The sequence below is a fragment of the Sapajus apella genome, unplaced genomic scaffold (genome assembly GCF_009761245.1).
Source record: "Sapajus apella isolate SASKATOON/1434 unplaced genomic scaffold, GSC_monkey_1.0 scaffold31, whole genome shotgun sequence".
NCBI classification, from domain to species: Eukaryota; Metazoa; Chordata; class Mammalia; order Primates; family Cebidae; genus Sapajus; species Sapajus apella.
This window is the reverse complement of record NW_022436971.1, coordinates 6,800,751-6,944,929: the sequence shown is the minus strand read 5'-3', so window position 1 is coordinate 6,944,929 and position 144,179 is coordinate 6,800,751. Positions and strand designations below refer to the sequence as shown.

Below are 144,179 nucleotides of genomic sequence, written 5' to 3'. Positions count from 1 at the left end.
TGATCCTGAACCTAAGCTACCAAATGTGTGTGTTTTCGCTTTTAACAAATGAGTTAAAAAGAAAAAAGAAAGAAAAAATCACAAATAGAAAAAAAGCATTACAAATAAGTACTTAAGAAAATGTTTTATACAATTGTACAGTGTATTTGTGTTTTAAGATAAGTGTTATTACAAAAGGGTCGAGAAGTTAAAAACTTAAGAGGTTTGTGAAGTTAAAAAGTTACAAAAATCTAATGTTATTACTGAAGAAAATTTTTTTTCATAAATTTAGTGTTGCCTACCACAGTAGTTTTCGTTGGTGTCCTATGTCTTCACATTCATTCACCACCCACTCACTGACTTACCCAGAGCAACTTCCAGTCTTATAAGCTTAATTTATGGTAAGTGCCCTATCCAAGCATACAGTTTTTTAATCTTTTATCCTGTATTTTTACTGTACCTTTTCTATATTTAAATATGTTTAGATACACAAATACTTACCTTTGTGTTATAATTGCTTGCAGTATTCAGTACAGTAACCTGCTGTCTAGGTTTGCAAACCTAGGCAAACCTAGGCAAACCTAGGCATGTAGGGCTATGCCATCCAAGTTCATGTAAGTACACTCTGTAATGCTTGCATAAGGATGAAATTGTCTAACAATACATTTCTCAGAATGTATCTCCATTGTTAAGCTGTGCATGACTACATTCCTAAAACTTCTCTGTTCCCTTTCTGGTGTAATATATCCATAGAATCTAAAAATGCAGATGATGCAATGCCCTTTATTTGTGCCACAGTGTTTCAAGAGTATCTAAATGGGCTACGTGGCTTAGGAGACAGGAATTTTTTTGGCCTCCGTGCATTTTGGTTAGAAGAAAACAAGAAGTCTCAGAGACCTCAGAACCCTCTCAACACAAAAGCTCCCTACTCTTGGGTTACAACTGGTATCACTGAATCCAACACTCTTTCAGTTATCTCTTCTTGCTGCTTTATTTGAATTTTTAATTTTCACACATACATGGCTTTCAAAGAACTTGTGATTAAATATTGGTAGGCAAGTATGAACTGGATTATTATAGTACTAAAATGAGATCTTCTCTGTCTCTGTTTCATCCGCGACTTTCAGACAAAAGATCTTAATTACAACATTCTAGAGAAAGTTGAGAAGCAACCCAAATGAGACCATGTGTGAGCTAAAGGAGACAGTGTTAGCCTGGGATTGTCTTCAGCCCTGCCCGAGGCCACCTGGAGGGAAAGGAGGCTCTGAGGACAGAGGCTGGAGGTTTTCTTGCAGATGCCCTCAGGCTGAAAGGTGAGGCTTTAGGGATCAGCTGGAAAAGAAATGCAAGCAGATATCATTCGTGATGGGAGAGGATCCGCCAACGATCCCACAGAAGCATCCAGAAGAGAAAGAACCCAGAGAATATTGACAGCAAATCCAAGAATACAGTCAAATAAGGCCTTTCCTGCCTTTTACCACACGTCTCTTTCCTCTCTTCATTTCTAGGGGAAGAAATTGGTAGCCTTGGCTCTCAGATGGAGGAGGAGAGCTTCAAACAGAAAGCAGGGAACTAGAGAAGACACCCACCACACTTCCCTTTCTTACTGCGAGGCCTTGCCTGCAAAAGGTTCAAGCTGGGAAGGGATAACTCTAAGTGAAATTTGGAGTTTTGACTACTACAAATGACTTAACACTTTGATTGCTGAAACAATACAGTTTTGTGGCTAGTAGCAAATTAAGGAATTTTTATTAATGGCAAGTACATAAAGAAAGTCATGGACTGTGTCAGATTTCGTGAAAGGAAAAGGGAAGAATGAGTACTGGGGAGCAGGGGTGTATGGGCTATGGAGGGTGGACTCTCATGACCCCTGGTTTAGAGCACTGTATAAGCACCAAGGATTATAAATGATGAGCAGAGCAAAGACACGGATGCAAATGCTCCCTGTCTTCTCTCTCTTCAAAGGCACAGAGCTCTCACTGCCCTGAGCACAGTGATTAACAGCAAACCACATTGGTTAGGAGATCTGTGATGACATCTGCTGATGGTCCTTCAAGCAAATGAATGACCAGTAATAAACCTATCTTGCTCACCTTCAGGAATGCCTCCTTTCCATGGAGGCTCTCATTTGATATTTTAAATTGTTGGTCCCAGAGAAATAATTCAAACACTATCCGCTGGCCTTAGATAGATAATTCCTTTTGAAATTATTTCACAAATACCAAGGGCAAGACCTCATTTAGATGGAATAAAAGCTTCCCAAACCCAAAGGGAACATTCTTCCCAAGGCTGTGATTTCTGCTGAAGAAAGGGAGGTGTCTGAGATAAGCAGCGCAGACTGTGCTGGAAGAAACAAACATGTTTGTTGTTCCCTTGGCGCATATATTTCCTAATATAGTCATGGGTGTTGAGAACTCTGGCTGCCCCTGTGGCTACAGAGAAGCCCAGAGTTATGTCCTGAGGAACCCCCGGGGCCTGTGCCCACTGAGAATCCCTGAGCTGCCAGGAATACCTCCTGAGAACAAAAGTGATGATCCAGAATGGGCCAGCGCAGGGGCAGTGCATCTCAGTTTCTACATGGGTGAGGACCACCGTGACTCTCAGCACGGCTGAGGTTGATGAGATGACCTTCTCACTTTCTACACCTTTCCTGGGGCCTGTAAAGAGGAAAAGCTTACTGCATTGAAATGCATTCCTTAAAGGCTGTCCTGCACTCTCATCAACTTACAGCAGCAGGATGTGTTCAACACTCATGGAGCACCTGGGCACTAGATACAGCAAGAGAGAAAAAGGAGTGGGCATTGTCTGTAGATAATTTTAATACAACATTTTTAAAGATAATGCTTTTCATTATTGCCTTGCTCCAGCAAATCTAAGCAAGAATGGTGATAAAATACCCCTTCCTGAAGCAAATATTTTCTGGGACTAAATTCTAAATGATTGCTTTGATTATTGTGGAATTTTAATTATATATACATTTAAAATTATATATAAATTACATATTGGCATATATAACTATATGTTAATTAACTGTATGTTTCTAATTATTTATAATTTATATTTATTAAATCTATAATATGCTATATATTTAACACATATTAGTCATATATAGTACATACATGTTGTAAAACTTTTTTAATTTTAAAAATATTTAAATATAAAACCCTTAAAATAATTATTTAATATTTATTTACTTAAAATAAAAGAACATATTTAAAGCTATTTAAAAATAAATATATGACATATATAATTATAAAGTCCATTTATAGATATAAAAGCTTAAAATGTGCATATTTTTATTATCCTTGGATAAACATTCCATTCTATGTACCTTAATTCAGAGAATGTCCAGGTATAAGCTAGTGTTGATGTACATGCATTCAGCTCTACGTGTTTGTTTTGAAAATCTATGAATAGAGACTCAGAATTGTAGGAGTTTATTTTAGGTATAATTTGTATCCAACTCTTGAGGTACTAGCCATTCTTGCCTTTAATTAACAAATTTGAAATAAATAATGATAAAACTATGATTTTTTTTTTACATTTTTCTTTTGACTCCTATTAAATACCTTTGTAAATTCTACTTTAAGTTCTAGGGTACATGTGCAGAACATGCAGGTTTGTTACATAGGTATTCATGCGCCGTGGTGGTTTGCTGCACTCATCAACCCGTCATCTACATTAGGTATTTTTCCTAATGCTATCCTTCTCCTATCCCCCCACCCCCGACAGGCACCAGTGTGTGATGTTCCCCTCCCTTTGTCCATGTGTTCACATTGTTTAACTCCCACTTATGAGTGAGAATACACAGTGTTTGGTTTTCTGTTCTTGTGTTAGTTTGCTAAGAATGATGGTTTCCAGCTTCATCCATGTCCCTGCAAAGGACCTGAACTCATCCGTTTTTATGGCTACATAGTATTTCATGGTATAAGTATGCCACATTTTCTTTATCCAGCCTATCATTGATGGGCATTTGGGTTGGTTCCAAGTCTTTGCTATCGTGACTAGTGCTGCAATAAACATACGTATGCACATGTCTTTATAGTAGAATGATTTATAATCCTTTGGGTATATACACAGTAACAAGATTGCTGGGTCAAATGGTATTTCTAATTCTAGATCCTTGAGGAATCACCACACTGTCTTCCACAATAGTTGAACTAGTTTATACCCCCACCAACAGCGTAAAAGCGTTCCTGTTTCTCTACATCTTCTCCAGCGTCTGTTGTTTGCTGACTTTTTATTGATTGCCATTCTAACTGGCATGAGATGTTATTTCATTGTGGTTTTGATTTGCATTTCTCTAATGACCAGTGATGATGAGCTTTTTTTCATGTTTTTTGGCCACCTAAATGTTTTCTTTTTAGAAGTGTCTGTTCATATCCTTCACCTGCTTTTTGATGTTTTTTTGCTTGTAAATTTGTTTAAATTCCTTGTATATTCTGCATATTAGCCCTTTGTCAGATGGATAGATGGCAAAAACTTTTTCCCATTCTGTAGGTTGCCCGTTCGCGCTGATGATAGTTTCTTTTGCTGTGCAGAAGCTCTTTAGTTTAATTAGACCCCTTTTGTCAATTTTGACTTTTATTGCCATTGCTTTTGGTGTTTTAGTCATGAAATCTTTGCTTATGCCTATGTCTTGAATGATGTTGCCTAGGTTTTCTTCTAGGGAATCCAGGACTGGGTTTTTTGAAATACAAAATAGATAGACCTCTAGAGATTCTAATAACGAAGAAAGAATAATCAAATAGACACAATAAAAAATGACAAAGGGTATATCACCAGTGATCCCACAGAAATATAACTACCATCAGAAAATAATATAAGCATCTCTATGCAAATAAACTAGAAAATCAAGAAATGAATAAATTCCTTGACACATCCACCTTCCCAAGACTAAACCAGAAAGAAGTCAAATCCCTGAGAAGACTAATAACAGGTTCTGAAATTGAGGCAGTAATTAATAGCCTACTAACCAAAAAAAGCCCAGGACCAGAAAGATTCACGGCCGAATAATACCAGAGGTACAAAGAGGAGCTGGTGCAATTCCTTCTGAAAGAATAATAGAGAAAGATGGACTCCTCCCTAAGTCATTTTTTTTTGGCCAGCATCATCCTGATACCAAAACTTGGAAGAGACACAACAAAAAAAGAAAATTTCAGGCCAATATCCCTGATGAACATCAATGCAAAAATCCCCAATAAAATACTGGCAAACTGAATCCAGCAGCACATCAAAAAGCTTCTCCACCATGATCAATTCAACTTCATCCCTGGGATGCAAGGCTGGTTCAACATAAACAAATCAATAAACATAATTCATCACATAAACAGATCTAATTACAAAAACCACATGATTATCTCATTAGATGCATAAAAGGCCTTCGATAAAATTCAACACCCTTTCATGCTAAAAACTCAATAAACTAGGTATTGATGGAACGTATCTCAAAATAATAAGAGCTATTTACGGCAAACCCACAGCCAATGTCATACTGAATGGACAAAAGCTGGAAGCATTCCCTTTGAAACCTGGCACAAGACAAGGATGCCCTCTCTCACCACTCCTATTTGACATAGTATTGCAAGTTCTGGCCAGGGCAATCAGATAAGATAATGAAATAAAGGGTATTCAAATAGGAGGAAATTGTCTCTATTTGCAGATGACATGACTGTGTATTTAGAAAACCCCATTGTCTCAGCCCAAAATCTCTTTAAGCTGATAAGCTACTTCAACAAAGTCTCAGAATACAAAATCAATTGTTCTTACTTTTTAAAAAAACTTTTATTTTAGATTAAGTCGGTACACATGCAGGTTTGTTATCTGGGTATATTACGTGATGCTAAGGTTGCATTGTTAATGATCTCATTACCCAGGTACTGAGCATAGTACCTGGGTACTATGTCAGTACCCAATAGACAGGTTTCAACCCTATTTCCCCTTCTTTCATCTCCCATCCACTAGTCACCAGTTTCTATTGTTGTCATCTTTATGTCCATGAGTACCCTATGTTTAACACCCACTTATAAGTGAAAACATATGGCATTTGGTTTTCTCTTCCTGCATTAATTTGCTTAAGATAATGATCTCCAACTGCACTGTATTGCTGTAAAAGACATTTCATGCTTTTTATGACTGTATAGTATTCCATGTTATATATGTACCACATTTTTTTATCCTGTACAGGGCTCCTAAGTTAATTCCATGTCTTTGCTATTGTGAATAATCCTGTAATGAACTTGTGAGTGCATGTGTCTTTTTGGTAGAATGATATTTTTCTTTTAAATATATACCCAGTAATGGGATGGCTAGGTTCAATGGTGGTTCTGTTTTAAATACTTTGAGAAATTTCCAAACTACTTCCACACTAGCTAAATTAATTTACATTCCCACCAACAGTCTATTTTTTTTTCCCACAGCTTTGCTAGCATCTGTTGTTTTTTGACATTTTAGTAATAGTGCTACTGATGTGAGATGGTGTCTTATTGTGGTTTTGGTTCACATTTCTCTGATGATTAGTGATGTAGAGAATAATTTTTTCAAATGTTTTTTGGCCATATGTGTGTCTTCTTTTGAGAAGTGTCTGTTCATGTCCTTTGCCCATTTTTTAATGAGGTTGTTTTGTGCTTGTTGAGTTTATAAATTCCTTATTAGATTCTGGATATTAGACCTTTGTTGGACTAAGGTTTAGTTTGTTGGATTTTACTGAAAACTTTTTCTGTGTCTATTGGGGTAATCTGATGATTTTTCCTTTTAATTCTGTTTATGTGAAAATCATGACTTTTAAAGATAAAGAGAGAAAATCTAAGTCATTTCTGTGACTGCTTGGAGTATTTATATATTTTTAAAATTTAAGTCAATGGTCAGAGTACAAACTAAGACATGATATTTCTGTTTGATAAATAGACATTTTAGCTCACTATGAACATATGAATATTTTACTGAATTTAACTCATATATTTATAGCTAAAGTTTATTCTTTAACATTGTTAATTATTGCAAAATTAAAGAATATGTCTATAAAATCAAACATTAATCAATGGCATGACTTAATTGTACCTTTTAAGGTATTGTGTTTTTCTTAAATTCAGTTATTGGTTATTGGATAATTATTTACACAAGATTTTTGTATCAGGCTGCAACCAAAGAATCAAAGTTTAAACTCTTAGTTGCATATAATAACTGTTAAATAAATAGTTATGCAGAATTGGGTTTTTTTGAACTGTAATTTATATTTTTAATAATATGATTAAATATATCAATGAAATAAATTAGTGAGTATCTGCTCTTTTTGGGCTCTTACTATTTTGTCTTATTTCCTCACTATAAATTATAATAATTTTCTCATGCAGAGGAAATGGTCTAAAACATGATCTTCTCTATGTCTCAAATGCACTAGCTATGCAACTGATCATAATGTTATCAAAGATGACCAGTATTTACTAAGCAGCTTCTGTTAGTTCTAGGGTTTATTCTGAGGTTTCTACTACAGCAGTAAACATAACAGAAAATTCTTGTCTTTACTGAATTCACATCCAAGTGAATGGGGGAGAAATGAATAATAAATACAATAACAAAATACATCACATAATATGTTAAGAAGTGATACATGCTCTAGAAAAAAAATGTAAGGCAGGCAAAGAGGATCAGTATGTGTTCTGGTGGGGCTACAATTTCAAAAAGGGTCAAAATAGATCTCAATGAAAAGCCAACATGTGGGCAAAGAATGAGGGAAGATACAGAGTGAGACTTCACTCTCATCCTCACACATCTCATGGTCACTGTTTCATATGCCATCTCCTTTACCAATCTCACCCTGTTTACTGTAATTGGTATCCATGGATAGAACTTAGCTCAATGGTGAAGTATAGCTATATGCCATATCAAAGAAACACACTGCTGTGAAGAGCTGAGGGAAGACTAAGTTAAACCTGGCATCTAGACATAAAAGGAGGCTTTATGGAGTCAACTGCGTTTTGGTCTTAAAGCATATCTAGGATGTGTGTAAACAGAGATTAGTCCTGTAGAGAGGCTATTTGTGCTAAAGCACAGAGGTGTGAACCTTTAGAAAGTCAGAATAATGGTCTGTGGATCTTCAGCTGAGACAGAGACAGGCAAGTGATTAAGAAGATTTGGGAGAAACCAAGGACTCTTGCTAGGTTGTTGGCGTCAGGTCTGAAAAGATAGATTAAATCAGAATCGTGGGGTGTTCATTGTATAGTTTATCACAAGTAGACATGTTTACTCAGTGATGAAATTCAAAGGGTGGCTGTGCTTTAATTTGGCTCAAATAAACTAGATTTAAGGAGGCTGAGGACAAATGGGTTGGGGGCAGGGGTGGTCATCAATGTGGAGTTTAAGTTCAATGAAGAGGACCACAGAGGGAGGGCTGGAGGAGAAGACTGCAAATCTAGCACTGGTGTCAGTGAGAAAAGTGAAAATATATCCTAATCTTTATCAGTAGTGAGAATGAGAAAAAGAGGTAGTTATATTTCATTCAACTTTTAGTTTGTGGTTCTTTATAGGGTAAGACTAGAGACAAACCTCCTTTCCTTAGTCAGGTAATTCCATTGTGTTGATTTGAATTGGGAGGGAGAAGAAGGGGAGGGGTAGAAATGAGGAAACATATATTGTTTGTAATATCAGATTCAGTAAATATAAAACTCAGAGATAGGGTGATGCCTGCATTTGAACCAATTGACTGATAAGTACAGAAACTATCAAGATGCAGTGTGTGTTCTCACAAGTTCCCCAATATGTACATAAGATCCAAAGCCAAATGACAAAGGATGTGTTTCATAAACCCAAAATAGACATTCTCCACAAATATCCTCTAAGGAAACCCCAGGGGACCCTCACAAAGGGCAAGGTTTACATAAGAGGCTGTAGAGTCTCTGCCCTGTCTCTTCTGGAAAGAAGATGCATAAGGAGGGACTGTCTCCGAACACTTGAGTACATTCCCTTGGCAGTACACACTACGTGCTCTCCCTAAAAATATTGTTCTTCTTCCAGGACAGTTTAAATATTGTAATTTTCTTATCCAGCTGAATAGTATCATTCAGCAGGACAGAATGGGGGCTCTTGAACTGAGAACAGATGTATTAGGAGCCGTACTCTATGCCAGCCCTCTACAAGTTGGTAGGGGAAGAACCATCTTATTTTCAGAAAGACCATTTATTTAGAAATTCACCATTTGGTGAAGCATTCAATACACTGAATGTATAGATGTTTTATAAATATTTCTGGGTTCTATCAAAATAGCTCTTTCAAAGCAGTTCATGACCAGGTTAGAGGAAAGCTGTCATGTTATGAGAAAAAACTGAACCACATAAGAATGAACTGTCACCTGGCATGAGCAGAGGCCTCAGAACATGTGGTTAAAGGAGAACGCTCTTCAAAATACCAGCTGTCCCCACACCAACACACACACACATACACACGCACACACGAGCTCTCTCTCTCTCTCTCTCTCTCTCTCTCTCTTTCTCTCTCTCTCTCATCTCTTTTCTTCCTTTATTAAGGCATGTCATTTAAGTGTCCATAACAGAAGCAGAAATAGCTTTTGGTAGGGTGTCTCAAAACCTTTTCAACATTTCTTCTCTTTGATGTTGGGATTAGCACCTCAAATATTAGATGTGTAACATTTTAATTAAAGCCAGGTTCAGAATTCAGAACAAGAGCAAGTTCCCTAGGGAAGTCCTAAAGATCCATTTTTGGAAGAGAATGTCTGTGTTTATATTTCCAGTTTATAAAACATGTACCAATCACTTGGCCTCAGAACATGTTTACAGAGGAAAAAAGTACCCACAAAACAAACAAACTGCTTCTTTCACAGTGCAGACCAATAGTCCTTGGCTGTTCCCTTTTGAGCATTAATTTTTTCCTGTCTGATAGAGGGATTCACTCTCCCAGTCATGTGGTTTCTGCACAACACCCATTCTTATAGCCACAATTAGGTTCTGATTCTCTCCTGTCTTATATACTGATAACCAGTTGAAATTAGAGAAAGAAAGCTTCTTTCTGATTAGGATCCCTCACTAACTAGGAAACCCTGGATGTTTCACCCTGAGGTGGCATCCTGGGCAGTGTGGGCAGTTCCCTGAGTCTGTCCTGCAGAAGAAGGTGGGAGCCCTATTATCATGGTTCCAGCTGTTTGCCTGGTCCTCGGTTCAGATTAGCAGATAACTGAATTAGCAGTGCCCACTTTGATGCAGTCCCTCAAGAAGAGCATGGAATCCAATTTACCAGTAATTTCAACAATAAACTTAAGTCCTACTTTGTGAGTCCTAATGAACAGATTATTGGAAGATGCATTAAGCTGGTCTCACTCAATAGTTAGTTTGTTTATAAAAAACAAACAAAGAAGTAGAAGAAGTTAACCTGTTTCTTTTCTGTGAACAGAAAGTAAAATCAAATCGAGATGAAAAATTGTATATACCAAGAGCCAAATCATGAGTGAACTCCCATTCACAATTGCTGCAAAGAGAATGAAATACCTGGGAATACAACTAACAAGGGATGTGAAGGACCTCTTCAAGGAGAACTACAAACCACTGCTCAAGGAAATAAGAGAGAGGACACAAACAGATGGAAAAATATTCCATGTTCATAGTTAGGAAGAATCAATATTGTGAAAATGGCCATACTGACAAACATAATTATAAATTCAATAATTCAAAGATTCAGTGCTATCACCATCAAGCTACCAATGACTTCCTTCACAGAACTGCAAAAAAAACACCTTAAACTTCATATGGAACCAAAAAAGAGACAGCATAGCCAAGACAATCCTAAGTAAAAAAAAAAAAAAAAAAGAAAGAAACAAAGCTGGAGGTATCATGCTACCTGACTTTAAACTATATTACAAGCCTACAGTAATCAAAAGAGCATGACACTGGCACCAAAAAAGAGATATAGACCAATGGAACAGAACAGAGGCCTCAGAAAGAATGCCACATAACTACAACCATCTGATTTTTGACAAACCTGACAAAAACAAGCAATGGGGAAATGATTCCCTGTTTCATAAATGGTGTTGGGAAAACTTGCTAGCCATACGCAGAAAGCTGAAACTGGATCCCTTCCTTACACCCTATACAAAAATTAACTCTAGATGGATTAAAGATTTAAACATGAGGCCTAACACCATAAAAATTCTAGAAGAAAACCTAGGCAACACCATTCAGGACATAGGCATCGGCAAGGACTTCATGACTAAAACACCAAAAGCAATGGCAACAAAAGCCAAAATAGACAAATGGGATCTAATTAATGTAAGAGCTTCTACATAGCAAAAGAAAGTTATCAACAGAGTGAACTGACAACCAACAGAATGGGAAAAAAATTTTGCAATCATCTACCCATCTGATAATGGGCTAATAATCTACGGAGAACTTAAACATATTTACAAGAAAAAAACAACCCCATCAAAAAGTGGTCAAAGGATATGAACAAACATTTTTCAAAAGAAGACATTTATGCAGCCAACAAATATACGAAAAGAAGTTCATCATCACTGGTCATTAGAGAAATACAAATCAAAACCATATTGTGATACCACCTCACACCAGTTAGAATGGTAATCATTAAAAAATCAGCAGACAGCAGATGCAGGAGAGGATGTGGAGAAAGGAACACTTTTACACTGTTGGTGGGAGTGGAAATTAATTCAACCATTGTGGAAGACAGTGTGCCCATTCCTCAAGGATCTAGACCTAGAAATGCCATTTGACCCAGCAATCCCATTACTGGGTATATGCCCAAAGGATTATAATTCATTCTATTATAAACACACATGCACACGTATGTTTATTGCAGCACTGCTCACAATAGCAAAGACTTGGAACCAACCCAAATGCCCATCAATGATAGACTGGATAAAGAAAATGTAGCACATATACACCGTGGAATACTATGCAGCCATATAAAATAATGAGTTCATGTCTTTTATAAGGACATGGATGAAACTGGAAACCATTATTCTCAGCAAGCTGACACAAGAACAGAAAACTAAACACCACATGTTCTCACTCATAAGTGGATGTTGAACAATGAGAACACATGGACACAGGGAGGGGAACATCACACACTGAAGCCTGGGTGGTGGTGGTCAAGGAGAGGAATAACATTAGGAGAAATACCTAATGTAGATGATGGGGCAATGGGTGCAGCAAACCACCACCATGGCACATGTATGCCTATGTAACAAACCTGCACGATCTGCACATGTACCACAGTACTTAAAGTATAATTTTAAAAAATGTCCCCAACTGACCCCAGTGTATAGTGCTCCCCACCCTGTGTCCATGTGTTCTCATTGTTCAACACCCGCCTATGAGTGAGAACATGCGGTGTTTGATCTTCTGCTCTTCTGTCAGTTTGCTGAGAATGATGGAGGAAGGCAGCAAATCACACTGCCACGTGTGTACCTATGCAACAATTTTGCATGTTCTTCACATGTACCCCAAAACCTAAAATGCAATAAAATAAATAAATGGGAAAAAAAATGAAAACTTCTGAGAAAGAGATCAGCAATTAGTGACTATGAAGTTATGTAGGTAAGAGAGTAAGGTTGAAAGGGAGAGTTGTAAGGACTAACTACAGAGTAATCAGAACTGTGCACAGGAAAAATTGAGGATGCCCACAGCCTGGGTAGCTCACAGGTCTTTCATGTAAGACTCAGCAACTCTAACCTTTTCATTAGCCAGAGTTAGAACTTTGAGCTTTTAACATGCAGCAATCAGCAACTCCATATAAATTGCAAGGAGTCATGCTTTATGCAAACCTGTCACCTCCATGAGTCATTAGGAAAATATCTTGTGTCAACCTTGCCAGCTGTATAGCTTCATATGAACTCACAGATCTGTGCTATTTGAGACCAAATTTCTTCTGCAGTCATTGCTGCTGGAGCATATTGCTAAAGTTTGAATAACAACTGTTTAAGACTATTCAAATTCAAGCACAGGGACTCATGTATAGTTGGGATTCAATACGTGTTTAATAATAAATTCATCAATTAGAATAATCAATTTCCTGGTGCTGGAAAAGGAGCCATGTGTCAGTGGTGTGAAATAGTTGCCAGTGTCTTTATACTTTCTATAAACATATCTTCTGAGTGTCGGTTTGGTATAGTACACTCAGGTATCTATGAGTTTGTTACTTATTATCAACTTGGATTTGTTTTACGGAAGTCCTGCTGAACTTACAAGTTACACATAAGAAGAAATTTGGGAAGGCTCTTTCTTTCTATATCCCAAGATGAATGTTATTGTCCTCATTAAGATAAAAACCCTTTGTGAATCCTAGTCTTCTCCAGGACCTTTCTCATACTGGAATACAAGCCTTTTGAAGGCAAAAGTCATGTCTGTCTGCTCCATTACTACAGTTTTACTTATGCTGGTACTTTATACCTAATAGGTGCTTAATAATTTTTATCACTTAACAGTGTTTAATATATAAATATTTAGAACTATTTGTTGAATGAATAAAGGAATAAATGAACTGCCACCCTTGTGAAACACGGCTCAATTGAATCTCTGAAACTGCTCTCCTACATGCTAAGAGATTATCATTCTAAATCCTGTGTTCATCATTTTTTTGCTGTATTTTTATTACTCTATGTATTCTTTGAAATTATATATATTTTTATTGCATCTCTATATGTTCTTAGTTCAATAGCTTTTAACATCACAGAAATGTATCATGCCAAACTATAAGAGAAATTTAGTGACTTATTTAGTTTAGGCTTAATGTCTCAATACTATATTACTAAGGTGAATCCCTATTGTAAATTGCTGTTCTTCATTTGTTTGTATTGATGTGTGTAAGTCCTTTATTGAGACCTTGTGAAATCTTTTGTTGATGAGTATCTAGGCTTTAACTGTTAAGAATAAAGCTGTCATGAACATTCATGCACACATTCCCTCTCCTGTATGTGCAAGTGTTGTTGGGCACATAATCTAAGAGTGTATTTGTTGTGCCATAAGATATATAAATGTTCAAATTTAGGTGATGTAAAGCTATTTTCCAAAGTGGTTGCACCAATTTTACAATCCTATCGGCAAAGTTTAAAATCTTCCTCTGATTTATCCTTTCAAACACCTGGCAACATCAGACTTTTAAAACGTGTCAATTGCAAAATGTATCTGTTTGTTAAATAACACCTCAGTGTGGTCTTGATTAGTATTCCCCTAATCACTAATGAGACTGATCAGCTCTTTATATATTTGTCAGGAGATTAATTTCAATATTAATGTCTTCCTTCTGGATTTCCACAATTTGCAAGGTTTTGGTTGGTTTTGGTCATTCTTTCTCCCAAGTCGTCCTAGCCCAGTTGATGACTTGTTTGCCTGGGACAGGGGGCAGATTTGTTTCTGTTTCTTTATCATGTGTACAGTCCTTTCAAGTTCTGATTTCTAGTCTCAGCCCCGTGACTTCTAGCTTGAGTATCTAGGACAAATGAACAAGGATTTGATGTCTTAGGTTTATCATCTGTAAAATAAGGGTGTTAATAAAACCATCAGGGTATATAATGGTCATATATTTATATCAAATGACATTTCTATGAACCCTTGGTCTGCTTTATAGTTTGCTTCTCCCTCATTGCCAAGCTCTCAGATTTTGCTTCTTCCATCCCTGCTTCTAGAATGACCTGTAACAAGTTTCTACCGCCCTTCTCTACAATATGTTTGTGGCTATTAGAAAACAATTAAGATACTGTAATGATGACAATACCTAACAGTATTAACCTAACAGCAATTAATGTGTGCCAAAGATGGTACTAAGCATTTTATAGATATTACTTAATTTAATTCTTACAACCACCATATAAAGTAAATACTATTAGTATTCTTATTTATGTGTTTTCACTATAACAGTGGTCAGCAAACTTCATGTATAAAGGGCTAAATAGTACATATTTGGGGCCTTGAAGTCCTTGGTCTCTGCAATTATTCAAACCTGCTATTGTAGTATGAAAGGAAACACTGACAATTTAAAAATGAATATGCCAACAAACTTATTTACAAAAAGAGATGGTGGCAGACAGATTTGGCCTATGACCTATAACTTGCCTGCCCTAGAATGTTGCCTTTTATGCATAAGTGAAAGCTACATTTCAAAATTGTCTTCATGCCAATAGGCTTACCTAAGGATTGGCATGATTTTTCGAACCTACAGCAAATGTTCTTTGTTTAACTTTATCAAACATGTATTGAGTATTCAGGGTTGCTAAGCACTACACCAGGTGCTAAGAATACAGAAATAAATTAAGGCACAGTCTCTGCCTTCTAAGATCAAAGAATCGTGGTAGAAAAGTCAAGTAGGCAGACATGGAATTCATAAGTGCTGTGATATAAATACACAGTCAGTGCCACAAGAAAACAGAGAGATGGCTCCATGAGTTCGTAGACATCACAGGGCACCTACTGTGTTCGTCACTGAGATGAACGCTGAGGATGTAGAATACATGAGACGGACACAACCCTCACTCTCACTTAACTGTGAGTTTAGTGAAAAAAACTGTTAAATAATTTGGCAAATATTTACAAGTGTGAAAAATGCTGAAAAGAAGTAGTAAATACTATGAGAGCATATGAACATGTGGAATTTGGGAATAGGGAATTTGTCTGGTATGACCGGATTATGAGGTGGTGGAACATAACTGAAAGGTGAATTAGGGCCAGACCAGAGGGTTTTGAACACCAAGTTAAAGAACTTGGGCTTTATTCTGGAGGCACCTGGTAGGCATCAAAGATTATTGAACAGGTGAATGACAAGACTAGTCCTTTTGAAAGAAACTCTGGCAACCATATGTAGAGTAATTTGAAAGTACAGAGAAATGAAGTCAACAGACTCAGTCTCACCACAGTCTTAACGGAAAATCATTTAATGAATGGATGAAGATAGCAGAAGAGAAGATGCTGAGAGTTTTTTGGCTGTTGAATAATTCCAAAAAGAGAAGTGGGTGCTCCCTATGAAGGCTTTAATAAACATTTTACTAAGTAGCATACTAATTGTATTATTTTTGGTATGATAGTGGGTCATTACTATCTATAAATAATATTATTTGCCAAAATACACTGAGCTAAACCTTTAATCTTTTAAATATTTCAACAGAATACTTGCCGTGTATTTGCCTGTTAATTTTCTTCAAATCTACTTTCTGCATGTATAGTTTAAAACCAAAATGATCATAAGTCAGTGTGATTACAGACTACAAGGTAGTGGCATCCAAATCATCTGAGATTTGCACTATAACATGACTATTTGTTATTCTGGGTCAAATACTTTATAGAAAGGATATTGATGGTGTGTTTTCCTGCTCTATCAGACTTAATAATGGAAGGGATTTCTAAAGCCTCTTCTCTAATTCAGTGGCTTCACCACTACTATGATCACTAAAGCTCAACCCTTAGAGTAACATTTGATTCTTTTCTACATTTATTAATAGTTACCAAGTGTAGTTAATGGCCCATTTAAAATGTTTCTCTGTTTAATTCTTTGTGTTCCATTGTTACTTTCACCATCTCAAAAGATTCATAAATTTTGTGTCGGGAGCATGTCAGAAAAAATAGATAGTGAAAGATAAGAAGAATCTTGACAAGGACAGTGGCTTCTGGATAAAAGCCTTGGCTCAAGTAACACCAAGCCTGTCATCTGCCTCGTGGCACCAAAGTTTCACTGTAAATATATAGCAAAGCAGGAATCCTCTTTGGGAGCCAAAATATCTTACAGGCAGCAAAACAGACGCAAGAACTGCGAATAATAGAAGGTCTTACAGGACTGAATCCAAGAAAGAGAGGATGCCTGTGGGTGAGGAAAGGGTTACAGGTCCCCTAGAGCCCTTTTCAGCCACACATGCAGGAACAGAATGTCCACAAAAACGTCATCCTAACTGACAGGCAGCTGACCATTCCGGCAGCGGACGTTGGTCTTAGAATCAGCATCCTAATTTATTTGACATCTGCAGAACATCCAAAGACAATATTCAAGTATGGGATGGGCAATCCGGCTGCTTTCTGAGTTCATCAAATATCTCACACTCCTTTTTCAAATGTTTTCAGTTTTGCAAAACTCAAAATGCATTTTGCCAAACATGTTCTCTGTTAATGTTTATTTAGAAGGGAATTTAATCCGTATGCTGCTGGTACATTTACACTTAACTCATCAAAATGTTTTACTAGAGTCATTTGATGTCCAAGAAACCTTTTGAGTCTTTTTTATAAGCCTCTTCAAGCCCATTTTGCTTCGAAACAGGAAGTCGCCTGTTACTAACCATAAACGAATGCACTCCCCAGAGGATTTGGTTTCATTTAAGACACTGGGAGACCACAAGGTCTCCGCGGACCCTGAACTCTACAGAAAAGACTTTTTTTTTTCTGAACCTACCGAGAATGAGCCATGCACAGATGAGGTGCTGTTATTATTTTCCAAAACAAAATCCTTCATGAAGAGGCATCATACAACTCCTGGGAAAGACGGTTACCAAAGCACAGCGCTAAATCATGGGCTTTGCCGGCTGCACCTGGTCAATGTCACTGTCTCCTATGAATCCACTTACCATTCAGGGCTCGTTTGCCAGTATTAATAGAACAAATAAAATGGAATGAGAGATACCGGTGTAGTGATTTCTTGCTTCAGGAAAACCTTCCTGAGTTACAGACCAATACAATGTTCCCAACCACGAGCCAGGGAGCCAAAGCTGATATAAACACAGCATCCAAGCCACAGAACATGACTTGTTTAAGGCTTAATTCTGTGAAGTAAGGCAGGAAACAAGATTTATCCTTCTGGGAAACTTTTGGCATTTGCCTCGGGCTGGGCCTGATTACTCTCTGCCGTCCTCACCATCCATTACAGCTATCTGAAGGAAATCATTTTTTTTTTTGCCCAAACTAAGGCAAAAGAGAAATGTCTCCATCTGAGTCCTGTAGAAATCCTTCTGTTTGACGTGGCATTAAACAACCAAGAGCAAACTGCCCTGTTGTGTGTTGCCTTGAGGATCATCGTTGCTATCTTAGGCCTTTTGGCTGTGAAGGGGAGTGAAATTAGTTGGGCGAAAGCCATTTTACAAACATAGTAAAAATAAATTACTACGCTTAATAATTGAATCTTAAACTTGTCATTAGGCAAACTCTAAATTATTCCAAGAGCCTTCACTGAGACTTGGCAAAAATATTGGGTGCCAGGGGTCAGTTTTCATGTATGAAATCCAACTTAGGTTATAACTGCACAGGCTACAGAGTAAACGTTCAAAGGATGAATGGGCCATTGAGAAGTAAATCAGACTCTGCGAGACTCTTAAATGAGAGCTGGAAGATTTCAAGCCATCAGTGTGGTGGGCTACCAATAGAATTGAGTTGTTAATAGAAGATAACTTGGGACTGTTTAATATCAAGTTTTTCTTCTTTGTTGTGTGTGTGTGTGTCTCTGTGTGTAGGAGTTTGTTTTTCAATGCGTCTTGTGTCTCTATGTCATGTTATTTTAGTTGTTTTAGCTGCATGCTGATTGGGCAATGAAACCTTTGTGAGCTGGTCCTTGGCCCACACTGTAACTCCTGCGCACAAGGCTAGAGTGTTCACACTGGAGGGGCATGTTCAGACTCTGACCCAACTGGGAGACATTTCAGTTAACATTTGGCTTTACTTACTTGTCCTAAATATTAATTATTAATGGAATATTAATATTAGATCATTTCATTGGTTCCTTTCTTTTCTCTTTAAATTCATATGTAAAGGCCACTGTCCTTAGAATAAGGCTTAAACCTCTCTTTAATGTCACTACCTCAGAATTTGGCATACATAAAACCTCAGGAGAGTCAAGCAAAAGAATTAAACAACTCAAGCAAAAAATAAGCAATAAAAGACTAAAAAATATATATTTTTTCAGTGATGTTGGAAACAACAAATCAGTTCATTCTTCAAATTGCTTATGTAAAAACATTAATATCCAAATGCTAGTGTTGTTGCTAATAGTTCACGAGGTCCTCGGAAATGATCTGGTTGCATATAACCCTAATACAGTGGCCAAAAATAAGTATTTTACAGTTTTTTTTCCATTTTGGTCTTATGAATTATTTTTCAAAAACAGGTCTACATAGTCTCAACTGCCTTATTAATTTAGGTAAGATCATTTGTGGTTCCGATCTACATATGTACATATTTACTGATTCAACGCCAGTCTACTCTTGCCAGAAGAAGTCGTGGAAATATCATGCCTGATGGTAGAAATGGTCTCACTGGGCAACTATTTTATGAATTTATCAAGCTCATCACAAAACACATAACCATGATATCTAAATGGAACAGCTTCAGAAGGCACACGAGCGTCTTACATTATAGCACAGACAGTATGTATTTTACCACCTGGGTATGAATGATTAGAAAATGACCTATTTCGTTTTAGTGCTGTTTTGTTCCCAGAGAAACCGCTGTTTGCTTTGGGTGCTACTGGAAATTCAAGCCTGAATGTGTCATTTTGTCCCCATATCTTCTGCTGCTATTGTGTTTTCAGTTTTTGTTAATGGTATCAATGCTGCCATGAACTTTGATGTCTCCCAATTTGAAGGTCAATAAAAGAAATGGTTCCTGTTGCATACAACGCTGAATCCAAAGACACTTTCTAAGTGGCCCCATTCAATATTTCATTTTCCTTAGTGATTAGAATTTCTATTTTATCTCTCACTAGCATTTTTAGGTAGGCAATTTATGTATGGGTATATTAACTTATAATTGTTATGTGCATTGAGAGACATATGTGCATAGAATTCTATCCTTGAGTAACTGTTGCTATGAGGGCACTCAAAACAGCAAAGCAAAATTATGAGCAACAAAAGTAGTAACAACCAAGTGTTATTTAGGGCTTTGTGTTTTCTCATAAGTCCTCATAAAAAAATCTATGATTATTTTCTGCTTTTCTTTCCCCTCTCCTCCTTTTATTTATTTATTTTGTGTGTATGTGTGTGTCCTCATTCTTATTATTCTATAGCTTTACCAAATAGTTTGTAGAGGTTCAGTTGGGATTATGTAGGTAGTGAAGAGTGAAGTTAGGCTTTGATGCCAGTTAGATCTAACTCAGAGCCAAATTCTTTTCACCAAAGCCATACCTTCTTTGAGGTTGAGGAAGAAGGTGGCATCTTAACTCTGTTATTTTTATGTTTTGCCATCATCGTAGAGGGTCATCCTGGAGGATTAGCCCCTTTACATGCATACACACATGTTGATCTTGTTTATGAATAGCTATGGGAGAAACAAAGTCAATATTTATTTCTATGGTAGAAAGACAGATCCTGCAAACATGCTTCATGATACCATCCAATCATCGCAACTCCTAAGGTGAGAGGAGCAAAGCATCTGGGACACAGTTTAAGGAGGCACTCACTCTCAGGGTCCTACAAGTGCAGAGTCCACCGCTGAGAGTGAGTGCCACCTTAAATTTTATACCCTAAGCACCTCATTTGCCTCATCCTAGTCCTAGGCCTGCATTCACAATTACCATAATGCTAACAACTTGGAGATTTATTGAACATCTACCATGTGCCCTCTTGTAGGGAAAGTAAAAATAGTTCCAATCACATTGCATAGGACTGTACTGGAGAAAAATGTCATCCAACTGGACATAACAAGGCCTGCACATAGGAAACAATCAAATCAGGTATATCATCAACTTTATAAACTAGCATGATCACATGAGGTCACAGAGTGGGGGAGTCAGTACGGTGGGATGTGGAGGTCCTAAAGGAAAAGCCATTGTGCTGTGAATTGTGGGGAGGTAGGGCCCTGCTGGGGAGACTATGGAACTCCAAGCAGAGGCTGATTGATGTTGGCTGTGGGAAGCCATTTATGTGTTTGAACAGGGGAACAATGTGCAGAAAGCTCTGAGATGGATTATGCATCATTTTGCTGGAGTGGGTCATGGTGATGGATGGATGGTGGGTCCATCCAGAATAAAGCATTGTTTTAGAGTGGGCGCCTATTAATTTCAAATTCATTTTAAAGTGATTACTACTACAAAGTGGTTTTGATCTGTTACAGGGAAATTGAAGTTGGAAGAAAGGAAACAGTGGAGGTTGAAATATCCGAATCAGGCATCTTATTTACACCGTTTTGTCATATTCCCATTTCTCTTGAAGTTGGCTCTACGATGCACTTAGCAGTTGTTGTTGGCTCTGAACTCTATTGTCTGAACCACATAGCTGACCACTCTGTCATAGGCTGCCTTGTTCACTGAACAGTTTGTATGGGTGACTCTGGTCTCCAAGACTAGCTCACAACCCCTGTAAAAGCTCATTCTGGATGGTTTGTGTCTAAACTCTGGCAGCAACTCGGTACACCGAAGGCAATTAATAAAGGTTTCACAGCTGTCTGCTTTAGAGGAACAATGTAGAGAGAAATTGAACTTGATTACCAAATGTGGAAAGGTTTGCATTTGTTGTGCTTTGCAATGTTTGGACTAACCTGAATGAAATTTCCAATGGCTAATTTCATTTCCAATCCTTACATGAGCCAGAAAACTCCACCTGCAGAGAATGGTTTTTCACTGCCTTTCTTTTGAGAAGGGTCAGCACCCCATTTCCTGTCAACATGAGTTGCAGTAATAAGCAGGGATTGGCTACTTCTGTGGCAGTGGTGGTTGCTTAGGAAGAAGGCCCAGGACTCAGGCTTCTGTAAAAGTTTTTGGCTTAAGGTCAAACCAGAATGAACAGTGTGAGGCCCGCATACCTCTTGATATATGGATATCTGAGCTGGGGGACACCAAGGCCCAAGACAGTTTACCAAAAAGGTAGAATTATGTTATCCTGTCCATCAACAGGGCTTCTTTCCAGTTCAAGATATCCTGGGACTAAACAGAACGCATAGCAACAAAACAAACTTAACATGTACACTCTTTGCATTGTTAAATAAAATACTCTCCCCATATTAGTGTGCAAATCAACAAAAGTATAATGGAGTGATGCCTCATTTATTTACCACCACTAAGCAATGGACTATTTATTGCAGATCAATATTACAAATAACTAAAGCCTGTGAATTTAAGTGCCAAAACTTCAAAAAATGTTAACCACATATGATGAAAATCATTCTAAACATTCCCTAGCGCCTTAAACACAGTCCTCAAAATATAGTTTGGCCTTCAATATGTTTAGAGGAGAAAAACGAAAAAAGGAATGGCCAGGCACATGGCCAGATTTAATGCTTTAATGCAGAGAACTAACTAGGAGGAACAAACTTCTTCTAGTATAATTCCATTTCTTTTTTTCTATTTCAAGAGGAGGGTATACTTCTGTTTTTATATATATTTTTTGTATTTATTCGTTATTCCTTTCTGCTCTTAGCTCTTCAGTTATTCTCTTTCTCATTAGTGGTTTTCCTTATACATTAGGTGATTCCTGGATGCCGCTTCCTTCTTCTCCCTTCTCATAGTTGAGATTCCCTGCTCATCTGATTACATATACTGTTTCTGTATTGTGCAACTAGTTCTGATATTTTGCAAAAAAAGGCAGAGCATTCTAAAGACAGGGCTGAACATAGGGACGCTAGTATAAAGCTCCTTCCTGCTTGTAATAAATCTCTTGAATAATATCTCATGGAATGTGTTTCTCTGGTCTTGAGCTGGCACCAGAATGCTCATATCTGTGAGCCCAATTTCTCTGCCTAGACACCCCTTGCCTGCAACCTCCCTTCTCTGTGATTCTTTGTGGTCACTCAGAGTTTCTGATTTCAAAATATCAGAGGAGAGTTCTGCAGTTCTGATCAGCAGGCCAAACAATTGATTTTTTTCCTTTATATGCCTCGCTTACTGACCATTAAAAAGGGGATGGGTGGGCCGGGCACGGTGGCTCAAGCCTGTAATCCCAGCACTTTGGGAGGCCGAGGCGGGTGGATCACGAGGTCAAGAGATCGAGACCATCCTGGTCAACATGGTGAAACCCCGTCTCTACTAAAAATACAAAAAATCAGCTGGGCATGGTGGCGCGTGCCTGTAATCCCAGCTACTGAGGAGGCTGAGGCAGGAGAATTGCCTGAACCCAGGAGGCGGAGGTTGCGGTGAGCCGAGATCGCGCCATTGCACTCCAGCCTGGGTAACAAGAGCAAAAACTCCGTCTCAAAAAAAAAAAAAAAAAAAAAAGGGGGGATGGGTGAACAGGAAAGTTACCCTTGACATTTAAAAATGTACCTTGAGATGATTTCCAAAGAAATGAGCACTCTTACTAAATAGACTATTTTGTTTTCCTTTTAGAGGTAAGCTACATCCGGTTCTTAAAGGTATGTATACAATGGCCTTCTCTGTCTCCCTGTTACAGTTTTTAATTCTGGAGGACTTCTCAAAACCTCTCTCCACTGGTGTCCTCATGTGTCTCTGAGTGATTAAGAACATTGGCTCTAGAGGCAGATCATTTTGAACTTAAATCTCAGGTCTTCCTTTAACTCATTATATGGCCTTGTGCAGGTCACTAACCACTCTGCTTCAGTTTTCTCATCTGTTAATTGGAAAAGAAAATATGTCAGTGCCTACGGTATAGGCTTTTTTTGACGATAAAGTATGAAAATGCATGAAAACTGCTTAAAACTGATCAAAGTGTGACAATTGCCCTAGAAATGTAGATGCATTTTTATTTTTTATGTAAGACAAAGAGGGGGTTAAAATCATGTATTAGTATCTAAATAAAATGCCAAATAATTTTAAATGCAATAAAATTTTTATTTTCATTGAGAAAATCTTAGATATAAAATATACATAAAGCATGATAAGTAATACTTTACTAACCTGAGAAACTTCACTATGCCTAGTTGTGAAAACCTAAATTATATCCCTTGTATTTAGAAACAAAACACACATACGTGCTCTGCCCTTTAGTACTGAATGGTTGTAGAGCTTGTGGCTATTACTATAAGATATTGAACACGAATAGGAATACAATTTCAAGAAGAAATAACAATTAGAAAACTCAAGAAAATTAACCGTAACCACTTAACTTTCGTAAGAATTCAATAGTGTGTGGATACTAAAAGTAATCAAAAAGAAAATATGAGGACAAAAAAGCCATCCAAAACCAGTAAAAGCATTGAAAAATTCAAAACATTATGGAAAAAAATAAAATATCTAGAAACATAAAGGCAATTTTAGTAAGTCCTTATACGAACCTTGTAAAGATTTTGAGACAGCTTAGTAACTTTTAGAGGGAACATACCTTAGTGGTGACAGAGCCCCAGATTTCTGAATATAGATGGACTGAAGTCAAAACTCATTTTCAACTAACTGCTGAGTGATTGAGGAAAATTATATAACATATCTATGCTTCTTGAATTCTCTGTAAAAATGGTGATAATAACAGTACGTGCCTCATAAGGCTGTTGTGTGAATTAAGCTAATGAGTTACATCAGTCAGCTCAGTGCTTGGCAGAAAGCAGACACTCAAAGAGTTGTAGCTACAGGGTTTTGTTTTTCCTTGTTTTTGTTGTTATGATCGACACTGATGTTGATACACCAATTATTCCAGACTTCAGGTGTAGGTCTTAGACTGTCCTATACAAAACTCCTGCAAGACTTGCCAAGATATAGTACTGAAAATGTTACTGAACATTTCATGAGGTCTCCACTTAAATCTCAAAATCATTGACTACACCATTGTTAGTTGAAAATCAAATAAAAATGTAAATAAAAATAAATAAATAAGTCTCCCTATAGAGATTTATTATTGTATACTTACAAAACAGAATTTAAAAATAGGTGTGAAGCTAGAGAAATATTACAGCCCAATATGATAGATAAAAAAATTAAGTTTCTTCATGAGGATCTCAAATATTTATCAATTTATGCAATTTATTCTGACATCTATTTTTACATTCTATTTTGTAAGTATACAATTATAAATCTCTGTAGGGAGACTTATTTGTTTATTTTATTTTCTGTCTCTATGAATTTGACTAATTTAGATAGCTCATATAAATAATATCATACAGTATTTGATTTTTTTATAACTGGTTCATTTTACTAAAAATAATATTCTCAAGGTTCATCCATGTTGTAGCATGTGACAGATTACCTTTCTGTTTTAGAGCTGGGTAAGATTCCAGTTCTTATTTTGTTTGTCCATTAATATCTTGATGGACATTTGGGATTTGCATCTATAAGCAAGGGCATGCAGATATCTCTTCAAGGCCTGCTTTCAATTCTATTGGATACATACCCAGAAGTAAGATGGCTAGATCATGTGGTGATTCTATTTTTAATTGTCGGAAGAACTGTCATACTATTCCATAGCAGTTGCACCATTTTACAAGCCCATTAACAGCATACAAGGGTTCCAGTTTCTCCACATACTCACCAACATTTGTCAGTTTCTGGTTTCTGCTTTGCTTTCAATTAAGCTGTCTTCATAAGTTTGAGGTAATACCTCATTGTGGTTTTGATTTACATTTAATGATTTTCGAAGTTATCTTCTTATATGCTTGTTGGCTCCCTTATGTATCTTTGAACTTGTCAAAATGTTTAGAATTAACATGTACTACTTTTATATCATATAAACATAACTGGTATCAGTTTTATGACAGCAAGAGTAAAGAAGCTTCCTTCTTCTAGTCCTTCAAATATCCATCTGTGAAATAAGGAGGACAGACTAGCTAATAATCCCATCTGTGATTTTTTTAATAAAGGAAATATGTCCTGATTCCTATTACTATTGTAAAGATAGTATTTATAAATTTCCTGAATTTTACAATTATTCTGAAAGGAAAAGGCAGGTAGGTAAATAAATGACTTGGTGATGATTTTTCAGCATTTATTCTCTTATTTAATATTTCTAGAGCTCCAACTTTGTGGTAGGCATTGAACCGGGGGCCAAGAATGGAAACATAATGCAGTCTGGATTTTGCCTTGTTAAGTTTCAGGTCTATCTGGGGAGGCAGACTTGTGCGTAAATAATTACAATGAGGCTTGAAGTTGACATAGTACATGTATAAATAAGGTTTATTGGTGCTGCAAAGGAGAGGACATCTGCTTCTAAGTTGCTAAAAATATAAAGATTCATCTAATAGTCAGAAAAGGGTCATAATGGTTTTCCCCCAGACCTTGTTGTTTACAAAATCTGTGACATTTAAACTTAGTGAGAAGAAATTTAATATTCACCAGCAAAGACAAAGCAGAATGTCCATGAGCATTTAACCATTACATTTTCTTTTAAACTAACAAATGGCTAAACTGTTTTCTATTCAATCAAATGGTATTTTAGAAATTGTGGTCTACACAAAGGATGTCTCTTGCTGGGCAGAGTAATATAATACATTCTGTGTGGAGTAGGAAACTTTAATGATATATGCAGTTTTGTTATTAAAACTGAGTTATATATTTTGCTCTGCTCTGGAAAATTGTGACCCAGTATAACATATCTTCACATTGTTTATAACTTGAGGAAAATCAACATTTTGGGTTTCCAGTTCACACAGTAGGAATTACATTTGTTTTGGCCAAATATAATTTATATAACTGCAAGGAACAACAAAACATGAACTCTACAGTGTTTTCTTACCTAAAAATAATATAGACCTTGTAAAATGGAAAAGATTATTATTATAAAGAAAAAGACAGTAACTTAAAAGGCTGAAGCTCATTTTACAATACTTTTTAATGCCTGTGCAAATAGGCAGACACCTGTGTCCCCATTTTTCTTGACCCCAGCCACAGGAGTGGGATTCCACATGGTAATAAATAACTTTGCAAGTAAAACTTTGAAATATAATTTGCTTGAATAAGCCCAGTCTTTCCATGTCCAAAAGTCATTTTCAATATGACTTCTTAAAACGATTCAGTACTCTTTAGTGCTCTGCCTACAAAGATTTGTTTGTAGGTACTAAAAGCATCTGCTCCATCTTATTAATATAAGAACCCCAGTTAGTGAAGGGGCCATTATGGATTTAAGAGTTGAAAATGAATGAATGAATGAATGAATGAATGGGTATTTGTCATTAAAGTCAACTAGCCTATTCAGAAATTGACTCTATTCCTTCATTATCATAATAAAAATATGATCCCATTCTCAAAGATATGGGAATAAGATTTAAAAAATATTCAAATTTCTTTTGATGAGACATATGCAAGAGTCAATTGAATGACTATTATTAACCTATTGAATGCATATTATTAAACTGCTGATTGCAAAATCAATCACACAAGTAGAAAAAAGTAGTAACATTTTGGGGGCAAGTATTTTGTTCAGGAACTAGTTCATTGTATCCTATTTAATCCTCTAAAGTCTAACAATTCCATGAAGATGGCAGAATCATGATCTTACATGTGAAGAAGTGAAGGCTCATACATCTTTTGTGATGTGTTCCAAACCACATGGCCAAGTGAGTAATGGAGTTGACCCCAGACTACAAGTCTTATGATTCTACACACCATACTCTTTCTACTGCACCACTGAGAATTTACTGAGTGAAAACTACAGGCTAGTACCAGTCACAGCATAATCAGATGGCTGATGCATCTAACATTCCTACTTGCTAACTCTGGTGTAATTTTTGACTTGTTTTTTTTAAACCCTATTATCTGCTTTTAAATGGAATTTAAATTGCATTCAATATTATTAGTGTTTGTACTTGTATTAATTTTTCTAAAGCAATACATTTTTAATCTTTATTTAGAGAGACATTCCTAAGGCATCCTAAATGATGCTGACTTGCTTCTCAAGAGAGGACATGAGTCCATTTTACTTTTAAAAAGTCTGTAGCTTCCTCAGGCGTTGAATCATCTGGCTTGGGGCCAGACACTAGAGGGTGCTTTAGAAATATTATTTGATGATGAACTCGGATGTTGGCCACTTGCTTTCCAGAATTCATTCCTGTAAATCATGGCTTTGAAAACTTGTCAGTATTTTGCTTTTTCTTTTGTGGATTTCTTCAAAGGGAGAAGGAATGTCTGAAAAGTAAATATTCAACAGTCATAACTACATCCCAAGGAGGGTGGAATAAAAAATATTATAGATACTTATAGATATATAAATCTTTCTGTGAGATAAAAAGAGAACCCTGTGGATAACTCACAAAGATCCTACTGGAACTTTATCAGTTGGCAGGGCTTTGTCAGAAGAAAGTGGATTTGTGAGGGGACAGGAGAACATGTGTTTCTCCCCATTCCACACCCTCCTTTTCTGGAAGCTTGCTGTAAACAACCACTCACATTTGTAGGAGACATTTCATTTTTTTAAAGAGGCACTTTTACACATATTACCCCAAGGGATATTTACAACAACCTATGTGGTGAGCATTACTACTTTTATTCTATAGATAAAATAAAAACAAATAACAGGTTTAGTGATAATAATTAACTCATGTACATCCAGAAAGCAAATTGGCAGAAAAAGAATTTAATGATAGGACTTTATTCTACAATGTGCAGCAACCTCATCGTTTTTTCATATATGTTTGATGTAACTATATTTCATTCTTTTCACCTTCATATTTTGTCACCAAATATGTCCTTCTTCTATTTTTATTCTTGTATTTTCTCTTTGTCCTCAAAACTTAAGAAAATAAATAAGTAAAATAAAACACATGAACAAAGAAGAAAAACCAGAAGTCATGAAATATAAAGATTTCAGGTCTCCCCTGACCTCAAAAAAATAGTATAACCTGCTACTGGAGCTAAACAAACAAACAAACAAAGTCCTCAGAGGACTTACATTTTGAACTCAGCAACTGACAATTTTTTAAGGCTTATCTGCTCACATAGGCTGTGTTTAAATGGCTGCATATTCATTGCATGTAATTCTTGTCGCTGAAGCAGAGCTCTGAGTGAAGCACAGCTGAGGCACAAAGTGTGCTCTCAGATTCCAGGGGAGTCAAAGCTCTCACTGGGAAGATTTAAAAAGGCTTCTTAAGAGAAAAGGAAACAATCCTTTATTCTAGACATATTCATTTTCTATGACAATAGGATTTCAAAAGAACACTTGAGCTTTGGTAATAGCAAAGCCCCCAAGTCAGTGAAGCTCAGAATATGTGCAGAAAACAATAAATATTTAACTTATTGGCGGCTCACTTGCCTGAGGAAACCATGAAGAGAAGAGCCTGGAAAGCAAGGTTTGAACTGTGCTTTACAGCAGATCTATCTCAGAGCTTTCTGAGCCGGTAGAAACATCAGCGTCATCCACCAATAGTAGCCATGGGCCACGTGTGGCTGTTGGGCACTTGAAAGGTGATTGGTTTGAATAAAAAACTGCAAGTTTAATTTAATATTAATCTAAAAGCCAGATGTGACTAGGGGCTACCATTTTGGACAGTGCCAATCAAGAAAGATTTGAATTATAGAGTGACAGATTATTACAAAATTATAGATCTACCCATGGGAAGCAGACACCGACTGAAGAAGAGAGATGAACTCAGAGAACCTGAAGAGGCCAACGTAAGAAAAGTATAAGATAGATGAATTGAAAACTGGGATTAAAGAAGATGCCAAGGTTGTAACTGACAAATTTGTGAACTGCTGACCTCAAAATGCAACTTACACTCATTTAGTTGCTATGAAAAAGTTTGTTCTCCATCAAATTTATGGATTTCCAAAGTCAAAGTGATGTCCATATTTTCACCTCTCAGTCAACATCCAGAACCCAGCATCATGCCTTACACAAATATATGTTGTGCATGTGATAATTTCTGACAAACACAACCATAGCTCTGTGTTAATGTTACAGTTAAATTAAATATCTAAGATGGATGAAAGTGGCAAGAGTTGGATATAGTGAATATTCACTCATTTAAACACACGTATGTAAGCAGGTAAACCTTTAAAAAAGTATTGTTTTTTCTTTATGTATGTAAATGTATGTGCGTGTGTGCAGGTGTGTATTGGTTTATTCTCTCTCAAATTTCTATCTCCAAAGCACTTGGAATTAAAATACATTATCTGTATTATTTTAAACCCATAAGAAACAATGTTCTTATTTCAGCTTCATTAGATTCTTAATTATGGATAAGGTATTCTGTAAAGTTAGCCAGTGTTCATTCCTTCATTCTATGAACTAAAATGATTGTTAAAATAAAAACAGAAATTGTTCAAAATAAAAACAGAAAATTGGACTTCTCCAACTGTAAGGAGTCTATTCCCCAAAGGTTTAGGATCAAAATATCGAAATCACAAATAAAATCTCACACTAAACTTAGTAAAAAAACAAGTTTTCCTATAATATTTTGCATAAGAGCAAAGAAAAAGAATAAAACAGTAGCAGCAATAGCAATGTAAGATCTCACTTTCAACACAACCATTCTAATCACTAAAATCTCTGTATCCACAAATGGACTTCTCACTTGGCTGACTTCTCAAATAAATCTTAAATTGTTTATGGGTCAGTAAATCCTTATGTGAAGACATTCTGGGGATGAATAGTCACCAAATAACTTCCATGAAGTGTGTTATGGGCCAATAGTCACTCAGTGACTGGGCTTCCCTTCTGCATGCTCATATGATATGAGCAAATGCACAGGTAGAGTTTCAGAAAACAAACAAACAAACAAACATTGAGAAATTACTTTTTCCTTCATGTTCATTCAAACGATGCCTGGGCTAACTATGTTTGATGAACCCAGAGTGGATTTATCCAGTTCTCCAAGCAAGGGCTATGGGTATTCTATCTCTCTAAAAGTCTCATTTTGGAGAATCCTCAATTCATCAATAACCCCTACAGCTATTACCAAAACCTTCCCCCTCCTTTCTTTAAACCTGAAAAGAAAGTGAAGCCCAGCTGGTGAGGGTTATTGGTTATCTTTGAAGACTGAACTATAGAGATTTGTATTCTTATGCATTCTTTGTCTCACTACAATAGAAATCCTTGAACGTCCAGGGTTATTATGCTTTAGCATCTTAATCCTCTTAAAAACTCATTTGCATTATCCAACATTTATTTGAAATGTTGGCCCCAGAACTTTGAAAATGGTTTTAGGCCTGGATCTTCCATTTTAACTTTATTGTGTTTTTAAGACTCATTTTTGAGTTTTCTTACACATACACAATGATCCTACATTTTTCTACATATATATTTGAATATACACAATCAGCCCTATAAACTCAGGAAAATAAAGCAGTTATTGATATTAATGTATTAATTAATGAATTATCGTTCATTCAGAGAATCCTGAGATCTTAAAATTAAAATTGACCTTAAAGGAAGCAACCTTAAACCATTCTTACAAACGACTGTACTATTACAAGTACTGAATGCCTGGAATCAGAAATGGGAAGAATGCTTCCTTGTTCATGTTTTGCTCCTTTTATTTTTTTTCCAAATGTCCAAGTAGCCAAGTCTCTGGTATGTATCATAGGAACAGTCAATTTTCAGAATGAAGTCAAGTGAAAAGTATGCAGATGGCAGTGTAAATGTTAGGAAAGTTTGGGGAGAAATATGCCAACTATGTGCTGTTTTGTTACAGTAACTATAGAACCATCTCTCTAATGCCACGGACAAGACCCTTGCCAGATGGAATACCCTATTTATAACCCTATTGGGAAGAGGAAATGGTGCCAGGAACAAGATAAAACTATTATCTGTATTAAGAAAAATACTTAAAAGCCTGTTTGCATTGGAAAATAAATGTTCGTGGTTAAGAAAGAAAAAATAATGGTAGTTGTAGATCTGGATGTTGAAACCTGCTGCAAGACTATTAATTAGTCATCATCTTATCTTTACTGCCATGTCTCTGCCAACTTACCTGTTTGAAGTCATAAAGGGAGCTCATAAATGAACTCTTTGGGAGATACGTAGAAAATAAACAATTTCCCCCACTGGGTAAATAGTTAAGAAATCTCCCTGGGCCCATATGTTTTCCCCCTGTTGGCACTGTTGACTCAGTGCCCATGTGGGATGTACTCCCAAACTATCCTGCTGCTGGCAGTGTTTCCAATGCCAAGTAATTAGCCTGCAGTCCCAGAGACAAAGAAAAAATAGCCAAGTCCAAGGAAGTGTCATGAGCATATGGACCCTAGTCACAAGAGTGTCACACTGGGAGGGGCTTGGACATATGCCATGGGCTGTTTGAGGACATATGCCACGGGCTGCCACCCCAAATTATTCCCTCTTCCCCAGGACCCAGGGGAATAGCTTGTTGAATAAACAAGAGACTGAGAGAGTGGCTGAACTGGCACCAGGCCAACATCCCTTGCCTTCCCCACTGAATCAATGAAAACTTGGCATATACTACGTTATCAAGGAGCAGGGAAGCCTGAAGGCATAATCTCGTTGTCTCTTCTGTGTTTTGTCACTTTGTCTTTTCTCCATCCACTTATCTGACTTGGTAGAATACAAACACTATATCATTTGCAATCAGACAGAATAAGGGTTGATCCCTGGCTCTTTTGCTAGCTCTGCCTCTAAAGGAAAAAAAAAAGTAACTGACATAAGTCTCAGTTTCTTTTCAGTAAATGATATCTACCTTACTGGTTTGTGGAAAGGTTTAAAAAGGTGATACGTAAAATGCTTTGCACCGTTTCTAGTTTCTAGCACATGGTAGGCAATAAATGTGAACTTGTGTATGGCTAGAGGCACACATTAAACACTGGATAGTCCAGTTAATTACTTCATAATATTATTTAATAATCAAATTCATTTATTGAGTTATAATATAGAATATTGTCCTGTAATTATGTATTTATTAAAATAATCTAATTATTAACCCTGTCAAAATTTCTAAAAATTCTGTAAATAATTATATGTAATTATTTAAGGCATAATTTCCATGTATTATGTATTTTATACAAACACATTACATATATCACATTATATATGTTTTATATATCATATGTTATAGCTTGTATTACATATTATGAATTTGTATGTGTCATGTATATGTCACATATGTATCACATTTAATATAGTGTATATTTATTTGTACTATTATCAATTTATGTTTACATCAATTACAAATTGTGATATGTAAGCTTATCATTTCATGTAAATAACTTAAAAAAAATAAAAACAATAATCATATGATTAGTATACCATACATTAGGGACATATTAGATTGTCATACAGAGAATCAGATATAATTATTAAAAATAACACAATTTTTTACTGTCATATATGCTATTTATATAAGTATAGGTGTAAACATGCACACACAGATTTAGTTATTTAATGACCTTCAATGTACTTAAGCCACAATTCTTCTGGTTTGGAATTATCAAAAGGGAAAGAGGTGAAATGTCATGGGAAAACCATGTGTCTGAGTGAGAAAAGTGTCAATCGAGGCCCTGACAGGTGTGTGACCCTGGGCATGCCATTCACCCTCTCTGAATCCTTATTTTCTTACTCTAGTAAAAAGGGGAGGGAAAATTTACAGACTTAAATCGAAATAATATATGAAAAGTATGCCACACAATGGTTAGCTCATAATTAATCAATGAGTGGTAGATGTCTTGATTACCAAAAACTAATTATCAGTGTTGTTTTTAACGGAAGTCTCAGAAATAACATTTGAAAAGCAGCCTTTCACTTACTGAGGATTTCTACATGCAGAGCTGGCTACTGCGATTTCTGTTTTGCTTGGGCCTCATTTGGAGAACGGGGCCAGTTGTTCTCACTTTCTAGTGGTTGGAGAATATTCAAACTGATATCCCTTGTGGGGTAAGATCGTGGGGACAAATATTTCTTCTATTTCAAGGTTTCTTAAATTTCACATATAATTTTAAAAAGCAAATAAGCCCCTTAATTGCTTCGTTAAGCTAGTCAACACTAATTAAGAAAAGTCAAGTGGAAAAATATTAGAAACTTCTGTGCTTCACTTTAAGCCTCTTCTCTTTCACACAGAATATGTTTTGCTTTGCTGAGGAAAGGGAGTTTGTGATTTTCTGTGATAGAATCCACTCTGACCTCCTGGGTTCTGAGCTTGAAATTGAGCTTCAGTCTTTGGGGGTTGATCCTGTTTATTACTGGTGAAACATGATTTCCAAACCCCATAAAAAAATGCCTAAGTGCCTTGTAAAGTAGCACAGGGGGTAACCCAAACTATTTTGATGAGTTAGAATTCAGCAAGCTTAAAACATCCGTTTCTTCTCCTTTAATACAACATAGGAACTTAAGAACAGTGAGCAAGGGATCCCATGAGGTAGCTCAGCCTCAGAGTGGGAGCTCATATGTGAACATGTGCATGTATTATGCACGTGTGTCTGCACCTTTGTATGTGTTTGTGCATCTCTGGGCACATATGCGGTGTTGAGTGTGCAGTAGAAAGCTTCTACTTGTCTGCAAGACAGATAGGTTCTAAATTTAGCCTTTTGCTCTTCTTCAAACATTGGGGCAGTTATTTGTCTTAGTTCTTCTGAAGCTTATTTATTTATTTTTTTTTACATCAACTGGGTAATTTATTGACTAATTTGTCCCTTTTGCACAATTTTTGCGTTTCTTAAAATGCCATTTTATATTTTAATTTTACTAATACATATATACATATATATATATATGGCTCACTAAAAACAATTACATCATATGTCTTTATTAATTCCTTGTTATTTCTTGTTTTGATTTATGATTATTACTGAAAATGTGTTCTACTGAGGAGGGGGCATTAAAAAGCATTCCCCATTTGGGTTTTCTTTCTTTTTTTTTTTTGCATTTTAGGTTTTGGGGTACATGTGAAGAACATGCAAGATTGTTGCATAGGTACACACATGGCAGTGTGATTTGTTGCCTTCTTCCCCTTCACCTATATCTGGCATTTCTCCCCATGTTATTTCTCCCCACCTCCCCAACCCCCCGTCCCTCCCCCATTTCCCCTAAACAGACCCCAGTGTGTAGTGCTCCCCTCCCTGTGTCCATGTGTTCTCATTGTTCAACACCCGCCTATGAGTAAGAACATGCGGTGTTTGATCTTCTGCTCTTGCTTCAGTTTGCTGAGAATGAGGCTTTCCAGGTTCATCCATGTCCCTACAAAGGAAACAAACTCATCATTTTTGATGGCTGCATAATATTTCATGGTGTATATGTGCCACATTTTCCCTGTCCAATCTATCATTGATGGGCATTTGGGTTGGTTCCAGGTCTTTGCTATTGTAAATAGTGCTGCAATGAACATTTGTGTGCATGTGTCCTTATAGTAGAACGATTTATAATCCTTTGGATATATACCCAGTAATGGGATTGCTGGGTCAAATGGAATTTCTATTTCTAGGTCCTTGAGGAATCGCCACACTGTCTTCCACAATGGTTGAACTAATTTACACTCCCACCAACAGTGTAAAAGTGTTCCTATTTCTCCACATCCTCTCCAGCATCTGTTGTCTCCAGATTTTTTAATGATCACCATTCTAACTGGCGTGAGATGGTATCTCAATATAATTTTGATTTGCATTTCCCTAATGACCAGTGATGATCAGCATTTTTTTGTATGTTTGTTGGCCTCATGTATGTCTTCTTTTGTAAAGTGTCTGTTCATATCCTTTGCCCACTTTTGAATGGGTTTGTTTGTTTTTTTCTTGGAGATCTGTTTTAGTTCTTTGTAAATTCTGGATATCAGCCCTTTGTCAGGTGGGTAGACTGCAAAAATTTTTTACCATTCTGTTGATTGCCAATTCACTCTAATGACTGTTTCTTTTGCCGTGCAGAAGCAGTGGAGCTTGATTAGGTCCCATTTCTCTATTTTGGCTTTTGTCTTCTGAAGCTTATAAGAAAAATGTGAGGTTATAATTTTCCTAGAACGAACTAGGCCATATATCTGGTTATATCCGCTCCTTTAGAATCTCTCAGATCTAGAGAAAATGATAATGTAATTCCAGTAACCTGCCTTAACTCTCCTTTATTATAGTAAATAGCTTCTATATACTGAGAACTTACTGTGTACCAAATGTTGTTTAGATATTTTATAACCATGGCCACATGTAATTCTCAGATGTAACTCCTCAAGATACATATTATTTTCTCTATTTAATTGATAAAGATATCAAGGCTAAGAGAAACAAATGGCTCATGGACCCAGAGTTGGTAAGTTGTTAAGCAGGGATTAAAACCCCAAGATGCCTTCTGCAAACTCAGTCTGATTTCCTTTTTACCCCTTTATTGAAAAGCCTCTTTTACTGTAATCCTCTGAGTCACACCAGTAATCTTCCCTGGTTCCAGATGAGAAAAACCCAAATTCCTCTTCACTCTATAAATACTGCATGGTACAGTGTCTCTACTTAGCCTGCTCAGCATGCAAGCATCCCCTGAAGCTCCATGGTTGGTTCTACCTACAGCCTTCAGGAACTCAGAACATGTCAATCCCTTCACAGGATTTTGGGCTGCTTAAGGGAATCTGCTGGAAAAGCAAGAAATATGGAGAACTTGGGGATTGAAGTCAGAAGGAATTTTTCCCACATTGACACTTGTGCTGGGGAGACCAGACCTGAGTTATTTAGGAGACCAGACCCTTGAGGCGTCAGCTCCCTTGGATGGCCTTTCCCATTGACTATGGATGACTGAAAAGGATAAGTACCTTCTCTTCATCAGAATAAACTCAACAGAGCCAAAACCATAAGACAGTCGATTTTGCAGGCATTGAAGCATGCTATGAGACATTGTCATGCCAGACCCCTATTAACTTCAGTAGGGATGGCAATGGGTTCAAGAGGCTAGAGAAGAGACCTGGAGCCAGGAAAGAGGCCTATAGTTTTATACAGGGATGGTCCTGTGGTGGCAGGCTGGACAGGAGAACCGCAACTGCTGGCAAAAAACGTACAGTTTATGTAACATCCTCACTTAGCACCCTCTTCCCAGCAGCCTCCACAGAGAACTCTCATTTCTTAAATTATTGCTGTCAAGTCCATCTGCTGTACAGGGTCATTCTCAGGGTATGCTTAAGTTAAGCTATTGCTGTCAGGTGAGTCTACCATACAGGCACCAATTGCATGGGCCCATTTGGGGAATAAAAGCTCAGTATGTCTTGAGTGAAGAAAAAGTGTAGAAGCCTTTGCTGGATGTATTGAAGTATCCAGCTCATAGGGTCCAAACAGGTGCTATTAACTCAGCACTGACCAGTCCAATGAGATTGTAAGTGTTCAGTCTACTTGGTGAGGGATGGCAGTGGGCACCTTTTGCCTATGGTAGGCATGCTCATGGGGGCTGAGAGACCTGACATCCACTAGACTTGTGTACTGAAGAGCTACCTCCGTTTCCTTTTGGCCCAGGACTAGTAGGAAAGACAATTTTAGATTTCACTCATAGTGGGTCTGAGCCAGTGGATAGTTCCCTTGCCTTGGACTGAACAGGATGAAGTCTCCAGGGAGTGGGTGGGAGCAGTGCCTGTAGCTCTGGTGCTTCAGACACATGTAAATTCTCATGAAAACAAAAGACCTCTGGCTAGGAACTGAACACAGATAAACTAAGGCACAAAGTGTGCACAATTAAAAAGACCACAGCTTTTGTGAAAATGCTGACTTTAATTAAAATAAGCAACTAAAGGAACAAAACAACCCTTACATGTTTCCTTCAATTTCTCAGTGTTCTGGAGATTCATGGCAACTGATTATGAGCCTAAAAAATGTTATCAGGTAGTTATCAAATAATTCCCATCAAGAATATGAGTTAGCATCATGAGATTCTTTCCAAACATCTTTAATGAGAGTAGAATGAGGTCTTTGTAATAACAAACAGCTTTTGATATTTCTGTGGGGGCCTATTGCTCTAACTGCTCACAAATCAAGGGCAAGAAATGAAGTTTAAGTAAGAAGAATGTGTGATGAATGTTTGGGGAATTGAAGCATGCAACACACATGAGTCTAAGGATACAGGTGTGAGAGGCTGTTGTAACCTAGGTCATAGTTCAGAAGGTGATCTATCCCAGAGCACCTGCCAGTCAGATAAAGAATTCAGGCTAGCACAAGGCAGGATATTAATACTCCCAGATAAATGAGCTGAGACCTGTGGTCCTGGGGGGCCTGAAACACTTAACAAAGTAGGAGCTCATGACTAAGAAAAATACAAGGGCAGATCCCAGTTCTAGGGACAAGGTCAGGGGGATTAGAGATGTCAGCAGGGTGACCTGGAGAGTACTAAGCCTGAGACCTCACTGTGGCAAAAAGTGATTAGAATATAATGAGAGTGCCTGGGTATCAAGCCCAGTCAACGGATACTACCAAGGGTTCACGAATAGTCTGAACTCCACTGAACTTCGCTGTCCCAAAGATTGAAGTGGTGGAAGGCTCCTGATAACCTTGCCATGAGCAGAAGTGGTGTGAGTCCTGGGTACTTTTAGACTTCCTGGAAGCTCAGAGGATTCAGCCTTAAGAGTATGAAGAGGGTTGAAAATTTTGTACGTTGACACACTGGAAAATCATCACTTCCAGATCCTTTCCATAGAGGCTCTCTGGAAAGCAGAACGCCCCATTCTAGAAGCAGCAGGTGAGTGTGGAGGAGCTAGTGTGAAAGGAATTGACATGAGGACAGCTACCAACTGGTGAGAGAAAGTCAGGTCTCAGCCACAAGAGCACTATTTGGGCGGGTGAGACTAGCAGGGCCCTTGTCAGAAAGGGTCCAGTTCAGCCACGGATTTTGACATTTTGAGCCCCAAAATGTTCCCATATATGACACTGAAGTGTGTCGCTGAAGGTGGCCCCAGACATGGCCCAGATGAAGTCCTAGAAAGGCCATGGAGGTCCTCCTCTTTTGTTTCCTTCTTTTTTTTAGATGGAGTTTCGCTGTTGTTACCCAGGCCGGAGTGCAATGGCGCGATCTCGGCTCAATGCAGCCTTCGCCTCCTGGGTTCAGGCAATTCTCCTGCCTCAGCCTCCCGAGTAGCTGGGATTACAGGCACGTGTCACCATGCCCAGCTAATTTTTTGTATTTTTAGTAGAGACAGGGTTTCACCATGTTGACCAGGATGGTCTCGATCTCTTGACCTCGTGATCCACCCGCCTCGGCCTCCCGAAGTGCTGGGATTACAGGCATGAGCCACCGCACCCAGCCCTGTTTCCTTCTTTAATTTGCTCCAATTACCTTGCTCTTCCACTGAATTTCAAATCAGGCCTTGTATCTTCACACCTCAGGCCTTTACCCTAAGCCTTCTCTTTGCCTGGAATGCCCTCTTTCCTCTCTAATGATTTAATTTCCATCCTGCCTTTGAAATAAAGCCTGTCTTTCTTGCTATTGTGATTACTTTAGCTTGCAGTGACTCTTCCTGGTTCTAATATCTGAATCTTGTGTTCAATGATCATTCTTTAGTAGGTTTTCCTAAGACCACTAGACAAAAGTCAGATTCACATTAAACTACAGACTAAAGAGCAAGAAGAACCCCTGGAGATCCCTTAGCCCTACTACTTCTGTTTAGATGAGCAGGCAAAAGGGTAGAAGGAAGAAGTGATCTCCTTAAAATCACAAGAGAGTCAGTAGCGAGAATGTGTAAATCCATGTCTACTAACTCTCAACGTGGGATGTCTTCCATAATCTTTCTTTTATTTTTTTTTCCTAAGTAGTTTAACTTGAGATGAAAACCCAATAAGAATCACATTTCCACAGAAGTGATAAGAAGTTAGTCAGGGCTCCTTTCTGATATTTCAGCAGCTGAGTCTCACTGAAGGTCCCTGTTTTTGCACCTCAGGGTGAATCATGGATTTCTGAATGGGCAGGAGGAAACAGGCTAAGTGAGGCTACCTCTGGAAGAATTAGAAGCCTTCCCAGGAGGGAAGAGAAAGAGACCTATGACATCAACCTTGAGGTTTCCTTCTTTGTTCCTTTCACGGCCTTCCTCACTTTACGTGAGTTCTGGGATATGACCGTGCTCAGGGGTAGGGAAAGCTGTAATCCCCAGGGCCTTGCACTATAAACTTCATTTCCTCCCTTTATTGCAGTTAACTGCCCATGAACCCTATTAATATTTTTGCAAATTGAGATCCCCAAAACACATGTTACTGTTAATTTTAACCTCATGCTAACTAGGATGTGGTCAAATTTTCACAACAAATTCCAAGGATATTTTGATATGCTTGGAAAAATGCATTTAAAGGTGGCTCTGGGGTATATATTTTTTCTAAGTCTACACATTTTCATTCAATTCCTGCTATTTAGGAGCAGGCAGAAGTTAACTATCTTAGGTGAGGAGGAGCCATGATACAAAGCGATTCAGTTATGATACAGGAGTGATAAAAAGAAGCCTCCACCAGACCAAGAGGGAGAGGCAAGGAACATCAACTTTCTAACTGAACATAGTCAAAATCTGATGTCAACAAAATTGTTATACATTGTTTCCTACATGATCACTTTACTTAGAAACACTTCACCATTCTATAAACACAGTTTTTCCTTAGGGCAAAAGCCTTGGGTTTTATAAATTTAATGAGAAAAAAATGAATTTTCCCACCTCCACGATACCAAATACATTATCATGGAATAGTATCACAAGTGTGACCTCTAAATCTGATGAGCCAAAAATAAGAAACTCACTCCCTCTCCTCCTTCTTCTTTCCTTCCTTCCTTGCTTCCTTCCCTCCTTTCCTCCCTCCCTCCCTTTCCTTCCCTCAATTCCTCCATCCCTTCCTCCCTCACTCCTTCCCTTTTTCCTTATTGTCTCTCCCTTCCTCTCTCCCTTCCCCCCTCCCTCCTTCCTTCCCTCCCTTCCTCTCTCCCTCCCTTCCTTCCTTCTTTCCTTTCTTCATTTTCTTTCCTTCCTCTCCCTCCTTCCCTCCCTCCCTCCCTTCCTTCCTTCCATTCCTCCATCCCTCCTTTCTTCCTTCCTTCCTTCCTTCCCTCCTCTTTCTTTACCACTCTGCTGCCTCCTTGCTTCACTCTCTTCCCCTCCTCTCACATCTCTTTCCATACCCTTCCTTCCTTTCATATCCTTTTTCTTCTTTCCTTCCTTCCCTCCCTCCTTCCTTCCTTCCTTCCTTCCTTCCTTCCTTCCTTCCTCCCTCCCTCCCTTCATTTACTCAACAAATATTTTCTATCTATATTGCCAGGAATTGCTCTAGCCATTGCAGATTCAGTGATAAACATATCCCCAGGAAACATTAATCAATGATTACACTTCCGAGATGGATACTCTTCCCCAAGAACATCAATCTATTCAAGGCACACATCTTACAGAAAGATGTGAGAAAACTTCCAGCTATAGAAAATAAAGCTGGCAGTGACCATTCCAGGAATAATTAAGTCAACAAACTTCTGCTTTTTTAGTTTGTTTCCCTAAATGATTCTTTAGTTTCTCTCCCTAAATGATTCTTTAGTTTCTCCCAATCATAACGATAAGTTGAAGCTTACCTAAATCCTAATTGCCTCAAATAAGGAGATGGTGTGATGTAGTGACATCATTTTTCTACTCACAACCAATTATTCTGAGAAAGATGAGGGAGTGCAGAGCCACTGGCAAGAAGGACATCCACCTTCCTCTGCCTCCTGCCTTTCTACAATGCCAAGGTCACACCTGGACCTAAAGAGGAGACCCTCCTCTTCCGTATATGTTCCATTGATCTTCTTCTTCAACTTCCAGTGCTCTCACTCCGATTATTTCTTACCCCTAATTCTAATAGAGTTGACAGCATTCTCAATACCTAAGTGCCAACTTCTCTCAATACATTCAATAGCAATTCAGTTATTTAGGGAGGAAAAAGTAAATATTCTTCCTACCCCTTCCTACCCTCTTTGTGAAATAACCATGCTTTCTCCTTATGATCAGGGTATATTATAACTGCCAGTGCAGGAAATCTTTCCTTTGCCAGCTGGTCTACTGGCGCGGTGGGCCTAAATTGATCAGCAGTGGTCATAGCTTTAAGTTCATGAGTCTTGTATCTCCTGGTAGAAACAGCCCTCAGAATCTAAGGTTTCAAGAACAAGAAACAGAAATCTCCCAAGTAGGTCACTGGAAGTAATAGTGAGAACAGCCCCAAGTTCCCTCAGAGGACTCAATAGCAACAATTCATTCCTCTTTTGAGAAAGCCAAGATCCCACCTTGCACCCTCAGCCCAGTGACTTCCTGGGCATACAGATGCCCCAGTCCAAGAAGGGCTGCTGCAGGGCTGGCTGAGATGCACATGAAGCTCTGCCTGAGAGAGAGGGAGGGAGGGAAAGAGAGAGAAAGAGAGAGAGATCCTTGAGAGTCCACAGCTGTGTGAGGATCTGGGCTTTAAACCCCCTTAGCTGAAGTCAGCAGCCCCCGGAGTGTCTCAAACCTGCTGCTGGCCTCAAAGCTCAACTCGCTTGGCCAAGGCCCCATATCACTGTAGGACATCCAGGGCTTCAAAGGAGGGCCCCTCAGAGCAGCCTCCTCCTCCCAAACACTTCTTGCCAAAGCACAGCTGAGGCGGGCTTGAAGCTAAATATTTGGATTGAAAGGGAGGGAGAATGCAGCCTCTCTGAGGGGTATTTTACCCAAGCCATTGGTAGAGAACCAGCTCCCAGCACAGGCATGCTGAGCCCAACAGCATTGGAAAGCACTGGAATCGCTGTGCAATCAGCTGCACCATGTGCCTGCAAATGTGGCAGAAAGACAGGCGCTGCAATGCACACAGTGATTCCTAGCCTGACTCCCTCACTCATTTCACCCTTTTCATGACCCTCTGAACCTGCAGGATGCAATGGCTCTCTTCTTTGTATATGCAGAAATCGAGTGTCTCCACAAAGGGGAAAGGACATTCTCAATGTTGAACACCAAACAAGGGCTTCAGACTGGACCATAAGTTGGGCCTTCTGAAGGCAGGATTGACCCCTTCCTTATCCATCCGGGATTTCCGTTGAATAATAATAATACCCACGATAAATACACAATGCTATAGCGAGGGGGATAGAGCATGGTTTTTGGAGACAAAAGAACCAAGCTCAAGATTCCATTCCAGCCTTTGTAGGCTCTGTGACACTAGGCATGTCACAGTCCACCTTATTGAGCCTCAGTTCATCTGGAAAGTGGACACAATAATGAAGTCCCTCCCTACCCCCATCACTGGACTGCACTGGGGATCACCTGAGCCAGTGTGCACTTAAAAAGTCCTTTTCACCTGTATGTGCCCTGAACCTGGGAATGATGGCGAGGGTGATTATGCCGAAGAAATGATCATCACAGCCTGAAAGAAACTCGGGGCAGAAGAGATCTTCGACATCTTGCCTGCCCCCTTCATTTTATAAATGTAAAAACTAGTTTGTCTAGGTCAGCCTAGTAAAACAGCAGCAAAGCCAGGCTTAGATCTCCCAGACCTATCCTGTATCATCACCTTTCCTTTTTTCTTCATGTTCCCAAACACTTAACAAGCATGTTTATTCTCTGGAGAAGTAGATAGGACAGATGATATGTCCCAAGTTTATGAGTGAGGAAATTATGACACAAGTGTTACAAGAATGACATCAAATGGCATGATGAGTAAGGAGTGGCCTGAGTTTCACTGTTAATTTGGCAGAAGTAATTTTATTTTAAAATGAAAAACAAAAACAAAACCACTACTCTCACACCAAACATTTGCCATCCGAGCTGTAGAAAGGGCTCTCTTTCTACAGCTCTCTGCCCATTGCAAGTATTCCTTTTACAACAGCCCTGTCACATGGGCAGCCCGCATTGGCTTAATGAGGTCCTGTGTGGTCCTCATCAGACAAGTAATTCCACTGTTAAACACCCCTTACTTCAAACAAATTTTTACCAACTGCCTGCTGCAAGCAGCGGACTAGAAGTATCGATTGCTAGAAAACTCTCCCATGTATTGGAGCAAAATCTGCCTCCCCCTCACTAGTAGTTATTTTGCCCTCCGACTTCACTACAATGGCCCCATGCAAGTTTGCTATAGAATTTGACTATGCTAAGCATTCCCTTCTTCCTAATGCTCCCTCCTTCCTTGCATCCTGGTAATCAGGCTCCATGTTCTCCTATCCCTCTAGCTCAGTCTTTTCAGTCTCATTCACTGCTACTCTTCTCTCTTACTTCATAAATATCAGCATTCTGGACAGGACTGATTCACAGCCTCACAGGCATGACTTCCAAATATAAATCTGCCCAGACCTCTTTACTGAGCTGCAGACCTGTACATCAAACAGCTATAAGACATCTCCATTTTGATGTCCCACAGGCATCTCGAATTTGGCATGTCTAAAACTGAACTTCCATCCTCTAATCCCCAGGAAACCTCCTCTATCCTGTATGCTCTTTCTCTCTATCCTGTATGCTCTATTATTCCCCATTCAAGCCAAAAACCTGAACGCCATCTTTATCCCCCCTCTGCCTTTGCATGCATCCTAATGCCTCAGTTCTATACCACACCACCTCTTGAACCTGCCCTTTCTTCAATCCCCACTCCTATTGGTTTAGGTTGGACCCCATTTTAGTTCCCTTATAGTATATAATAGCCTTCCAGTTTCCACTATAGACTCTTTGTAATTAATTCAACACAATAGCACTAAAGTGTTCTCTCTAAAATGTGATGCGCTTGGTCACTCTTTCCCAGCTAAAAACCAGCCAATGGTGCTCCACCGTCAAAGGATAATGTCCTGATTTTATATCATGGGCTAGGGAATCCCTAGCCCCTGCCTACTTTCCAGGCTCATTTCCATTTGCTTCCGGCAAAGTTCTCTGAGGTCCTTTCACACTAAAGTCTAGGCATTTCCCTAAACATGCTGTGCTCTCTCTGTCCTCTGGTCCTTACCAAAGTCTTTTTTAACTCTCAGATGTTCTCCCTTCAAAGGATACATTTGAATATTTCCTGCTTTCTTTGTGATGTCTTCCCTATCCCCAGCGAGGTAGAGCTGGTCTCTTCCCATGACATACCTTGGTCATAGAATAATCTTATATAATATAGCTGGTTGCTGTGTGTCCCTTTACTTTGCAGTGAGCATCTAGATAGTGCAGACTCCTTTTTATTGGTTTTTGTATTCTACTGCTTAACATAGGCCTGGAATACAGTAGGTGCTCTAACGTTGCTTGCTTAATGGATTAGTTAAATGAATGAATGTATGGATATTTGTATTTCATGCCTCTGCACTATTTCACCTTCTCTAAGCTTGCCCTAAAATGCTTGGCTATGACATTTTTTATAGTCATCCAGCCGGCCGAACCAGATTTTTATCATTTAAATCTAACTAGAAAAATCTTTCTATTTACATCAAACAGGTCAATGGAGACATGATTAACCCTAAGAAACTGAATGAAAGACAACTAAACTTTTAAAGAGGGTGTTATCTCCTCTTCACTAATTCCCACTCCCCAGCATGTTATGTCTGAAAGGGGGTTGTTGCCTGCCTTTCTATTCCTGCTGCAACCATAATAAATGAGGCAAGCAAAGAGACATTCACTTTCCATGCCCTCCCTTCTTCTTCCTGACAATTCGTTTTCTCTGTGTCACCAAAGTCATCATCAGTGAATACTGCCTGCTTGCTTGAGCTGTTTTTGCTTTTCGTTGCAATTTGGGATCTCAGATTTGTTTCCAACTAGATGATGATCAGCTTAATATCAAAGAAGGTGTTATTCTACATTATTCTGTCCTCCGGCCTACAGCAACATTCAAAGTTTGCATTGAATTTGGTTTAGTTTTGTTCGAGTTCTAGGTAGATTCTTGTTATGATGTTCCTGCTATACCTGCTGATCTACTGTGTGGTTAAATGTCATAATGTAAGATATTAAGCAACATTTTTTTTTTCTCCTTCTGTTTCCCCCTCATCAACTTGTACAGTTAAGACCTTTTGTCACCGCGATTATTTATCATGATGGGTTCAGAGAGCAGAGACAATTCTTATCTGTTAAATTTTAAAACACTGATGTTGTAAGACAGAGAGATGTAGAAAGCAAACGTGTTTGTAAGAATTCAGATCTCCTGTCCTCTCCACTTCACCCCAGATAGTCTGAACACCCACAAACTGGGAAGGAAAAGAAAGATTAGAGAAAGTCACTAGATTTGATACTGGCCTGTGACCTGCCCTCCACCCTGAGTAAGCTCCTGGGAAGGGAGAGACACAGGAGCTCCCCACATCAGTCTGACCATTTTGTAGGCATCTTCACCTTCCTCTCAGAAAAAGGTGCATAGCTGAGAAGAAAACAAGGGTTGGAGAGAAGCTTTGGATGCCTGAGCAATAGGCACAGTGGCTCTGTGGGGCACACAGTCAGCAAGCAGCCTCCCCAGGCCCTGCATGTCCCCAGGGAGCTAGGAACTAACTTTTCTGTGTTCTAAGAGAAAGAGAAAGCCAACAGCCCTGTGCTCCAGTGACCCAGATGAGAGGGATGGTCACATAGCAGAACATGTTGGCTGGCTTTGCTGCCACTGATAGGAACCCAGGCTCCCTCTCTGGGGGTCAATATTAGGAAGGTGCATGCATGTGACAATGATAAGGCAACAGTATTCCAACACGGCACCACAGGACCTAGACCAAGATGGAGATGAGTCTACCCCTCCCACCACCAAAACAAGGTTGAAGTTGCATAAGTCTCTGACTTTCCTACTTATTCCCACCCTCCCCCATGCACAGCTCTTCATCTCACATCAGAGCTACCATTTCATCTCAACACTAGGGAGAATGATGATGAAGAAAAAAGTCTTGTTGAGGAATAAATTTTCCAGCTGAAGTGCTCCCCCCATGAAAACAACAATGACAAAACTGAGTTGATCAAGTTTCTTCTATAATGGAGAGATGTATGTTTACTGAAAAGGCAAATTGTGGAAAAAAATTCAAAATTATATTGTTAACTTGTAGAATATAATGATGGCAATAGTTTGCACACCTAAACTTGTAATTATGAAGTTCATGTGTTTTACATACAAATGGAGGTTTTGGTGGGACAATCAGTATGAGTCTGAAATTTCTACAATGAATCCCCTTCTTTCCCTGCAGCAAAACTTCCCAATCACTCAAATTTAAGTCTGGATTCATTTTTGACCCAATTCCTCCATGTCCCATGTTTAGTTAGCCACCAAACCCTGGTAATTTCACCCACACAGCGTATTTCTATACTTCCGGTCTACCTCAACCCTACTGTTACTCACTTGGGAGACAAGCCTTTGTCATTTCTTAATATTAAAATATTTTAAATTGGTCTCTGTTTCTGGTTTTTCACTGACCCTGCATTTATTTCCAGAATAACTTAAGAAAGGAATAATATGGTTCCAGGACTCGGTATAACACTCTCCAGGATCCATAGATTTAATATCAATCTCCTTCATCTGATGTTGAAGTCCACCCAAAGTGAGGTGCTCTATGAATGGAGAAGACACGTTGCCTGACACAAAGCACAGCTGTTAAGAGCTCAGCTTTGGAGTCAGATGTCTCTGATTATGTGAATTTAACACTATTTAACCACATTAAGCCTCAATATTCATATATAAAGTAGGAAAAACAGTTCATGTGATCACAGAGATGATGGTGATCTAATCTCTAGCATAGGGTCCAACACCTTAGTAAGTATTTCACAGTTTTTCTGTTGATCAGAAATATGTGTTTAGGGCCACTGTGGCAATTACCTTCCTTGCTGCTACAATTACTCCATGCCTGGCCAATACAAGGCAGCTTTCATTATGGCTTCATGGCATAACCTAACCCCCTTTCATACCCACTTCTCCTTCGGTATCCCTCCCTGGGCAGTAGAATCAGATTCCACGTGCTGCTTTATGTTTATGCTGACAACTTTGCCAAGATTGTCCACCAACAGAGAACACTTTGAGCACAACATATTTTACCTCTTGACTTTGACCCTGAGGACTTCGAATAAAATTATTTCCATCAGAATTTTATCAACACTGTTAAATTTCCACTACAGAAACATTGTTTTGAGTGAACTCCAAAAAATTTAACTCCAAGTTAAATTCTTAATATATGTAACTAAATACATTCCATTTTAATCTGCATTTTTAATTATTTTCAACTGATTAATCAACTGTAAATAGTATAATTAGGGTGTATCTATTTTTCATTCTAAAATCATGTATTTATTTGTGGTTACTATTTCTTTTATGGCCAATTTTCCTGGATTGTATTTCATAGCCTACTTGATTCTTCTCTTATCAACAGATTTTATCAACTCTATATTTGTATCCTTTGTCAGTTTTGCGTTGTGATTATTGTTTGTACTGGTAATATGTTTATACATTGGAGAAAATCCCGAGGATGTTTATTTTTTAGATAATCCATAGAAAAGTAAATGAGAGCAATTTTTGAGAAATGTTTAGAGATTATTTCTTAACAAAGAGGGAGAGCTGAAGAGATAGAGAAAAGGATATGGAGGCAGGAAAGGGGAAGAAGATTCTCCTGAGTTCAAGTTCCACAGAAACACCAGAAGCAAGATTCCTGGGTGAGTGAATTAGTAAAGAAATGTTCCCAGGGTGGACCAGTAAAGAAGAGGAGGGAAATTTTTACATTTATAAAAATGTTGAAATGGCATCTGAAGGGATCTACAAGTAAGGTTGCTAGATACAGCTGCTAAAACAGAGGTCTCCAAGCTACATCTGATTTTTAGATAAATAATCAGTAATTTAAAAATATGTCTTATGCAAGATTTGTTATTTATCTTCCCTCCTCCATACTCTATCTCTTGTGCTCCTGTAGTGGACAATACAAGAGCACAAGAGATAGAGTGTGGAGGAGGGAAGAGGGCCCAGCCACTCTTATATCCTGGTTGCTGAGTTCCTAAATGCCTATGGAGTTCAAAGCAATTTGGAGGTCAAAATTTGGGAACATAATGGATGGTACAAGGACCTATTCCAATGTCATTTGCTCCTCTCCCCAGTCTTCAAGTCCAACTTCAGCTGTGGGTAATTCTTAGACACAATATGATCTTTAAACATACGTATACACACATACATTACTGCCACCACCGCCAACAATGTATTCCTTCAAAAGTAATGAATGCCACTTTAGAAAATTTAGAGAATATAAAGAGTATTTATAAAATAGATAAAAGCTAATTTATTATTACCATAATGGTGCATTTTTTCATTCTTTTTCTAGGCATTCTATGTATTTTTCTATGTATTCACAAGTATTTTTTTCTTTTTGCATTTCTTTTGAAATTGGAACAACACTCTAAATATTGTTTTAAATCCTACTTTTCAAAATTAACATTGTTCTGAGAACTTCCCATCCTTAGGTATAATTTGAAAACATAAATTTTAATGAATGTGTATTATATCACATGGACAAATTATAATTTATTTATAAATGGCATTGTTTTGGACACAAGTTATTCATAATTCATGGTTAATAAAAACAACACTGTAGATAACTATGTAAATTTTTGTCAGCATAGCTTATTTCCTGGAGATTATTCCTCACGCACTTTACACTCCACTGTGGACCTATTCTGCCAACCACTAGCTGGAAAAGTAGAAAACTATTTCATTACTCGATGCAACAGTTTTTCTATCAGGATAAGATTGTTTTCACCAACCACAAAAATAATATTCAGGTATGAATGGGAGGGTCAATTTATATCTTCAAATCTCTAAAGGTTATTAAAAGAAGAAAAGAAACAATAAGAACAAAATGTGCTGGATGGCTCTGAAGGTAGAAAAAGACCCAACTGAAGAGTTATGGGCAGGCAGATTTTAATTCAACATGAGGAAAGCCATCCTGAAATTCCTGTGAAGCAATAGAAATGGCTCCCGTGAGTGACAGTGAGCTCTGAAAATGTGATCCCCAGTGTTGGAGGTGGGGCTTAGTAGGAGATGTTTAGGTCATGGGGGTGGATCCATCATAAATGGCTTGGTGCCATCCTCATAGTAATTAGTTCACAGAAGAGTTGCTTGTTTAAAGGATCCTGGCACCTCCTCTCTCTCTTGCTCCCTCTTACCACATGGCACTCTAGCTTCCTCTTTGTCTTCCAACATGATTGTAAGCTTTTGGAGGCCCTCACTAGAAGCAGATACTGGCAACATGCTTCCTGTATAGCCTGCAGAACTGTGAGCCCAAATAAACTTCTTTTCTTTATAAATTACCCAGTATCAGGTATTAACTTACAGCAACTCAAAACAGACTAATACACCCAACTCTGCCATTTTCTGGCTGTGTGATCTGGGGCAATGGTATAACCCCTTTGGGCTTTAGTGTTCTTATCTGTAGAATGAAAATTACTCCTAATGGTAGTTGTGAGGATTAGATGAATAATGTCTGGGTAGCACTAGAACTGTCAAATATTCAATAAACCTTAGGACTAAACATTAAATAAACCTTAGGACTTGTTTTAGGTGTTGTTACTGTAGATAAGTTTGATTAGGCAGTATAATTGGCTAACAACTTGAAGAATTTGGGAAGCTATATTAGTTGTCGGAATATAACTATACTGCTATAGTGATGTCACTTCAATAAACCCTCCCGGCATTCCACAGGGTACACTCTGGTTCTGTTTGTTTCCAGGTCTGTGCCTCATTGTTTACCTTCTTATGAGTAAAAATAACTTCAGTGCCCTTCATTTTGCAAGCTATGATGGAGGCCAACTCTAGCTTTGTTGCTTATCCATGCTGGAATCAAATAGCTGCCTTGTAAAAACAGTGTTGCAATCTGTAAATGCCCATAAATAAGGATTTGAACATTTATCTCATATCATGTGATTTCGTAAAAGTAAACAGAAAGTCTTTCAGTGGAATAGTGGAAGTGATGACTGAGTGAAATGATATAAAACAGGAGAGTTAGGTTGAGAATGTGTGTGAACTGTAAATAGATGAAGGAGAAAAGTGTGGTTGGTACAAGAAAAGTCAGCTTTCTGCATGGCAAGGCAAGGCCAGGTCACAGATGCTGCCAGCTAAGAGAAAATGACCTGCAGAAACTTAGTAAATAGAGAAGGCCTCAGTAGCCTCCTCTGTTTATGTCACCCCTAAAAACTTCCCATGTCTGCTCTGCAACCTCCTTCCCATAAGTCGCCAGGAGGACATATTAAAACAAAACGTTATCTTCAATTTGGAAAACCAAAGCTTAATTGGAACCAGGACTGAAGCCCATGAGACATGGCGGGCCACAGAAAATAGAATCACCTGCTAATTCACTGAAGCTGGGTTGAGGAAAATGGAACCCTAGAGCCAGACATGCCCCAAATCCGCCCAAGATTAAAGGCAAACAGAGGTCCCACATTACATAGTAGAAAGTGAATATTGGAAAATTGTTTAAAAAACAGCTGATTGTTGGAAATACAATAAAATTGTTGAAAATAAAAGTTCAGATAATTTATCAGTAGCAGACTGCACCATGGGGAGAAGAAGATAAGGACTGGAGAGACTGAGGAGGACAGGAACAGTAAAGGTAGGATAGAAGACACTTTGGTATGATCGTGTTCCTCTCAAAAGTCTCCTGCAGCTTCTCTTTGTACCATGTATCTCAATATTGTTTAGAATCAAGAAAAGAGGGTCAAATTCACTTTCAAAGATCCACAAACTTACCACGGCTTTGGAAATATACACCTCTTGTTTAAAACTCTAGAAACCCTTAGCCTTGTAATATGGATTTTTCACAAGGAATCTTTATAGTCTCTTATTTTGTTAGTGTGTAGAATGTTGAAATGCCTAAGAGATTACAGTTGGGATTTTTTTTCTACCTATACCCTCAATGGTTGGGTTTGGCATGATGCTGGTGAAGAGAGACCACCTGCTTGCCACTTAAGCTACCAGCTCCCATGACCTAGCAGCAACTCATGAATTCTATACTTTATTTTATCCTGTAGTTTGGTCATAAATATTTATTAGAAAAGGCTTGGATTTTTTTTTTAAAGTAAGCTCTAGATCAACATGTGTATTGTAAGCTTAAAATCCAACTTGCTCTTAGGGTCTTTCTTCTAGAAAATACCTAAGGGTTAGATCTTAGAATCTGATATAGCTTCAATTCAGAATAGTTCTAAAATCTAGGAGAGAGGCTAAAGTCAAGTGATCCCAGCAGCCAATGAAAAGACTGGGAGGTGAACAAGAGAAGCCCATGGCAAAGGTGGTGCTGATAGAGGGGACCAAATCAATGAAATGGTTGAAGAGCTCTTTGCTGAGATTGGTAGAAACATAAAGAAGATGCTTGTGGGTGATTCAGGAATGATCCCAGAGAAAGGGAGGACAAAATGGTGGTACTGGGCATGTGTTTGTTATTGTTGTTTTTCTTAGCCTCAGATTCCCAGTTTGCTGGGCCAGACTTGTCTAAACCACTTTAATAACTACAATCGTTCTTTCCTCTTCCTGTGGAGGTTAACCATTGATGGGTTCTAGTTAGCCTCCCTCCAACCCTCAAAAAATCAGTGGCACATTTAATGAGTACTTTCCTTCTTGAAAGGTGACTCTGGGAACTTCTCCTGCCAAGTGAAGAATGCTACAAATAAATTTTAAAGGAGGAAGAGAAGACTCCTAAACACATTGTGGGTGAAAATAGTGGGATTAGACTGTGGCACTAGTACAAGCTCCCTTCAATTTAACTCAACCACTTATTGTAGACCTACGGGTATCCCAAGACTGTGCCAGCCTTAATTCTGACATGAATAACAACAACAACAGGTTCACTCGGCACCTTTATGCTCTAAAATTTCTTGGGACGTATGTTCTTCCAAGTATTCCTGCTTTTAAGAGAAATTATAGTGTGGCAGGAAGACCATGAGCTTAATTGCAAATCCAAATTCTGCTACTACCTAACAGTATGAATCTAAGTAAGTTACCTCCTCACTGAGACAGTATCTTCATTTGCAAAGGATTGATTATATCTATTTTAAATTATAGTTATGAAGGTTAACTATAATGTCTATAAAGTGTCTGGCAACTTTTCATGCTTCCCAGGTGTTCAATCAATGGTGGTTATCATCATTGCCGCTAGTTTCCCTGTGGGCCCCAAGCCCATCTGCTGCTGCTCTTGTCACCTCTAAAACTAGTTAGCTTCCCTCTTGCCATTGAAACTGCCATTACAATTGTTTTTGCCAACACTCAAAGGTGTCTCAAATCTTGGAATAGTTATCTCAGGAATTATATTCGCTGATGAGGCTTTTTAAAAGGCATTCTGGACTTTCAGGTACTATCAACCTACAGCACAAAAACTTGAAATGAATTACCAGGAATCTACTTCAAGGATAGCCAAGTGAAATTGTTGTATTTCATCTCAAGCATGTTTTTTTCTCTGAAATCCCAGTGTTTCAAAATAGGGCCTCTGAACCTTAATTATCTTCCAGTTTAAAATGAGTTCACTAATTTCTAGGACTTCCTCAAACACTAAAGCACATTTTACCTTCTTTTATTTCAAGAGTGTAACCACTGTGATCTAGGGTCCCAATCTTCAATCCTCACACCTCAAACCATTTATTCCAGATACCTAAATCTTAATAAAAATTCTAGTAGCATGCAGTATGTTCCAGAATCTCTGTCGTTTACACGGAGAATATTTCCTGTTCATTGCCACTGTGCCCCTCCATATCTGTGTGAGATTCTAGAGATAGAAACATGAACCGTCCTCAAGCCCCATTTTAAACTCAAGCCCCATTCAGTGAGAACATCAAATACTGACTGACTACATTACAACTGATTTACGGCATGTGTCAAAGCACAGTTGATTACAGGTTCCCAACAGGGATCAAGAAGGGAAAGATAAATCAGGAAAGACCTCATAAATAGGAACCATTTGAGAAGTCTTTGATGGGCCAAAAAAGTGTGACAGTACTTTCAGCCTTAGGGATCAAAATGCACAAAGCCATAATGCAAAATTTCATGGCATATTATAGGAAATGGCAAGTGCTTTTGTAATAAAGGGGCATAGGATTGAGATGAGCAGAAAATTTATTGAGATGAGCCTACAAATAATAGTTGAAGACAGACTGAAGAGGGCCTTGAATGCCACAATAATGAAATAGAGTCTTTTCAGCTGTGAGAACTTAATCAACAGGTTTTGAGCAAGACAATAACATGAGGAATGTAAGAGTTAGAAGGGAACTTTATAAAATAGTGATTGTCCAAGATGAATTGCCTAAGATAAATTAGGTGGAATAAATAAAAGGAAGATTCTTAGATAATGCAGTTTTGAGCTTACTTTTGAAGAAAGATATAACTGAATTTAAGAGACAGTGGTAACTGGGGGAGAGAAGTTTTGCTATGGCAGGCGTAGTAATTGCAGCATCTTAGTATTTTGCAGCATCTTCTCTGTTCCAGTGCTCAGCACTATCACTATTGTGTACTCTTAGGGCATGGAATGGACACTCTGAGCAAAGTTTGTAGTTTTCATACATGACTCCTGGAGAGGGGTGGAAAATAAGATTGACTGGGCTGGAATATGTTATTTCTTTATGAGAAATAAAATGAACTCCAAAGCTCCATAAAGGTGGATGGGAGTGAAAAAGCTGCTGGAGAAGTAATGGGACCAGAAAACTCAATGGGACCGAGACTTTGGGGAGGCTGGAGCAAGGGAGCAGGCAAGAGCCAAGATGAGCAAAATTTGATGCCTTCATGAAGGTTAAAATAAAAAGAAAGTGGGTTCTACAATAATGATTCTTCCTACCATAAGCCCTTTGGAGCAGGAACTCTGTCTCCACTACCACAGTCCTTGGCACCCAAGCACAAGGGCCAATAATTAGTAGTCCAGAAATGATTTAAAGCCAAGAGAAATAACGAAATATTAGCTTTATTTTAAACATACAGACACCAAAACAGTGGCAGAAGTTGAGTCTAAGTTGCTACTAAATGAGGCTACATAATTATCATAAAAAAGTTGCTACAGCAAAAAGTCTTCCAGAATCCCAGCAGAAATCATCTTTGGAGCTATCTTATGAACCACCCAAGATAGCCCATTACCATTCTTTATAGTCATCCCTGGCTTTGGAGCCCAACAGGGTGCCTGTTCTATGTCTTGACTGTGGTAACAGATACACAAGTCTAAACAAGTGATAAAATTGCAAAGAACTAAACACACACACACACACACACACACACACACACACACACAAAACTTAAACCAGGGAAGTTTGAATTAGACAAGTAGATTGTACCAATGTTAATATCCTGGTTGTGATATTGTATTATGGTTTTGCAAGACATTGCCATTTGGGGAAACAGAAAAAAAAGTGCCTGGGATTTCTGCATTATTTCTTAAATACTTGCATGAAAATCTAAAATTATCTCAGAATAACTTTAGGTTTAAAAAATGAATCATTGAAAATTTTTAGAAAATCACCCTTCAAAACTTGGTTGAGATGAAGTAGCTACTTTGACAGACCAGTTTGGTGGTGCTATTCTGAGAGTCTTTCATAGAAGTCAGCCTAGAGCCTTTCAAAGGTTTTCTAAGTACACAGTTCCCTACATCACATTCCTTTTGCTTGATACAGCTAGAGTGGGTGTTTGTTTTGTTATTTGCAACTGAACCCTCATGCCGATGCCCTGTGACTTCGTAGTTCCATCATGACTTTCTATCCAAGTGCGATGTCCTCAGTTAAAAAGTCTAAAACTATCCAGAGATGGTTAGCTAAAGTACAGAATGGTCAGTGGGCCTCTCTCAACTAGGACCCTTAGGGGTATTGTCTGAAAGTGAAAAGAAAAAGCAGGAAGAAACAATGGGGTCATGGTTATGGGACATTTTTAACGATTTTGCTGGTGCAGAGATTGGGGTATTGAAGATAGTATAGGTTAAAAGTCCCAAGGAAACTTGAGGAAAATCTGAAAAGTGTTTCAAATTTCTAATACATTTAAACTCTTTGGAGTTTTAATGGAGACTTGCTCTTTGTGGAAATGTTGGTGAGATTGCATTGTGTTTCCATAGGAAATCAAAAGCAGCTGAGAGATTTTTCTTAAGCTCCTATCTATCCTCCTTCTCTCCATTTCTCAGAGGTTTAAGAAACTCCCCTCCCAGTAAATAGAACAGCATGGAAGTCTCCTGGAAGCCAAGGTGAATGAATTAGCTGGGCCATGGTCAGGAGCTATTGCAGCGACTGGAGCTGGGCAAAGCGGCACTCATGTTTAGAAAGGGTAAAACCACAGCCTCAGCTTTCTGGGATAGAGCTGTCTTCTCAGTGGCCCTAGGCATCCTGTGCTCTGCCTCCTTTTCCCTTTATCCCCACCCACCTTTCATCATCCTCAGAAGCTCATGTGTGTGAAAGGCAGTGGAGGAATGTGGGTGGGTTGACTTGCATAATTAAATCCATGTTGCCTCGTGTTCTTTAGAATTAATAAGGAATTCATCGAATTGAAACTCACCATGACATCTTCCCTCTGACTCAGATTTCTTTTTGCTTTTCTCTTTTTTCCTTGGCTAAAAGCATTAGACATGGGGCTATGGTTCAAATTAGCATCCTACGTGTCTCTTCTCTCTGTCTTTGCTTAATTGAACTTTTCTGTTTGGTGAAGAGTGTAGTTTGTTTATATTTCATTTTTCTTCAATTCCACTTATCTTTCATTGTCCCTTCTCTTTCTTCTTTTAGAAAACTTAGGAAAAGAGAAAACAAGAGTGCTTTTCACCTTGCATGTGACTGTAAAGTTGGAGAAAGTGTACTGCTGGCCCGGGCGTTGTTCTTTGAGGTTTTTTGTTCCCCGGACCTTCATCTCGTGACACCAGGGAAAGTGTGCTGTCATATACTCATCCACTGAGGCCGGGAGAACTGTGAGACGAGGAGAAACAGGGAACAAATAGCACTTCAAAATTCCTGGGTCATGTTGCAAAACACCTTTTTATTGGCGGTAATAATTTGACTGCATTTCCTTATAAAAGTGGATTTATGTGATGGATATGTGATATATATATATATTTTTTTTTGCCACCGTTTTTGCAGGATAGCGGTTGTATCAGTTAGGATTAGATTTAACTGTGAATAACATAAACCCAAAACAACAGCGGCTTAAACCTGATAAAAGTTTTCTTTCTGCTCATGTAGAAGAACAGCTGTAGCTGTCCTGGGCTTGTGCGGTGGCTCCACTCCATGAGGGCTTTCTCGGAGACCCAAAAGAAGCTTCATGGTCCACATAGGCAGTTATAACGCCATCTTCAGAACAATCTTGCAAACCCTCTGAAAGAGTCTATCTCCCTTCTTTACAGTCTCCTGACCTTTGACCACATGGAAGTTCTCATTTAGTTTCATTCATGAGATTCAGGGTCATGGCACATATTTGAGTCTGACCTGTGCTGCCTATCAGAAATGCAAATCTGAGCAAAATTTCTCAGTCTTCTTAAAGCTGTCCCTAAACTTCTATGAGTCTATATTTTCATCATATGGAAAATTGAAATTATAACATAACTCTTAGAGCAGTATAAGGATGAAAGACAATATGTAAAGAAAAATTGGTCTGCTGATTAGCATGAAAAAGAAGTTTTTAAATTTCTTAAGTTTTTTTTTTTTTAATTTTTCAGAGAAAACCAATCCCATATTTAGAGACTGGAGATTTTTTTCCTGGTGAGAACATCCTCAAAAATGGGTGTCATGTTCCCTACAAGCCCTCCTGCCAGGCAGAAAGAAACCTGATGTGCAGTGGAAGATCACTGTTTCTTCCACCTCCAATGAGGGTTCTACTGTAGTTCCATCTGCAGGAGATATGGTGGATTTATGGTAAATATGTACTATCCTCTCCTTCTAGTGGAGTTTCTTTCTTTCTTTTCTTTTCTTTTTTTTTTTTTGAAGACAGAGTCTCACTCTCTCACCCTGGCTGGAGTGCAGTGGCACAATCTTGGCTCACTGCAACCTCTGCTTCCCGGGTTCAAGAGATTCTCCTCCCTCAGCCTCACAAGTAGCTGGGACTACAGGCACATGCCCCCACACCCAGCTAATTTTTGTATTTTTAGGAGAGATGGGGTTTCACCACGCTGGCCAGGATGGCCTCCATCTCTTGACCTTGTGATTCGCCCACCTCAGCCTTCCGAAGTGCTAGGATGACAGGCATGGGCCACCACGCCTGGCCTCTAGTGGTGTATTTCTTAAACTGTGGATCGAGAGATCCATTGGATAATTATGAAATCATTTTATCCAATGGTGTTGTAATGACCAGTATTTTTAATGAAAAAAATAGAATGCCGGAGAGGATGTGGAAAAATAGGAACACACTCTTACACAGTTGGTGGGAGTGTAAATTATTTCAACCATTGTGGAAGACAGTGTGGCAATTTCTCAAGGATCTAGAAAAAGAAATTCCATTTGACCCAGCAATCCCATTACTGGGTATATACCCAAAGAACTATAAATCATTCTACTATAAAGACACATGCACTCGTATGTTCATTGCAGCCCTGTGTACAATAACAAAGACTTGCAACCAACCCAAATGCCCTTCAATGATAGACTGAACAAACAAAATGTGGTACATATACACCATGGAATACTATGCAGCCATAAAAAATGATGAGTTAGTATCCTTTGTTGGGACTTGGATGAATCTGGAAACCATCATTCTCAGCAAACTGACGCAAGAACAGAAAGCCAAACACTGCATGTTCTCACTCATAGGTGGGTGTTGAACAACGAGAACACATGAACTCAGGGAGAGGAGCATCACACACTGGGGGCAGTTGGGGGTGGGTAGGGGAGAGACAGCAGGGGTGGGGAGGGAGGGGAGGGTAGGAAGGGATAATATGGGGAGAAATGCCAGATATAGTATGCACCTAAAGTAAAATAAATAAATTTTTAAAAATAAACACAAAAGTTAATAATTACAATAAACTCATATTCAATAAAAAATAGAATATAATAAAATAGGTTAGAAAAAAGCATATATCACAAATAATCAATGTAAGTTTTTCATGAAACATGTTTCATGTATATGTGCATACACATGTATGTGTATTTTAGGTTATGAAGTAAAGTGTTTTTCTTCAAATGGATCATAAGTTTTGTGATAAAATACTAAATTGAGAGGAATTACTCTACCTGATACTGACTATATAATCACAGTGTTTAACACAATGTGTTCTTGGCAGAGAGATAGACACATAGATCAAAGGAACAGAATAGAGCACCCCAAAATAGACTCCCACATATATGCCCAACTGACTTTTAACAAAAGTGGGAAAGCAATTCAAATGAACAAGAAATCAATTGACCTTTTCCATTCAACTTGGCCTTGTCAAAAAAATGGCCCAAATGGGTAGGCCTCTCATTTTCATTCTAAGTAGCAGCAAGAAGACAAGAGATGTCTCCATGTGTGTCAGAGGTCTTTCAAGAAAAACATCCAGGAACAGCCACAGCCTTTAGGCTGAAGTCTCATTGGCTGGAACTTAGTTTCATGGCCATACCAACTGTAAGGAAACCTGAGGAATTCATCTTCTTTCTGATGAATGTCTGGCTTAAATATGTATTATTATATGTAAGTAGAATAAGGTAGATATTGGGGTGTAGTTAACTCTCTGTCAGCGCTACACTATTGTTTAGATTCATCTAAAGATGCTGTGCAAGTGCAACATTCTATCTCTCCAGGACACCAAAACGATCTTTCCACGGCACATATTTTAACCCCTTGTTAAAAACCTCAGATGCCGGGAGTGCTGACTCACACCTGTAATCCCAGCATTTTGGGAGGCTGAGGTGGGTGGATCACTTGTCAAGAGTTCGAGACCAGCCTGACCAACGTGGTGAAACACTATCTCTACTAAAAATACAAAAATTAGCTGGGCATGGTGGTGCACATCTGTAATCCCAGCTACTTGGGAGGCTGAGGCAGGAGAATTGCTTCAACCTGGGAGATGGAAGTTGCAGTGAACTGAGATGGCACCATTGTACTTCAGCCTGGGCAACAAAAGCAAAACTCCATCTCAAAACAAAACGAAACAAAGCAAAAACAAAAAAACCTCAGATACCTCCAATGCACAGAGGGTAAACAGCAAACCCCTTTGGATGATATTTAGATTTTTTAATATTTAGCTCCAGCCATATTTCTAGCCATCACCTTCCCACTGCATTCTCCCAAATGCTAAAACTCTCTGCCACCTAAACATTCCTGTTCAAGTTCTCCCTTCCCCTGGAATGCATCACAACTCCCACCTCACTCCGTATATCTGACTGATGACACGTCATCCATGCAGACCTATATCAATCATTGTCCTCTCTCTCTCTCTCTCTCTCCCCTGCCCGTCCTGACTCCTCAAGCCAGCAGAAGTACCTGTTCCCTTCTCCAGGCCTTATTAGTTCAAATGTACACTGAGGATGGCACCACCCCGTGTCTTTGTTGTGATTTTGTTTTGTTTTGCTGCAGACTAGAGGCTCCTCCAACACAAGACCTATCATCCCGAATTCTGTTGCTACAGATTTTGGGCTCCATCCACACCCTTAAAATTCATTGTTGAATTATTGAGAGGTTTCTCAGCATCAAAAAATTGACAGAAAGAAAACAGTCTCTGTTTATGACAGGTACGCTCTGAATGGGCAAAGCTGTTATTTCACAGGTTCAGTTGTGAAGAAATGATCTGTACTGAGAACCTTTTGAAAAAGCTAAGGTGAAAAGGATTTTTTTTGACAACTGCAGATCCCTATTTCATTGTCATGAGTGGGTCACTTTCACTGTAGATCACAGCAAAGTCAATCTCGTTAGACCCCATGACCCCCTTTAGGAATATCTGCCTGCTTGAAGGACAAAGATGTCTTTTGATTTTAGCATGCAAAGACACCGTAGCAAGGGCAACTTTCACAGTATCACTTCTCTAGTTATATATTTGGGAAAAAACATCTTCTTTCTAAGTAGAAACATACATTCTCTTCTTGGAAACTCTGCCTTCTTTCTTTGCATGAAATGCCAGGGTGACATTCTTCATCAAGTGTGGTCCCACCCTACTCTTAATTGGCCTTCCTGAGCTGCAGTTTCTTAAACTGTGAAATCTAGCTTCTCTGCTGTGGATGATTTTGCTCACCAGATGTGTATATGCTCCTTTACATTTCCCTGACTTTCAATTAGATCAGGTCATGTGATATTTTAACCAAGGAACTGTGAACAGAAGTGTTAAGATAGGTGTCATTCAGAGTCTCCCCATCTTTCTCTTCCCATAAAGAACATGTATTTCGGACGGCATAGTTACAAGGTGAAGGAGGATTTTACACGTACAGGAAATACATCTTTACTTTGTTAAGCCCCTGAGATTAGGTAGTTTGTCTGTTACAGCATCTATGATTAATAATTATAATTAATATACTGCCAATGTGAAGTTTTTAGTAGGATTAAACAGCTTATTTACATACAAGTGTGAGCACAGTGTCTGAGAGAAACAGGCATCAGTCACTGTGAAGTAAGATTGTCACTAAGATAAATAATTTTTAAAAATCGAAAAGTATATCGAAAGAAAAAATGTCAGTAGAACAGGAAATCTTGGTTCTAGCATTGCATGATTTCAGACTTGGACTTAGAAGCTATTTAATCTAGTATTTTCCAAACTGGTCTGATTATAAACATCAGGTTCTTAAGCAGAAAATACAGATTTCTGGGCCCATCTCCACTTATAATGAATCAGATTCTCTAGGGAAGAAGTTTTGATTATAATTGTTTTGTTGGTTTTCATATGGAAGGAAAGCGATACCTGGGAAGTTGACGACTTTTCTAGGGCCACAGAACCGATTATTGACATGTTGGAACTAGAACCCAGTTTCCACAGAGCTGCATGCTTTCCTTCTGGGATCATATAATAGTGTCTTAATAGAGTGAGACCAGGACTGACCCTTTGTCCCTCTATCTCTGATAAATCATGTCAAGACCTGCAAATGATTTTACCCCTTAACAATGAAAAGAAGATGTAATTTTAAAATTACCTTGGATGTACAGTAAAAGCAGCATTCCCATAATCAATCATCCAAAATCACAGGGTTATTTGGAGCTATTTGAAGGAAAGTAAATTGAAAACATGTTGTTAAACAATGCACCAAAGAGTTATCAAATCATAAACATCTAGATTACTTTAACATGTTGATTATTTCACATTTAGGTCTCCTTACAAAGCAACTCTGGTCATGAAGAGACCTGGAAAATTCAGTGAATCCTTTTCTAAGTTGTTAACTGTATTGAGTTGAATTATTTGGCTATGTGGGAACATATGTTAAAGTAAAAAAAAAAAAAAACCTATATATTACATATATATTCTTTTTGGAGCTATTATTCACACTTTTCACTAAGCAGAAGACACAGAGGCCTGCTATTAGGACATGTCTCTGAGGATACAGAAATTGTTTGGGGAGTACAGTGGTATAATATTGAACACATTAAAACCTATCTGGAGCTTTGGAAATCAAATATACAGACATTCCATAATGACCCTTGGGTTTTAGCATAATTCCTGAACCTAAAAATTCATAACTAAATAATGGCAGCACATTTATGACATAAAATGCCTTAAACCATTTGTTTATTATTATATGTGGATTTTGAGTTTTATGTTTAAGAAAATTGAAAGCCTACCCTTTCTTTTTTATTTTTTTTCCATTTTGGAAGACTGATATACCAATTACCTTTGAGAGACTTTGTTTTTCTCCCTGGAAGAGAGCTAAACTAGGCCCGAAGTTTATGTCAAGGCATCCATTTGGTTATCAAATCTGTGATCATGCACTCTTGTTAAACTAAACAAAATTAAATTAATATTTGTTGAAAAATAGATGATGTAATTCCTGAAGAACTCTGTTTTACTCCCAGGATGGTGGCCTATTTCTTCAAAGTAGCTGGTGAGAAAACAAAGTCTAAAATAGTTCTTTAAACTGAAAAGAGGAAATTGTTTTGAGTCTTGCAGGTGTCTAGAAGGAGCTACTACCCCTGAGTAATCTTTGATCTTGAGGTCAGCCTTATAAGACTGAATTATATATGCAATTTTCCTGACACCAAATTTAAAGACTGAACTCTTACATTAATCTGGATATTATTTTTTCTTGGAGTTCTAAAACAAGCCCAGGGAAGATTAGAAGCCACTCATCTGACTGAGACGCATCCTCTGACTTCTCTTGGAATGGATTCCTTATGTGGACACAATGTGATTTGAATTGCATCTGGTTACTGTTTTTAGAAAATTTTGTTGAAATTCAAACTGAGCCTGTGTACTGTAAGCTGATTTATCAGTGCCTGCCCATGTGAGAACTAGAAAGGAACTGGGAAGTGTAACTGTGGGGAGGTTGCTCTGGGGTCTTTCATCCAGGTACCTATTAAAGGGGCAGATTCCTGGGCCAGAAGGAGCAAAGGCAATACACTCCCGGAGAGAGAAGCCTCCCCTTGAGGATCTGAGAACAGCTAGAGAAGAAACAACAGCAGCATGATGGAACAAAGACAGAATTTGAAGTTAAACACAGCCGAATCTTAAGTCTAACTCCACCATACTGTAGGAGACATGTGACTTTTTTAGTAAGTTTTTTAACCTCTCTGAGCCCCAGTTTTCCTACTGGCAGAATAGGAGTCATATTGCCTGTAAGAGGGGACTTTATGCATAGTACCTGGCATCTGTTAGGTCCTCAAAAATTGGAAAAAAAAAAAAAAGTACCTCTGCAATCATCTTATCAGCAATTAGCATATATTGAATATTTATTCTGGGTCAAGCACTATTCTCCTGAACCTCCTGTTGATATCTACCTGGACACCTAGCATTAGTGGATACTCAAAAATAAGTCGTAAACTGACAAAATGATGGATAAGTCTCCTTTTCCTATTGACTTTCTTTGGCCACGAAAGGACAAATGGCAAGGCCAGAGGCAAAATGTCCACAAGTTCTGCTGTGGATCCCTTAGTGCACGCAAAGATGAGTGTTTCCAGAGGAACGGTCCCCTCATCACTTCAGTTTCCTGCTCTTGGGTGGATTGCAATGCCCTGCTGTTGGGGTAGTAGCCTTCATTTTGTGTATTGTGGTATTGCTTCTTCTGAATCCAGACGGTAAAAACTGAAACGCCATCTAAAAATGTCAAATTCTATTTTGCTTCAAGAGCTCCTGAGGCCTGGGCAGAGGTTTTGCAGTTTCACCACAGGCATTTACAAGGGCCGCACTCTTTGGCAGAGCTAAGTCTCCAGATAGCTTAGCCTCTCCAGACCTAGAATGCAGCTGAATTTTAGGGGTCGTGAAAGGGGGAGTTTCTGGGGGGTCCTGGAAAAGACTAACTCCACTTTGGTTCATCATGATGCTATGCTCAACACAACCCCCAACCCACTGCCCCCTGTATAGTCAGGGCTTGCTTGGTTTCTGGTTTCAAAATGAAATTTTCACACGGCCCAAATCCCAACCCACCCTAATTTAAAGAAACAGGCACTTGGCATGTGATACAGATAGATCAGCAGTTGCTCATATACAGCTGTGCACATCTGGCACACAGGTATGTGATTTTGCATGAAGATAAATTGTGTGGGGACCAAATGCACAGTTGTTAAACTAAAAATGAATCGCTTCTTGGAAGCAATCTTCCTGCACAGCAGGGCCTCTGTGTGAGCTTGATCCTTTTCATTAGGCCTTTCTCAGGAAGCACAGCCTTCTCCAGAAGGTCTAGAATGGAGGAGGGGGCATGCCCACACCTGCAGTTAGCTCTTTGCTGCTCCCCTCAAACAACACTTGGACATAACCTCTGACCACCATGAATGGACATGGACTTCCCAAGGGAGTTACTCAGAGCCCAGGATAAAGGAAGAGGCCAAGTCCTTCATTGTACTGCTTCACTTTCCATAAATAATGTTGCATTCAGGAGCCTATTCTTCAGGGAAAGTTCTTTTGTAGACCGTTGCTGAAGGATCCAGGTGTATTACCATACTTCATGGACCAAGAAGTCTTCTTCCTTTGGGGGCCTCATGGAGTCAGTGGTGTCTATCTCTGTGTGTACATCTTGCCTATAATTCAGGTACTTGTAACTCATGGGAGCACTGCGAGCTCAAATGCTGCTCAGATCAGCTGACTCCACTTGAAGGTGCTTTGCTGGCACTTTGGAGGAAACAGAAAGAATGAATCCTGCACTAGGCAGTCTCCTGGGTTCCATGAAGCACTGTTCTGACTCAATGGGATCAATGACTAAGGTGGAGATAGAATGTCCCATTCCAGGCTCAGTTTCACAATTTCAATAATAGGAAGTTGCTAGGTGTTACTAGGAGTTTGCACAAATGAATCAGTGACTTTGAAGGAGATTTTTCTCATCTTTCTTCTTGTGTGGTAATAATGTAAGCAAGGGTCTAGTATATTTACTTTTATTCTTATTTATCTCTCTAACCAACTCTGCCCTTAATTCTTTTCTCCTTATTTATCTGTTTATTTCTCAAAACAAACAACAAATCCAACAGGTGAAGGGAAAATTGCAATGGTTTCAGAGGCAAATATAAACTACACCTTATCCCACATGAGATTAAGCATAATACATATTCTGCAGTATTACATATGCTGTGTCTTTTGTCTGTTTATTTTTTTACCCTTTCCTACATTGGTGAACCCTAGATTATTCCTTATAGCTAAACTCAGTTCTCACCTATTTTATGACTCCTTCTCACACGGGAGATAATTTTGTTCTCTATGCTGCTATTATACTGCATGCATACCTGTCTACTAGCAGCACACCACTTTGTGATTGCCTGTTTCCACGTCTGCTTTCCCACAACAATGTGGGCCTTTCCCCAGCAGGGATTATCTATTTCTTTCTATTTCCAACTCTTAGCCCTATTTTAATAAATATATATCTGGCAAGTGAATACCAATGCTGTTCTTTCTGTTCCTGAATAACTTTGTTAGAACACCAGATATTCCTTCTTTGTGAAGTCCGTGATAGCCCAGGATGAGAACATAAAAGGTCCCCCATAAAGCTGGCCTGGACCAGACCCAGACAGCAAACAAAAAACAGCCATATTCTGAGGTAGCCTGCAACTGCCAGAATTACCTGAGATCTGCCTCAGGGGGTCCTGGCAAGGGATAAAATAGGAAGAAACATGTGAATGAAAACAGGATTGATTATCTCTGTTCTTACAGAAAATAAAATGCAAGTATTTTCAGGCCTCAGTCCTGAGCCCAGGGTCAGAGTAGAGATGTGCAAGTCATTGTGGGAGCTACCAGAGGTGTTTGAAGCCAGCCACTGCAAGAGCTCCTTGATGGGACTTTCAATCCAGGAATCATCAATAGCAAAGTCTCCCAAGGGTCTGTCTCTATCAGCACTCTTCATTTGTCTGTTTGTCCAAACTTGCCTCACATTGGTAGTTTACGATACTGTTGAATCCCAGAATGAGCAAAAGCTTTGAGTGGGGAGATTTGTCTTTTGCAGAACTCAACATAAATTCTATACTCATGTGGGAACAGAAAGCTGAGCAGAACCAACAAGCATATATGATGATATGTATGATACATACATATAATATATATCACATATATATCAGATGTGTGATATATATCATACATGCACACCCACACACACACATGCACACCCACCCACACACACACACACACACACACACACACATTTGTCAGCTGTTTTTCCATCTAGTTTTTATTATATGAATAAGACTCAAAAACACTTACCAAAATTAATGATGGGGAAAATAGTCAATCTTCCTCTTTTTGGTAGAAGAATTTTATCTTAGGGTCCAATAGTATAATAAAATCACATTACTGGGATAGCTCAGAGAAGAGGGCTTCTAAGATGAGCTTCTCACAGTTTCCTACTTTGACTCTGAAAACACTTGCACTGCTCTACCTTGCTCCCTTGTCCTAGTTCTTCACATCTGAGCTCCCGTTCTCTCCCACTCAGCCTCTATGGCAGGATTCCCTGAAGCAGCCTGCCTCTCTCCCCACATGATCTGCATGGTGGCCAGGTACCAGCACATCAGAGGGACTGTCCTGTTCCTACAATGTGTGGGAGAGACACAGCCACCTGGGGTGAAGGGAAGAATCATACTACAGCTATACGGTGGCTTCTGTGGAAAAGTACATGTGGAAATATAACCTCCTATAGAGGTGACCAGAACATTTAGTCATATAGAATTTCTCACTTGCTATGTCACCCAACCAAGAAGCAGCCTGCATTTTCAATTGAGGGAATAAGAAGTCTGGTTGCTCACATGTAACCAAATGATGACTTCTGTATACTTTCTCCTGGCCTCTTCAGTGCCTCAGTACAAAAAACTCCAAACTGTTACAGGTAGCTCAGAAAGGCAATAGGAAAATAGTGAAGATTAGGAGAGAAAGGAGCAACACCCTAGACTTGGACTTTAAAAGTTGGAATTTCACCCAGTTGTTTACTCTGTTACTTCAAAAAAGTCCCTTCCTATCTGAGAATATAAAATGAGAAAAATTAGCAATACCATTCCAATATACCAGTATGGTTTTTTTTTTTAATTTTCTTCTATTATCTTTATAAAAAAAACTATTTTTGTAGAACCTATAATTGTGTTTCCATTTCTATAATTCTGGGTTTATATTTTTTCTTATTTACAGAAATTTTGTTCAGAAAGATATTTTTGTGTTGGATTAACTTTAAAACAAATTATCAATTTTGCTCCCTAGAAGCCATTTGAATCTGGGTGGGCCTTATCCCCAAAGCTAAGTCTGTTTTCATGTTTGTGTTACTGATCCATCTAGTGTAGGCGTTCATTAAATACTTGCTAACTAAAATAATCAATCATCTTATAAAAACAACATTGGCAAATGTTATTTCTAAAAGTTCAATCTATAGTGAAAAATCTTTCACATCCTGCAGTTGAAAGCACCTGAGTCACTGTGAACTATGTTCACGAATTAGTTCCAGGAGGCCTCCTCTGTTGACAAAAGATACTCATTATCAACTAGGTTTGCTGAGCAGGGACTATTTAGGGCACCTGTGAAAGTGCCATCTTTCAGATTTACATGGCTTTTATGACATTTATGAATCATATCTTTTGGTCCAATCCACATCATTCTAACCCTCCAAAAGTAGACTCATTCTTAGTAAATTGGGTGGACGTTGTAAGCTTCTTTCCCCTATTTCTGGGAATGCAGCAATCCCAGGATTATAGCAAGTACAGCGTATATTTGTAATCAGGTATTATGAAAACCTGCTTTGGATAAGGATGGAGCTAGCAGTTGTCTATCTCTAATGGCTTTGATTAGTATTTGAAAAAAGCAGGATAAATTAGCAGGAAAGGCCATGATGTGAAGTGGTATACGAAGAACTCATTTCCAACTCTAGTCATATATTTCCCTGGTAACTTCTTGCACTGGGAACTTAACTCCAAAAACAAATGTGGTCCATTAAAATCGGCTGACATAGAGTTCCCTTTTTCATCTCCCATCATCTTCACTCACCTTGATGACATAATATTCTTTGCCTTCTCATTGGCAATCAAAATATGCGTGATTATGCATATTTATTATTATTAAAACTACTTTCTGGAGAAAAACGTCTGAAAGTCCATTATGATGAAGAATGCATGACTGAAGGAATGTTAACATGAGATACAGGAGTAGTGGCATCATAGTAGAGAAAAAAAGCCTTACGTGGAAGGAACAGTGAAGTTATTATTAACAGATGGTGGCTACTGGCTGGGGAAAAGGACATAGAGCACCAAAGCCTATGCTAACTCTGGAGGATGTAAAACCCTAGAAAGCCATGTCTGCCAACGTTGGGTGAGGAGTAGTTCTGGTGCATGTGAACCACTCGGCTCTGTAAATAAACTCAGCAAGATCTGCATGTATTTTCCTCGTGAGCCTGCTTCCTTATAACAGAATTTCTGCTGCTCTTGCAGTCCCTGCTGGTGTTCACTTCCCTTTGGCAAGCAACCCCATGGACTTCTTGGGGAGATGTCATGTGTGTCTTCTATAGCAGGACCAGGGCCACTTGTCTATCTACTTCCAAAAACCTGGGCAGAAGGAGACCCTCTGTGCTCTAGTTGCAGAATGGGGTTCCTGTCTATAGATGTCTAAACAAACAACACTGAGTGGAAATGTCTTTAAGAACCTGCTACTGTGAGGACATAATCCATCATCTCCTAAAACACAGTTTAAAGTACCATGTGTGGTCTTATGCCCTTGGGATTTATTTGGCCTAGAATTTAATTAAGGAGTTTTAGGATAAAACTATGACATGAGACAACTGGAGTGCCCCAACAAGTATGTTTTACATATTCATAACTGTATAATCCACAAGTTTGTTTCTATTTATGAAAAATCTTGATGAGAATAAACAAAGCAGAGAGCATAATGAATGGTGTCTTTATCACAAGGAAACCAGGAAGATTGCACTCGCCATTTACTTCCTTCTGGGACCTAGGATGAGACAGTCTGCCTGTCATGCATTTGGCAGAATGGGATCTAGTCAACCCCAGAGCCACCTTCCCATTACAATCCATAGCTGTACCTGTTGTCCTCAGTTTTGAAAAAGATATTATAACCTCAACCCATCTACACACAGATAAGACCAATATCCCTGGAAAAGATACCTAGGGGTACTTACATCCTATCATCCTAAAAATCAGAAACCCATGTGCTTCTTCTAAGTGGCAGCAGCCTCCATGAAATGAAGAATGCCTGGAAGCATTACAGACCCTGGTTATGAGACAGGGCACCGTCACTTGAGATATGTCAATGGCTTCTTTTGATTTAATGAATAGAAAAAACATCTGAAACACTAGCCAGAGAAATAAACTTGAACTTACTTTATTTCTTCATTGACAAATCAGGAAAATGTAGTAGATGTACTCTAATGGTTGATACTTCTGTGAGTGTGAGGATTCCTTTATGGTATCAAAATACTTCAAAGCTTGTAGCTTCAATCATGGCTGTTTAACTTTTAGTGGTTTGTTTGCAATAAATTAACTTTAGATAAATTAGCATTTGTTTTATCTCAATAGCATCTGCATTCATTTTAAGGCACTCATTTGTATGTGGAAAATGTAATTTATTCAGACTGCAGATAATATTTGGTTGCATTGAGAATGAACAGATTATTTGTGTTAATTCTGCAGTTCCCAGAGACCACTGGGAATCATGAAGACCTGACTTTTACTCTGGACTTCACCCAAATACAACTAAGTTTCTCACGATATATTATGAAGACTAGAGAAATAAAGGCGGACGTTGACATGATGAGTGCATGTTAGGTAGACTGACTGCTTCCAAAAGTGCTGATGATTGCTGGGGAAGAGAGGATGGGATCTCTGATGAGGAGCTGTGAGCTTTATCCTTTGTTATCTCCTCTTCCATTCTTGCTCTCTCACTGACTCAGTGCATGGTCTGGGAAATGTCATTTTTGCTCTCTTAGCCTTTGGTTCTTCATATGAGACAGGACAGGTGGGATGTGAAATAGAATAGCATTTCTAAATCTTCTGATTTATAAATCCTGAAATTTTTACAAATGCTTTGAGTCATTTTTCCGGAAAATACTTAACATGCACAAAATTGACCTACCATTCTGGGGACTCATGGATCTTCTGAAGCCTTGGTCAGAAACCCTGGAGGTGATGAACATTTAAATACTCCCCCGCACAGACAGGGCAGTGTTAGGGAGTCAAGGTCCCTATAGAGCTGTGGTGATTTCACTTTTCTTTCAAGCACCTCTTTTGCAGAAAATAATGGGAGCCAGTCCTTGGGAGGCATCTGGAAAGCATGTCGCCTGACCTCCAGCTGGGTTTGGTTTCAGTGTGTTCCAACTGGTGACCTTGCAGTGCTCCTTCTCTTTCCCAACCCAGACATTCTCTGTCTCCCTGTCTGATCCGGACTTTCTGTGGCCTTGCAGGAACGGTGAGCCAAAGACAAGACAACCCCACTCTGAGAAGGGTCTTACAGCACTGCTTTGTATTATAAGGGCTTCTTCAGTGGACCCTGAGAAGTTCATTTCCTCCCTCATCACTGAATTTGATTTCCTTTCTTTTTTTTTTTTTTTCAGGGCAAAAAAGAACAGTTTATCCATGAGTTAAAAGAAACATGTAAGCATACTGTAGTTAAAAATATTAAAAGACCACGAAAAGATATATTGATGCTCATGGAACTATGGCGGAAGCTCACTGGGGCATGCCTTCTGCACAGGGTGAATGTTTTGAGGCAGCACTTGATGGGTGGACAGGACCTTCTAGATCTTTTCCAAACAGATCTTGTTTGCTGCTATCCCTGCTTGAAACTCATGGCATTTCTCTTCCTTCTCTGCTTCTTGGGATGGCTGCTGGCAGGCGATTTGCATCTGAAGTTGCTTCCTGTACTCCCGGGCTAAATGCTGGTTTCTTGCAGAATTCTTCTCTTCACAGTAAAGCTCTTTAAGACCTTCATTTATGTGTTTCTGTTCCACAGCACATTCTTCCTGTTTTTTAGCTTCTCATTGAAACTTTTCTTGAATTTCAAGTTTTCTTGTACACATGACCTCATCCACAAGCTGTCTTCTTGCCTCCTTTTCAAGTCTCAGCTCCTTGTTCTTCTCAGCCAACTTCTTATCCTTGTCTTCCTCTAATATTCTGTCAAATTCTTTCTCCTGAACTTTTTCTTCCTCGCATTTCTGTGCCAAATATTTACGATGTATCTTCTGTTCTCTTATCATATTCTTCTCTTTTTTGTTTCTTTTTATCTGCCTTTTCCTGTAAGTCTTGAAGGGCCATTTGCATGAACTTCATGTTCAAATCCTGTTCTTCTCTGGATTCCTGCTAAATATATTCTATCCTCTCTTGTAGGGCCTTTTGCAAAATGGTCCTAGTTTCCTGCTTTGCCTTCTGTTTTTTTAGTTTATCCTGTTTATTCTCATGTTTAATCTGTGCACTGCTACTTTCCACAAGGCACGCCTCCTCTTCCTTCAGTAGCTGTGCCGCCTGCCTTTGCGTCTTGATGCTGGTGATCTGGGCATTGAGCCCCAGGCATGTGTTCTCCATCAACTCTTTCCATCTCCTCTCTTCTTGGGCTTCTCGCTTTTCCTTGGCTAATCAATCTTCCTCCCAGAGCTTGTAGAACATCTGCTCTTCAACTAGCTTTTGCCTCCTCAGCTCCTCATTAAATGTGATCTGTGCTTTCTACTCCTCACACGCCTTCTTTATGGATACAAAACAATTCAACATGGAGCTCCTCACAGCGTTCCCTGAATTGCTGGTCTACCTTTTCAGCTACACAGTCTTGCCTCTCTTTTTCATTCTTCTCTTTTAGTAATTTAGTTTTCTCTCTCATCCTATCATTTTTCCCCTTGATGGTTTCTTTCTTCAATTGCATTTCTGTAAAATACTCATTTTCTTCTAATGCTAAAAGTTCACATAGCTTATTTTGCCTTTCTTCAATGTTAAGTATAAACCTTTGCACGGCATCCTTGATTCTTGCTCTCACAAGGCCGTCCAAAAACTTGCAGATCCTATTCAGCCTTCAAAAGATCCCACTCATTTGACTTAATGGAAGCCAAACTAGCATTATGTTTCTGATGGCTGTGTCAGATTCTTTCTAGATGTCGCCCAGCCCCTTGGCCTTTAGGAGGCTTGGCTCTCGCATCAGGCGGCACCTGTTCCCCTCAAGAAAGCCCTGGTTGGGGGCTGTGGCAGGTTCGGCCAGGCCTGGTGGAGTATGTGGAGATGGAGAAAGCTGTAGGGTCCGGCACACACATCCTGTGCTTACCACGATCACCACTTTGGGAGTGAGGTCCTTAACCTCCCGCTGTATGGTGCTGAATCACTGGCTGTACATTTTATTGATTCCCTTTCTAAAGCCCTCTTCATACTTTATGGAAAGCATTCTTTTTACAGGCACCAATCAAACAGAATGTGTGGACCATTCAAGAGTGGAGTCAAGTCAGAGAGAGAAAGCACAGCTATGCATACTGCATCGTCTGGCTTCCAAGCCAGCTGCAGAACTGTATGATCAACATTGCATGAGGGAGAAATGTGGAGGTTGAATAGAATGTTCTTTCTCATCTCCAGACCTACTCGTTTGGGTTTATAGCAGTCCCCTTGTCATAGAATGTGAGCAGCATTTCTCAAAATCACTGTTGGCCATTCTCTTATCAATATTTATAGCTATGCTGTACAAATGCACCAACTACTTGTCACATGCGGCTATTTAAGTTTATTAAAATTAAACTTTAGCTCCTCCATGGCATGAGCCACACTTCAAGTTCTCCATAGCCACATAAGGATAGTGGCTGCTGGACCAGGCAGCACACATATAGAACATTTACATCTTTGCTGAAATTTGTATTGGACACCAATGACATATACGCCTTCAGTAAATAGACGCTCCCTGCCAGCACCTGACTGAAATTCAAAATTGTAAAAATGATTGAGATGAGATTCTGCCCTCAAGAGACTCATGGGTCGTAGAGAAGGCAGACATGAAATTATACCATCACCAAACTCTGAGCTTCACAGGGAGACAGGAATGAGGTATTCCAGGCAGAGATAACAGTAGGTACAAAGGTACAGAAGAATAAAAATATTACATGTTCAGAGAATGGGACATTGCTGCCTGTTCACATGTAGATTATATGTGTTTTGTGAGTAAACAGGTGGTAAGAGTGATGACTAACCAAGGTGGGAAAGTAGACAAGGAGCTGGTTTGATGAAATTTTGTTTGCCATGTCCATTGGGTAGTTGTTTTATAAAGGATAATTAACCACAACTTGATCTGTAACTAATTTTGATTTCCTCAAATTTGGTTCCTTGAAATTAAATACCCCTTTGACCCATCTCTGTCAGGATCTTATGGCAGAGTCTTTAAAAGAATTTTGAACCCTGAGCTCCTGTCCTCTCTGTGGCACATTTTCTTCTTCTTCCAGGCACTGCCCTCAGGTTCACATCTCTCATTGCCACGTTGTATGGTGGCTGGAAGATGTAATAATGTATGGTGTATGTTTGTGTTTAGCTAAGCAAAGATGTCCGTTACATTGACAATAAGGTTGATGACCACAAGCAAAATAAAACAGAGCAATGCCTCCAAAGAAGCCGTTAGCTAGCTGTGACACCAGGGTCAAGGAAAACTGGTGGAAAGACAGGTGCAAAAGACAAGGACTTGCAGAATGCTCTTCAGGAGAGATTCCTGCAGCTCACTGTGGCAAACACATTCACTTTCTTTCAAACTGCATAAATCCTCACAAATGAGGCTGAGGTTCCTTTCTCCCTATTCTAAATGTATCTTGATAACTAGTAAAGATATATACTATAAAACCAATCAAGAAACATTAATTGAGCACCTACTAACTGTCAGACTCTTGCTGCCTTCAACGGAGACCAATTTCATGGGTCTGCGATGATCATGGGTCACAATCCTGACCTCTGGGATATTCATGACAGATTTCAAAACCCTTCCAATGCTGTCTTCTGCAGTCTCAATATATCCCTGCTAGGTAGACAAGACCAAGTTTTTATCCCCATTTTTACAGATTGCAGAATTAAAGTCCAGGGACACAAAGTCATGTCCCAATATTGCATTGAACAAGGGAGCTAGAGTCAGCTCTCTTCTGTCCAATATAGAATCTTAGAGGTGTTCTCCGAAGGAAAGTTACATAATTACAGAAAATTTCCCAAAATTACTTTTTCCTAATATGTTGGGGAAAAACATCAAATCTGAGGCAAAAAATACTAGGAGATCCTTGATGACTGCATTTGCTTAAAAACAGATACCATATTCTCAGCAGTTCAAAGCCCCAGACACTTGACATAATGATGAACAAAAGCTGAAAGCTGATTTCTTCTGAAAATCATCAGGTGGCCATAACCATTCATAGCCTTCCTGTTACACTAAAGAAAAAAAAAAAAGAAATTGATGAGTTTAAATGCTTTTTGAAAGCATTAATTTTATTTTAATGAAAAGAAATACACATCTCTCTTTTTCTCATTTCAGTGGATCAGAAAAGTTTGTGGCAAAAATCATACTGGCCAATACTGAGCCAATGTTTCAGAGCAAATGCTAAATAAAGAAATCTATTTTGAACCTTTATTGAATTATAACTGCACACTTGCAAATAAATCCCAGTGCATGTTGTTTTAATTAATGTAAATAATAAGATAACAGTTGGTTATGGAAGCCTAACCAACCATACAGTTAAGCATTCATTTGTTTTCAATTACAGTTAAAATATATTCAACTGAATACAGTTTAAGTGGTAATTGCATTCTTTACAAGTTCCTAATAATCCCTGGAATGGCCACTCTAATAAAAATTTGCCTCTAATGGGTACATGTCCTGCTTGCTCACATGTCAAGGCCAGTGAAGTAATTAGGAACAACAGCCGTCCAATTGTCTGTCTGGAGATTTAGACTTCTGTCCAAAGCCCACACATGAACCACTCACTGTGTACTTAATGTGGGAAGCAGCATGGTCTTTTGATTGTGGTTTTATGCTCTTTCCCAGGAATGCTTCTCTCGGGGGTAATTCTGCTATTGGAGAGTGGCTATTTGTCATTTCCTATCAGATGAGGCCTTGGACAGACCCTACAGTAGGATGCAAGAGGCTTCACTCAGCCATCCTGGCTACAGAAATTTCACGTCATTTTAAGATAGTCACTGACCTCCACCCAAATTTCCAGGATATCAATCTGTGTTTAATGGGTGGCTGGTTATAAGACTGAAGTAGCCACAGCATTCCAATCAAGGGAAATTTGTCTGGGTGCACACACAACTTGATAAATTGCTTTTAATGTTTTGAGTCAAGAAAAATATCTAACATTATATGTTTCCTTTTGTTTCTCTTCTCCCAATACTCTACTGTGTCTCTCTTCCTCAATTTTCTTTCCTCCGATGCTCCTTTTTTCTTTTTTCTCTTTCTTGTCTCTTCCTCTCTGTCTGCCGTATGGGAGAATTTCAGAGGAAATAAAATACAGAACTTGTCTTGCAGTTAGAGTGCTACGCTGGGTAGTTCTGAGCTGTATCATTTCCTCAACTGCCATTCCAATCTTCATGTGTCATTCTAGTGGTGCAATTCTGCTGCTCTAGATCTGGAGAGCTATTATAATTCAAGTACTTCACAGATTTTTATTTTCAGCATCTACTTGAAGATGCTGAAAGATGAGAGGAAGACGATGGGGTCTATGCCCAGAGAGAGAAAAGCATCTTATAGATAAGAGACATCACCCCCTAATTTTAAGAAGACAACTCTAGAAGTAAACATGAGCCTACTGCTAGCAGTGCTTTTCTAAATGAAAAGATGCAAATGTGTGCAATAAATATACAATAAATAACGGGAAGTAGAAGTCAAGAAGAACAGATGGCAGTAAGCTATATGTACTCATAACAAACTTGACAGTGTCCTCTCTAATAAGCCGTGGCAATGCTTGGATAATTGTTCGGTTTGGAACGAATTTCAAAGGGTAAAGTCAGCCACTTTTTGTACCTAATAGAATGTTTAAATAAATCCTTCCTCCTTGATTTGTCTGTTCCATACTTGAGAGGCTGCTGGTAGAAGGGGTGCTGGTTATATGTGGCCCTGTTATCAAGTGACTATGGGAGCGTGTGTAATTACTTTCTCCTCTATGGGTCTTGTTTTTGCCTCTTTTAAACTGATAATCTTAAAGGCACCTCTCACCTCCGACAATTGCCATTTCATTAAATTATAGCTCAGAGTAATAAAGGCTTCTCATGCTTAATGTGCTTTAACAACCTTGTCTTTCCATAGCAGTGAGCCATCAGTTAGTAGAGTTACTTGAGTGGGTATACATGTATTAGAAACTTTATAGAGAAGGGCCATGCATCACAAAATTAAGAGACATGACTTCAAGGCTTCTATCCATCTCAAACTGCCAGAATTCTATGGTATTTCCGACTAGCCACAATTCATTTCTGCTTTGTGCTTCTCCACTACCTTGTGCTATGAGACTTTAACAACTTCAAAGAGAGTGGAGGAGTCCCATAGGAAATCCTGGCAATGCCTGTAAACTGGCACAAGCCAGGAAAGTGCCAGAAAGATGTTATTGGGGTAACTCCTACCAGCGTGTGAATATTTAGTCTCTCTCTTACTGCCCAAACTATGCCATGACCACTATCACGGAACATGGTAGCTCATATGGTGTCTCCCAGCATTGTCCCATCCACTGGAATTTCGTTTAGTTCTAATTTGAACCTAACTACATCCATTGCATAGATTCTAATTTGGACTAAATTGTCTCTTCCCAATTTTTTCAGCCTTCCATTGCCCCAACCCCTAACATGTACTCAGAACTCAAACTTAACCTGATAGTTTATAGTATTAGATTTCTATTGCTGTGCAGCAAATCACCACAATTTTGGTGGCTTGAGAAACATCCCTTTACTATCTCACTATCCATTGGTCTACAGCCCAGACATGTGCTAGCTATATACTCTGCTCAGGTTCTTTCCAGACTACCCTCTGGGTATCCTCTGAGCTACTTTCCTTTCTGGAGTTCAGGGGTATTTTCTAAGCTCATCTGCTTGTTGGTATTACGTTGGTGCAAAAGTAATTGTGGTTTTTGCCATACTTTGCATGGCAAAACCTGCAATTACTTTTGCACCAATCTAACAGCATGTAGTTCCTTGCAATTGTAAGACTGAGGTTTTTCTTTTGTGTTGTCTTCAGCTGGGGAATGCTCTCAACTCCTAGAGGGTCCCATGCTTCCTTGCTAAGTGGAATTCTCATAAATGGCAACTGATTTCTTCAAAGGTGGCAGGAAATCTCTCTCCACTGTGCTGAGATGGAGCCTTATATAAAGGAACACAAACACAGGAGTGAGTATTGCCTCACCTTTGCCATATAACACAATGTAATTATGGGAATGACATCCACTACCTTTAACAAAGCAAGCCTAGAGTTTCATCTACTGTCAAGAGGAGGGGCTTATATGAGAATGCGATTCACTGGGGATAAAATTCGAATTCTGATGACCATAATTATTATTCTCAGAGCTTTTTTCTTACCCCTTTACAAGTGGGTTTTCCTCTGCCTAGAAAGTGCCTTTACCTTTCTTTGCCTATGTCTAAAACCATCACCTTCATCGAAGTCCACCCATCCTCCCGTTGAGGCACTGGTTCACTCTGGAATGTGATACAAGTTTGCAGGGTCTTCTCCCCTAATATACAGAAACCTTCTTCCAAGCAGGGAACAAAATTATATTCGACCTCACATTCCCTCTCACTCCTCACTCTCTACTACCCAGCAAAGTGTTTTCTACATAGGCAGTAGCTGGCAAACACTAGTGAAATTCAATAAATTAAATCAAAGCATATAAACTACAGAATACACAAGCTGAAACAGAGCTTCAGGGTCACCTAGACCGAGCTCATTCCCTTATTTCTCTTGGCTGGAGGCTATTGGCATCTCTTTGTGTTTGTATGTTCCATCTGCTATCAAACATTTTTATGACATTTGTTTCCTCATTATAGTTCTTATTGTGCTTTATTTACATATCTGTGAGGCACAGGAGAATTTCAAATTCTCCTTTCCCCTGCAATCTTTTCTTCCCAAAGCCCCAGCCGGCCAAGACTCCCAACGCCCATGACAGCCCCTAGGGTTCCCGTGACAATACTACTCCCCACTTCCCTACATGTCTCTCTGTCTCCTCTGTCCCTCCATCATCAATTTCAAACTTCCTGCCCTGATATTCAAGGCCTCCTTACACTTTGAGTTTGTCTGCCGCACCTCCCTTATTTTTTCTGTGTCTCATTCCCTACCTCCCACTCCCAATTCTGGGCATTTCTCCAAGTTTCTCCATATTCCTGGAACCATCATCCCACTCTTTCTCTCCCCCACCTCTCCTATCATCTGTCAAGCCTTCCCCCATTTCTTTTATCTCCCTAACTGTACAAAAATTTGAAAGAACTCTCTTTTGACATACTAAGTACACGTAGATTTGATATTCTTTGAGCAAATGTTGGACCATGGCTCTTCGACCATTGAAACATATACATAGGACAGATGTGAGAATACCTTGGTCTTTGCCACAGTGAAAATCATAAGCAGCTTTAAATGTCAGACATGGTAAAGTGGGGAGGAAGCCTACCATCAAACAGAATTAAGTTGTCTTGATTTGCCCATGTGGCCAACTTAACTCAAGGAGGATACAAATTATTTGGGGCTTGATCTAACACCCTAATAAGTCTTTCATTATTTCAGGTAAAGGGAAGACTAGGCATTGGACAGATTTTTAAGGTGAGCTCTCATAGTTACTAGCTAGTATGATTTTGGATAAATTATATAAACTCTCTAACATTGTTTCCTTACAAGCTAACATGAACAAAAACATCCATAAATAATTGTAAAACATGTGTAATTGATACGTGTAACCTTTCACAGCAGCATTTTTTAGTGCAGCTTGTGTCAGATTCTCAGTGATCAACTGTGGGAGAGCTACCAGTTTCCTTCAGGACCTCAATTTCCTCATCTTCAATATTGGGGTAATAAATTCCTGCCTTGCTTATATCAACAAGCTGTTTTGAAGATACCGTAAGAGAAGAGAAATGGGCATTCTAACTCAGAAAATGGTGAAAATACAAGGCATCATTTTCATCTTGATCAGCAACATCTCCATTCCAAAAGGAAGTTACCTGGGCTGCCTACATTCCTTCTGTTTTTTATACCAGGACTATCTTCCTTCTCCTCACCTCCCTACCTCACCTGACTCTAGGATTCACATTTCAGGTCCTGGTTAGTGCTTGATTCTCTCTGCAAGTGACAAGCCTAGGTCAGTAATATCTTAGGATTTCATTCACTCTATACTCCAGTGAATTAATGGAGACTGAAATGGCCCCCATCTTCTCAGGTGGGAAGATGCACCCTAAGATTTATTTTAGGAGCAGTTACATCTTTATTTTGCCCAATAGCGGAAAATCTGGGAAACTTCTGAGAACAATCTGTACAGGTCCGTTTTCGCACCGCTATAAAGAACTTCCTGAGACTGGGTAATTTATAAGGGAAAGATACATAATTAACTTACAGTTCCTCATGTTTGGGAAGGCCTCAGGAAACTTGCAGTCATGGTGGAAGGTGAAGGGGTGAAAGGCACGTCTTACATGGTGGCAGGAGAGAGAGCGAGCCCAATAGCTTATTCTTCTGTTAAATGTGTTCAACATACACAGATCCAAATGATTACATTCTATTTTTCTTTCCAGAAACCAGTCATTTGTATCTATTTGTTTTTTATGTTTAAACATCTTTTCCTTTTAGAGAGTTTCAAAGCTTAAGAGCAATTTGATGTGGAAAGCCTCTTACAGCTAGTTTTCTTTAATCTTAAGTGTTTTTATAGAAATAAAAATAGAATATAATAATGTACTAGACTAACCACAATTTGTGGGCTGTTTCTAGCCAGTACAAAGAACAGTAGAAGCAATTTATGAAAGTAGGACTTTGCAGATCTCAGACTGTGAGATATGTTAATGATCATGATATTGTTTGGCTCTGTATCCCCACTCAAATCTCATCTCAAATTGTAATCCCCACAAGTGAAAAAAGGGTCCTGGTGGGAGGTAATTAAATCATGGGGCAATTTCCCCCATGCTATTCTTGTGATAGTGAGGGAGTTCTCACAAGATCTTATGGTTTATAAGTGGCAATTTCCCTTGAAGTATTTTTATTTATGTAAAAATAAGTTTATTTACACAGTGATAATTTTTGATATGCAAATGACATGCCATTCTGAAGCATATCTATAGAAATAAAAACACATAAAAATTTCCAAATTCTAAATTTAAACCTTAGCTTCTGAGGTCTTTAGAACTTCTTTTTTACCAAAGATGTTCTCTAAATTGAATAATTCCACTTTTATTCATAAACCAGTAATTTGTATCTATTTATTTTTTATGTTTTAACATCTGATCCTTTTAGAAAGTTTCAAAGCTTCAGAGCGATTTGATGTAGAAAGCTTCTTACAGCTAGCTTTCTTTAATCTTATTCCTGTTAAATGTGCTCAACATTCACAGATTCAAATGACCAGAGTAAAAATCCAATTTATCCCTTAAAGCACATAGCTTATTTTTCACTTTTTAGCTAGACAAAAGGAAAAGACATAACGTAACATAACATGCCTGGAGTCTACCTAAATATGTAGAAGTTTTTTCGAGCTGACCTAGTTTCCCTAACCTCTAAAAAAAAATGGCTGTTTTCTATCTAGTTTGAATCAAATTTTTAGAATTTATTCATCAACCCATCTTAAATATTTCTGATATTTTTATAGTCAAATCTTTTTTTACCTTTGCAAATTGATCTTACATTTTAAATTTTACTTTTAAAATCACGTTACTAGCAACTTGATTGTTTCTCATGTGATTGGGTCAGCACCATCCATGACCACTTTCACATATCAACTCCCGTACCCCAACTATTGAGTGAGTTTAGGGCATAATTTACTGATTTGGGGAGTTCACGTACTGGTAACTGATTAGGAAAAACTCTATGATAGCCTCTTGTCAGTTCTCTTCAAGTAAAGCAATATTGCAATTCTAAATTAGAATACTTTAATAGATGGGAATTGCGAATTTTGGCTGCCCTCAACGCTTGGAAGATGTGGTTTGAAAATCCTTTAACTCAATGAACCACAAAGTCCACTTCTGTAGGTACTGCATACAAAGGTAGGAGGGCAGAAGCACCAAAGAAGCACAATCGTAGGGAATATTAATTGTCTATTGTTGTGTAACTAATTACCATAAACTTACAAGCTTAAATAACAAATTTGTTATCTCACAGTTTCTGCAGGTCAGAGTCCTAGTACACTGTAACTGGGCTCTCCATTTAGGGTCTCGCTGGCCAGGCAGGGATCTCATCTAGGCACTCTGAGGAAGAAATTGCTTCCATGCTTACCTAGGTCATTGCCAAATTTAGTTACTTTAGATTACTGGTTGTTGGAATAAAGTTCCCATCCTCTGCTGGCTGCCAGTCAGGGGTTCTTTCTGCTCCTGTAGGCTGTGCATATTCTCCTTCATGCTTTCGATAAGGCCCTCCATCTTTGTAGCAGCCAGGGTTTATTCAGGACTCACACTTAAAATCCCTCTGACTTCTCTTCCTGCCTCCAGCTGGAAAAAGCTCTCTGCTATTAAGGACTCATATGATTATATCAGGCCCACTTGGATAACTCATTATTTGTAAAAGCAAATGTATTGTGATGGTTTCCACTGAACTGGGAAACAGGGTTCCAAGATTAAACATTATTTCTGTGTGTGTCTTTGAGAGTGTTTCCAGATGATATCAACATTTAAATTGGTGAACTAGGTAAAGAAGATGGCCCTGCCCAATGTGAGTGAGCCTCATCCAAGCCACTGAGGGCCTGAATAGAACAAAAAGGTGGAGGAAGGGAGAATGTATTCTCTCTGCCTGACAGCTTGTGCTGAGATATCACTCTTCTGCCTTTGACTAGAAATTATGCCATTGACCCTCCAGTTTTCAGAACGACATCACCAATTCCCTGTGTTTCCAGCTTGCAGGCAGCAGATCATGGGACTCCTCAGCCTCTGTGAGCAGCAAATTCTTTATAATAAATAGATACCAACTTCTTTTGAAAAGTCAAAAGATCTGGCAACACTGTGCCCATTTCTTCCCATGACAATAACGGGCTGGTGCCTCCTTGAGGTAGTTTGTGAATTCTCCAATTGTTGTGGCTCCATTACTCACTTTTGTATTGCACCTGGTGTATTCACTCTTACATCACTTGCCTGTCACTTGAAGGCTTTTGGGCTGGCAACCCTTGCTGTTGTTTAAACAACTCACTGTACATATAAGAAAACGGAGTAACAAAGGGATTTAATATTACGTTCAGACATTAAGGCCAAGTCTCCTAACCCATGTCGTGCCATCAATTTTATTTGTGTAAATTTTGCTCTAAGCAATATCTGTTTTTTAAAAAATAATTTCAACTGGTATTACAGATTAAAGTGTTCATGTGCAGGCTTTTTGTAACATTTTCCTATTTTTTTAAAGTTTATATAGGCCAAACGATATTTAACCATATTTAGCCTGTGAGTGGTCAGTTTGAAATCCTTAAATAAGTATATCTTTAAGCCATCTCCAACTGAAAAATAAAAATGTTTCCGTTTTTCATTTAGAGGTATAAACTTAAATATGAATACTATAATATGGAACATATTTATTCCATATGTTGGGAAAACATGTCTTTTAAAGTATGGTTGTCATAGGTCATAGGTACACATATTATGCTTTTTTTTTGTGGGGGGGGGGACAAAGTCTCCACCTGTCATCCAGGCTGGAGTGCAGTGGTGCCGTCTAGGCTCACTGCAACCTCCGCCTCCTGGGTTCAAACGATTCTCCTGCCTCAGCCTCCCGAGCAGCTGGGATTACAGGCACCTGTCACCATACCCAGCTAATTTTTGTATCTTTTAGTAGAGAAGGGGTTTCTCCATGTTGGCCATGCTGGTCTTGAATTCCCTACCTCAGGTGATCTGCCTACCTCAGCCTCCTAAAATGCTGGGATTACAGGCGTAAATCACCACGCCTGGCCAATGTTATTTGTCTTCCTTTAGGTGGTTTATCAGCACTCCATTTGGTTTAGGAAAGGTTACATTTTTGCTTCAATGAAATCAATAAAGAACCTCTGTCTCTCTATCTCTTCCTATTTGTGTATGTATACACATATATATATCCCATAGGTTCCTTTATTCTGTAACCCCCTGACTAATACATGTACCATACAGCATAACACAAAATCACAAGAATGATATATCATCATATTTACAAATTTGGGGGATTATGTCAGGATATTTCATGAGGAAGAGGTCATTTTAGAAATTCTGCTTACCACACTGAAGCATATATTCTTCCAGTTCATGGAGACGTTTCAGTATCCAAGTGATATCACTTAGAAGGTGGCACCTCCTGAGAATAAGAAGACTTGGAGTGAGAAGGAAGTTTCCAGTAAACAAATGGGAAAACCTTCAGCTGCACTGACAAATTCTCTGCAGTTGCTTCTAGAATAAAACTATAGTAAAGGCACAGATAATCTAGCAAGGAGAAAAAGAAAGGAAAACATAAACAAAATTTTGTTAGAAAGGATCCAAAAAAACCAACCCTGAGCTTAAATATACTGGCATGAACAACATGAAACAAATGAAAAAAAAAAAAAAAAAAAAAAGGAGCCATAAAAAAAAAGATATCAGGCAAGAGAATAATCAGCGAGGAAGCCAAGAGCACAGAGACCAGAGAGAGGATGAATACAGAACAGAGAGTTCGGAATGGGAATTCCCAGCTGATAGAAAACACCAAATAAACAAATACCCAGCTCAGAATCAAGAAGCTGCTTCAAGGCTAAGAAATTCCAAGATTTAAAAAGTGGGGGTGGTAGTGATAGTGTGGAACCAGGACATTGCACTTCAGAGATCAAGCTAGTTGATTGTAAAGAGAAGCCGTATATTAGTTATGGATAGTATAGCAAAATGATCCCATTAAAAGGAAATATAGGCAGCAAGGCTGAAAATTAGATGCCCTACAGTAGAAATCATTAAATCTTCAGACAATCCTATGCTGTTACAACTATTTGTCTTTACCTTCTACCTAATTCAAGAAAAATAAATTATGAAATATTGAAAAGAACCCTCAGGGATCATCTAGTCTAGCCTGTTTTTACAAACTGGTAAACTATGGACCAGAGAAGGAAATAAAATTGACTGAGTCAAATAGTGAAACTAAAGACAGTCAAGTCTAGGGACACTTGTCTTTTAATTCCTAGCCCATGCTTTTTCTAGCATAGGGGGCTGTGGACCTCTCTTTTCTTGGATATGCTACTCATCAAAGATAAAGCTTATGCTATTTAGAAGACAGGGACCAAAAAATAGGTTTTGCCCAAGATTGGATCACCTGTTAAAAAAAAAAAGACCAAAAAACTGTGGGTGTTTTTTAGGAATTTTTAAAAAGTCTATATTCGTATATTTCATGCTACCCCAAACTATTTCTTAGGAAGAGTATTTATGTTTTCATGCAAAACATTTTGGAATAAAATTTCGATTTTATTTCCATTTTTAATGGTTTTTAAATTAAGAAAACTTCTGTGTTGGTGGGACTGGAAGTGGGGATCTTATAAGTTTATGGAAGTGAAAATATTTTTAAACAATGTTATATGATAAATAAAAGTTTAGTCCTCATCAAATGCTATTATGCATCAAAACTGGATAATAGTAAGGCAATATATGATCTACACATGAACTCATACAGCTGCTGGATAAATAACTATATGAAAATATGGAAGAACCTCCACTGCTGGACCTCAGTTTCTATCTGTGAAAGGTAGAAATTGGAGTACATTATTTATACTTTCCATTTTAGTGCTAATGTACTATGACTTTAATAATATGTGCCACACATACGGCTGCTTGGGTATGCCCTGCAAACTTCCAGGGAGCGCCTTTCTCATTGCAGTCTGCTTGAATGGGCCCCTGCAGTTATGGAGTATGAAAGCTGAGATGTGATACTTGGTGGGGATATAGAAAAAAAAATACATCTCAAAAAGGAACAGCATAATATATGAAAGATAGCATTATACCATTAGCCTAATAAAGCATCATCTCATATTTAGTGACAATCCTCCAGAACTTCCCTCATGTTGGCTGAAAATAGAAGATATTATTTTGTTCTGGCTGAGAAGAGCCCATTTGCTATTTAAATACCATCTTAATTTATTGAGAGTCCTGCTCCATAACTGTCCAGCTTGCAGTTAGGAGCATGGGAATACACCCAACAACAGTTGGAGAAAGGAGAGTGTAGTGATGAACTCAGGTGTCTAAACATAGATAGAAGACGAGCCAAAAATTGAGGAGGAGGCTGCACAAGGAGCAGTCCAGTGGAAAGGCCGTGTATTCTGTGGGCATGCACAGAAGCATGAAAAACTGAGAATTAAAAATACAGAACATTAACCCAAGTAATTAATTAATTAATAACTTGAATTTGAGGCATATCCCCACATGGGCATGTTCTTTGGTTTTGATTCTTATAATAACAAATATTGTTTTGAGTCACAACCTATGAGAAATACGCTTTTCAGATTCCAGTCTTACCCAGGGTAAAGTATTATGGCAAGTATTTGAGGTCTCCATTCTAAGACAGACAGAAACATTTGTAGATAGAGTTATAGATTAAGAGAGGGAAGAGAAAGAGGGAGAGAGAAAGGGGAAGACAGACCCAGAGCAAAAATTTGAAGAATCTCTTACAGATTTAACTTTTTTTTTTTTTCAGCTTCGTAAATGTCAAATCCCTCTCTAGATGAGGTCTAACCGGGACTACTGGAAGAGCACGTGCGATTCCCTATGATAAAGCTGCTGACCACAGCAACAATACTTTGCACTCAGCAACATTTGCACTCTGGTACCTGAACATAAAGGAGCAACAAAGTGAAGCAGCCACTTAAAAGAGAGAAGGTTGGCCAGGTGTGGTGGCGCATGCCTGTAATCCTGGTAGTTTGGGAGTCCGAGGAAGGCACATCACCTGAAGTCAGGAGTTCAAGACCAGCCTGGCCAATATAATGAAACCCCATCTCTACAAAACATGCAAAAATTAGTCAGGTGTGGTGGCGGGTGCCTGTAATCCTGGCTACTCTGGAGGCTGATGTAGGAGAATTGTTTGAACCTGGGAGGCAGAGGTTGCAGTGAGCCAAGATCTTGCCATTGCACTCTAGCACTCCAGCCTGGGTGACAAAGTGAGACTGCCTCAAAAAAAAAAAGGAGGAAGGTCTTGCTTTGGTTTTCAGTAAACATCCTTCCCACAGCTCTCTGAGACCAAAAAATAAGTAGTATAAATTGAGCTGAATTAATACATTCTTCTTTTATGTTTCTCAGAATCAAGCACAGAGAAAATAAATCCTTCATTCATTAACACCTATTTTTTCATTCAAAAATGTGTGTAATAAAAATACATATATTATAAGCCAGGTGCTGGGAATGAATACAACCTTAGAAAATAGAACCACTCTTCTCATTGAAGCATTGAAACATTGCATAAAATTTTATCATTTTTTAGGAAACTTAATAAATAAGTAGCGACACAAGATTTTTGAAGCCATGGATTCCTGCCTTCTGCAGTGGGAGTGATATCTTTAAATGTTCTTCCCATTGCTGACCTGCAGCCACATGAGGATTAAATGAAATGAGATAACAGCTACAAGATGCGTTGCAGGGAGGCTTCCTTTATCAGTATGGATGTGCCTTGGCGCACCAGAAATGTTCAATAATGTTAATCTCTTGATTCATGGACTCACGTATTTTCCATTGCTCAATTCCTTTAATTTACATTACATCTCCTTTCTTATATAAATCTTATTTGCTCGTGAAGATGCAAAGCTGTGTGTTTCAAGTACACACATGAAACACCCTAAAACCTGATCCCATTTCAATAAGGCTACACTTTCCCTGCTCCAGCCACCAAGAGCTAAGTCCAGGAGATGCTGCTTGAAGTTCAGATGTGGGAACCAGACAAAGAGCTTCAGACTCCACGCAAAAAAACAAAAACAAAAACAAAAACAAAAACAAAAAAAACAGTCATTAAGTGCTATTGCTGTTTTCCTACCCACTTCCCTTGCCTGAACCTTCCTGTCCAGATCCTCCACCTCTACACCTACCTGGTTAAAAATGTCAGCATTGGGGGGGCATATTTACTTAGCCATCTACTTCCTGGCTCTTGGATTCTGTTTGCTAGGTCCTGTCGTCATCACCAGGCTGGAGGCCAATGTTTGCACTGGGTGGGAGTAGAGGGAGGCATAAACAGAATCAACCCTCTTGTGCTTTAAAAAATCAGGCTAGAATTATATACATATTTCATGTCAGAAAAATAAAATGTGTCTTGGCGGTGGATGGGAAGTTGGAGCACTTGGATGGGGAGTAGAGAGTTGGCAGATGTGTTCCCCTTTCCCTTGGCCCCCCGCCTGACAATCATTCAATCTTTTACTCTTAGAGTCAGTTCCTTCCCCCTCCTTTGAGGCCTTCCAAGTGCTATAACATCCTTGCAGTTATCCTTAGCATGACTTGAAAAGGAAGAGAGCGCTTTTACAAAAATGGTGTACATTCTCTGAATTATATATATGGCTCGTGTTCATATCACTGGAGTGAACCCCAATTTTGCTTTAAACAAAAAGCCAGGTTCAGAAAACAAGACCAATTCACATGAGAATGATGTCATCTAAATGAGGACATGTTTAGAAATCACCACTTAACCAGAAATGGAGCTCCCATTTCTCAGGTTCATCAAGCACCAAGAAGACTTTTAAATTATTTATTAATTTATTATTTTTTTAAGACAGGGTCTTGCTCTGTCCCCTAGGCCTAGAGTGCAGTGGTACTATCATGGCTCACTGCAGTCTTGAATTTCTGTGCTTAAGTGATTCTCCCACCTCAGCCTCCCGGGTTGCTAGGATTACAGGCATGAGCCACCATGCACAGCTGAAGAGTAGAATTTACTAAAAATTTAACTACATTTCTCTTAGCTCATTTGTTCCCTTCCAACTCAAGTGGTTCTGTTTCTCAATTCCTGGTCTTTCCTGAGACTACCCAGGATTGCAGTGTCTCCTGAGTTTTTATAGCACATTCTGTGGCCTTCGTCCTAATCCTGCTGCCTCTCCTTTCACAAGCCAGCTCCCAATGTATCCCATGGGATTCCTAGAAAAAACCACTCCATTTTATACTGTCCTTCTCCTGTATCTTCAAATTCCTCAGAAAGTGTTCTTTCTTCTACATTATAGTCTCTGGGACCCTGTAGACTTGTGGTGATGGTGTTGCTCGTGTTGATGTGACCCCGAAGGCCCCATGGTGGTTGTAGGAGGTACTGGAAAACCTTTTATGCACCCACATGACAGTTTCTAGACCCTTGCTTTCCCACCCTCATGGAGATAACTCTTCTCATTGAGGTTCCTGACACCAGCTAGCTCTCCTCACCCGTGTGTCGATCATCTGCCAGCCTCCATGGAGTCCATTTTCTCATGCTTAGCACCATTTTGTAGCCTGGCAGGAAGTCTGGCTCCCCACTGTCAATCTTGAAACTGCTTTGGGAAATTTCACAATCCACAGTTCTAAAACCTTGCTAATTCAAATGGCTTTGGAGTCTCTTATAACCTAAACAATTCACTCCAAAAACCATAAGCCAGATCACAGAACTCTTCAACTCGTAAAAAGCCCCTGACGCCCACCAAAACACTGTATTGAGAAACCTGACACCACTAACTGTGTTTAAACAGTACAACAATCTGTTTACTATGGAAGGAGATTTTCCCAGTTCAGGTTGTGTGTTCAGAGTTTCCTTCTTCCGATATAAAAATGAAAACAAACGCTAGAGTAATGTTTTGTCTGGAGAGAAGGAAAGCAATGGGCAGCACAGAAAAAATCATGAGCATAGCAGGCCTTTGGTTCTATATTGAATTGCTCATCCCCTCTGTAATTGGAAGAAAAATTCAATACTAAACAGGAAATAATTTGGATGCATCTCATTTCATCTTCAGGAAGAAGATAGCATTTCTGCTGAGCCTCCATGAAGGGAGAGGGAAGGATAAAACGAGAATCTCTACGTGCTATGATTTCCTGGGTTGTCTGTTGTGAAGAACACAGTGTGGTCCAGGTCCCAGTCCCCTCCATGGTCAGCCACCAGACACAAGCTGAAGGTGACATGTTCTGTCACACTAAAAATGTATGTGCACTATTCCTGTTTGCTGTACTTTCTTTTGACATGACTGAAATAGGAGGCTGGGAAACTTGCCTTATCTAGAATTGAGTCCCAGATCTTGACATTGTCTAAAGCAATCCAGGAATTCAAGTTACACTAATGTAATGTTACCTCTTGTGCCAAAAACAACTTTTGATTGAGTCTTCTACACTTAAATTTTGCAGGCCATACATTCTCCCCCAAATGTGAGCACTGATGAACTAGCTTCAACTAATTTCTGAGAATTTTTAGGCCAAGGAAATAAGTCCCAAACACTGAGTTTAGCTGACTTTGTTTGAAGGGCTATGCCTCCCTTGGCTCTGTGTGTCAGCAGAATTACCAGTCTATATCATTTTTTATAGATTGTGAACAAGAAGGACCTCAAGTCTGACCCCTGTCGGGCCCCAGTAAATCTCACAGCACCAAGTTAAAAACACTCCTCTGGGCTTTGTTTTTCCACCAGTCTATCATCTCCTCCCATGCACTCTGGATTTTAGCAAAACTTTTCATCTGAGATTCACAGTAGAATTTTTTTTAACATCTGCTGATGATCCAAATAGGTTATTGCATAGGATCCAATTTGTCATGTGACCTCTAGGACCATCCCACTGTTCTGCATTAAAATAAAATTATTTCCTTTCATAAAAGAGTCTGTATTTCCTTCTTGCATGTGCCTAGTAGCATTTTCTTTTATAAACACCAGTCTCATGGAATTATTCCTTCTAGCCTCTTCTTTTCTAGAGAAAGTATACTCACTTTCTCTAAGCAGGAAATTAGGCAATTACAAGTTCTATCTTCATTTATTTGAAACTACTTTGTTATCATTTGGTTTAGGGACTTGGGATATTAATTTGGAAATCTCTTAAGAATTAGTTTTGTAAAATGGTACACTCCCATATACTTTCAAACAACTATATTATTCTTATATTAAAACCAATACACATGTTATCAGATAAAATGAGAAATAAATGTATATGCATTTTGCAAAGAGATCAAGATTTCTAAGGCATTTTTAATATGTAATTGTCAACTTCAGCCTTTCACCCCAGAAGCTCTAGTTATATGTTTTGTCTTCTCTTCAGGAAAAAGTAGGAGAAGCACATTTATAAAAGCTTATCACAGAAGAAATGAGGAAGATGATGAACCAGAAAGGTTCATGATGATTATCAGAAACTAGCTGGGGATCCCTTGGACTTGAACTCTGAGCTCCGCCCTCTTATTCTAAAGCAAAACAAAACAAAATTGACAAGTATAAATAAAATTATAACTCATAATTCACAATGTACGGTAACTATATTTTGGTGAATATCAGTTTTTATTAGGATAAATTGATTTTATATCATTGGGATCACAATTATGCATAATTTTGTATTGTTTTTTTTTAACACAGAAGAATATAACACAAGTATTTTTAATGTGTATAAAAACTCTTAATATGTTAATCACTTATCCTATTAACAAATATACCATAATTTAATGAATTACTTTTATTTTCCAGATTTTTATATTAAATGATGTAAAATGAATACCTCTCTTTATACTTCCCTCCATCCCCCATGTTCCACAATTGACTCAGGATAAATTCCCAATGATTTGGATTAAGAGTCTGAATATTGTAAGGTCCTTGATATTTACTGAGAATTGTTTTACAGATAGTTGTTAATTTACATTTTTTCTAGGGACAGATGTCCTTTATTTCTTTCTCTTGTCTGACTGCTCTGGCTGGGACTTTCAGTACTATGTTGAATAGAAGTGGTGAAAGTGGGCATCCTTGTCTTGTTCCAGTTCTGAGAGAGAATGTTTTCATCTTTTCCTCATTCAGCATAATGTTGACTGTGGGTTTGTGGTAGATGGCTTTTATTACCTTAAGGTATGTTCCTTCTTTGCTAATTTTGCTGAGGATTTTAATCATAAAGGAATGCTATATTTGTCAAATGCTTTTTCTGTGTCTATTGAGATGATCATGTGATTTTTGGTTTTAATTCTGTTTATGTGGTGTATCACATTTATTGACTTACATATGTTAAATCATCCCTGCACCCCTAGTATGAAACACATTTGATCATGGTGGATTAACTTTTTGATATGCTGTTGGATTTGGTTAGTTAGTATTTTGTTGAGGATTTTTGCATCTAATTTCATTAGGGATGTTGGTCTGTAGTTTTATTTTCTTATGTCCTTTTCTGGTTTTCGTATTAGGGTGATACTGGCTCCACAGAATGATTTAGGGAGGATTTCCTGTTTCTCTATCTTTTGGAATAGCTCAATAGAATTCAATTCTTCTTTGAATGTCTGATAGAATTCAGCTGTGAATCCATCTAGTGCTGAAATTTTCTTTTTTGGCAATTTTTTATTACCATTTTAATCTCACTGCTTGTTATTGGCCTGTGCAGAGATTTTATATCTTCCTGGTTTAATCCAGGAGGGGTGTATATTTCCAGGAATTTATCCATCTCCTTGAAGTTTTCTAGTTTATGCACATAATGCTGTTCATAGTAGCCTTGAATAATCTTTTCGATTTCTGTGTTATAAGTAACAATATCTCCCAATTTGTTTCTAATTGAGCTTATTTGAATCTTCTCTCTTCTTTTCTTGGTTAATCTCACTAATGGTCTATCAGTTTTATTTATCTTTTCAAAGAACCAGCTTTTTGTTTCATTTATCTTTTGCATTTTTTGTTTGTTTTTCTCAATTTCATTTAGTCTTGCTCTGATCTTCATTATTTATTTTCTTCTTCTGGGTTTGGGTTTGGATTGTTCTTGTTCTTCAGTTCTATAAGGTGTGACCTTAGATTGTTTATTTGTGGTCTTTCAGACTTTTTGATGCAGGCATTTAATGCTACGACCTTTTCTCTTAGCACCACTATTGCAATATTCCAGAGGTTTTGATAGGTTGTATCACTATTATAGTTAAGTTCAAAGAATTTTTTAATTTCCTTCTTGATTTTATTGTTTACCTAGTGATCATTTTTTTAAATTCCCATCTTGATTTCATTGTTTACCTAGTGATCATTCAAGAGAAGGTTATTTAATTTCCATGTATGTGCATAGTTTTGAGGGTTCCTTTTGGAGTTGATTTCCAATTTTATTCCATCATGGTGTGAGAGAGTGCTTAATTTATATTTTCTTAAATTTACTGAAATTTGCTTTGTGTCCTATCACATGGTTTATCTTAGAGTTGAAACCATTCCCTTGTCTTTTCTGCATTTTATTGGCCAGAGCATGATTTCCTAGGTAGCAGGGGACATAAAATCTTTATTAATGGCAATGGCAGTGGAGTATGGAGAGAAGAAAGACATGTTTGAAGACAAAGGAACCTGTTACAGCAGAAAAACTGTCTATAAAAGAGATAGGAAAGAATTATCCCAGAAACAGTTGTATGAAGAAAGAAAATGTTCTTTCTCCAGCAGTACCAGTTGAAAGAGAAGTCATAAGTTAGCATGGCTCTTTGTAAATGACTACTTTTATGAAAACCTACTACGAATTTGAAACATTCTATGGACATGTATGGATGGAAGAGATTATCCCTCTGCTTATTATTAAAAAAAGCATACACTTCTAGAAATATCTAAATTATAAGGTGATCAGTCTTAAAATGAAAGTATTGTAAGATAATTTAATAGCAGATAATACTCGTGGTCATGTAAATCAATCATAAACTCACACACTGGGCTGGGTGCAATGGTTCACACCTGTAATTCCAACACTTTGAGAGGCCAAGGCAGGAGGATCACTTGAGCCCAGGAGTTCTAGACCATACTGGGCAACATGGTGAAACCCTGTCTCTACAAAAAATTTAAAAATTAGCCAAGTATGGTGGCACGTACCTCACCTTGTGAGGCTCAGGTGTGAGGATTGCTTGAGCCCAAGAGGTTGAGGCTGCAGTGATCTGTGATCATGCCACTGCACTCCAGTCTGGGCATGTGGATATCACTCTAAAAGTGTTTCTTGACACTTTTGGAGAAGATTTTGGTTGTGTGTACCATATCTTTGTCCCAGCAAGTCTACTTCTAGAAACTATCTGCACTCATAGCCATAATGGCACTACCATTGAAGATGCATATCTTTACCAGTGGTATTGGCAAGACAGCATATCTCATGGTTTCATTTGATTTTTATCTGTTTTTTTATACAGCTTTTTATTTACATTTGAGTGTGTTTTGCCTGTGTGTTTTTCATTTTCTCTTTATGCCATTTGAGTATATTTTATACTCAGGTAACTGATACAAGAACTTAAAGGTGAAGAATATCTTCATTTTCAGAACACCATAATTAAAATTGTTACATATGTGACAAACTGGACAGGACTTACTATAAAAATGGCAGTCAGGGAAGTCTTACAAATAATTCGCCTTTACATTAGGAAGGCTTCAGCGCTCTAAGATCCCATAAACATTCTCTTATATTTTATTCAACTTTCTTAAGATTTTTATGTATTTATTTATTTTTGGTCTTATTTAGCCAATTGTTTTTATCCAAACAAAACATGTACATGAGTTTATAAAGTCAATATCACAAGGTTTATTAAAACAGCAGATCCGTGCCCTGTGTTTCCCAGCTCATAGCTGTGCTGCTCAACTTTCTATTTTGCTAGATAATGCAATTAGGTTCTATTTCTTTTATTTTTATATTGTTCACATTTATGTGTTATCTATTGTCTTTCTGTTCTGAGGGATCAAGTGTAACTTCTCGCTCCAAAACCTTCCCTTTTCGACCTCACATATATTCTTTACTGCCTCTCTTATCCTTTGAAAGCTGTTAAAAGATAATTTTTTACTACATCAATATTGATTGCATCTAGCATTAGGATCATGTTAATAGGATTTGCAGCTGACTTTTACATTCTGTAGGAGTCCTCCCATTCTGTGCCACTCATGATGTTCTCACCACCTTTCTTTATTATTATTCTTATTTGCTTAAGCTTCCATGGACTTGTCTACAAAAGGAAACATGTTCTGAAGACACTGTGGCTAACAGGGAACACATGAGACTTCAATGCTATTACTCTTAAGATTGATTTGGGGAGCACTACACACTGGGGTCAGTAGGGGGGAAATAGGGGAGGGACGGTGGGGAGTGGGGAGCTGGGGAGAGATAGCAAGGGGAGAGATGCCAGATGTAGGTGATGGGGAGGAAGGCAGCAAATCACACTGCCATGTGTGTACCTATGCAACAATCGTGCATGTTCTTCACATGTACCCCAAAACCTAAAATGCAATAAAATAAATAAATGGGGGAAAAAAAGATTGATTTGGAGATGTTTTGTGTGCTTCAAACATTTACAATTTATCCAGATGATCTTTGCTCTACATTTTCTCCAAATTCACTCTAGTTTGATTTCCAGGCCCACGGGATAAGCAGAAAGATTACTCTAGAACCCAAAAGAATGATAAATGAAAATTCTTTACCTCAGTTATTTTTGACAGAATTTCTCAAACACCAAGAGTCAAAAATTACAATATAAACTTTATCCAGTTGTAATTTAAATTTTCCTTGACTAGTGGAATTTCAGCTGATCTAAAATATTTATTTTTATTTTCTAATGTTTACTATGATGAGATGATGAACATTTGCTACCTTGTAATAAAAATCAAGGTAGGAAAAATAAAATAAGAATAGTATAATTTCTTTATTTTTTCTTATCCAGAACTAAGTTCCTAAAGAGGGATAGCTGCATTAAAAATGCACCAAACCATTTATTGAGGGAAGAAATAGGCAAACTGGGACCCTCCCTCAAAACTCAATAACCCTATCCTCAAAGGATTACCTTTGTGATTGTCACAAATCCAGTCTCAGAAAACAATGAAGACTGTGACAAAATCTTTGCAGAGGCAGAGATGATTGGGAGAGACCTTGGGTTGTGTTGTTTCTCCCTCTCTCACATTGCCCTGCTGGGAGCAAATCCTGCCTTACTGCTGTCATGGCATAAGAATGCACCTGAGCCAGGAAAAGCATGAGAGCTGAAGCTGCCAGTAGGCTGGGGTAGCGATATAACAGCTATGCTAAAGGTGGGCAGCTAGCCCCTAACTCATTACTGCCTCCCACTTCCTCTCGCCCCACCTTAACTGCCTCCATGAGAGAGAAGAGATTAGGCTAGCCATACTAAGAGATTCCCTGGGGAAAATGGCAAAGAACCATGGAGTCCTGATAGCAACACCATAGGGTATCTACCCTGAGGCGTGCTCCCCACCCTTTGAATCTTTGTGAACACAACCAAGGGTCTGTTGTCTTAATTCTTCCTCCAGTTAGGTATTAGTAGACTGATATCTGATAGCAGCAAAGATAGCCGCTTTCTACATAGACTTCCTGGGAAGAAGTAAGGATTAAATGAGGAGCTTTAATAATCTCATGTTTTAGTAAGCCTATTCTGTTTATATTTGTTTTGTCTTTTCCTGATAAACTACTAAGATTTAAAATGGGTTGGCCTTACATTTTTGCCAACTTTTACCTCTAACTTCTAAGAAAATTCTAAGAGCAGTAAAATTGATTAAAGTTACCAAACAGGTAGGGAGGAAAACACACATTTAAGAGCCAGATAGAACAGGGATGAGAAAATCCACATACCTGATTATTTAACGGTATTTAATTAGGAAAAAAAAACCTAGAATTTGGAGGAAACTGGGATTTTCATCTTAGAAGCCCTAGGTTGTTTACAGTTCAACTTGCTTCAGTTTGCCTCACTGAGCCACTGAGCCATGCTGGTGTAAAGGGGGCAAAGGCAAAGGAAAATGAGGACCTCACCTAAGGGAGAGATGGGACAGAAGCCACCCACGCTGTCTGCATGCTGTATCACAAAGGGCCGATCCAGCCACCGGCCTGAGCAAGAGGAGCTGTTTGCTGTGGGACTCTGAGCAAAGAGTAGCGACTTACTTGTAACCTTTCTCTCCATACTTGCTGGACTGTTTCCCCTTTTCCATATGGTGGAACTCTGCCTTCCACATAAATCCAAACATGTGGAACCAGAATTCCCATTTTTGCCCCTTCAAAATGGGCCGAAACAGACACATCCCTGAACACATCATAACCCGGAAAGCCAGATACTGATGACACACTTTGCAGCTGGGATCTTTTTCCCTTGGTATCTGGACCAAAACTGAGTACTTTCCAACTGTATTTTTACCTCATTATTATTCAAATTTCCTCTGTATTGGCATGTTAATATGGTAAAGATTTGGAAAAGGGTTGTGCATATTCTTCAAATCCAGAAAACGTTTTGATGACTGTATTCTCAGTGGAAAGGTGATGTTTTAGAGAAGAGGGATGAGGCCAGGAACAGTGACTCACACCTGTAATCCCAGCACTTTGGGAGGCCGAGGCAAGCTGATCATGAAGTCAGGAATTTGAGACCGGCCTGACCAACATGGTGAAACCCTGTCTCTACGACAAACACAAAAACTAGCTGGGCATGGTGGCGCATGCCTGTAATCCCAGCTACTTAGGAGTCTGAGGCAGGAGAATCGCTTGAACCTGGGAGGCAGAGGCTGCAGTGAGCCGAGATTGTTCCACTGCACTCCAGCTTGGGTGACAGTGAGACTCTGTCTCAAAAAAAAAAAAAAAAAAAGAAAGAAAGAAAAGAAAAGAGGGACGTCATTTTGTAACATTAGATAGCATTCTTGGGGAACAGCAGACCAGGAACATTTGAATCCTGCCCTGATCTCACAGTGTTTTCCTGTAATGTCCCCATAAAAACAAAGGACCACAGCAAATGAGAAATTAAAGTATACTTTATTATTAGCCTGGCCAATGCCAAATAAACAAATGCAGTACTTTCTGGTAATTTGTCTAAGACACATGGCATACTCTCAGATCACAGTCCAGACCACCAAACTCTAAATTAAATAACTTATCTTAGAATCTTAGCATCCTTGAGCTGCTCACATGGAACAGGGGACAGAAGTAATAAATAAGGAAAGCATGGCATGGAAAAAGAAATAAAATTAACCTGGAGAAATTTCAGAGACAGTGTCTTTTATTCAAACAAGACAACAAACAAATGAAAAGTGCTCTACCATAAAAAAACAGCTCTTCTATAAAAAGTTATCTATCGTCAGGCAGACAGATTTTCTGAACCTAATGCCTAAGTGATAGAGAGGGAGTATGTGTTCCACCGTAAAATTCTGGTACAAGAATAAAACAAGGCATGGTTAAACTAAGGTGCTCTCTCCAATCTGGCCATAAGATTAAAGAAGAAAGTAAATTTTAGCCTGGAATGAACTTCCCACTAGTGAATATGCACCACCCCAGCAGCAGAGGATCTAACATAGTTTAGTACCATAATTTCTTGAGAAAAAGTGAGAAACAGGATAAGAGGGTGAAAAGTCTGTTTTCCCAACCCTGTACAAGTGAGAGTTTAGTTAAAAGAGAAAGAAAGGCCTTTATTTATTTTGAAGTTGTTGTTTATTGTCATCGTTAATACTAGAGTTGTGAGTCCCTTGCACCTTGAAGGGGAATTTAAATGGAAACTCCTGCAACCGTCACAATTACCTATCAAGTTAGATATTCCAAGAAGCTCATAGGTCCCAACCCATACATTGCATGGTTCAAGATAAAAATAATAATAGTAATAATAATAACTTAACCCTTGTTAACCTTTGCCTAGCAATCCTGACCCTTCCAGGGTGAGAGAATCCAAGCAAGAATCACAGTAACAGCTATGCAGATATGAAAAAGGATCCTCTGAAAGATAAATGTGACCAAGACCTCTGTATTAGTCCATTCTCATGCTGCTACAAAGAAATACCTGAGACCAGGTAATTTATAAATGAAAGAGGTTTAAATGACTCACAGTTCTGCAGGGTTGGGGAGGCCTCAGAAAACTCCCAACCATGGCGGGAGATACATTTTCACATGGTGGCAGGAAAGAGAATGAGTGCCAAGGGAAGGGGGAAGCCTTTTGTAAAACCATCAGATCTCGTGAGACTTACTCACTATCACGAGAACTGCCTGGCAGAAGCCGCTCCCGTGATTCAATAACTTCCACCTCGTCCTGTCCTTGACACATGGGGATTATTTCAATTCAAGGTGAGATTTGGGTGGGGACACAGAGCCAAATCATATCTGTCTCATAGCTAATAACTGTGATCTTGGGCTAAGTCCAGAGCCTATGCTACAGTCATAAAAAAAATCTGAGATTCTCATACCAAAATTACACAGTTAATTACAACAGATTTTGGAAATCACTTGATTCATTTTTCTCATTAACCATTGCAATTTGGCCTGGATGAAAATATTCAAAGTAGATACTGAATTACTCTGCATTTTCTGTAGACAAATAGAGCAAAGCAGGCATTGTTCATCATGTTCTTTGTAGCATTCTCTAAATGATTTTTCTTTCAGTGTTATTTTTGATTGACAAACCATGATTGTATATATTTTATTTTATAATTGTATACGTTTGTGTGGTACGGCATGATGTTTTGATTTATGTATACAACATAGAAGGATTAAATCAAGAGTTTTAACATATCTATCACCTCACTTACCTCTCATGTTTTATTAAGACATTTAAAATTTACTCTCTGGCCAGGTGCTGTGGCTCACACTTACAATCCCAGCACCTTGGGAGATAGTACTGGAAGGTACATTTGAGCCCCAGGAGTTTGAGACCAGCCTGGGACGTAGTGAGACCCCATCTCTACAAAGAACAATAAAATTAGCTGGGTGTAGTAGTGTGCAACTGTAGTCCCAGCTATTCAGGAGACTGAGGCGGGAAGATTGCTTGAGGACTGTAGGCCAAAGCTGCAGTGAGCCATGATTGTGCCACTGTACTCCAGCCTGGGCAACAGAGCAAAACCCTACCTCGAAAAAAAACTACTCTCTTATTTATTTTGAAACATGGGAGGCCACAGTCTAAAAGTTTTCTTGTTAACTGTCAAGATCAGAAACTTCTTCGTATTGAGACGTTCTTCTGCCTTCCAAAGAAAACATTTTTTTCTTGTAAAATTTATAATTACCTTGATTATATGCTTGATCACCCCAATTGCTAGATACCTGAGTTAAAACAATAAATGAGTGCAAACAACTGTAGGAATATGTACATATATTTTGTATTCAATATATTATGTATTTATTATGACTGATCTCATTAACAGGTTTCAAAGAAATGAAGGTTTCCATAGTTATACATAAATGTACATAAATGTGCTTTCTAGCTTTTATATTATTTTACCTTCTAAATATATATGTGTGTGTGTTTGTAAGTGCATACATCTATATCCACATTTATAAGCACATTCTGTATGTGCCACTGGGCACTGGCAAAAATGATTGGTCAATATCTTAAGAAAGTGTCCCTTGTGGTTTAGGACTGAACTCTCCTCTATTTCCTCTTCACAAAGGAGAAAGATCCTTAATCTGTAGGGAAGGGAGGAAGGGCGGAAGTATAGTAAACACAGTTTTCCTTGGACCACAGTATTTTCCGTTAAATTAGCACAAAATCTCATGAGAGACTGAGACAGGCCAGTGGGAACAGGTCTGCGTAGAATCATAACTTCATATCCCATGAAGTAAAATGAGGGGAGAACTCTCCTTCTTTCCATATCCATCAGTACCTTTCTTGTGATACTTGTGCTACCATACAACGTCATCATTCTGTTAATTTAGAAAACATTTCTCATTTTCCCCCTTCCTGTTCCAACTTAGGCTACTATGCCTTTATGTAATCACCTTTCAATTTCCATTGTAGCACTAACCACATTCCCTAATGTTTTCCCTTTGCTTCCTTGTGCTTTTTCTCCCCCCACTAGATTATAAGTCCCACAAGAATAGAAATTTTCCTATCTTGTTACTTGTTGTCAGCATCTAATAAATATTTGCTGAATGACAGAATTAACGTTTAATATGTGGTTGATTATGTGTATTGCCATGTCTGTTCTACGGGGATCTAAGAGATACTTGTGAACAGAGAGAAGGATTTCTCCTGGGAGAAACAACCTTATGGCCACCTTAGAACAGAACCTAGGGAGGGCATGTGCTTCCATACAGAGCCAGAGAGGAGTTTGGCTTTGATTCTGATGTGTCCCATCAAGACCAGATTGGGGCTTGAATATCTGCATTATTTTGTGAGTTGAACTAGTCTTTTCCCACAAAGCTTTAGCAAGTCTTGCTAAAATCTTAGTCTGCTATCAGTGGAGCTGGGAGGGCCAAAGAAAGGAACATTCACTCTCTGAACCTGCAGTGAAAAGGGAATTCCAGGTGGACATGCATGGAGATGACAGTGCCAGCAGAACAAAGCTCTCAACAGCAGAACAAAGCTCTCAACAGCTGTTATTACAGGAAGGACAAAGAGAACACACCAGCACAGAGAAGGGTCAGAGCAGAGGCAAGTGGATTGTTGAAGAAAAGGTGAAAGTCTGAGAAATACCTGCAGATATTTAGAGGGGAGAGAGCACTTCCAGCAGATGGCCAGGCAGGGTACATGCTTTAACATGGGTATTGAGGAAACATTGCCTTGTTTTGTAGCTGTGTTTTACAAGGCTGATGCCATATGACTTATAAACACATCTGTTTAAAACCTTCTTCAGAGTCTCCTCAGTGTTAATATTGGTGACTAAACTTTCAGAGAAAAAAGTGGATAATCATTCCTTCTTTTTTTTTTTTTTTTGAGACAGAGTTTTGCTCTTGCTGCCCAGACTGGAGTGCAATGGCGCGATGTTGACTCACTGCAAACTCTGCCTCCTGGGTTCAAGCAATTCTCCTGCCTCAGCCTTCCGAGTACCTGGGATTACAGGTGTGCACCACCATGCCTGGCTAATTTTGTATTTTAAGTAAAGACAGGTTTTCTCCATGTTGGTCAGGCTAGTCTTGAACTCCCAACCTCAGGTGATCTGCCCGTTTCGGCCTCCCAAAGTGCTGGGATTACAGGCGTGAGCCACCGTGCCTGGCCATTCCTTCCCTTTTGAGGCACATACCTGAAAATTCTATGCTATGTAATTTCCTTGGATAGCTATATTAAAATAAACGCGTGTGTGCATTAAAAATAATACATATATATATATATATATTTCTTTTCAGTCAAAAAAGAACTTATTTTGATATTTTGATCTCTGATGAAACACTTACTTGAACTCTGCAGTACTCATCCATCTAAAACCCTTCCAGGTTCATCATCACAAAATTAATTTACCTTTGAATAGTATCAAGTATCCACGTACTGGCCTAACATAGACAGCGCTGTTCTGTGCAGTTACCTTATGCTGCTCAGAACCATCCTGGGCCCCATGCTTCTTGGCTCTTGGATGCTTATTTCCCGTCTGTCTTAAATTCTGTCCCCATCAGCAAGGCTGTTTCAAAGCTGAGTCCACAGTCTGGTGCTGTATTAGTTGTCTGGGTCTGAGTAACACAGTGCCACAAACTGGGTGGCTTCACTGAAATTCACTTTTTTACACTGCTGGAGGCTATAAATCTGAAATCACGGTGTCAGCGGTATTAGTTTCCTCTAAGGGCATTGAGGAAGGGTCTGTTCTGTGCCTCTTTCCTGGCTTCTGGTGGTTGCCGGCAAACTTTGGCATTCCTTGGTTTGTAGAAGTATCACCACACTTTCTGTCTTCATTTTCACATGGCGTTCTCCGTGTGTGTGTGTGTGTGTGTGTGTGTGTGTGTGTGTGTGTGTCCAAAATTTCCCTTTTCTTAGGACACATTCATATTGGATTAGGGCCTACCCTAATGATCTCATCTTACTTTGATCTCTGCAAAGACCCTATTTCCAAATGAGGTCACATTTGCAGGTTCTGGTGGTTAGAGCTATAATGTTTTAAGGAGATATGGTGCAACTCAAAACAGGTGGGATGAGGGAGATGAGCACTGAAGACGCATCTACCTCTTCCCGCCCTCTTCATTATGATCCCCCAGGTTAATTTTTCATGCTACTGGTTATATCTGAAACCGTCTGTTTTCTTTTCAAACCCCAGCTCTCCTGCTTCAGAACAGAATTTTCACCCTGTTGATAAAACACCACAGATTATCTTAGTTTGATTTTCTACTGAAAAAAGAAATCAATGAAGATCTTTCCAGAGAATCTATAATTTGAAATTCTGGGGGATTTTTTCTTTTCCAAAATGTTTGAAAGAAAGGCAGTATTCAGGTGCAGATAAAAGGAGGAGGCAGAAAGTTATCTTGTTTTCCATGCTGCTGCTTTGTTGCTCCTTTTGGCAATCATGCCCATTCTTATAAAGCCTACAATCAAGTATCATACTCACTTTCTACCACTGTTCGTTGTAAATCACTCTTGACCCACATCAACTAACTAAGCAATTCTCCAACCAGAGCATGTTTCTGATTTTCTTTTCACATGCCATTTCCTCTCTCTGGAATAACCAAACCACCCTTGTTCATCTGGAAAACTCCTACTAACCTCCAGGATCTCAAGTAAGTGCCATCTTTCCGAAATTCTTCAGAGATTTGAACTCTCCCCACCTTCACCCTTTTCAATAATTTATACTATACAAGCTTCTATCATCACAGCTTCATCATTTTTTTTTTTTTTTGCTGGTATTTTTTTGACCCTTCTGTGTCCTGGCCAGCACTTAATATATGTTTGAGAGACATTTGCAGAAAGGAGTACACAAGTCACAGAGGAGCACTTTACAGCTCTTTATTGCCCTTGTGTGCAAAAAAAAAAGAAGTACTCGCTCTCTGCATTTGCCGCTGATCATACAGTCTTTCCATGAGGGATTTCAAAGAACAGACAAAGACCTTGTAGTTTCATAAAAATAAAACACTGAAGGCTCACAAGAGCCAAATCTTTGGAATGGGTATATATTCAGAGAGGAGTTTCAGGAAAAACTGTTGAGAACATTGGCTGACATCAAAAGAATCCAGCCTTTTGGCCGGGTGCAGTGTCATCTCATCACTTTGGGAGACCAACGTGGGCAGATCACCTGAGATCAGGAGTTCAAGACCAACCTGGCCAACGTGGTAAAACCCCATCTCTATTAAAATTTCAGAAATTAGCCAGGCGTGGTGGAGCATGCCTGTAATCCTAACTACTCAGGAGGCTGAGGCACGAGATTCACATCAACCTGGGAGACAGAGGCTGCAGTGAGCCAAGATTGTGCCATTGTACTCCAGCCTGGGTAACAGAGTGAGACTCTGTCTCAAAAAATAAATAAATAAATAAAAATCTGGCCTTTCGCTCACGTGCACCAACCTTGAAGCTACAATTTAAGGGTCAACACCCAAGCAAAATTGCCTTGCATAAGAAATGCAATTAGAGGCCAGGCCCAGTGGTTCACATATATAATCCCAGCATTTTGGGAGGCCAATGCAGTTGGATAACATGAGGTCAGGAGTTTGAGACCAGCTTGGCCAACATGGTGAAACCCCATCTCTACTAAAAATACAAAAATTAGGTGGATGTGGTGGCACATGCCTGTAGTCCCAGCTGCATAGGAGGCTGAGTTAGGGGAATTGCTTGAACCTGGGAGACAGAGGTTGTAGTGAGCCAAAATTGCACCACTACACTCCAGCCTGGGCAAGAGCAAGACTCCGTCTCAAAAAAAAAAAAATTGCAATTAGAAAAGCAAAGAACCAGGCTCTTTGGCTCTTTTATCCATTTGGCTTTGGCCCATCAATATTTCTTGGTATCCAAAGCCCATGCTGATCCATAGCTTGATTTCTGAAGAGAAATCTGTCAGTGACACCAGGATCACCTGGAATGACTGGACAAGGGCTTTGTCCGATCATTGTTCCTAGTCTGGGTGGGTACTGCCTCTTGCCTCAAACATTGACATCAAAACAATCAGCAACTTCTACCAATAAGACTTTAATAAACTCCTCAACATTCTAAATGTAGCATCTGAAACTGCATAAACAGGAGTGAACTAGTAGCAGTCTGAAGTTGTCATCATTGACAGCTTATGATTTATCTTAACTCTCCCTCGCCATTTGGCTATGACTTTAAGTAAACACTTTCCATCTTCCTCATGTTCTCGTTACTGCCACCTCCCACTAATAAGAAAGACTGCCAAGAAAAGCATCCAGACAGTTAATTTACCTCCCAAACTTGCCTGAAAGTAGCCGCCCCAGTTTAGACAAGGGGCTAAGCAACTACTGCACATTTTCAACAGATGGAACAATGCTTCCCCAATTATTTACATTAACATTATTTGCTTTCTGGATGTGTGTGTAATGAATTGGTAGTTGAATAAAATATTATGGTGCAGGCGCAGGCACCAGCAGTTCAGGCGGGCCATTTACAGTGATAGATGGTGATAGGCGCTTTTGCTTTCTAAGAAGCTGGGGAGCTTTAGGCAGTCTCTGTTTGCTAAGTTCTTGGCACCATTTTGTTCTATCAGGTTCCCAGAAGCTTGCTCCAAATGTACAGGGAGGTTTCCCACTTTAACCATGGTGTCCAGAGAATGCCAAGCCTGTTCTCTTCTCACCCATCAATGAATGGTCATAAGAGTCGGCTGCTGTTATGTAGATGTTCACAAGAGTGATAGGTGTTTCCTGCATTTTCTGTGAGTGTCATGAAACCATCTCTAACAGAAGATGGGAGACTTTCCCTCATCAATCTGATAAAGCCCACATGAGATTCAACCTTCTTGAAATTTTAATGGCCTGTCCACACCAAGCCCAAGGTAGGGTTACACATCACAGAGTGTGGGTCATTGGAAGGACCATATGTTTAGTTGTATTATTTTCTTATCTTCCGAACTAAACCAAGAGTCAAACGCTCGCTGAAGATGACTGAGTACAGTACAGGAAAGGGTAAGGAGAGCCCTGCTATTTCTGCAGGTGCCCATGCACTCAATACACAGGCCTGGTGCTTACAGCAGTTTGTTAGTGAGAGTTAGAAATATGGCATGTTGAACACCCTCAATGCCAGAGTCAATCTTGGGATAGTAGTTCCGGGTTCTACTTGGAGCCTTACTTTTAATCTATAAAAGTTGTCAGGCTAAAGTGACAGTTCTGTATGTGGGATGCCTTAAGAGATCATGTATTTATTATTTATTGAGTACATTTGGGATCCAAGGTTCTGTGTCTGGTTCCACAAGGGAGACTTTGAGTCCCTCTCCAGAAACCCCCCGTGTAACAGAGGTAAAATTCCATTCAATATCTAAGAGGTAGACCTCAAGGGAATGTCTCAAGTGTTTTGGAAGTAGTGAATAAAGTGCACATAGGCTCTTCCTGTTCTTGGTGTTTATTAGAGAACAGAGGGTGCACCAGGGGTGGGGCTGTTTTTGCTCTCTTAATGAATTTATCATTATTGGAGTGGGTGTTAAGCAGAGGAATGAGACACCACAGGCTGTGCAAGCCAAGTTGATCAGGGAGCCTACAGAGAAAACTTGAGATACAGAAAGAGGTCCCAAGCTCTGTCTGCAGATGTGTCAGCAGAGTACTGTCTGGTGTTATTTGTTCTCTCTCTTTCTCTGTCTCTTTCTCTTCCTCCCTATTTTTTGCCTTCTTTCTTTCTTCTAGGAGTCTTCACAAATATCTCATTCTATTCTCTAAACTTCCTGTTTATCCTTAGTGACTCCCAGTCTCTGAGTCCTGAATTCCTCATTTGCAGCTGAGGTACTTCCTCTTAAGTCATATCCACCTTTTTTGGAGCAGGGGCCTGAGATGGCTTAGCCTAAGTGGGACCCCATCCCACACTGCCTGATCCCACCCACACTCAATCCGAGCAGCATTATCAGACACCAACAAGCATCACCAAATCAGAAGGAGGAGACCCACGAGGGAGCCAGAAGGACCATATGCCAGGATGTCCCATTTGGTGTTACTAGTCTATGTGATTTTGCCAGAGATGGGGAACAATAACAACAAAAACATTTCACCCTACTGTTTTGATTCATTTTTAAAATATCTTGGACTTTGATGTTATGAATGAAAGACACAAAGTTTCTATATTTATCAAAGGCGGTCAATACTTGGAAAAAAGAATAAATCTTTGCCATACAACTCTCTACTACCCATCCCAGTCTGCCCCAGGCTGATGTCTCAGATAACCTTGACCACAGTGACCAGCATTCTTTGACATCTCGTCCTAGGTCCTGCACAAACATTCCTGGGAGCAGGAGCTCAGTTTTCCTAAGAAAGTGTGTGACCCAGGTGACTCTGCATTCCCTAAGTTTAAAGGGTGATTCTTTTTAGTTTCCTAAATCTTCCTGAGCCCTTGGCATGAGACTTTACACAAAAGGGAGATTTTTTTTTAAAGCCTCTTTACAATTGCTTTTTAACCAAGAAAATTTGTGACAAAGGCAACTATATTTTTATTTCCCAGGGAAAGCATGCCCAGACATGTAAGTCAACAACATCAGCAGACATTCACACAAATGCATGTATAAATGCCCAGGATGTCCATATAGATAGTCATAGGGAGGCACACACAAGAATGATGGGTTTACACATGGACACATGGACCCAGAAACAGATACTTCCAGGGGCTGTGCACACATCGTACCCCACCCTTGCTGACGTCACTGCCTTTGCTCAGAGCTCCTGGCTCTGCAGTTTGGGCTCAGTTCCTTTGGGCTGGAACCCAGCAGGGCCCAGCCTAAGCTGGCTGGGCTGAGTTGTGCTGGACAAGACGGGGCAGGGCAGGGCCAGCCGGGGCAAAGCCACAGCTGAGCTCAGGTGTCAGACTCCACCCAAGTGGGAGCTCCCCGAGTCCAGGATGACTCAGGCCCTGCCGGACTCGGGTTACTCTAGTTTAACCGCCCTGAAACGGCCTTGCAGTCCCGCTGACCACACTGGCCCTCCCCAGCTTTCCAGTGTCCAGATGTGTGGTATACATTTCACCCTAAGCCAAACACATGGGCTTGCCCAGCCAAAAGGAACAAGAATCTGTGTTTCACTTCAAGACTCCAGAGAAGGGAGCCCTCAATGTTTCTGCTGTGGCAAAAGGCTCCTAGGAAGCTGCCTTAAGGTTCTTTCAAGACTGGTTCTGGAGCAGGGACCCATCTGCATGACCTCCGTCTGAGTGGGTGTTCAAGGGACAATTACGCATGGTAGTAACTCTAGCATCCTTTGACGCCTGGCAAACAGAATGGCTTCCACTTTTATAAGTCCCAGGAACTCTCGGGCATCCACATTTGGATCCAGGCAGGTCATTCATCCACGGTGTGAGCGATTTTCATTGTTTCATGTCACAAGCGCTTAGAGGTAGACCACTTGCCCCGTGGCTGGCGTGGCACTTGCTCAGACTGGCCTTCCTCCTGGGAAGTTAAGGTCTGCTTGGGGAGTTTGGAAATTAGAATAGTGATGCAGCAAAAATGGCAAAGGCCTGAACTTCAAACAGAGAAGGAATCAACTCCTGTGTTCACCTCCGACTAGACGTGGTACTGGAAAGTTACCCTAAGTCTCACTTAGCCCCCACTCTGTTCTCAGCTGTAAAGTGGGAAAATCTATTTAACACAGTTTCTTTGAGAACTGTATGAGTTCTGTATATGATAACAATAGTGATAATGACAGAAAGAAAGGTTATTTCTTATTGAATAACAACATAAAGAAATTGGACCATACTTGGCAACTTTCATGACTCTCCTCTAAAAAAAAAAAAAAGGTAACTTTTATTTTTATCCTGTTTAACTATAGCTACATTGGAAAGATTTGTCAATAAAATAGGGGACGATAAAGACAGAGCTCCATGAGGTTTTTAAATTTTATCAGAAGCTCTTAAACAGGAAAATGCTTATAGTTCTCAATGATGAAATTTTATACAACATGGTAGGCAGAAAAAAAGAAAATTTTTTTAAATGAGACAGTCTCACTCTGTCACCCAGGCTGGTATGCAATGGCACAAACATAGCTCACTGAAACCTCAAATTCCTGGGCTCAAGTAATCCTCCTGCTTCAGCTTCCCACATAGCTAGGGCCAGAGCTGCATGCTACCATGCCCAGGTTTTTTGAATTTTTTGCGTGGACAAGGTTTCACTATGTTGCCCAGGCTGGTCTCAAACTCCTGTCCTCAAGCAATCCTCCTGCCTCTCCAGAGCATGTGGTTTGGGGAACTTGCCTTAGATACTCCAGGGGCAATTAGAAACTGGTTAAAGCTGAACAGAGTAACCTATCTCACTAGTGCAAGTGATTGGTTAAGAAACTGATCCATAATCCTGCCTGGAAGTCAAATCCTGGTCTTTAGACTGTTGTGAAAAAAAAAAATTTACCCTTGTTCTGGACTTAAAGTGGAAGTAAGTATGTTTAGAAACTACTGATCTTGCAATCATTAAAAGAGAGTCTGACCAAGAAAGAAGCCAGCTTACAGGGACTTGTGTTAGATGGGGGTGAAAGAAACTGAGTCACAGAGACATCAGATGAACCCAAGGTCCAGCCTTGCCTAAAGCTAGAACTACAGTTGGATGTTTCAGTTACATTGACCAATAAACTTCCTTTGTAGATTTGAGCCAGGTTTTATAATTCTTGAAATCCAAAATTTTCAACTAATGCAATTTTTGGAGCTTTTGCATGGACTGAAACTGATCTTGACTTTTCATATAGTATAGCTGGACTGGATGGATTACAGGATAGATGGGGCCAGGGCAGGAGCAGTGGCTCATGCCTGTAGTCCTAGCACATTGGGAGGCTGAGATGGGAGGGTAGCTTGAGCCCAGGAGTTCAAAACTAGCCTGGGCAACACAGTGAGACCCCACCGTGTTTTATATATATATAAAATCTCAATGGATATATACAATATGGATATATATATATATACACAGATATATATATATATATATATATATATACAGATATATATATATATATATATATATATATATATATATATGGATGGATGGAAGAATGAATAATGGAAAGAGGACTTTTTGTTAAACACTTAATATATGATAAATATTGTGTTATATTCTTTATATGACACTGCCAATCATGTAGACCAGAAACATACCTTGTTTATTCCTCATAGCAATTCTGCAAAACAATTATTGGCATCATTATCAAAGATAAAGAAATTGCAGTTTGAGGAGAGTGAGAGATAAAGTCAAACAACTGATACATAGAAAACGAAGATTTAGTGCAGTATCTGTCGTATGCCTAAGCATGTAAGCCTCCTACAGTACCCCCTGCCTTCTCTGAGCACCAGCTTTCTTATCGGTAAAATGGCATTAATAATTGTTATTTCCTAATGCTAATTGAACAAAAGAAGGTAGGTGAGTATCTGTAGTTGTGTGTATATGTACATGTATGTGTGTGGTACATGTCTAATGTTTTGCTTGTTTCCCTGCCATTATTAAGTGATATAAACTTACCATTCAAGATGGATGGGTTTTTTCATCCTTGAAATTTTTTTCTTTCATTTTCCTGGCAGCATATTATTATGTGCACACTGAAATCTCATGCATCCAAATTTGAATTCACTTTTCACTCTGCATGCTACCTTTGCACTACTCTTCAAGGTTTACTTACCTAGAAAAGTAAGGAAAATCTATTTTTCCATAAATCATACTAACTGAAGCTTCATCTCAGAAATCTCCCCGGAAGTTTGGATTTCCTCTGTGTGTGACTTGGAGCCCTCATAGCCACTACTGCACTGCTGACACCTCTGCCACTTTCACTATCACCAATAGCAACTCCTTCACCAATACCCTCTTCCTTCACTGCCACCTCCACCAGCACCTCTTCCGTCTCCAACACCTCCACCATCACAGCCATGATAATCACTGTGATCGTGAATACAGCAGGACCTATAGTAAGCAAGATATTTGATGCTTGTAATCCCTACTCCACACTAGAATCCCACCAAGGAGATGTTTTATTTTGGTTTGCCTACAGGGAACTAAAGTCTCAGAAAAGTTGAATAATCTCTCTAAAGTCTCACAACTTCTAAGAAGTGGAGCAAGGATTTGACACCAAGCCCATCTGAACCCAAACACTGTGATGTTTTCACTTTAGTATTCTTTTCCTTTGCCCACACAATCATCTGTTCTGAAAAGCCAAGCATCATTTTCCTCTCTAGAATTTAGGAGAATTCCTCTTTCAGACTTTGTTGACTGCAGATATTGTGAAGTAATCTTGTCTTAGAGTGACTGTCTTAATTATTGAAATAATGGAAAATTAATGCCACGACAGCTGCTGGGAAGGAAAAGTTTGAAGGGAAGTTGGTAAATGTAGAACAGTCACACGTCAGATTAAAACAGGTCACAATGATGAGCTCTGACTGCTCTGAAAGGCAACAATGTCTGTCCACCCAAGGTGGGGGAGAAATAGGGACCTGGTGATGCCACCATCCTTCTGTCAGGATGGGGTGTAGGGATGCTGTCTCATCGGATGTGAGGGCAGCCTCAAGATTGGGGTTAGTATTCAACAAGAGGATTGAAAGGACACTTTAAAATCTAGATAGCATATCTAAAGGATGCCTGAGTAGAATTCCAGACTTTTATAGAGGGATAGGGAGACTGGTTATGTTTTGCTTTTGAAAGCTTTATATTTGCAACTTTATAGTTCTTTCTGACATAAGTTTGAGGTGAAATGGGTATTAAATTGCAAAAGCAACACAGCCCATGCCTATTTTCTTACACATAAATTCTCCTAGAGTAAACTTTGTCTCAGCGACTAGCACATAGAAGGGGGTTTATATAATGCCTTTATCCAGTTGATCACTAAACTGGTAGTTCTGGCAAAGTAGAATGCCTTTATCCAATGGCACAGAACTAGAATCTCCTCTATCCCATTAAAGAGATAATTGATTTATTAACTGTTGATATTTAAATTTGAGGAATTCATCAGGCTACCTGATCAGTAGAACCAGGAATCCTGCATAGATTTCTGTAGTATAAGGAGAAGGCACCCATAGGAAATAGGTGAGGCGTATAGACCTGAGTGGTTTGTGTGTGTGTGTGTGTGTGTGTGTACATGAAATGTTAATGCTTGTTCATGATGAAGAACATCTTATTTCCTAAATCAAGTATGACCACACTCTGTCACTCTAAAGCCTCTAAGGCATATATTTCCACTTTTGTTGTCCCTATAAGCTTGTTTTGCTAGGGTCCTGCAAGCTTACTGCCAGTCAGAGGCAGGCTGCAGGCTGGACACAGTGGCTCATGCCTGTAACCCCACTACTTTGGGAGGCCAAGGCAGCTGGATCACCTGATGTCAGGAGTTTGAGACCAGCCTAGCCAACATGGTGAAACCCCACTTCTACTAGAAATACAAAAATTAGCTGGGCGAGGTGGCAGGCACCTGTAATCTCAGCTACCCAGGAGGCTGAGGCAGGAGAATGTCTTGATCCCAGGAGGTGAGGTTGCCGTGAGCCGAGATTACGCCATTGCACTCCAGCTTGGGTGACAGAGTGAGACTCTGTCTCAAAAAGAAGAAGACAGAAGAAGAAGAAAGAAGAAAGAAGAAAGAAGAAGAAGAAGAAGAGGAGGAGGAAGAGGAGGAGGAGGAGGAAGAAAAAGTAGAAGAAGAAGAAGGGGAGGAGCAGGAGGAGGAGGAGGAGGAGGAAGGCAGGCTGCAAATGCAGATATTGCATGTTGTTCTTAGATGACTGTCCAGAGAAAGGCTCTCAGAAACTCCATTATCTGAGAATAATTGGCTGAGAAATTCAGATTAGCCACCTGATTATTTCCACTGAGGTGCTGGAAATGATGGGATTTGCTCATTTTTTTAAGTCTTCAAAGCATTTTGTTTTTTCTTTCATTTATTAAAGTATATAAATAGCCTCAACAGATAGTTTATCCATATCTTTGATCTGTCATACAAATGTGTTATACAAGAGCTTACATACAAGTAAATTTCATGTTTAAAGTGTAAATATATCTGTAAATATACAGATATGAAAACTCACAAAGTAGTTTTCATAAAATAGTCCTCAGGGAACTGATAGCTGCTAAGATCGCCGTTTTAGAAGCCTTGCTCTGTTTGTAAATGAGATAAATTGTCTTATGTGAATAGTGAGAATGATACAAAGTCCTGGTTGTGCAAGTGTGTCCATGAAGGGAGCAGCTGGCCCTTCCTACAGAAGTTCCTTCTGTAGCCTGAGTCACACAGTCAGCACTTGTGACTCTACTGGCTGCCTTTATCTTCTGCATAATGGATCTGAAGGTTGCATTCATAGTGTTAATGAGTAATAACTCCAGTGGCCATGGCTGGCACCAAAAAGAGCATGTTGATTATTACCTTTGGTCTTAAAGAATGAGTAGCGCAGAATGCCTGTGTCCCACCCTATATGAGGCCTTTTCTCCCCTGCAGAGCAAATTGGCATCTTTCTTTGGCTTCTTTCAGAAAACGGGTTTCCAAGCCAGCCATGGGTAGTCTCTGGAGCTTTTTCTGAGCCAGCTCCTGATGGGGCATTGGGCTCTGGTCTATTCTGAAGAGAGTAGTTGGCATACACAAAGAATGAGTTTATTTGTAAACCACAATCACATAAACGTGAAGGAAAACACAATGACTGCCAGCAATGTCTTTGGCCTGTGTGTGGAATAGACTAGCAAGCAGTGGAATAAATGAGAACCATTGGTGTCAGAGCTGGAAGGGCCGTCAGCATCATAAGGGCCAAGTCCACAAGGATGACTAAGAATAAGCAACTTCTCCAAGGCCATTCCACCATGAAATGAAAGGTCTGGTCACTTCTAACTCCAGTCCAGGTGGCCTTTGCTTGAACCACAGACCCTCATTTCCCTGATTTATAAAAGAGGAACAATACCTGTCTGGCAGGATGCCCATAATGACTCAGTGGGTTAACATTTATGCAAGTGCCTAACACAACATAGATCCCAAGTAAAGGTTTAATAATTATTTTATTACCAGATTAAAACCCTTGGAGCTCACTTCACTCATCACTGTCCATTTTCGCCATGATCAATGCTGATGCTAGACTCTTTCCACCTATGCAAAACCTGTTGTGATTCTGGATGTATCACAGGTATGAGTTTCTGCCCCAGAGCTCATTGATGGCAAAAAAGTTGAATTTAATTAAACGATATAGAAAATATCTCTTTTAAATTTAATATTTTTATATCAACTTTTCCACTTGCACAATGGACCACACACACAGGAGAAGCCCACAGCCTTTTGACTTAAGGTTGTAAAGCCTTTCTCAGCTCAGACACCCAAGGAGCCTCACTCTTTGTGTGTGTGTGTGTGTGTGTGTGTGTGTGTGTGTGTGTGTATGTGTGTATGTGTGTGTGTATAAATGTTCTTTAGGTTCTGGGGCACTTGTGCAGATCATGCAGGATTGTTGCATAGGTACATACATGGCAACGTGGTTTGCTGCCTCCATTCCCCCATCACCTATATCTGGCATTTCCCCCAACATTATCCCTCCCCACCCTTCGCTGTCCCTCCCCTAGCCCCCCCGCAGCTGACCCCAGTGTGTGATGCTGCCCTTCCGGTGTCCACGTATTCTTATTGTTCAACACCTGCCTATGAGTGAGAACATGAGGTGTTTAATTTTCTGTTCTTGTGTCAGTTTGCTAAGAATGATGGTTTCCAGATTCATCCATGTCCCTACAAAGGACACGAACTCATTGTTTCTTATGGCTGCACAGTATTCCATGGTGTATATGTGCCACATTTTCTCTGTCCACTCTATCATTGATGGCCATTTCGGTTGGTTCCAGGAGAACTAAAACAGATTTACAAGAAAAAAACAAACCCATTCAAAAGTGGGTAAAGGATATGAACAGACACTTCTCAAAAGAAGACAGATATGAGGCCAAAAAAACATATGAAAAAATCCTCATCATCACTTGTCATTAGAGAAATGAAAATCAAAACCACATTGAGATACCATCTCATGACAGTTAGAATGGTAATCATCAAAAAATCTGGAGACAACAGTTGTTGGAGATGATGTGGAGAAATAGGAACACTTTTACACTGTTGGTGGGAGTGTAAATTAGCTCAACCATTGTGGAAGACAGTGTGGCAATTCCTCAAGGATCCAGAAATGGAAATTCCATTTGACCAGCAATGCCATGACTGGGTATATACCCAAAGGGTTATAAATCGTTCTATCATAAAGACCCATGCACAGGTATGTTCATTGAGCCTCAGTCTTCTCAAGGCATTTTTTGAGTCTGTTGCACTCCCAATTAAAAGAAAACAACTTCTGAACTCAGGAATTTCATTTTAGTACTCAGGGAAAGAAATTCTCAATTTCTTTTCCATGAATGGAATCAATAACTAATAGGAAGATAATCAAACCTTTATCATGCAGATTTAGTTCATAGGATAGCTCCCCAGGCTTGTAATTACAACACTGAGAAGGCAGTGTATGCTTATGATCATTCTGTGCTCTGTGTCCTCATAAGGGTATACAAGTAATTTCAATAATAGCATATCAAGGATGGTGCATAGAAAATGCAGGTAATTTTCTTGAGTCTAGTTTCCTTTGAATAGGTTTTAGATTTGTGTGGACTATTGCCTTTAAGTCTTATTTTACTCCAAAAGAGAAACTCTCTGCTAATAACAGGGTATCTCACGACATAAATCAGCTAAAAAATGACTATCACAGAATCCATGTCACATAGAAATTATACCCAAACTACCCCTGATAATAATTTATATCATGAGAGTTTAAATTCCTATCAGAAAGTCACAAAAACATTGAAAAATTAAACTCCAAAACCAAATTTTCAACTGCCTTTTCAAAGAGTTCTATACTCAACTAACTCTGGTAAGTTGATCGTGTTATGGGAAGCAACCCTAAATACATGACATTAAAATAAGAGCTATTGATCAAAGAGGCCCAAGTGCAAAAGAGAGAGGTTATTAATTTGAAGTCCACTATGCAAGATCATTTCATACTGATAAGGAGAAATCCTTTAGAAACAAAATCTGTCAAAGAAACATAATATCCAGAAACTCTTTTACATGTACTTTGAGAGGTGCACAAGGACATTGCTTTTAAAGTGAAATATGTGCCACTCTGATAGGAAGAGCATGCTGTGACAGATGGCAAAAAGAAGAGACTGCCTGAGGTTTTCTAATGTGATGACTAAATTAAAAACAAAACAAAGCAAGCAAGCCCCCACTGCAGTGTGAGCAGAGTTGAATTAACGATACAAAAGACAAAACTGAAAAGGAGCATCACATGGAGAGGAAGGAAAAGAGATGTAAACAGTAAGAATGATGACAGATACATAGAAAGAATACTAAAAATACAATGTATGAATTCCAGTTCATAAAAATAAGGACTAGGAGAACTACCACTTATTGAATGTCTACGATGTGCCAGTTTCTCTGCTTTTTTTTTTTTTTTCTGTTGTTTAAGAACTCAATGTGAAAAAATCTAGGAGGAGAAAGTATTTGAAATACAGAGATAAAGGACACATTTAAGAATGTGCTGCCACGCCTTTTGGTCATGTTATTGAGGAGGCATGTGATTTGTTAATGCCACCCCGGACTGGACTCCTTTGATATTTTATCATGAGTAACTCTCAGGACAATATTGCGAGGTAGGTAGTATTTTTTTTCTATTTTATAGATGAAAAAACAGGCTTACAGAAATTAAGAAGAAAATATAGCTAAACAACCATCAGTTGCATAGCAAAAAGAAACTTTCCTTGTTTAAAAAAGATATTAAGACCAGATACACTGGGAGATAGTAATAAGGAAAACTGATTAAATTAAATCCTTACTTAGACATAATTTTTTAAGAATAATAAAAACATTTTGTAAACATTTAAAAAAAGTAAAGAAACAAAAACAATGGAATTGGCTGCCAAAGAATTAAAATCGGCCTTTTGCAAAACTTACAGGAAATGAGAAGGTCTCTGAAATGGTGGAGGGGAAAGAGTGTAAGCCCCAAAATATATCCATTCAACTTTCATTGCTATGCAGTGTAAAATATACATAATTTATCCTACTTAAAACATCTCAAAGACAGTTTACATATATTAACTTATTGGATCATGGCAACAACTCCTTAAGGAAGAAACTAGTATTATCTCCATTTTACAAATGAGAAAACTGAGGAAGAGATTAATCCAAGCTCACACAGTTAACAGAAATGTGCATTAATTGGCAATGATTTCCAGACTTGAAAATTCTAGTGGGTCACTAAAATTTTTTAAAAGACTCTTTTAAAAATTTAAAAAAAAATTTTAATTGACATGTTAAATTGTATACTACAAAAGAGAGAGGAATTTGACACTGCATTTGAATATGACACTTGAATTTAAAAATGCAATGTAGACATGAGGAAACTTCTCAGATGGGGCAGAGAGCAAAAAGGAAAGAAAGTGTAGATACTGGATAACAGAAAGGCAAATGCCAACATATATCTGACTATTCATAAATAAAGAATTAAAAAATGAGATGAAGCAAAAAAAGTTAGCTGTCATTTTGATACCTATACTTTCATTTAAATGATTTTCTTTATAATTTCTACTCTTATTCAGACATAGATTTTTGAAAGTCACCTATTTATTATTTACTAGGTTTTGTTGCTATTTTATCATGGTTTATTATCTGTTATTCATTATAAAATATTTTGTTATTTTGGTTTTTATTTTCCCACAATTTCAAGAAAGAGAGGGGTCCTCAGAATAAAATTATACTTACTCCCAACATGGTTACAAAATAAATCTAAATTACACAATGCAAAGGTTTTTTGTTTGTTTGTTTTTACTGTTGTTTTAAAGCTTGAGAAAGGAGCTGGGCTTGGTGGCACATGCCTGTAGTCCCATCTACTTGGGAAGCTGAGGTGGGAGGATTACTTGAGCCCAGGGTTTGAGGCTGCAGTGAACTATGGCCACAGAGCAAGGCCTCATCTCTAAAAAGAAAAAGGAAAAAAGAAAAGCTATAAAAGGGTAGAAAAAGACATTGCTTACAAATGATAAAAATCCAACAGCAGACTAGCAGACTTCACATCAACAGCAAGGGATTTCAAAGGACAATGAAAAAATTACCTCAAAGTGCTGAAGAAACCATTATTCAAGAATGAAAGCAAAATAAAGACATTTTCAGGGTACTACCTACAGACCATGACTGAAAGACACACCTACTACAGTTTATATTTCATCACGTAGCAAATTGAGCCACCAAGGAGGCACTGAGACACAAGACATAAAAGTTGGGAAAAAAAATTAGAAAATGACTCTCTCAATACTAAGTAGCCAAAATTATATCAATGGTCATTATATAGTATTTAATGCACTCGTTGTCAAAAATAAATAAATTGGAATATTTTAAAACAATGAAAAACTACTAAGGATAGTAGGACAAAGAAAATAAAGTTAAACATAACTGTATAAATCAGAAATAAAGAGTAGAATTAACAACACAATAGATGACACTTTGTAAATAACCAACAAATTATATATAAACTTTTTGAAAACTAGCCAAATATGACAGAATTACAACTAAAATGGAAACACAAAACACTATGTTACGAAGAATATTTTATTTTTTTCTAGCAAATATGAAATACTGATGAAGTAAACTAAAAGCACTTTTCATTAGCAAACAAACTCGACTTGGAATGCAAAGCCTAACTAAAAAAACAATCAAGGGAAAAAATTTTAACTACCCCAAAACAGAAAAACAAACAATAACAACAAACTCTAGGCTTGAATGATTTTATTGGAGAAGTATTTCACATGTTTAGAGAGAAAGATTATTTCTCATGCTACAGAAGCTCTTCCAACAACACATGCCAAGGCTTTGTTCCAAAATAATATTTTCTCTCCATTACACTTCATACACTGAGAAAAGGCCTTGAGGTCCTCTCAGCTTGTGGGGAAATTTTTATGTCTCTTGCAGAGTGAGACAGAAGCCATGCCCAGGATCTGGGCTGGAGGACACCTCTCCTTTTCCAAGTACGTTTGGGAAAACCACACAGGGTTTGTCTGCCCAAGTTTTCAATTTTGAGCGTCCTTAAAAGGTCTTTGCCTGGTTCAATCACATTTCCCCAAACCTCTCTCAGCTACTGCCAGGCTAGCCCAACTCTGAGAACACCCTCTTTCTTTCTCCATGTGGGGCAATTTTATTCATGGGAGCTCTGTCCCACCAAGTGGGTGATAATAGAAGTTTGACCAGAGTGATTCCAGAAAACAAAATCTAGGCTTTTGATTCAAATTTAAAAAAAAATAATTACATTTATCTCTGCTCCATCTTGAAAATACAACTAAATGCAGTAAGTACAAAACAAAAATAAGTACATAAATTTACTGAGAAAAGATATCAGCCAACCAAAGATACTGTTGTTTTACATTTTCTGTTACTTTCTTTGTATGACAAAATAACACAAGGCCATTATAGCTGGTAGAAGAAAGCAAGATATAGCAAAAAAAGGAGATAACTTCCCTGTCTTTTCATTTCACTTTTCTTACAGATTTAAGGCAACAAATATCAATAGTCTGTTAGGGTCAATGCTCACCCTTCCCTATGGCTGAGAAAGAACACAGCTAGACCACACATTCAGAGGTAAAGCACTGGTGTAGTTATTATACTGTGTTTTAGTTTTATGTTTACAAAAATAATTAAAATAGTAGATAATTTGCTTCTTTCACTAAGCAATGCATTATGGGCGTCTGTCCAGGATGACAGGGTCTAAATCATTGTTTTGGATAGCTGCATAATGTTCTACATAATGGATATTACATGATTCTTGAAAGCATAACTCTGATGGATGTTCATATTTCCAATATGTTGCTACTAAAAATAATGCTTCCATTAATGTCCTTAAAGATGATGCCTCTATTTTCATAGAAGATGGTCTCAAAGTGGGGTTGCTAAATCAAAAGCATGTGATATTTTTTCTAATAATTGTTTGCTGATCACCCTACAAAATATTATGGCAATTCACTTGCTGAGCAGGTGAAGTGGAAGAGCCACTTTCTTTTTAAATGTTCCAACCTAAAATATGGCTATATTTGCAGGCGGTGATGGAGTATGCCATACAATAGGGAACCTGAGATCTGCATAGATGTGCCCTTTCCAAATATTCAAAACAGGAAGGTGACCTGCTGATTCAGTGGAAGGCAATAAACCATGCATTCAATTAGAATGACATACATTTAATCACAATTGTCTAATGGTATTTGAAATTTCTTGTTTAATCAATAATGAGGCTATTCAGCAATTAATGTTCCTGGAATTGTGGCTGCCCTTACCAGCCCTGTGTTTATTTTAAACTAGTCTTTCTATTTTATATCATCTATTTCTGGAGTTAATAAAGGTGCTCTAATAAGTTGTATTAAAAAAAAGTTATAACCACTGAGTATGACCACTTTAATTTTTAGAGTCTAATGGTGAAAAATATTATCTTGTTGCTGCTTTAGTTTGCCTTTCTCTCAATCCTGGTGAGGGTTGGCTTCATTCACTATGTGTATAGCCTGCTTGGATTAATCTTCTTTGACTTTCCTATTCACATCTGTCCATTTTTCTTTGTGTTTTCCTCTGAGGAGCTTGTATAAAGTCTTAAGATTTTAGCAATATTAATTCTTCTTGTCTGAGAAGTCAGAAAAATTTCTAATTATGCATTATCTACCTATTTTTAAACATACACAACTATAAATAATATTTAGTTTACATATATGGATATATTTGTGAGTATGTTAAATACATATTGTTAATAGCAGAGTTAGTTTGTATATCCATCATTATACTTAGTTAACTACTGTGATTAGAACTACTATTGTTTTTACCCCTGAGTTTCTTTCTTTCCTTCAGTAATAAGATATTTCCCCTAGATTTTCCTAATATATGTTTTCCTTCATATTTAATCCACCTGGAGTATGGAGATACATGTATATATATATATCATATATATATATCATATATATATTATATATCATATATATTGTATATATATATCATATGTATATATGATATATATCATATATATTATATGTATATATGATATATATCATATATATCATATATATATTATAAGTATATATATATATTATATGTATATATGATATATATATATATGGTAAAGGGCCTAGATTTGCTTTAATACTGCCTGTATATCAGAATCATTTACGTAGATAAATACTCTTTATCCATGGAAACAAAATACCGTATTAACTTCTCATTTTTAGTTGGATCTATTTCAATACCTTTAATTCTGTTCCACTGAACACCTGTGTCAAAAACACATGATTTTCTTTACAGGAATTTTGTACATTAAGTTTAACTATTCAGGAAGTTTTTTAAACATAATTTTCTTTTCTATTTTTAGACATTGATGCTTTCATAATGACTTTAAAAATATGTATCTAGTTACAAAAGTTCATTAGGATTTTCATTATTTTGTATTATGCATTAATTTTGTAAATTCTGATATTTGATACTATTATTTCTCATTTTCTTCATAGATCTTCCTATTCTTGTTAAAATGAATCAGAAAATTAAACATTACTATTATGAACATAATTTTCCTTTATTTCTAATGGGTTGTTTCTATTATATTGAAAAGTTAATTTTGTATATGTATACATTAATTAAGCATGCGTAGGGTATAGAATTGTTTTAAAAAATTCAAATATAATGTACGCATCATGACATTTGTTTACATACATTTTAAGATGTACAAATAGGCCAGGCATGGTGGCTCACGCCTGTAATCCCATCACTTTGAAGGCCTAGGCAGGTGGATCACCTGAAGTATGGAGTTTGAGACCAGCCTGGCCAACATGGTGAAACCCCATCTCTACTAAAAATACAAAATTAGCCAGGTTTGGTGGAGTGCACCTGTAATCCCAGCTACTCCGAAGGCTGAGGCAGGAGCATCGCTTGAACCCAGGAGGCAGAAGTTGCAGTGAGCCAAGATCACACCACTGCACTCCAGCCTGGGTAACAGAGTGAGACTCTATCTCAAAAAATATATATACAAATAATTCACAGCTTTTTGTATATTTACTATGTTGTGCAACCATCAAAACTATTGAATTCTAGCATGTTTCCTTCATTTCAAAAAGAAACCTGTGTTTATTGTCAGTCAGAACAATTCCTCTCAACGCCAACCTTTCTTAATCACTGATCTACATTCTTTCTGTATGGATTTGCATATTCTAGACATTTCATATAAATGGAATTGTACTAGGACATGGCCTGTTGTGACTGAATTTTTTCACCTAGTATGATGTTTTCAAGGTTCATTTATCTTGCAGAATGTAATACTGCTTCATTCTTTAAGACTGAATAATTCTATGTACATAACACATTTTGTCTATTTATCAGTTGACGGACCTTTGGATTGTATAACATTTAATATTAAGTGTCGACTTGATTGGATTGAAGGATGCAAAGTATTTTTCCTGAGAGTGTCTGTGAGGGTGTTGCCAAAGGAGATTAATAATTGTGTCAGTGGGCTGGGTGAGGCAGACTCACCCTCAAGGCGGGTGGGCACCATCCAATCGACTGCCAGCATGGCTAGGATAAAGCAGGAAGAAGAAGGTAGGAGAAGTTGACTTGCTGAGTCTTCCAACCTTCATCTTGCTCCCATGCTGGATGCTTCCTGCCCTCAAACATCAGACTCCAAGTTCCTCAGCTTTTGGACTCTTGGACCTACACCAGTGGTTTGCCAGGGACTCTCAGGCCTTTGGCCACAGATGAACACTGCACGACTGCACTGTCGGCTCCCCTACTTCTGAGGTTTTGGGACTTGGATTGGCTTCCTTGCTTCCCAGCTTGAGACGGCCTATTGTGGGACTTCACCTTGTGATCATGTGAGTCAATACTCCTTAATAAACTCTCCTCATATATGCATCTATCCTATTAGTTCTGTCCCTCTAGAGAGCCCTGACTAATACAGATTGTCTTTACTTTGGGCTACTATGAATAGTGTTGCTGTGAATATGCATGAAGAAGTGGAATCGTTGAGTCATACAACAATCCTTTGTTTAACTTTTTCAGTAACTGCTAAACTGTTTTCCTAGGGTATAGAAATTTAAGGTGACCTTCAAGGTCCTTATCTCCTGGGATTCAAGTAACCCCCTCTCCTTGATTACAGGCAGAAACTGTGACCTGCTTCTGATCAATTGCAAAGGCAATGAAGCATCACTCTCTTCAGTATGTGACATAATGTAAAACTGTGTCTAACCAGTCAATTCACTCTAGACTTTCTCTCTCTCTCTCTCTCTCTCTATCTCTCTCTACAGTGCTTATTTTGAAGCAGCAAGCCGCCATAAGTCAATAACTACAAGGAAATACATTCTGGCAACTACCTGAGTGATCTTGGAAGAAGTTTCTTCCACTGTTGAGCCTATAGATGAGGACACAGCTTGACTAACACTTTGAATGTAGTCTCACGGGACTCTAAGCAGAGGATCGAATAAGCTATATCAGTACTCTGATCCACAGACACTGTGAGATAATAACCACATGTCATTTCAAGTCTCTAAATTTGTATAATCTGTTACCCAGCATAGAAAATAAATATAGTTATATCCAAAGGGTTATAAATTATTCTATTATAAAGACACATGCACACATATGTTCATTGTGGCACTGTTTACAATAGCAAAGACCTGGAACCAACCCAAATACCCATTGATGATAGACTGGACAAGGAAAATGTGGTACATATACACCATGGAATACTATGCAACCATAAAAAATGATGAGTTGGTGGCCTTTATAGGGACATGGATGAATCTGGAAACCATCATTCTCAGCAAACTGACACAAGAATAGAAAATCAAACACCACATGTTCTCACTCATAGGCGGGTATTGAACAATGAGAACACATGGACACAGGGAGGGTAGCATCACATACTGGGGTCTGTTGTGGTGGGGTTAGGGGAGGGACAATGTGGGGTGGGGAGGTCTGGGAGGGATAAAATGGGGAGAAATGCCAGATATAGGTGACAGGGGGATGGAGGCAGCAAACCACATTGCCATGTATGTACCTATGTAACAATCCTGCATGATCTGCACATATACCCCAGAACCTAACGTACAATTTAAAAAAATAAAATACAAACAGAAAACTAATATAGCATGTTAGCAACGCTTTTCTATTCAAATAGTATTTTCTGACACATGTGATTTCATGTTCTTTGACTTTTTTCTCCAGTATTTATATGAATGATTTTATGTTATAGTCTTACTAAGGTTGAAATTGTCTCCAAAGTTGTATTTCTTATGAGAAACATAGCTACCATCTATGTTTTGTTCTTAATTTTATGAAAAATGACTTTAACATTTCAATATTTGATATGCTATAACTAGCTATAACTAATTTCATCTATAACTAATCTTTTTCTTTTATTTCCACTCGTTAGCATTCTTGTTAGGAATTGCTGGTCCTCCTAAATCTTAACAATGACATTTCTGTACCTATGTACATGTTCACATGCATTTTCTTTCTTCTAATTTGTTGGCACCAGGAATTATGCAGATAGATGCCTTGATGTCGAATATTCACACTTTTTATAGATAAACTACATTTTGATGTGGTGCAAAATGTTTTTGCTTCACAGCTTCCTTTTTTCCCCCCTGGAACTCATCAAAATCTGGACAGAGATTTACATGATGACAACTTGGATATGTCTTCCTGATTTCCTTTCTTTCCCACCAACCTCTCTGGAAGGCATAAAGATGATGAAGCTTGAGTTTGTCAATTCCCCTAGAATATGACTAGGCCCAGTGGATGGTATTGCCTCTGCACTGACCCTACTGGGCTGAGACTAGCTGCAAAGAGACCTTCATTTAGTGCTGCAGCAGCAGAGTCAGGTCATCTGGTGTGCTCACAGCTGGCCCAGGGGATAAGACATGGCTGCACCTTCCACCCTTCTCTTGCTCCCCACTCTTCCACAGACCTTCCAACCTGATGGTGCCTTTGCTGAAACTATAGAGAAAAATGAGCAGGCACTAAAAGGATTCTCATGGAGAAGGATGCGCCTTTAGAAAAGATGACTTCTATTGATATTGAATACAAGCCAAGAATTCTTGAAAACTTTAAACATAAGATATATTATGAAAGCAAGTCACTTAGGTGCCAAGTAAAAAAGATTTTCTGGAAATAAAAATATACAACTTATAAATTTTAATGAACTGAAAAGAGTATAGACATAGCTGAATACTAGTCTAGATCTTAAAAATCCAATGGACAAATGAGTTTGCAACACAGAACAAACATATTGAATCCTTAATTCAATGTGCTAAGCCTCTTCATTTTATTGTTGTCTGCAAACCTGAATCAACAGTGACTAAACTTCACAGCCTCATGTTATGATTCAAAAAATGTCAAGCCCCAAGTAAAATTCTTGAGGTAAATTCCAGCTTCTCATGCCTAATGAGGTATTCATAAATTAAAGATTTTGATTAAATAGCTTATAATCCCATCAATGTGATACAAAGGAACCCCAAAAGAACATTGAAGTATGAATTCATGGTTTTTTCTTGGTAGTATTAAGGGGGGTGGTGGTGATGTGTGTGCTTCCCCATGTCTTAGATGTCTCCTGTCTCAGAGAAATGACAAGTGTCTTCGCCAAAGACTATTTAGAAGTTGCTTTTATATTTTGTGCAACAGCATTATGAAGGCTGAATTTCTTTTCAAATAAAAATCTGACTCAAGGGATTGAACAGCTCCATACTTTAACAAGGGTTAACCATTGTTTTCAAAAGTTCTGGCAAGCAGGCAGATGGAAGCTTGCAGATAAATTGAAAAGATATAATTTACAAAATACTTAGGGCAAACCTCACTGAGAAGAACATAAATGGATGTTGGCTCCAGGAGTTTAAGCAGAAGAGGCAGCAGTGACATTGGGGTTGGTCTTTTCACTACACCAAAGTGCACCCCACCTCTCTCCAGTAAGTCTGGGATACAGCTGGCCAGAGGCACATTAAGACCACATACAAAAAGCAGAAAAACAGGAACTGAAAACCAAGTTCAACAAAAGAGAGAGAAATAAGCGAAGGAACCAAGACTGAGCACCACATTTGGCTCTCAGATTTACCAGAGGGTAACCTCAGAAAGAAATGAAACATGGTCAATTACTTAGTCCTTATTATCCAAAAGGATGAAGTCCACCTATGTCTTTCTTGGTATTAACTATAATATAAATTTTTCAAGTAAGACTTTACACAGTGGGCAATGAACAAGAAGCCTATAAATGCACTAAAGTAGGTTATGAAAGTGATGCTTCTGAAGTGCTATAATCATTGTCTTCACTAGGGCTTTGTAAATTATTTCTTTCTATAGGATTAAAAAATTGAATGAACAATATCTCCCTTCTATTCTGGCTTTAGAAATCAGGTTGTTATTGGTGGAACTATGCCCCTCCCACACCCCCAATTCGCATGGTGACATGTAACCCGCAGTACCTCACAATGTGACCTTATTTGGAGATAGGCATTTTATAGAGGTAATCAAATAAAAATAAGATCATTAGGAAGGCCCTAATGCAAGATGACTGTGTCCCTTATAAGAAGGAGGGACTTGGACATAGACACACACAAGGCAAACATCATGTGAAGATGAAGCCAGAGATCAGGATACTGCTTCAACATGCGAAGAGCACCAGAGACTTCCACAAAACTACCAGAAATTTGGTGATAGGGATGGAACAGCTGCTCCTTCACAGCTCCTCAAAGGAACCACCCCTGCCAGCACCTAGATCTCAGACTTCTAGCTTCCAGCACTTTTGGATGATAAATGTACATTACTTAAGCCACTCAGTTTGTGGTACTTCGTTATGGCAGCCTAAGAAACTAATACTCAGGTTGTTATCATGTCAGGCTGAGCCATCCTCCACATTCACTTCTCTGGCAGTGATCATTTTTGATCACAGACTGAATAGAAGATTCTAGTTATTTAATTAAAAACAAAATAATTGAGAGAAAAATGCAGTCAAGATAATCCCAAGAACAGACTATGACTTGGAGCATTTTCCCAGTGCCCGACTTCCATAGCAGTGGTGTGTTCACATCAGGCCGGATTCTTCTATAAAAATTTCACATTTACATAATAAAAAGTTCACATATTTTCTTTGGTCTTGTCCTACTTTATATTGGTTCCCCTTTATGACAAGGGTCTAGAGACCAGAAAGAACTGGTACAGGACCAAATTAAATAAAGCTTGAAATCTCTGTCACTTACCTGATCCCTAATTATGGGTAGAGAAACCCTGCACACAAGCTTTTTCCAGCTCAGATAATGCTGCTATATGGCCCCAGCAACTTTTTTTATGACTTGGCTAAGTTTTGCCAAGTATTTGCTTGGTGTCACATTTATGAGCTTACTTAAGAATCTTTTGTGCAAACTTTTTGAGGGCTTACTTGCTGGACTAGTTCCAGAACTAGATTCCTGGGGCCCACTGCACAGTGTTTGAATGAGGCCAAAAGGTAAAATGTGTCTCCTGGTGGTTTTCTTGTGTCTTCCCTCTTTCTCCTCCCCCTGCAGAGATGTCTTCTTTCCTCCTTTCCTACTGGTCTTCTGACAAACAAGTTAGCTACTTATCAATCAGCAAAATTCCCTTGAGTATCTGCCACTGTTCAGTGTTTTCTTGGGCTGGGGTCTGATGGAGAGGCTTTAAGTTTTAGAACATGTACAGAGCTTCTGTGTTTTGTGGTGGTCGTGGTGGTGGTGGTGGGGGCAGCATGTGTGTGTGTGTTTCTGAGACAGAACTACTCAGGCAGAGAACTACTCACCTGGCCATCTATTTAATAAGTCCAAATGTCTCAGCCTTGCAAGCAACCACTTAGAATGTTTGATTCAACCTCTATTCCAACAGTCTGTATCCCAATGAAAATTTTAGCTATAACATCTTTGCTAGCTGATTGTATAGCTCTGATCAAACCATTCCTGTGATAAAGTGAGCTCTGCCTTTCATGTATCCCAGAAAATTTCACCTCATTCTCATTGTTGGAAGTTCTTTCATGAATACAGCTAAAACTACTTGCTTGCCTCCTGGAATCTCACTTATATAGGCATACATTTACAACAAAGTGAATCAGAAGGCCATATTAACTCGTAGTCATCTAGATATAAAATCCTCCTGATCCTTTACTCAAATGCATGGGCTATCTTGGTCAAAATACCCTCAATTATCCGTATAATTTGTGTCCTGAATCCCTCTTGTCCTTTACTGTCTACACCATGAAATCTCATCTCACTGACTTCCCATGAGTGTGGCCCAGGCCCAGACAGGACTAGGTGACTTCCACCAAGTTATATGGTTGTGAATGGGAGAGTCAGAGGAAATTTTAAAAACCTACCACCTCCATAATCCAAAATATAAACATGGTCTGTGGATCCCAGAAGTTCTAGAGATGATGCCTACGTGAAAGGTTTTGGAAGAAAAATATCAGGATTAGCAGGAATAAAGACATGCCATATAAGAGAAGAAGAAAATCTAGCCAGGAAGACAGACTCCCAGGCCATCCTCTCCATGGGGAAAGGAGCCTACAGAAACTGACATTTTGGTGTATCAGGAGGCATTTCTGCTTCCACGTGAGATTTACTGACTATAAAAACTGATTGGATTCCATGTTCTGTAATTTAAACTTACGATTCTGTAACATTATAAGAAAGTGTCTGGTAAGAGGTGTCTGCTTTTCAAACATGTCAGATATGCTGCAGATGCCTGAGACAGGAGTTGGAGGTGCGGTTGTGACAGAAAGGTGGTGTTGCATGAGCCTACTCCAGAAGAAGTGTTGGAAGAGGTTACACAAACATCTGGCCTTAGGTCAGAGAGGGCTCTGTGAGCTCATTATCCACTTCATAGTCACCGTTTTACATAATCCAGTCATTTTATAAATCATTTCATTGATACTAGCACTTTCCCAGAATTGCTTTATTTGAACAACTCAGAGGAAGGTCACAGCAGAGGGTCCCAAGTTTTTGATAGATGAGAAAATTGAGAAGTTTAGTGATTCCTTCAAAGCCAGCTAGGAAGTTTGCAGCAGAGAGAAGTCTTTTACTCCTGATCCTTTACCTTTCTGTTCTTGCTTACACAGGTGAAGGAGGTAGGTTAACCTCTGGATCATCCTGGTATTGTCCCACTTACCCCTTTTGCTCAGTGTCATGTGGCTGTGACCAAGGAGACCACATCCAGGAGAAGTGATCTGCCATCCCTCCTCACAAGCAACTTCAACTCCCCTGCACCATCCTAGACTTTTTGAAAGGCTGAACTGGAGTTCCATACATTCATTAATTTAGTTAGAATATTTTTGTGTTCTCAAGAGAGTAAAAATGGCCATTATGAGAGAATAATATCAAATATTATTGAATAATGTCAAATATTCCTGCAAGGGCAAATGCAGAGTCCAGAATCAGAGCTGAATCCTCCTTGTTCCATTTCTATATGCGAACTCTTAAACCACATAGGTTACATTACCAGTTGGGAATGCCTCCACCTGACTAAATATATATGCATACACGTTGGCATCCATCTCCATTAACATAATATTAGCCATTACGGGAGCATTACAACATCATCCTGCTCACAAATGTGACACAGAACAGACTGTCACAGACACCTCAATGCAGTGGACACTTAAGTCAAATGGAAAGTTAAAAACACCTTCTGCAGGCAGCCACTGGCATTACTTCATATTTATGTTAGTTTTGCTAATCTAATCGAGTGAACTTTTTCCCTAAGAGAATGTAATAGGAATATTTTATTTGAAAATTTTATGTAGTAAGCAGCTGTCTAAAGTCTTAATTTCTGTTTTCAGTAGGGTAAGTGGCAAATGCAACCAGGAAGAAAAAATAGCAGTTTCCCAAGTGCTAGTGAGGGCAGCAGGCAGTGGAAAATCCATGCAAAGTCTTTCCAGGAAACCATTCCTGCGGATCATGGGGAAGTACTTAAATGCTGGTGTAGAAAAATATATCCATACATTTCTTAATGAGGTTGAGCAAAAGAGTTGGAAAAGCCCCCAGCAATCAGGAAATAAAGGTAGAGAGAGGGAGAGTAGCTTGAAAAAGTTACTAACAGGAGAAGGATAGCCACAATCAAGGATGTTGACCCTGACTCCAAGGGACTCTTTGCAGGAACTGCTTACCTTGTATTGATATCTGGGGTGCATTTCAGGAGAACTCATTGCACCCCCTGCTATTGCTCCAGCCTCAGAGATGGCTATGTGCTGCATGGTGACCTACCACATCCTGTAGCTCCCTTCACTGATACTTGCCTGATCAATTACATAGCACATATGGGGTCATGTCACAGCTTCTGTCTCTTTCTGTCATAGAAATTTAAATAGGACCCTAGCATAGTATTTATCTATATCTTGCATGACTTAAATAAGTTGAACTGGTACAATGAAAAGAGAAGGAATGTTGGGGAAAGTCAGTCCTGGATTCCTGTCCTTGTTTAAGTACAAATTTGGAAAAATTACCCAATCCCTGAGGCTCTTAAACCAGGAAAATGTGTTTATCATGATTTTTCATGAAAATTACATAAATAATGTATAAAACATGCCTATCCTGAGGGAGTTAGGAAGTAGGTGTCAGTAGTAATTACACATTAGGAGTCAAGATATAATCTTAATATATTTGAGTGACGATAGCAACAAGCAATAATCTCATTAGTTTCCATGTTGTGAGGCAGCCTGTGTCTTGAAATGGAAGAAGGTGATGGCCCCAGGAACAGAGTATACACCTTAAAAAGAAGTACATGCACAGAACATCATTTCTGAAGATAATCCCAGGGACGCAGAGCTATAAATTCGAATATTTCTTCCTCAGTGGTGCCTAATCTACCTGGCCTCACCCATCACACCATGCACCTATTCTTCACTACAACTACCTCTATCTTGGGCTCCAAGTTCCCCATCTTAATTAGCTCTTGGTGTAGATGCTTTTGTTTAAACACCAGCACATTACATAGAACTTGTCCTACTGGTATTCAGTAAACTGGTGTTAAAATGAATGAACCAAGTGACCAGTTTAGAATCTGCTTTTCATGACAACACTCCAGTATATTCTTTGATTTGAAATTGAAACTATTGAAGATGGGAGAGAAGAAAGAAAATAAGTTTAGGGCTTTTATCTCCCTGACTTCCTTCTTTCAGGGCTGCCTTATGCTGGCTGAGTTCCTCACCAAAGACCAATGCTCCTCACAGTGGGCCCCTCCACACAACTCACTCCTCCCAAGTTCCATGAACTGCTCCCTCTCTTTGCCAATGGAGGAGGAGGGGTGGCCACAACCCTGCTGTTACTAGCCTCTTACGTTTTCTTACCTAGAATGGCCACTCATCCAACTTTTCATAGAAGGAGTGCTGTGAAACCCTCTCATTGGGATGAGAGGACTCTCAATACTAAAACAGCCTTAGGCAAACTGAATGGTGAGTCACCTACCTACGTCCTGCACACACCTTTGGAAACAGCTCCTTTACTAAACCTTCCTTCAATCACCTTGGTAGAAATGAGTCATCCATTTTGCTTTTGGGACCTTGAATTCATTATTTAAGAAAACACCCTATTTTATCTTCTTCAATAATTGTTGACACGGGGCTACCTATGAACACATTCCCTCCTCTGGAGAGAAAGCCCACCTACAATTGGAGACAGTAAGGCCAGTACACCAGGGGCAGCAGAGATGAGAGAGGGCAGTGGAGTAAATCCTTGTCTCCTCAGGACCCAGAGTCCAGGCCCAGGGATGCTGGCTCCTGAAGTATTTCTTTTTTCTGCAAGGCACTCATGTCTTTCCCAGCCATACCAGCCCACACATTCCTGACTAGTGAGAAAAGGACTACTGTCCCTTCAACCTGTTTTGCCTGAGGCTGGTATGTGTACTTCTGTGTGTAGGGCAGGAATGGGAGACCAAAGAGAAGTCTCCCAAAGCATCTCCCTAACCTGAGTCAGAATGAGAGAAGAGTACATCAGGGGTAAAAGATAACAGCCTTTTAAAAATGTTTTTCAAAAAGCAGCACATGCTGGTAAGGCTGCAAGAGAAAAGGGAATGCTTATACAATGTTCAGAAATGTGAATTAGCTCAGCCACTTTGGAAGACAGCTTGGAGATTTCACAAATGGCTCAAAACAGAACTACCATTTGAACCGGAATTCCCATCACTGGGTATATATTCAAGAGAAAATAACTCATTTCTACCAAAAGTACACAGGCATTCACATGTTTATCACAGCACTCTTCACAGTAACAAAGACATGGAATCAACTTGGGTGTTTAACAATGGTGGGCTGGATAAGGAAAATGTGGTACATTTACATCATGAAATGCTATGTTGCCATAAAAAAGAATAAATACTTGTTCTTTGCAGCAATATGGATTCCCCTGGGGGCCATTATTCTTAGTTAATTAATCCAAGAATAGAAATCCAAATGCCACACCTTCTTTCTTTTAAGTGGGAGCTAAACAATGGATATTCATGACATAAAGATAGCAACAATAGACACTGAGGACTACTAGAGGGTGGAGAAAAAGATGAGGCAAGGGTTGAAAACTATTGGGTACTAATCTCAGTACCTGGTTAATGTGATCAATTATACCCCAAACCTCAGCATCCCACGATATACTGAGTTAACAAACCTGCACATGTACCCCCTGAATCTAAAATAGAATTTAAAATTATGTTTTTCAATAACTATTAGTTGAACACATAATGTCAATTGCTCTGCTTAATTGTTAACAGAGATTACCTGATTTAGTCTTCATTACACTCCCAGAGGGGGTTATTATTTTATAGAGGAGAAAATTGAAGCCCAGATGAGTTGATTCACCTGCACAGTCATATCCCTCAAAAGAGGCAGAGCCAGGATTTGAACCCATGCTATTAAGCACTGTGTTACCTTGTCTGTCTATGGTTTTCCCCAGGACAGCCTCGGTTGGAGGTAGCTATTGCATCTGACACCACAGGAATGGAAAGCCCTTCAGAACTCGCAGGGTACAGCTTGGGACATTAGGCAGCCTTGCTTCATCCTAATTTCCTTTCCTAGTTTTTGGCAAGCAGGCCTAGAAAGTAATTCATGCTTCAATCTTGTAACTTAAAACTCTGCCAACAAACTCCACATGATCTAGTGCTGTACAGACTCCAACTTAGAGTATGCTTTTACTTCTCACTTCTAGATGTTTACACACTCGTCACAGCCATTACCCATCTGTGTCTGTTAGTAACACATGTCCTCAAACTTGCAAAAATTTCTCAATGCAAAGCTACCCTTGGGATGCTGAACTATCTCAACACAGCCCCTATCTCATGCTCTTTTGTTCCTTGGTGGACACCTTTGCCCTCCCTCTCCACCTTTGCTGTAACTTAGTGGAGGATCTTGCAGAAGATGATTCAAAACACAGTCCAGCGCCTGCTTTAGCTGATGGCTTTATTTTCCTCTTCCCTAGTTTTCTTTTTCTTCAGAATATGTGTGCTGCCAATGCCTAACTCATAAGACTGTTTGGTAGCTAAAATAGCATAACGTAGGCTAATGTTCTCCTAATAGAAGGCAATTCTAGTCTTAATACATAGATGGCATATGACTAGTTAGTGGATTCTGGTACCTAAAGATGTTGGGTGAGCAGTAAAAACAGAAAAACATTAAGGGTAATTATTTTAGGCAGAATGTATTAGTTAATTGAATAGAGAAGAGGTCAAACACAAATAGTTAGAAAAGCATTACCACAGAAGTCAGAAAGCCAATTTGCCAGTGGTTTGTCCTCAGAATTAGTCTAGCTCCCTAGCTGGAGCTAGATGGAAGGGGACACAGAGAAATGATCTGGAATGAACTCCTCTGCTTCACTTGGGCAGAGCAACTAGACGACACTGAAAATGGCCAGAATGTACCTGGAAATTAGCATAAATTGGTATTTGGAAGATACATTGAGAACTAGCATAAAGTATGGAAACTCCCTGGTTATCCAGACCAAGCACCTGCTAGCACCATGTAGCTAAAGACAAAGCTGTCAGGGAGTCATTCACCAGGCAGTTTTTGAGTTGGTTTTGTGTTTCTCAGTGCAAATTTTATTTGTTGGCTTCAAGATATAAGCATTAACTACAGTATATTCTTGGGAGGATAAGAAAGAGAAGTCTAATAGTTGGAGATTAGTTATTTAAAGTATTGTTTGAGCAGCAAAACCAATGTCAGTCTATCATCTCTTGATATATTCAAGTTAGAAAACAGAAGAGGTGGGTCTGAAAGTAAAAATAATTCCTAAGTTAAATTCATTATAGGACAGATTATGGGAAAGTTGTAGATAAATCGGAACCAAAGATATCCTTAGAAGGTGTTTTTCTCCTATACTTTGGCTCTAAGAGGCATCAAAACAGAATTTTTGTATATTAATTATAGCGGTAATATAGGTAACAGTGCAAGCATATGCATTCACACAGACACATGCACACACATGCAGGGACATACCCTGCCCCATGACACGCATGCACACACACACACACACACACGCACACGCACACACACACACACACTCATTACCTACCAAGAACTGGATCATTTGTTTTCTGATGAATCCTCAAGAGAACTGCTACAGCACCTGGCACAGAATATGTACTCAATAACTATTCATATGCATTTAATACATGTGGAATAAGTTACTAGATGAATGAAATAAATAAATGAGTGGGAAGAAAGGGAGAAAGGGAGGGAGATGGGAAAGAGGAAGTGGGGAGAGAGACAAGGAGAGAAATGTTAATTGCTGTCTCTAGAGCTAGGATTCAGACATGCAGAATATGGGCCAAACTTCCCATTCAATTGGCCTTTGGCTTAAAAGGAAACTCTTCAATTCTTAGAATAAAGGATGATGTGTGTATGTGAAAAAAGCAATCTGGAGTCAACATGGCCTGAAATTAGCAAGTCCAAGTAAAATCACAGGGACTGAAGAGCCAAAATATCTACAGCATATTTGTGATGCATTTGATTTTCCTAAACAAGAAACAATCTCCTTTTTGCAGAGCCTACTTATAAAAACTGTACCAAAAATAAACCTCGGCTGGGCATAGTGGCTGGCCAGGCATGATGGCTCATCCCTATAACCTCAGCACTTTAGGATGCTGCGGCAGGCAGATCTCTTCAGGTCAGAGACTAGCCTGGTCAAAAAGGTAAAATCCATCTCTACTAAAAATATAAAATTTAGCCAGGTGTGGTGGCATGTGCCTGTAATCCCAGCTACTCGAGAGGCTGAGGTGGGAAAATTGTTTGAACCTGGGGTGGTGGAAGCTGCAGTGAGCCAACATTGCACCACTGCACTCCAGCCTGAGCAACAAAGCGAGACCCTGTCTCAAATAAATAAAAATAAATAAATAAATAAAGCTGCCTGTAGAGCTATAGAATATTGAATGGTTTTAAGCAAATCATTTTCTGTCCCCATGACACACTTTGGCCATCTATAAAATATAATAAAATCATCCACTCCCTCTATTTACCCATATCCTTGAAATGTTGAGAACCACAGGCAGTAGCTCTCAAAAAAAAGAAAAAAAAAATTCACTGGAAAAAGCCTAAAGAACTTTCACTAGGCTACAATTGTCCCATGTGGAATTAAGGGGCTGTAAGATCACTATCTTATTAAATCAGAGGCTCCACTCATCAGCCCTACATAAGCCAAATGCCAGGTATTGAGGGAAGCAGAAAGTGTAACATATAGCTTGTTGAAAACGCCTGTGCCTGAGGGTTAGAAGACAGGTTTCCGTGCAGGTTGCTCTACTTAGTAGTTGTATGATGATCCTAGCCACGTTATTTTATCTCACTTCCCAGTTAATCTCATAAACCCAGTGCCTGACACATAGTAGGGCATTGGTGAATGAAGAAATGAGGTTGTTGTGAAGATAGAACAAGAAAATGCATGTGCATATTCTCTGTAACAGTTAAAGCACTATGCACGTGTATAATTACTATTATTCCAAAAAATGGATTTCTATGACTCTATAATTCACTCTGAATCCTTGAAGATAGATTGTCTTAATAGGGCCATGTGGACAAAGGTTAAGCCATTGACCTGGGGTATAAATTGCTTTTCCTCTTAAGCAGATTTGCCCAACGGGGAGCTCCAGGAACTGATACCAAAGAGACAGTTTCTTCAAGTCCTTTCCTTGCATATATGTGCATGGGCTGTATGTGTGTGGAGAGCGCAATGTGTGATTATCAATAGGATAGTAATGTTGGCACTTCTCATACTACTCAAATACATTAAAAATAAAATCTCTCTTCTTATTGCCCATTTCATTTTAATTTCTTTCACAGCCAGCTCATCTGAGCCAAAAGGAAAGCAAGAATTTTCCACCTTGCTGCTTAATTGGCAGTCTGACATTTGGCCCCTTGCACCTCTCAGAAGTTTGGCCACAATGACTAGCCTTCTTCACGCCAAGCAGCATTAGCGCTTTGTTAACACTAGGCAGCGGCACAAGCACAAAGTCTCTTTGTGGTTACAATGTGACTTCATGTAGCTGACATCTGAGCAGAAAAAAAAAAAAAAAAACCACCAAAGAAGATCTGGACAGTTTCTTTATGAACAAAGAGGAAGTATAAAGAGACCTATGGCATAATCTGGTTTAACAAGAAGTTAGTGCATCACCATGGCTGCTGCTGATAGAGTTTTGCAGGGACAACAGGAATTAGGACAAGTTTAAATTATCAACAGAGTAAGCCTGGAAGCGGGCATGTGTTTTTGGTAGGTGGGGAGAAGCAAGCCTGCAAAAAACTCCTTCTCCACATGTCTTCAAGCCTTGCTTTTCACTATTTCTGCTAATATCTTATCATAATCCAGCAAACAACTGCCATATCAACCTCTGTTGAAAATTATTGAATATGCACCACCTTTGGAGAATTTGCCTGGGGAAAATGGCTATTCTCCATGCTTCACCCACGTTACTCCTTAGAGAGTCTATGAATATCTGAGGGTTCTGAATCTATCATCCACATACTAGGAAGAAGAAGAACCCAATACTTCCTACTAGTTTGGAATGCCATGTACAACTGACTAGATTAATATTGATGATTTGTGTTTGCTACAAAGAGAGAACACTCAACTAGTTAGGGAAGAGATTTTGTGTGTCCAACTTTCTGCATGGAATCTGACAGCCCCTACTCCATTGGGGTTGCGATAGGTCCTTCACCTGGGTCTTGGATTCTGTATTCTCTGTAGTGAAACCTCTTTTTGCTGGACTCTACCAGCTCAGAATAGAACCTGAGGCCATGCTTTTTATTTCATTCTTTTTGCGCTCTAAAAAAAGATCCTGAAAACTATAACTTTCCAGCAAAGGTCTAGGGCTGACCATCAGTAGAATGAAAATCCCCTTATGTTCTGTCTCTGTGCTTAGGGCTTCCTAACTTTCCACACAAAGGGCCATATTCCTCATGCTGTTTCCCTCTTCCCTCTTCAGTAAGCCTCTTGCATCCCTCATTTACACTAAGATAGGGATTCTCCATCTCACCACTATTTATATTTTGAGCTGGATAATTCTTTGTTGTGGGTGACAGGGGTGCATTGTAGGATTCTTAGCAGCACTCCTGGCCTATCCCGACCAGACATCAGTAGCATCCTATTTCTCCAGTGGTGACAACAAAAATGTCCCAGACTTTGCCAAATGTCCCTCTGGGGACACTATCACTTCCAGTTAATAACTAGTACTAAAAGGGACTTCAACAGTGGTCCTTTCTCAGGGAATTGGCAATAAGCTATGGAGACTATCTTATGATAGATGTTCAGGCATTTTACTAGCTTAGTGACCTTCTTTGGGATCCTGAAATCACTTAATCAAGGTAGCCCCTTCCTGAGGGTAAGGTAGCAGATGTGGTCATTAGCTATTTTACCAGAATTTTATAATGGGGACCTATAATAAACCAATCACAAGCATTTGGCCGAAATCAGTAGCTTTGTTATGTGTAAAACCTCCTATTCATTGCACTTCTGGGCCAACGCACTCCCTTAAGTTCCCAGAATGGCTCTCTCCTGGGCAGAAAGGATGATCTCCATTCCTTAAATGATGAATTTCCAAGCTCAAAATATACAGCTATAAAACCCTAGCACCTTAGAAGCCAGTATCTGTGTGCATAGGCTCACATAATTTACAGCCCTAACCAGAAGGTGATGTCATCAACCAAGACACATATTCCACACCTCGTTTTCCCGTGGTAGGATTTACACTTTCTTGGAGAATGTTAAGTTGGCAAAGAGTGCCGAAAGTGAGCAACAAAGACCCAGGGCAGGCAAAAACTATTCTTTAAGAATAAAGTCCTATTCCTGTGTGGTTTGTGATCAGCCAAAATGTGAATGCTTCAGCACATTTTGTGCAATGTAAAATCATTTACCATGGCATGAATGAGGGTTACTTTAAATAGAATGAAAGAAAATTACTATTGCAGTAAGGAAGCTAGCTAATGAGCTTGAGCTTGTGGCAGAGTCCTTTTAGGGATCTGGCAAATTCAGGCAACTGACTGAAACTCGATATTAGGTCTACCGATTGGCTTGGATGATCCAATTTTAGCAAACAGGACATATGAGCACAGACCTCTAAGTCTAGGTTGACTTATGACAGTAAGACAAAGACTCCAATTTCTTTTATTCTGCTTGAAAAATTGTATTATAAGACAAATGAAAAGGACTTTACCCCAAAATTTTAAGAGAATTAAAGTTGTATATTCAGCCAATTATCTGTGCTATACACATCAACAATTCTCCATTCATTTTTTTGGACTTCTTAAATTTATTTATGTAGCAAGTCTCCTGGCACTTATATTGATTCCAATGCTACTGATTAAATTGAAAACGTTGAATGATCTGTTCTAAATCTTCAGAGGTTATTAAGTTCCAACATGGATTTAATTTTTTAAACTCAACCTCAAGAGTACACACCACTTATTAATAGCTGTAAAGGCTCTGATTTTCCTCTCACTTTGAAGGTACCTCATAGAATCACAAATCCAAAGGCACTTAATTCTTCTGGCAATGAGGTTTTCTTGCTTTAAAAAAAAATTAAAGCATGGTGTGACTTTTGCAAATCTACGCCTTTGGGATGAATGGCTATGCGACAACTGAATTGGAGGCAACACAATCTTTCTTGGCCATGTGAACTGTATGTTAATCATGCAGAGTGCAGTTGATGCAAGCCCAAAACACGAAGCTAAAGCCCAACCCTCCTTACCAAGGGAGAAGCACATCATGGAAGACATAACATCATATGCCATAGCTTGAATTTTTTTCTTAAAGCGTTATGTCTAAGGGGAAATAGGCAGTCACTAGCTTAGGCCTGTGATTCATGGCCATCAGACAGTCCTGCATGGATCCAGTACACACCCTGTGCTTCTGATCCTTTTTCTCTTTCTCAGATCCTTAATGAATACAAATAAACACAAATAAGAAAACCCCTTCTTAAAATTTAAATAAGCTATATGTTTAGTCAATTTTTTCTTTTAAAATGTGTAGTGAGAGATATGGATTCTTAATAGGTTTATGGGCAAGGTGGTCGGATTTTAAATCTTATCACTAAAGCCCTATTGAATAAAAGCCTTCCCAAACCTCTGAGCAGCTCCACCCTGTATCCTTCAAATGCTTACTATTGCCCAAATACATTTTCTACTCTTGGTCACTACTGTGCAATTAATATGTTTTTCACACCATAAATAATCCTCTTCCAACCCTCAACTTCTTGGGGAATTGATGTCCAGACTGGAATCAACCATCAAGTCCTATAGGAAGCTATCCCTAGCTTCCCAAGTGGTGATAATGGTTCTTTCCCCCAATTTCCTCACCACACTATGTATCTCTGCTACAATGCTTACCGCATTACCCTGTGATTCTCTTTGTTAATATCTGTCTCCTTTGATTCATAATCTCTTCCTGGTAGCACTTAACTGTCTGTACGTCCTCAGGGCCAAGCACATAATAATAGTCTATACATTTCCAATAAAAAGATGAATGAGTGAAAAAATGAATGGGTATAAGAATTATACTGAAAACTTTCTGTCTGAAGTTGCCAAGGATTCTGCAAATGTCCATAGGATTTTCCACCTGTTAAATCAGAGGGTAATGAAAAACATTTGACTTCCCATGCCTTGTGGCATAATAAGGGGAAGGAGCTCAGTCACACAAGAAATGTATTTTTAGCAGGACTATGTTCCCACATCCTTAATCGTAGTTTGACTGTTTCATTCTTCTGGTTTTTAAAAGTTATTGTTTGGTAATTTTTCAGGAAAAAATTGAATCAAGCATTACATGTTAGAAAAATTACTATCTAACAAGGGAGACAAAGCAAGTAGCCTCAGAAGGTCACAAAACAACTCAAGGCAAAAATAGAGACTGATATTGGACATTGTACCTCTTGGTTCAAGCAGCCTATGAAATGACCCATTCAAGCTCATTATTGTCGTATTTTATAGATATTGTGGAAATGGTACTTATTAAATTACAGTTTTCTCTTTTTGAGGGGGCTCAGGAAGATGATTTTGTTTCAAACGTACTTTTGTTTTTTCTTAAAGACACAGTACATAACACACTAAATCAGCTTTTCTTCTGCCTTTGGTTCCTGGGAGGTTTAGAATCCAGTAAGTGGCTCATCTCTAAAAAGTATTTCAGACTAAGATTTACACTTTTGTGTTGGTCTCATTTCTGCCAAAATTTATCTTTTTGTCTTTGTATTTCTTTTTGCTTCTTTATCAACATCTAATAATATTATCTTACCATTTTATGATACTTTTATAGACTCATAAATCTTTTTTGAAGCAGAATAATACAAAATATTAAATATTTACATAAAAAGAAAATGAATAGTCAAAATATTTAAACACTACTGTAGCATTGTCATTGACCAGTTGGTAAGGGGCAATTTACTAACAACAAAAATGTCAAAATAGTGCATACAGACAGGACATTATTCTTGCTTATAAATAAGTTAAATAGCATAGTTCACAGTAGAATACAGAGCATTCAGCTTGGCCTCAGAAGATCAGAAAAAGCAGCATCAATCAGGATGAAAAGTACTAAACCAAAGCTCAGAAAGATCCCAGTTGGAAAGCTTGGTTTTGCCTGTTCTTTACTTTTTGGGTTGCAGTTTTCTCATATGCAATAAAGAACAAAGAATACTTGCTTATTTTACAAGGCTGCTGGAGAAGATATATGAGTTTTTGACCAAAAAAAAAGAAAGAAAGAAAAAGAAAAACAAAATACTGTACTGATGTAGAAATGCCATACCCCCTACAATTATTTGGAATTTTCAGAGAAAATTTTCAATGAGTCACACCATTTTCTTCCAATTTTTTCATACAGGGAAACATAGCTATATATTATAACTGCCTCTTCCTTAGTCTTTTTGGATAATTTTGCAGATTGCTACTGAAATTGGGGAGTTCCTCCTCCATGGAGCAGAGTAGGCACAGAGTGCTGCCAGGAGCTACCACCCTGTGCACAGAAGGCTACTCTATGCAGCAGCCTTGGGACTGGGCCACATGGCCACAGGAGCAGCCAAAAAGGAAGAAAGGATGGGGTGAAGCCAAAATTTAAGCCAGGCATCTCAACTTTAGCCCTTAGCTAGTGAGGTCATTTTCCATGTATTCTCTGTTTCCACTAGATTCAATGTCTCTTAAATGTTGAATACACAAAATCTGAACTCATCTGACGAGCCATCCAGGCTAACACGATGATGCTTGCCTTCCTGGCATTGCCATGTGGATCAGGAACTAGAGTGAGTCCAAGAATCAAGCCTGGGATTAAGGTTACACTTTGGCCACCACTTCCATGAATGTCTTGTACTTAGAGAGGATAGCTCCAGTTTCCAGAAAGTACACTCCATTATATCTCTAAAAGGCAGAGTGTTTGGGGGTTCAGAGACTGTCTTGGCTAGAATTCCTGCTCTACAATGGACTACGTGTGGGGCTTTTACCTCCATTTTCCTCCTATAGTGTGTGGGAATAATAAGATAACCTATCTCAGAATGGTAGCAAAGATCTAGGAGCTCATTCATGTAAAGCATTTGGAGTAAGTACTGCATGTAGAAATGTTCTGTATAAGTAAAATATAATTATCCATGCCCACACTAGTATGCCCTCCTATTAAAATAATACAGTTTCAAACTCTAACATTGCAAGGCTGCTACTAATTCTACACGCCCATTTCCTACACCTTCACAAAAATTATTTGTCATGACCACTAAATCCTTCTTTTCAAGGGACATTTCATCCAGGTAATCTTTTGACATCTGCTTCTCAAATGAGACCAGTGTCTATTACTTTATGTTTTATTTCTTGCATGAAAACAAAGTCTGCCTTCTACTTGAATTGTGAGCTTTCTGAGGCTAGGGCCTATATTTGTCCATACCCATATTACCCTCAGCATAACCTAAGAGTTGGTGCTGAGAAAATGCTAAATGAAATTATAAAAATCAAATAAATTTAATGTTTTGAGATACTGTGCACAGGCTTGTGAGGTGTCTGCCAAAATACCATGACTTCATAGATGCAAGAAAAAATATCTGATATTCCCAAATGCTCATTCATGAGTGGGCTAATTTCTTGAAATTCTACCCAATCATTTATTTATGTATATTAGTCCATTTTCATGCTGCTGATAAAGCCATACCTGAGACTAGGTAATTTACAAAAGGAAGAGATTTAATGGACTTACAGTTCCACATGGCTAGGGAGGCCCCACATTCATGGTTGAAGGCAAGGAGGAGTCAAGTCATGTCTTACATGGATGGCAGCAGGCAAAGAGAGAGTTTGTACAGGAAAACTCCTCTTTATAAAACCATTAGATCTTTTGAAACTTACTCATTATCATGAGGACAGCACAGGAAATACCCACTACCATGATTCAATTACCTCCCACTGAGTCCCTTCCACAACATGTGAGAATTCAAGATGAGATTTGGGTGGGGACACAGCCAAACTACGTCATTCTGCCCCACCCCTGACCCTTTTAAATCTCATGTCCTCACACTTCAAAACCAATCAGCGTTCCCAACAGTACCCCAAAGTCTTAACTCATTTCAATATTAACTCAAAAGCCTACAGTCCAAAGTCTTATCTGAGACAAGGCAAGTCCTTTCTGCCTATGAGACAGTAAAATCAAAAGCAAGTTAGTTACTTCCTAGATACAGTGGGGATATAGGCATTGGGTAAATATATCTGTTCCAAATAGGAGAAATTGGCCAAAACAAAGGGGCTATAGGCCCCAGGTAAGTCTGAAGTCCAGCAAGGCAGTAAAATATTAAAGCTCCAAAAGGATCTTCTTTGACTCCAGGTCTCAAATCCAGGCCATACCAATGCAAGAGGTGGGTTCTCATGGTCTTGGGCAGCTCCACTCTGGTAGATTTTCATGGTATAGCCTCCCACCCAGCTGCCTTCACAGGCTGGCATTGAGTGTCTGCAGCTTCCAGGCACACTGGGCAAGCTGTTGGTGGATATACCATTCTGGGATCTGGAGGAGAGTGGCCCTCTTCTCACAACTCTGCTAGGTGGTACTCCAGTAGGGACTCTATGTGCAGGCTTCAATCCCACATTTCCCTCTGCACTGCCCTAGCATTAGTTCTTCATGAGAGTTCTGCCTCTGTAGCAAACTCCTGCCTGGACATCCAGGTGTTTTCATACATCTGCTGAAATCTAGGAAGAGGTTCCCAAACCTCAGTTCTTGACTTCTATGCACCTGCAGGCTCCACACACATGGAAGCTGCCAAGGCTTGGGGCTTGCACACTCTGAAGCCATGGTCTGAGCTGTACCTTGGCCCCTTTTAGCCATGGCTGGAGCAGCTGGGACACAGGGCATGAAGTCCCTAGGCTGCACACAGCAGGCGGCCCCTGGGCCTGGCCCACAAAACCATTTTTTTTTCTCCTAGGCCTCTGGGTCTGTGATGGAAGGGGCTGCCATGAAGACCTTTGATGGGCCTTGGAGACATTTTCCCCATTGTCTTGGGATTAACATTCGGCTCCCCATTACTTATGCAAATTTCCACAGCAGGCTTTAATTTCACGTCAGAAAATGGGATTTTCTTCTCTATCACATTATTAGGCTGCAAATTTTCCAAACTTCTATGCTCTGCTTCCCTTATAAAACTAAATTCCATTAACAGCACCCAAGTCACCTCTTGAATACTTTGCTCTTAGAAATTTTTTCCACCACATACCCTAAATCATCTCTCTCAAGTTCAAAATTCCATAAATCTCTAGGGCAGGGGCAAAATGCTGACAGTCTCTTTGCTAAAACATAACAAGAGTCACCTTTGCTCCAGTTTCCAACAAGCTTCTCTTCTCCATCTGAGGCCACCTCAGCCTGGATTTCATTGTCTATATCGTTATCAGCATTTTGCTTAAAGCCATTCAACAAGTCTCTAGGGAGTTCCAAACCTTCCCACATTTTCCTGTCTTCTGATCATTCCAAACTGTTCCAACTTCTGCCTGTTACCCATATCCAATGTCACTTCCACATTTTGGGGTATCTTTTCAGCAGTGCCCCACTCTACTGGTACCAATTTACTATATTAGTCTGTTTTCACATTGCTGATAAAGACATACCCAAGAATGGCCAATTTACAAAAGAAAGAGGTTTAATGGACTTACAGTTCCATGTGGCTGGGGAAGCCTCACATTCATGGTGGAAAGCAAGGAGGAACAAGTCACATCTTACATGGGTAGAAGCAGGCAAAGAAAGAGAGCTCGTGCAGGGGAACTCCTCTTTATAAAACCATCAGATCTCAAGAGACTTATTCACTATCACAAAACAGTATTGAAAAGACCCACCACCATGATTCAGTTACTTCTCACTGGCTCCCTCCACAACACATGGGAATTCAAGATGAGTTTGGGTGGGGACACAGTCAAACCGTATCACACTGCAAAGGCCCAGAACTGTGTTGGATTCTAGGACTTTAAAACTTAATCAGACAAGACCCCTAATCTACAACAGCCTTCTTCTGGGCTGATGGTTTTAAAGCCCTATTGAGTTAAGACAATATATACACAAAAGGTATGCAATGGTCAATTGCTTGTGTATCCCCCAAATTCATATGTTGAAATCCTCATCTACAAGGTGATGGTACTAAGAGCCAGGGCCTTCAGGAGGTGATTATGCCATGAGGGCAAGCCCTTATAAATGGAACTGGTGCCCTTATAAGAGAAGCCCAAGGGAGTACATTCATCCCTTCTACTATGTGAGAAAACAGCAAGAAGGTGTCATTTATGAACCAGAAAGCTGGCCCTCACCAGATACTGAATCTGCTGGCCCCTTGAACCTAGACTTCCAACCTTCAGG

General features: G+C 38.9%; 2 long non-coding RNA genes and 1 pseudogene across 2 annotated transcripts in view; 1 reads left to right on the top strand and 2 right to left on the bottom strand.

Moving 5' to 3' along the window:
- Positions 1-23,189: 23,189 nt before the first annotated feature.
- On the bottom strand, positions 23,190-83,384 carry LOC116561992. The gene is made up of 4 exons (XR_004273700.1): positions 83,310-83,384; positions 61,518-61,582; positions 24,170-24,289; positions 23,190-23,458 (listed from the first exon to the last, which is right to left on the bottom strand). It is a non-coding gene; the product is annotated as an uncharacterized LOC116561992 (long non-coding RNA).
- LOC116561991 lies at positions 69,369-71,936 on the bottom strand (annotated as a pseudogene).
- Positions 83,385-139,819: 56,435 nt separating the features above from the next.
- LOC116561990 overlaps positions 139,820-144,179 on the top strand; it is a 9,411-nt gene continuing 5,051 nt past the window's right edge. The window contains exons 1-2 of the long non-coding RNA XR_004273699.1: positions 139,820-139,829; positions 141,537-141,613. This is a non-coding gene — a long non-coding RNA (uncharacterized LOC116561990). The remainder of the gene's footprint in view (positions 139,830-141,536; positions 141,614-144,179) is intronic.